The sequence below is a fragment of the Pelecanus crispus genome, chromosome 7 (genome assembly GCF_030463565.1).
Source record: "Pelecanus crispus isolate bPelCri1 chromosome 7, bPelCri1.pri, whole genome shotgun sequence".
Taxonomy (NCBI): domain Eukaryota; kingdom Metazoa; phylum Chordata; class Aves; order Pelecaniformes; family Pelecanidae; genus Pelecanus; species Pelecanus crispus.
In genome coordinates, this window is record NC_134649.1 from 46,805,137 (window position 1) to 46,949,088 (window position 143,952).

At 44.2% G+C, this 143,952-nt stretch overlaps 2 protein-coding genes across 2 annotated transcripts; one reads left to right on the plus strand and one right to left on the minus strand.

Moving 5' to 3' along the window:
- Positions 1 to 47,417: 47,417 nt before the first annotated feature.
- Positions 47,418 to 102,714, minus strand: SHQ1 (SHQ1, H/ACA ribonucleoprotein assembly factor). The gene is given in 12 exon segments (XM_075714421.1): positions 47,418 to 48,066; positions 69,744 to 69,864; positions 77,653 to 77,776; positions 80,380 to 80,433; positions 82,282 to 82,436; positions 93,192 to 93,319; positions 95,329 to 95,441; positions 97,075 to 97,226; positions 98,029 to 98,151; positions 99,047 to 99,111; positions 100,175 to 100,357; positions 102,635 to 102,714. Coding segments are annotated over 12 exon segments (1,947 nt in total).
- Positions 102,715 to 109,941: 7,227 nt separating this feature from the next.
- On the plus strand, positions 109,942 to 130,675 carry GXYLT2 (glucoside xylosyltransferase 2). The gene is made up of 7 exons (XM_075714385.1): positions 109,942 to 110,147; positions 117,746 to 117,935; positions 118,141 to 118,272; positions 125,184 to 125,435; positions 126,471 to 126,594; positions 129,574 to 129,746; positions 130,493 to 130,675. Exons 1-7 carry the CDS (start codon positions 109,942 to 109,944, stop codon positions 130,673 to 130,675), a joined length of 1,260 nt encoding a protein of 419 aa, XP_075570500.1.
- Positions 130,676 to 143,952: the final 13,277 nt, after the last annotated feature.

Genomic DNA, 143,952 nt, shown 5'->3' on the forward strand with positions numbered 1-143,952 from the left:
ATTGACAAGCCCACGCGCCGCAGCAGCATGTTTAGTGCAGGTAATTACTGATGATGTCAAGGAAAAAATTGCAGAGAAGATCCTGTACGCAGCCTGTTAATTGTACCTGTTCCTCTCGCTAAAAGTTTTGATAGGTATAATCCATCAAATATGCTTTATACAACTTTGCAGTGGTTGACTAAAGGCCAATTTTATTGCTTTAGAAATCAATGGGAGCCGTGCTGTTGGGAGCAGAAGATCCCGTTGGCGTTTCCCAGCTCCTGTATCAGCAGCCAGCGTGCAAGAGGAAGGTGCTGATTTCAGAACCTGCTTCTCTCTGCTGCTCGCTCACTCTGCTGTGACTGCTGTCGCTGTCCCAGGAGTATTTTTTTGCTCTTGTACTCTATTAAAGCCTCTGGGATTAGCGCTCGTGTTGTTACAGCATGGGGTCTCACTTTGTAGCTGGGGTTCAGGAACTTCCCTTTGATTAGGCTCGTTGAGAATCAAGCTTTTTAAATATCCTGTGATTATATCACTAAAAATCTCCAACTGGCACATTTTCCAAACTCTCGGCTGTTTGCATGATGTTTATCAATCAGCCCAGGGTTCTCCATCGCCCAGCACACCCGTGTCTGTACAGCATCGCCTGGGTGTCAGTCCCAGAGCAAGGCAGGGTGACACCCCGTACAATCCCCAATGTGTTATTTTCCCCGCTGTTGATCAGGGAAGGGATTCCCAGTGGGCAAATACCGTGGCCAGAGCATGGAAGAAGCGGTATATTTGATTGCTCGTTCCCACGCAGTACTGTCCACCTCGCCCACCATTTGGTCGCACCCCAGCAGACGACGCACCGTTTCTTGGAGGGCCGGGGGGCTTGGAGGGGCCGGGCAGCACCCATGGGGAGCATCTGATGGCCGCTGTTTCCTCTCTCTTCCTCCTCCCAGGAGAGGAGCAGTTTCTCATCAGCAGCCTCATGGATGCAGTTAAACTGCAGCCTGGGCCAGTTTTAAATAAACCCCAGATGGGCCATCTCCTTCTTCCAGGGGGTGGCAAATCCGCTTCAAGTCCTGCCAACCTCCGAGGTGCTGGCTGAGACCCCTCAGACTGCAAGAGGCGTCTTTTACCTGGCGTCCTGCGTGCTGCGAGCCCTGCAAACTGCTTATTAATCCTCACGAGATGGATGATGAACTGCATTCATTTCCAGTTTACAGAGGGAAAAATGAGAGAGGACAGGCACCCAGGGACACTCGGGGACCACACATGAGGGGTGCTGCTCAGGGCACAGCGAAACGCTCCTCCACTCCTCCTCCTTGGCTCATCCCAGAGCAGCACCTCCCGCTCCGACGCAAAGCAGAAATGATGCTGACAGAGGACGACGGGAATGTCAATGCTCTTCCCATCAGTGACACACGGAGACCAGGGAAGGCATATGTGTTTGGAGCTGTGTCACTCTTCTTTCTGAAATGCGCTACCCGAGTCCCCGTTCCAGAAATAGAAAATCAGGGACCTGCTGGCACATATGTATGGTGGGGAAGAACTTAGGAAATTCAATTGAAATGCTTTTAAAAAGCAAAGGGAAAGCAGACACCCTCCCAAGACAAGGAGACTAAAAAGTGCCTCGGCTATTGGGAATGGCTATAAATACAGGCGGGCTCGTTCTGGTGGAGTCATGATATCATTTAATAACATTGCTGGAAGGCTAATTGCAAAGTTTAAAAGCAAACTTAATAAGTAGTAACTATGAAAATACTAGTTCTGAAGTTACAGGATTATAAGAAAACAGACTAGTCTATGCTGTATGCTAATGCCTGAATCAACGTATTAGAGCAATAATCTGCACTTGGTCTAGCTGTATAAACCTGCTCAATATTTCAGCAGCGAGATATTTTTGCCTTGGTTCTCACAGAGAAAAATACACTCATTTATTTCCCCGAAATAGCGTATTATGATGGATGCAACTGCCAAGCTATAGCTAATGGATGTAACATGATGGAAAACATCATTATTTAGGTGTGGGAAATTGTTCTTTAGGAATCCGGTGTCTGTAGCAAACCTGCACTCCTTGAACCTCAATTCCACAACGCATTTCAGATGTGGATTTTAAGTGACTGTTTCTAATTAGCGTATCACAGAGCCCTGTCAAAATACCTTTTGGTGAATGGCAATAACGTGTGCGCAGGATTTTAAAGCGGATCTAGAGAGCGGCTGTGGAACCTGACACCTGGCCGAGCAGCAAGACGACGAACGTGGGGAGCAGACCCAGCACTCGTGGGTGCTGCTGGTCCTGTGCAGCTCGTGCCCCCGTGCCCTGTTACAGCGAAGGTGCTTGGGGAGACGCTGCAGCCGGCAGTGAGCATCAGGCCGGCATCGCTACATCTGCGAGACGCTTCTCTCAAGGGCTGCGCATCTCCCAAGGGCTGTGCATCTCCCGCCTACGGCAGCACGGGTACCCGAGGGCCACGCCGTGGGGGTGAGATGCCTGGCACCACTAAGAGACGTTCCCAGCCGCGCAGGGAAATCATAAGCTCCCTGGTGACACGTGGCACAGGAGGAGGGCTTTTTCTGCTCTTTCCTGAAGGAAAAAGAAAAAGGAGCGATCAAGGCACGTGAGTGCTGTGTACAGCGATGTGCCCAAGCAACCCAGCAGCTACAGAGAAAATTCATTCTTGGTTTGGGATTTCTCTTGCTACCCAGACTGATGGAGTCAGCCTGGTGCAATGCCTGCGGAGAGCGGCTCTCTGCCCGCCGGGGCTCAGGAGCCAGCCTGTGCTGAGCTTCTTTGGGCCATTTATTCACAGTCCAGCACTGACTCGCTGTAATGCCCCGTCACGCCGCGCAGCCCGACTGACACAGGCCAGAGCCCAGCAGCCCCGGTCCAAACGCGCCTACTTGCAGCTTACACAGCGCTTCCTTGCAGTGGAGGAAACCCCTCTCTGCTCCCCCAGCAAGGGCACGAGTATAAACATTTGCAGCTGGCTCCCATCAGGCGTGTGCTTCAGGTGTTTGATAAATGTGCCTTGCTTTCTATGAATGCTTCTGCTGTGTATCAAAAGAGGCATTAAACCTGCCTCTCCAGCCTTAGCAGGCGCACTCCTGACGGTTTCGGCTGTGCTGGAATAACACGCTTTGCTACTTCAGTGCTCATTTGTGCTCCCGGAGGTGTACAAGCAACTCCCATTGAATCCAGTCTGTTCAAGGGATGGGTTTCTAAGCACTTCATGGGTGCCTTAGCCAGTTTTGAGAGGTGCATAGCAGGCAAAGGCTATGCTCTGGGATGCCGCCACATCATCCCTGTGCTCAAACAGGAGGGAAACTCCTGCTGTAGTTATGGGGGCTGAGCCCTTCTGGTCCCGGGTGACTGGCATCAGAGTGACCGCCAGACCTGGTTCTTACCAGTGCTGCTAGCATTGAAAGGGCACTAGCATCATTATCTCTCATTAGCAGATTGGGAAATTAATGATAATCAACTTGTACAAAACCTCCAACTCCAGCAGTCGTGTGACTGTCACTGTCATGTATGGAGCCCTCTCTTGCTTCTCCAAATTGCCCCAAAAAGCCTGGTCCATGCATAGCCTCAAAGCCCACAGTGCAAAAGACATAAAGCAACAAATCATTATTATTTTAGAATCCCAATTCTTAGATCACTATCACTATTTCTAGCACCCACTATATGTTTTTAAGCACTTGGCACAGTCCTAACTGTTAGAGGAAAATATACCATGCCGGATCTGACAGCCCGAGAGCTCTGCAGCTCTGTGCCCTCAGCAGGCGCATGCCCAGTGTACAGTACGTATATATATATATACATATGCACATGGCTGGCCACACGGATTGCAGACGGGCACTCAGGGCACCCACACAAATGGAGCCAGCACCAATGGCCTCATCCTGCTCCCCTCGCTGGCTGGATGTCCACTAGTGAGAATACACGTGTACAGGGTGGGTCATGGACCCCTCCGCCTGCCAGCAGCAAACCCAGTCCCCCACGCAAGCCTTGCCAGGGAAGTTGGAGCGGGGCCAGAGGAGGCCACCAAAATGCCCCAAGGGCTGGAGCCCCTCTGCTGCGGGGCCAGGCTGGGGGAGCTGGGGGTGCTCAGCCTGGAGAGGAGGGGGCTGCGGGGAGGCCTGAGTGCGGCCTGGCACTGCTGAGAGGGGCCTGCGGGAAGGGGGGGGCAAGCTTTTAGCAAGGCCTGTTGGGACGGGACAAGGAGTAATGGGTTTAAACTAGAGAAGAATGGATTTAGACTGGATATAAGGAAGAAATTGTTTACAGCGAGGGTGGTGAAGCTCTGGAAGGGGTTGCCCAGAGAGGCGGTGGAGGCCCCATCCCTGGAACCATCCCAGGCCAGGCTGGCCGGGGCTCTGAGCACCCTGCTCTGGTTAAAGCTGTCCCTGTCGCTGCAGGGGCTGGGCTGGGCGAGCTCTGAAGGGCCCTTCCAGCCCAAAGCACTCCATGATTCCATGATTCTATGATTCTAAGCCATCACGCTGGGAGCCGGCCAAATGCGAAGGCTCAGTCAGCTCGTGAGCCACCGCACGTGGCCCCTCGAGTTATCCTTGTTCGAGCTGATACCAGTTACAGGCCAAGGCTGGAATGGGAATTGCATTAGGCTGTTTAATGACGAGAGCGAAGCTGCCAGGAGGAGGAGAGCTGTGCCGCAGCCCCCACCACCCCCGAGCAGGTGAAGCCGCCCCAGAGGCAGCAGGGGAGCCACGGCCACCTCCGGCGGGTGCAGCACCCACGACGCAGGGCCAGCCCCGCACGTGGCCCTCATGCAGGGGTTCCCCGTGCCAAACCGATGGGGACACCCGCTCCGAGCAGTCGGCAGCACCCGAGTCGGGGCATTGTTCCTGCCATGCGTTTTGCCGGCCGGCATGCATGGAGGGGGCCTTGCCTGCCCAGGCTGCTGAGCAGCTGCTTGGGGGGTTTTGTTTGGCTTTTTTTCTCCCCCCTGCCCCTCTTAGCTGGGAGCTTATTGTGCATTTCCAACAGCAACTGCATGACCCAGGTGATAATTCAGCTGCCACTCGGCCTGGCACTGGCACAACTTGGACGTGTTTCAGACACCTGGTATCATGCAAGGAGGGAGGGAGACAAAGGGGATCGATACCCTCTGCCCCAAAGGCAAACAAACTGCATCGATTAACTCCGGTGGCCGTGGGGACTTGCAGAAATTATCTGCGTTTCAGCAGGTCTCACGGAGACAAACTCCTCCACGTGTTTCTTTCCTTAGGGCGGTGGTTCTGCATCCCCCTGTGCCTCCTTCCCTGAGGAGAGCCGTGGGGTGAGCCCCCGTTTGCTCCATCTCTCAGACGTCTGAGGCCAAACCCTCCAGGAGCACACACAGGGGCAAGAGGACCCAGAAATCTGCCACTTCCCCAGGATCACTCCTCGGAGGAGACAAACGTTAAGTATAAAACACACTCTTTGCTGCAACCTAAACATGAGCAATGCAATTACAAGGTTTGGAGACGGGTGTGCAGAGAGAGAAGCAATCCGTGCCTGTAGCTGCCAATGCTTCATTTCAGCTCCAAAGCATCCTCTGTTTGAAGCGGCTGCTGGGATGCATGCACAGCTCCCATGGCTGCGGTCCGGGGACTGGGTCCTGCTTTCATGGAGATGGGCCTTGGCCCGGGGGTCTTTACACGCACATCCTCCTCCCGGGGTTCAGCACAGGCTCAGACTCTCCCCTCCACCCTCCGCTTCCCCACAGCCCCTCCAGCATTTCCTGCAATTCAGGCCTCCATGCTTGAGGGAGGTCAGGATTTAACACTTTTCTCTAAATTGGTCACTGAACCAAATGCCCCTCTAAATTTTGGAGGTGCTGACGTTCCCCTGGCATGGCTTGGTGGGACCCCCCGGCTAGGCAATGAGCAGAACTCCCCAAACCCTGTCTCAGCGCTTGCCTGTAAACAGGGCACAGCCCCCTGCGAGGGGGACACTGCTTTGGAGGACAAAATCCCATCATCGCCAGAACCGATGTATGCACTGAGCCTGCATGTCCTACAGCCATGTAAAATGACAAGCAACCCTTATAGAAAAACCCCACGCAGGTAAGGCACCGCTCTCTCTGGGCACACCCCAAAATGGTGCTGGGCAGGAGGGTTTGGGGAAGAGGGTGGCTGCTAACTGTGGCTCCCAAGGGCCAGATCTGGGCCAGCAGTGCCTCTGGTAGCCCGCTGCCGCTCTTGGGAGTCCCAGGAGCTTTCCCGCAGAGCCGTTGTGCTCCCGCTGCCTTTCCCTCTCCTCTCCCTTCACCTTTACGCTGTTCTTCTGGCTGCCCAGCTTGATGCTCAGCCAGCGAGGACATAAGCCACTGATAAAAGGAGAGAGGCTTTTATTTATTATTCAGCCATCTCCAGGGTTTCAGTGCCACAATGCATTACCCTACTTCCCGTATACATTATTTATTTCCTAGTTCAACACAGGTAAAGCTAAAGTGAATATGAAAGATGTTTGAAGCCCATACACAAAAGACTAATCCAGCCCAGCTTCCCCAAGCTGAAATCCCTTCTCTGCTCAAAACCCGGACTAAAGATGAACTCCTGCTCCTGCTGAAGTCAAAGAGAGTTTTTAATAATGGATTTCAAGGGCTCAAAGCCTTAACAGATGTCTGAAGAAGGACTGGTCCTGGATGCAGACATCCCCTCCCAGGCAGCCCAAAGCGGGTCTGCCCAACCAGCCACCCATTTTGGGGCAGAGCCACCCTCCCCGCCTCCGACACAAACAATTATGAGCTCTCAGGCAGCAGTGACACCAGCGTCACGAAACCAAAACTTCTTGGGATCTTGCTACTTCTTTTTTTTTTTTTTTTTTTTTTTTTTTGGCATCAAGCATTCGAAGGGAAGCAAATTCAGGAACCGGAGGTGCTCCCAAGCCATTGGGTCACAGCCTTACTGCCATCTGCAAAGGAAGCAATCAAATTTCACCTCAACCCTGGTGAATCCCAGGCCGGCGCTGGTGGCTGTCCCCGCAGGCTGCCCGCTGCGGCAGGAGAGCGGCGTGTGCCGGGCAGCTGCCATGCTCTCACCTACCCGGGCTGGCCGGGACCGGCATCGGCTCCAGTCATTAGTGCCGAGTTCCCATGCACACCATTTCTTTAGAGAACAATGGGATTTCTTTGGATAACAATGGGATTTCTTTGGATAAGCTGTGTTTCCAGGAAGGAGGGAGAGGAATTTGATCCTCCACACCTCAGTCCCGAGAAGGGAGTGAAAAAAGATCAGCTGGGATTATTCAGGCATTTACGTTTTGATGAAAGCCGGCACTCGCCGGGAGTTACCTTGCAGAGGAAACGCGCCTTTTTTTGTCGCCCCTGCTGCAAAGTCAGACAGGGTGGGCTCGCAACACTCAGCCTTCAGAAACGTGCTTCGCCATCCCTAGACGTACACGCAGGGACGTCGAAGGGGAGCTCCTCAGCGCAGGGACACGCTGGCTTCCCTCCTCGCCTTCTCCCACCTCTTCCTGCCCGCTGTCCCACCAGGCCCTGGCACCCTGATGGGTAATTAGCAGAGCGAGCGCTATTAGTGCACAGGGTTTAGAGAACACTTAGCCAGCATTCCCTGTCCTCCTCCTGGGAGGTAAATGAGCCCCTTACTTGGGCCTGGGGGCTTGTCCCATGTGGTGGGGGCTCCGGGGGCAATGGCCCTTCCATGGAGGGCCCTGGGACCCCCCTTCCTCATGCCACCTCCATGCCTCACCCTGTCCCTGTCCCCTCCCTCCTTGCTCGGGGTCTGACTTTTGAATTCAGACTTCAGCTTTTTAATCCAGGCTTCAGCTTTGCCCAGAGGCAGCAGGGTGTGGGAGGATGGCCCACAGCTGCTTGCACTGGGCGTGAGCATCACGGGAACCCCCGGTGCCCTCCTGCCGAGGCCAGCTCGGAGGAGAGATGCCCCCCACGCAGGCAGGGTGCTGCCGGTGCCTGGCGTCAGGCAGGGGTCAGCCACCAGCTCCCGAACCCCGTGTGCCCCTCGACACCTCTGCGGCTGCTCGGCTGGAGCTTGCTGCCGAAGCGCGGTCGAGGACGGAGATTTGCTGGGCGCCTCCGTCCCATCACCCCTCCTTGCGGGAGGATCGGCCATGGCTCTGCGGGAGTGGGGTCCGGAGGGGACGCTCCCCCTGTTCCTGCCACCTGCTTTGCCTGTGACAAAGCATCGCCATGCCAAGACCGGTGGCCCTCCCTGCAGCCAGCTCCCAGGGGCTGAAACCCTCCTCAGATATGCAAGATCTCCCAGCCATGAGTGTTGATACAATGATTACCGTGTTTGTTATGTTAAATACCACTATTTAAACAAGTGGTGCCCTTAAGCATGGTGTTTGGGAGCCCATGTCAATATTAGCTTGTGAGCAGCAGCGAGCAGATAAGCTGGAGCAGGTGAGGACATCCTCTCCCATGTGCTGCTCAAGCAATGCCTTCCCCTTAACTTTCAAACCTTCTTTGATCACTTCCCACAATTGTCTTGTCGTCAGAAAACGGAATGTGGCTCTTTATAAATAACATTTGCTTTGATGTAATATCTCTACAATTTCTGCTAATAAAATGACCTTGATTCAGCCCAGCCCCGAGCAAAGCCCATAAATATTGCTTTGCCCTTCTTAAGAGCGTGCTTAAGTCCCTCCGACAGCAAGGGAAGGTGCGCACATGCTGCGACGCCTTGCCGAACGTGGGGAGGCTTCATCACAGGCTGCAATTTAACCGTGCACTTAAGTGATTTGCTGAACTGGAGCATTAAATGGGAAGCAGCAATTTCTTTTAACTGCCTATAAATACCATAACTTCTTCTCATAGCTGGAGCTATTTTTTAATGACTGGTGCTTAGCTACATCGAAGTTTAAAACTCCGTGGAAAAAAAAAAAAAAAAAAAAGCCCTACTTCAGCACATGGCTAACACAAAAGCAACATTTCTTGTCCATATGGAGAACATATTGGCTGAACTCAGCTATGAAGCGACCTTTATCTTCGCTCGTGAGATGAGACCAATTAAGTTGGTGGTGGCAATGCTGCCGGTGAGTTATCGCTCTCCTTCCTCGGGCAGATAAAGGTCAGGCGCGAGGCGATGCTCGCTGCACGGCAGCTGGCTCTACCTGTTGCCCTGAGACAACTGCAGACACCCACGGGCTGCTGCTCCTTGCATGGCCCAGAGGCTAATCTTCAGCTAATTGGGAGATTTTGGACCCCCTCACCTCGAGCAGGATGCTGGGGAGAGGGTCTTCAGATGCATATGTGTGTATATATATATATATATGTGTGTATATACACACCCTGGCGCTGTGCACGGCGGAGCTCCAGACAGAGCAGCTTGAACCGAACCCCGTCTGCAGCCCCGGGGGTTTCTCCCCCCGCTGCCAGCCCCGTCCCACCGTGGGGCACGGCTGGGGACGGCAGGGCGCGGTGGCCTTCGAGCCGTATATCACCGCAGCTGGGTATCACGGTCGGGGCGCAGGGCAGCCGCCTCCCCCAGGGGATGAATTACAGAGCAATAAACCACGCTCGTCTCAGCAGGAGGGTTTTATGCCCACCATCAATCAGAAGACAGAAACAGCTCTGTTCCCAGCAGGACTGGCAGAAAGCGAGGCAGAAATGGGTGCGCGGGGATCCTGCGGATTTATGGGGGGGTCCAGGCTAGGGTGGGAGAGCTAGGCACCGTGGCACCGCCCGGCCCCAGTGCCCCTGCAGCGTAAAGCATCGCAGCGCTGGGGATGTGGTAGCGATTCCTTTACCAGGAGAGTCCAGCCTCTCTCGGCGCCTGGGGAGGGACCAGGCGGAGGCGATGGCTGCGGCCGTGGTGTCCCGGCCGCTGGGCTGCCACCGGTCTTATTTAAGCCGCTCGCATTTAATCTGAAGAAGTGTCAACAAGCCCAGCAGCTCCCAGGCTGGGGGCTCCTGGAACTTGTACCCGTGTGCCCAACGCTGCCCAGTTCAAAAACTGAAATCACAAAGTAAAAACCCAAACGTGCCCCAAGGAGCCAGGGAGGTTTCGGGAGCCGGGGCCAGGACGGCCAGGGCGGAGGCTGGCAGCAGCCTGCCTGCAGCAGAGGCCTTGCAGGCGCAGTTTTGCCAGCACCTGGCTCCCTGCTTGTCTGTTTGATCTCTAATTGATAAAAGAACGTCACGTGGAAAAAAAAAAAAAAATCCTCCTTGTAGAGATTTTGGAGGAAGGGAGTTGAAGATGTGCGTTTGGGGCTTGCAAACCCGACAGCGGTAGTTAGATACCTAAGTGCATTGCTGAACGTGGCCCTAAACATCTGCTTTCCCATTACTTACAATTAGGAGGAGGAGCAAAATCCAAGCTCGCACATCCAAATGACTGTATCCTAAGCAAAAACACCTGGGCAGAGAGAATATCTCTCACCTGATACCTGCTCTCTGGTGAATTTGCATTTTCCAAACAGGCTCCTTTCACCAGCGGAGGGGAGCTGCTTTCCGAAGCATCCTGAGCAGCACGCTGCCAGGTCAGCTACAAACCAGCCTTCTTGTCAAGACCTTAACCAAGATGAAAAGGCAATAAAACTACAGACCCCGCTTCATTCTTCACAAGAAAAGCTCAGATCCAAGCAGCAGAAAGACTGCAAACCTGTTTCGCTGTGGTGCAAAGGGTAAAAACAAGCCACAGCAGCGCGGAGTCACATCTTTCTTACCCTTGACACCCCTCGGGATGTCCCCCCTACATTTCTTTGGGCAGAAGAGCTGCCTCGCGCTCCCAGGCAAGCAGCAGACCGTCGCCTCTCCTCCCGTTGCCCGGTCGGACGCTCAAGCCCATCCTCCCGGCCGGGGCCCGCTGCCCCTGCATCAGCGGCACGAGTCCCACTCATCTCCGTGGGATCCCAACGTTCGCTTTTTTATTTTTCTGCAGGAGATGCTTCAAGGACATGAATAATACGGGATAACAACACAACGAAGTGCTATTCATGTATTTATGTACGGTCTTTTCCCTGGCTCCAGTTAGCTTCTATAAAGCCGTCAATTTTAATGAGCGTTTTGTTGTTACCCTAACGTCGCAGGATCTTATATCTTTTCCTTGCTCTGCTACGAAAGTTTTCTTTGCTGTTGTATAGATGTTTTTCCAAGCTAAAAATAGGGTTATCTTTTCACCAATCAAGCCTGTCTGGGATTACGTATTCAAAGAGCGTGATATAGAGATGTGGAATAAAGGTTTAATGAATCACAAAATTGAATTCTTTAGGGCCTGGCAGCATTTTTCTGAATAAAACAACAACTTAATGTCCTACGTGTTGTACTTTACGAACTGGGACCTAAACTTATCTTGTACAAAGGAAATTAGAGGCAATCATGGGAGGTCTTTTATTAGTATTTCTTCTCTCCCCGGCGCAGAGTAGAATATGAATTGATTGTCAAAGATTTTTTAAGTGCCTTTGATTGAAGAGATGATCTCTGATAAGCTGCTGGAGGAAAATAGAAGCCAACAGCTGCTCCATTTAACATCAGTTAGCCTCCAGTTCTGGCGCTTTGCTAAATAACTATTTTACATTCATAAACACATCTCGGTGTCACAGCCACGCTTGCACACACCTCCCCGTTTCTGCGGAGCGCCGTGTGGTGCCAGCTATTCAGTGGTGCTGTGGGAGAAGTCAAGTTGTGAGGCTGAAAACGTACACGGGTCCTTCTCCATCTCACCGGCCTGGACGCTGGCATTTTGAAATACTCCAGGAGTTTCTGACAGTGCTATATCGCTTCTTAAAGCGGGGGAGAGATCATCATCCCTGTTTTTTAGAGCCGAGGAGAGAAAAGAAGCCATTTCTTGTCTGCAGCGTTGCGTCTAGCAGACAATTAAGACATAAATACCAAACCTTTGCCGTTAATAAATTTTGAGGGGGTTGCTGATCCCTGGACAGCTCTGCCATGCTTCCCCCCCAGCTTGCAGCATATCACATCAAGTCATTGCCAGACCCATTTCATAACTCTGGTAGCTGCTTATTGCCATAAACCGCCTTCGCCCACACCATGCAAATTGTCTTTATTTTAACACCGTCGCTGCCCATTCGCTTCCCAGGCTGTGCAGCGGCTCACAGCCCTGAGGTGCCCAGGCCCAGCGGGAGGGGACCGCCAGCTCCGTGCCCGGCTTTCGCCTCCCCAGCCTGCCAAATCGGGACAGACGTGGGCACGAGCTGCCCCAACACGTGCGTGGGTGCCGGGGAGAGAGGCAGCACGGGTCTGCGTCGCTGGGGCTGGGGAGCCCTGGCCAGGGTCTGCTCCCCACAGAGCACCCCCCAGGGAGACGCCTTCCTCCTGCCATCTCCAGGGCACCACAGCTGTAAAATGCATCTAAATGACCTCCACGACATCAAACAGCGCTGAATGCATGGGTGTACACCTGCAATGCCTACCTTTGCCTGCAAGAGCAGCCCTACCTGAGCACTGCTAGAGGATAAAAAGCCCCCGTGCCCGTCGGCCGGTGCTTTCCAGCAACGTGTCGCAGGCGACTCCCCAGCCCCATGACATACAGCCGCCGCGTGCGCGAGGTCACCCCGCAGATGCAGGAGCGGGACCAGAGCGGTGGCCCGGGGCAGCAGCCTGGCCCACGCTCCCCCCTCACCCGACCCGAGAGAGGAATTTATGTCCCACAGCTCCCCTGCGAGCAGTACCCCGAGGCACCAAAAATTAATCCCTCAGTACAGTTTTATTACTCAGTTCAAGGTGCAGTCAAAAGATGTTGTCCAATGCGGCTGTGCTTTCCTCCTCCTCCCTCCCTCCTTGTAAAGAAGAGGAGGAAAATCAAGTTGCTGGCTGCCATCAGCACCTTCCCTGCCCGGGGCGCTCCCGCGCCAGACCCAGCAGCTTTTCCACACGTGTTGCAGCCTGGTTTAATGGCAGCCTGGATTTGATGCTATCCTGGAAAAGCTCTGAGAGGCTCACGGGCTCCACATTTAGCACAAGCAAAGCCTTTTCCAAAGGAAACACTTAAAGGCTTATGCAGGAACAAAGCTAAAAGGGCTTGTAATTATTTAGAGTTGGGTAGTGGCTAAATTAGCCAAGCAGAGTCATTACCCGCTTCAGACCTTCGCTGTAAGGCAGCAAGAGGCTGCAGATCTCCTCGGGCTACAGAGCCAGCCAATTTGGAGGCTTTATTCAGCCCAGGAAACCTTCGGTCTCCCAAACCAAGAGCAGCTGCAAACCACCGGCCCTGCGGAGCGGCCACCCTGGCCCTGCTAGAGAGCAGAGAGGAGGAGCTGAGGGTAAGCAGCTAAAACTTGCTCCAAACCGCCCTGACCTGGCCTGGCCATGTTTTGCAGAGGGTTTCATGCCCTCTGATCCCTCTCGCAGCCGACCGACCTCGCTGGGGCAGAGGGGAGTGGAGCTGCTGATAAACTCGGTGCAGCAGCCCTGGGAGTGACTTTGCAGGCTCCCTCCCTCCTCTCGCCCCAGATTGCTGCGGCTTAAAAAGCCAGCGGGAAGAAATGGCAGCTTTTGGCCATCGCTCCTGATGAAGCACTCGCCGAGGCAGAACAGACTTCTTCCTTCTGCTGCAGGGCTCTTTCTGTTGGAAAACATCCCCTGGACTATGCCCGGGATTGAGGGAGCGGAGCAAAAGATGCCAGCTTGGACCCGCGCCAGAGCATCATCGTCAGACATCGCTGGGAGCGTTGCTATCGCGGAAAACCACCTCCTGCCCGAGGGAGCAGCGCGGATGGGAGTCGGAGCCGATTGCTGAGGTCCCCGAGCAGGAGCAGCCGTGGCAGGGATGGGCAGGGGTTTCCAGCGCGTTCGGGCTGGACTCAGAGGCAGGGGGGAGGCAGGAGCAGGGAGGGGACTGTCCACAGAGGCCAGGTCTGCTCTCACCGTGTCTTCCTAACAGACAGGGAGAGTGTTTGTATTTGTACCACGGGTAAGTGTGAGCTTATTGGAGAGATGGAGGGGAAACTGAGGCAGCACCTTCTGCAACACGAATGGCTCTCAAGGTGCCAGAGGAGCATCGCTTCGGTCCCTGACCCAGACATACGTCCCTCTCGGCAATGGCCCCAGGGAATGAACCTGCCTGTTGCTGGAGGCCAGCCCTGCGGCTCGGGGAGCACCGCGCCAGGGCCCGGGGGTGCCAGCGCGGTGGCCAGGGGACACCCTCCCCGCTCTGCCGGCAGCCTGCATGTTGGAGACACTGCGGTCTCCAAAACACAGAAACAAACCCGGCAGAATTTGGTTTCGAGACACAATTTCATCATAATTGATATCATAAATATTAAACCAAACAAACCCTTCTGCGCCCTGCCACGCTGGGAGCGCTGCCTGCAAGACGTGCGTGTGGAAGCGAGGGCTGAATTTCTGAGCGCTGTAGTTATAGCAACAGGCGCTGTCGTTTATCTGCAGCACTTATGCAACTCTCAGCTGCACCTTGAAAAGTGCAACTTGCTGCACAAAGCCTCTGAGCAGCACCGGCAACCAAAATCCCACGGGCACGGGCGAGGGGGATGGCTCTCGGGCACGGCACGAGCCCCTTGCTGCAACACACCTGCGCCCTGGGAGCTCCCCAGCCACCTTTGCACCGCCACCCGTGAGCACAGAGCCATGAAAAAGCAAGCCCCGTGTTCCTCCCCTGCTTGCACAGCCCCCGGAGTGCTCAATTGACGTTATGCAGAAACAGCACGGATGCCTGCTGCACGTGGAAGGACAGATCTCTTTGGTACCCGCGTGCGCGGGGCCAGCAAGGCACACTGGTGTCTTTAAATGACACACTTCGCTGATTTTCTCTTCTTCACAACATGCGGCTAGGCTAAAGAGCAGTTCTCTTGCCTACAACTCGGACGCCCTGCTAGAAAATCAATAGTCATTTGGTGATATTCTGGCACTTGGCTCGCTGCGTTCCAGTGCCTTGGGAGGAGCAGCTCCGATTTGCCAGTCTCCAGAGTAAGCAAAAACCAGTAAGTAAAACCCAGTATCTGCCCAGACTGGCCTTGGGCAGATACTCTCGGGCCGTTTGAGGAGCACAGCCTGATAAATCTACCTGAAACTTCAGGAGCCTCATTTCATGCCCATCCAAGGGACTGCCGCAGCCCGGGAGCACGCTGGAAAGGTCCCTTGGGTTCCCCACGGCAGTGCAGCTGCATCCTCACTGCTGACCGCCTGCTGATCCTAAAAGTCCTGAAAAACGGGGTGCGCACCTCGCATCAACCCCGCTGGAGCCCTGACAGGCTGATCTGTCGGATTTATATGAAACACATCCCAGCCTACCCCAGCAACAGGTATCGCCAGCTGGCCCCGATGTGGAGCGTGGATGCGTTGAGCATCTGCGGCAGGAGAACGGGCAGATTGCTCCCCGGGGCTGGACCCGGCGCACACAGCCCCGCTCCCAGCAAGACTAGAAGGCATGAAGGGTGGGTACCAGCTTATTTACCTTAGCTTAGCTTGCGTACCTACAGAAACTACAACAGGAATGACGGAATTCAGTGCTAGAAACAGGATCGCTGCTTCAGGGCTGGGAACCGACCCTGGATTTCTGAGTCGGCACCGGAGCAGGCTAAAGCAATGTGTTTCTGTTCACCGGCTTGGCCAGGGAGCCAGGGAGCCATGAAAGGTGGGCATGCCAAGCACCAGCTACGCTTTAAAACAATCAGGAAGCTTAAAATAGATTTGAGCAACTTTGAACCGCAAAAATAAAAGCCGACGGCACCTTTGTTTAATGAAGAACAGAAATTGCTCTTTTCTGTGAATTAAGGACAGCACCAGCAGGGCTGGATTTCAGCAGGTTTCAAAGGGCAGCAGACATATCATTTTTAAATGATAAACAAAATGTAATAGCCCGACCTCAGGAATACAACCGTCTGCTTTCAGTGCACTCCGGTTTCTTTAATTCTTCTCCATCAGCGCAGATATATGAACCGCCACAAATCCCTGCCGCCTCCCCACCTGCGTGCATTACAGCCTGAAGCACGGGACCTGCTCTGGGTTACAACCTGCCCGGGAAGCGAATCCCTCCCAGAGAGCAGGAGGGGAAGGACATGACTCTTTCTCCTGGGCGCTGTCTGTGGTAAGAGGAGAATTAAGACCTCCAATCTATTTCTAATGGAGAGGTTACGAGAGGGCATTTTGGAAGCAATTGAAAGGTTGGTAAAGGAGCTCGGCCAGGAAATGTATGGAGTCTCATTACCTTTTATCTTCCAAGCACATAAAGTTTGCAGAATCTCTGTTTAGGTTAGCAGGAAACCTCTGCAAGAATTATATATGCTGCCCGCATGCTTATCAAGGGAGAAAGAGCTGTGCTCTATCAGCCAGCTGTGGGGCTCGGCGGAGATAAAGATATCCCCCTGCCCAGCAGTGACTTGGGATAAATCATCCTGTCCTCGCGCTGCCATTACGCCTAACCTCTGCTTGGCCCCTTCCAATCGTCACACAATTTAGCGAGAGCCAAGACGAAGGAACGTGGCCGGGTCCTTTTCAGGCGTCCTAGCGCTCTCCCCGCAGTGCGGGAAAGAAGGGAGTGCTTAATTTACAGTTCAGCTATAAATGCCCTGTTCTAGATAGCCTCTCGAGACCGCAGCTTAAATACACGCCCAGCTGGCCCAGCCTTTGGATCCGGCTGGTTTTTAGGCTGGATCCCGCGGCTGGCGGCTGAGGGGCGGCTGGGGACCAGGCGCCAGCTGGGCAATACCCCTTTTTCTGCAGACGCCCATCACCAGCTTCACAGGTGTCCCCATCCCTTTTTGCCTTCAACCCCGGCTGCCTGTCAGGTCCCACGGGACGCCGGAGCGTGCTGCTGCCCCGCCGCACCACGGGACACAAACCCCATGGAAACGGCTGACTCCACGACATGTATTTCCCCCCGAGACCCCAACAGCCGCAGACCCTCCGTGGGACGCAGAAAACCACGCGGGCCGAAGCTCAGGTCTGCCCTATTGCTATTGCAAAGAGGGTTTGCCGCGGCCCAAAGCACGTCGGCGTTGCCGCAGGGTTGGGGTTGCGGTCTGCGTGGACGTAGCGTGGCGGCGGACCGGCCGGGCTGCTGTCAGAGCAACCCAGGCTTCACGTGGGTGACTTCACCGCTAGCGCTTAGGCACCATCGCAGCCGTGAAGGGAGCACAGAGACGGCCTCAGGTGCAAGAAGTTGGTGCAAATTTCAGGTTATGCATAAAGAGAGAGACAGCCGCTGCCTGCAGCGCTTGGAAGTCCAGAGCGTGGGCAGTGGATGGTGCTAAGGGGACTTACGGCTGCCACGGCCACCCAGGGAAATCTGTCCCTTCCGATTGATTCAGCGACGATTCCAAGGCACGCAATATTCAAGAGACTGCAAACGGAGCTGGCTGGACATAGATATATAGTGCAAGGCCTGCAATGTTTGCTGTTGGCCAATGCCACCAAGTCATGAAAAGTAGTGATGCATATAACCAAAATCCCAGAAGACTCATTGTTTTATGTAAGCACCATATACACACACCCGGAAAATAAAACTGTGTGTGTGAAAGAGAACAAATTAAAATTCAATTTCATCTATCCCAAATAGATGCTATCATCAGTGGGAGGATGTTAGGGTTATATCGGTGCTCGCATAATTCCTCAGTGAACTTTTATGGGCCAATTGATAAAAAATATTCTCATGAGAGCAATGCACATTATTTCCAGAGCTCCAGTATTTCACTAGTGAGTCAGTGCAGAGATGTGAGATTTACACAGCGAACACAGAGGGCTACCTCGACATGGGTAGCACAAGCATGAGTGCTCCGTGGGGAATTCTCCCCTGGAATCAATGCACAACATCTCTGTTTGGCCTGCAGAGAGATGACAATCTATGCCAGGATTTGCGTGGATCTCCCCTGTTAGAAAAGTAGCCGACACATTTAACAGCAATGTTCCCAAGCAGGACAAAATCCAGCGCAATGAAAAAAATAAAATCCACAGCAGTCCCACATCTTTTCTTACTATTGTCCTAAATGCCTTCAGTAGAGTGGAGGAATTTCCTCCAGCTCTCCACGTGTTCACAAAACCGAACATGAAAATCTAGATAAAATATATTCGCCTGTGTCTTCCTTCCAGATGCGTGGCACCGGGTCGAATTCCTGCAGAGGAACAAACCGCTCCGATAAGGCCAGCGCTGTTTGCTAACTGCGATGTCCACCCTCGCGCGGCACAGAGCAATGGCTAGCTGGCCCGTGCCGCACGCGGGGACGGTCACGTTCAAGGTTCCTGATACCTGAGGATCTCAAAGCACTTGCTAAATGGCAGTGAAGTGCCAGCTCCTTGCGCCGGTCTGACTGTAGCTCTCATGGAAATCAATCGCAAAGGTTCCTCATGGGACAGAGGATGCTGGTTCAGACCCCCCCCGTAGATCATCGGTCGGGATTTGCTTATGGAAAACAGATGGAATTTGTGCTGGTTAAAATGAGAACTACATTCACTAATCCATGGAGTTCAGGGGTAAAACTGCAGCTGAGGAGACTCTGGCTCTGCCTGTTGCAGGCCAAGGTGGCCCGCAGGGCTCACAAGTGACGCTCGTGCAGCCGAAAGCCGCGGGCGCTGCTCTGCAGCACCTCCAATGCACTTGCTGTGTGTGCAAAGCCCTCCCTTCCCTCTGTGCTCTCAAGGGACCCAAAATTTAAATAAAGAAAACGAACATCGAACATCGGCTTTCTGAGCTGGCCCGCCGGGTGCGGTTTCTGACTTCTTTGCATTCACAAGTCCTGTCTGTGTGGAAGACGGCTCATTTAGTTGATTAGTGTTGCTTATATAGAAAAGAGCAGTCAAAACCAAACCTGAAGCAGCACAGGAAATTTACCCTTGAACTTGGAAATCGGGTACTTAAATGATAACAGCATTTTTGCATTTTACTACACCCATGCTGCCTGCCCCTGCTCTGCTGACTCAGGCAAATCACGGAGGCCCACGACTCCGAGGATGCTTTTCTATGTGATTCACCCCGCCATTCACCGCAGCACGAGCAGCTGAGCTTAAGCTCTTCACCTCGGGCACAAAGAGGTCTGCAGGCAGAACCTCTCGCCCCTGCGATCGGGAAGGAGATAAGTCACTCGGCTGTCTTCGTGCAGTGAAGGCTGCGAGCGGCGCTTTATGTCAGGAAATATTTACTGGGGCTCAACGCTCACCTGATTATTTTTTCATTTATACGTCTTTGCATTAACCCATGTCACAGCTCAGCCAGCTTTTTTTTTCATAAATTTATAATAAAATATTCCAAGATTAAAAAAAAAAAAAAGGGTAAGGTCAGCAGCAGCCGTGGGAAATGCCTTTTGGAAAGTCAGATGTGATCCATGCAACCCAAGACGCAATCAGCAAAGTCAAATCCTTGTTTACCCGAACCTGCCTGAGCAGGTTAAAAACAAAAATGTGAAGTTTTTAAGTTCTTCCTGCCCAAGAACAGAGAATTATTTTCTTCAGTCGCGAGGAGTTTCATGGCCTGCAGGAAGAGGCCAGTTAAGACGGTGTGTCGAAGCCATGCATTGCAAGAGCCTTGCACACACCCACCGCTGTGCTCACGCTCTCGTCAGCCCGGCACAGATCCTGATGGCTTCGCTCCGGTGGGACAGAGGCACCCGGCCGGCGGTGCCATGAGAAGAAGGATCAGGATGAGTCTCTAAGGAAAAAAAACCTGCTGAACATAATGACTTCGTTACTTCTAGCCAGCAAGGTACTAGTCACCGTAATCAGCTTTGCTGCCATTTAGCCTGTTCAGCAGTTTTGTCTCCACTCATCTGTCTGTAATAACATATGCAACTATTTTATTAAAATCTAATCCAACTACAGAATAAATAAAAATCCAATAGGAATACCGAGGTCTAATTAAAGACAAAAACCTGTTGCCATCTTTCTAGATTAGACCGTCTTCATTTTACTTCACAAATTTGTACTTATGTAAATCAGCCCATCCAGCTTTTTTAGGCACATGAAGGACTCCGAGGGAGGGATGGGGGCCCCAGCGAGACCCCCCGGGCGATACGACCCAAGCGGTGCTCAGGCAGGTTCAGATAAACAAGGATTTGATTTTGCTGATTGCATCTTGGGTTGCATGGATCACATCTGACTTTCCAAAAGGCATTTCCCACGGCTGCTGACAACCTTACCCTTTTGCTTCATACTGCTCAGCAGGGTTTTCGCCATGAGGGTTGATCCACCAGTGATTTTGGGTATTTCTTGGATGTTTCCAACAGCAGGAATAGCTGCTGCATCCCTCAGCCACAGATACCAAATTTAGCATCTTGTGGGCGGCAGCGCCGGTTATAGCTTGCAGGACTTACTCAGGGACTGCAGCCTTAGCAGACCCTACTGCGCTCTCCTAAAGAGCATTTTTTGCATCCGTGTGCTCGATAGATCCAAACGGTTGCGATCTGGGTCCATCAGATCTGAACCAATTTTCCGGTCCGTGCACAAAGGTCGTACCAGGCAGATCAGACGCCGAGGATTTCCGGGCTGACCATTCGGTTTGGAATCAAATGCCGTCACTGCAATCAAACGCTCATATTCTCTTCTCTGACCTCCCATTCCTTTCTTTAAACGGCAAAAGTAGCTTCTTAGAGTGCCAAAAAACCCGAACTGTGAGAAGACACGAGGATGCAACCAGACACTTGCGAAGTGCTGCAGCGAGCAGGGACCGGAGCCTCAGCTCTCCGCAGCGCTCTGGATGGTGGCAGCACCAAATGGATTTGCACCGGTTGCCTCCAACACGACGTGCCTGCGCTGCCTTGCGGGATTGGGGGATTTCTCTGGCTTCTCGAACTACAACAAACACACATAAAAATGTGTCCTAGTCAATAATTTATTATACCGAGATGGCAGCATAATTAAGTTACCAGAGGGCTTTGGGCAAATATCTGGTAGCATAAGGTGCTACGTGCTTTTGGCACGAGCTTTATTTAAACACGTTGGATCAATTTGAATCAATCTGACATGTACACACTTCAGGGCATGGCTCGTTCCAAATCAATTAAACTCCTTATGACTTTATGATTAGAAACCTGAGGTTATAAACTGTGATTTTATATTAATGCTTTATAAAGTGAAAAATAAAATCCCAGTGTAATGTTTCATGAAGATCACAGGAATCATTATATAAGCTTCATTAAACAAACAAGGTAAGGGTAATTAGGCTGTAAATTGAGTACAGTAGTTAAAAAAAGAAAAATTGTAATTAGGAGGTGATGGCCACTTAACCAAAAATAAGGAAGTATGGATAACCAGTTGCCTTCTGCACAATTTCAAAGAAAAACACAATTGATTTCTTCGTGAGACGGTGCGTCCGAACAAAACCTTCAGCCATAGAAGTTGGTCGGTAGCGAATGGCTCTGGGACAAGCGAGGCTGAGAAATTGATTTGCAATTTGCCTGGAAAGAGGAAAAAAAACACACTGAGGAACAAACCACATACAGGTCTTGCACAAAATAGTGAAAATCCTAAATTTTGTTAGAGCCACGAGTCGTGCTCTAAAGACGTGACGCAGCAGAGCACCTGAGCAGGTGCTGGGGCTCGCTCTTCTGCTGTGAACACATGTGCACGGGCGTAAGTGAGGAAGGAGTTTAAGTGGGGGCTTGAGAGCATTTCTGGGGGGAGGTCTGCCCGTGGATTTTACCTTCTTGAGCATTTAATGTGGGAATTGCCAAATTCAAAAGTGCTGCCCCCTGCTACGCCAGTTTTCATTAACAAAAGTCCCAGGGGAACTAAATCCTTCCGGTGAGCGATCAGTCTGCAGAAGGAGCGCGACGGTCTTGCTGCTTCTCTACCCTGGCACAAATTACCCAGCTAGCTCAAAATCATCCCTAACACAGCGGCATTTCCCGAGCAGACTTTTCAAACGCTGCGAAAGAGCCTATAAGCAATTCTCAGAAATGTGGATAATGATTTTGCACGTGCTTTTATCAGACCTACCCAACACAACACACATTCACAGAGCAAAGTGTCCAGTATTAAAAAAAAAAATGCAGTGGATGGGAAAATGCAACAGGCTTCTCAGCAGTTCCCTCTCTTACACACGGGGCACTGACCGCTTCCGACAGCGCTCGGACGTGCGTGCCGAAGGACCGGGTCCAAAGTCCACTAACTTAGCAGAAAAAACTCATCAGCTTCAGCAGACTTTGCACCGAGCCCGGCGCACGCAGGAAATATCTTTTGCTCTTTGGTTTAATGCGGTTGAAACACGGGATAGCCACACGCGGCTTTTGTAGCTTAACCTTTGCTCACACCCGAACGGATGTTGGTTTAAAGATGGAGAGGATCTGAAGAAAAAAAAAAAAATGTAAAGTGTAGAACGGGACAAGGAGGAATCGTAACTGATGCCAAATGGAGGAAAGCCCCTCCAGCAGACCCCGCTGCGCAGGAGGGGCTGGCAGGGGCGCGGACAGCCTCCAGGCTGGTCGCACTTCTACTACCCTCCACGGTGGGACCCGCCACAGGAAACCCAGGCACAACAGCGTGCCCGCTCTGCCCGGCCGAATAAGAGCCAAACCCCTCGCAGCGCAGCCTAGCTGGGAAACGCCGGCTGCTTCCATGCAGCCCAGCTCCCGCGTCCTCCTCGCCCCGTCCTGCTCCCCGGAGAGCCCCCGCCGCCTCGCACAGCCCGCCGTGGGATGCCTGTCTGTCTGTCGCCAGATGGTTTCACTTCACACATAACTTAACAGCATCCGGCCCTCTCCTCCCCTCTCCTCCGGGCTTGCCGGGGGGGCCGGGGGCTGCTGCACTGGGTTGGCCACTGGCACGCTGCGTTTGCTGGCCGGAGCGGGTCTGCAGCAAACGCACGACCTGTTCCAAAGCCAAGCAGCCAGCCAGGCCGGGAGAGCCTTCCAAACCCCGTAACGACATCCCGACAGCCCAGACATGAAGGTAGCGAGGCTCTCGTGAGGCTTGAAATAAACCCCAAATCTGGATCATTTCAGCCTCGCGCTGCCACTTTGAACTTCTTGGCAACTGGTTCAGAGCCTTTGAAGCTGCATCCCGGTCCCACCTCCCTCCCGGTTCAAACGCGGCGCGGCCGGCGTGCCTCCATCAGCTGGCCAGCACATTGGTGGGTGGCCACAGCACCCCGGCACAGCCGTGGCACCCCAGCAGAGCCGCTGGCACCCTGACAGAGCCGCCGGCACCCCGGCAGAGCTGTGGCACCCCGGAAGAGCCGCCGGCACCCCGGCAGAGCCGCCGGCACCCCGGCAGAGCCGTGGCACCCCGGCAGAGCTGTGGCACCCTGGCAGAGCCGTGGCACCCTGGCAGAGCCGTGGCACCCTGGCAGAGCTGTGGCACCCCAGCAGAGCCGCCGGCACCCCGGCAGAGCCGCTGGCACCCCGGCAGAGCCATGGCACCCCGGCAGAGCTGTGGCACCCTGGCAGAGCCGCCGGCACCCCGGCAGAGCCGCTGGCACCCTGGCAGAGCCGTGGCACCCCGGCAGAGCTGTGGCACCCTGGCAGAGCCGTGGCAACCTGGCAGAGCCGTGGCACCCTGGCAGAGCTGCTGGCACCCCGGCAGAGCCGCCGGCACCCTGGCAGAGCCGTGGCACCCCGGCAGAGCTGTGGCACCCTGGCAGAGCCGTGGCAACCTGGCAGAGCCGTGGCACCCTGGCAGAGCTGCTGGCACCCCGGCAGAGCCGCCGGCACCCTGGCAGAGCCGCAGCACCCCGGCAGAGCTGTGGCACCCCGGTAGAGCTGTGGCACCCCGGCAGAGCCGCAGCACCCCGGCAGAGCCGTGGCACCCCAGCAGCATCTCGGTCCGGCCACGGTGCCCTCAGCCGGGAGCCTTGCCTCAAGGGGGATTCACGGGGAAAGTACCAGCTGGGGGGGTTATTGCGGGGAATTAATAAGCAGAAAGAAAGGATGAGCCTTTGTGGTGAGCCGTCAGGCCCCAAGGATCAGACCCTAAAGGTTGAGGTAACTGAATCAGGTGGCCAAAATCATGACCTTGGTTTAGAGCACGGGGAGGTTTAACTCGCTGCCCGGGGCTCGGCCAGTTCCCCGGTGGGTTTTGGTTTGGTTTTTAAGGGTGGGCTGAATCACTTTTCCACGTTTTTCCCCGCTGCCCGGAAAGCTGAGAACCAGCTAAAACTGAGAGAAACCCCAGAAGTCGGCGATATTTCCTGGGGCTTTGCTGCAGACGCCAGCAACCATCTGACCCCTGGGGAAAGGGCTCCGTGTGCGTGTGCAGAGGCGGAGGAGAAAAACTGGTTCTGTCACAAAAGCGGTGGGGACGCGGCCGTGACGTCACCCAGCCCTCGCCAGCTCCCCGCAGAGCCACGGGGGTGACGCGTCGCACGTTGGACTCGGGGCGGGGGGGGTCCCGGGGACCCCAGCACTGGCTGTGCCGCCGCAGGGGGTCACAGGGGGAGCGGGAGGGGAAGGGGAGCCGGCGAGAGAAGGTTTTACGAGCCGGCGTACGGCAACTCGCCAGGGACGCCGGCGGGGAGCCAGCACGACGCTCCTGCATTTATTAGGGGACCCGCTGGCTTACCAGGAAATTACACAACAGTTAAATACTTTATACATCAAACTAGTTTATTAAGAAGCTGCTCGAGAAATTGTTTTCTTTTTTTCATAGAGGGACCGTTCTGGAAATTACGATGGCGTGAGCAGGAGGAGGCCCTGCGATGCGGCATGGCTCGGTGGCACGGTGCGTGGCTCGGTGGCACGGTGCCGCCGCGTTGCCGTTCGCGGGGAGCAGGAGCGCAGCGTGCAGAAAAAAAGAGCCATAAACCAGGAGATCTCTCCCAGGAGCCTGCAAACAAATGTAAAAGAGCAAATCCCTGCAAAGTCACGGCTGCAGCAGAGGCTGGCAGAGCCACATGGGTTTTTAATCTGTGAGCGTGGGCACAGCTGGACGAAAAACCATGGCAGGATAAATCCCACAGGGAAGAAATGCTTGTGCCATGCCTGGGCAATGGCCACATCCCTACCGAGACTCCCCGTGCCAGCACCCCTGCCCCACTGTCCCTGCCAGAGGTGGGAGCAGACCCCAGCGCTGCTTCTCAGGCCACCTCTAATTTTCCATGGAAGCAAACCCAGCTGTGACTCAGGCTGGCCTCACGCACCGGGCAGGATCCCGAGGCTGGCAATGCCAGCACAGCAACTAATGAGGAATAATCTCTGCCAGGTAACGAGTGACTCAGGCGCAAAACCCCGGGCTGGCAGGTGCCAAAGCCAACAGAGATAAATGACAAACAACGAACCTTGAGACTAGAAATAAAACAATGTGCTGACTGGAAAGATCACGGTAGGGACTGACCAGAAAAGTCACCAGGGCTGTTGCAGGTAAGCCAAGAAAGGAGGAAAAAAAAAAAATCCCCACACTTTCTTAGGGCAGTGGGAGGCAGTGAAGGAGCGCCGGGCTCCTGCCTGACACCTTCCCTGCAACGTGCTGGTGGCAGGGGACTTTGCAGAGGGACAAGGCAATGCCAGGGCGTTGCACACTCGTTCCCACAACCCACCCAGCCCCAGGGAGCACCCAGGTTTTGTTCGGTGGCCTGAGGCGCAGCAGCAATCGTCTGCGGGGACAAGGAGGGGAGGGCGACTGTTTCTGATTAGGTAGGAAAATCGGGGAGCCTACAACTGCCAGGATGGCTCCGACCTGTGAGCTCCCCAAAGGAGCACGTTAAAATGGTCTCTACCAACACAAACCCAAAAGGTGGCCCATGGCAGGAGGGCGTGCAGCCGTTCTCGGGGTAAGGGCAGCCGTTCTGCACGGCCCAACGAGGAGCGGCAGAAAATGAGTTTTCCATAGCAGGCATAAACTGTCAACATAGCGTTTGCATCGCATCGATTATCTCTGGAGAAAATAGGGACGGCGAGTGTATTGACCTTTACAGGGAAAGCACCAAGTATGCGCAGGCTTTCCGCCGCAGAGCGGGAGCGCGCTGCTTGCCTCTTACCATGAAAAAAGAGGAGGTGTCTCGCTACCCCCTGCCTCGAGGGCACAGGAATCACGTCCTTCCAGTGCCGGCATGTCCTTGGCTTTGCCCAGAAATCACTACGTGACTGCACAAGGCTCTCCCCAGCACCCGGTCTCCTGCACTGTCGCTCCTTCGCCTTTCAACTTTGAAGGCAAGGCTGGGGACGATGCTCGAGGGGCTGCACAGCGCTCTGCCCTCAGCCACCTCCATTCCCAGACAATCCAGGCACGCTGGGGCCAGCCAGGCAGTACATCACGTACAAGTGCCGGAGTGTCACCAGCAAGGATGGGGCAAGCGGCAGCTACGGCCACTCACCCATGAAATGTAAATTTAATGTAACTATTTGCAATGTGAAGTGCTTTGCACTTTGAAAAATATGCTACTGTTTGTGCCTTTTATTGGAGAGAGGGGGGAAAATATATTCCGAAACAGTCTCTTGTGCACGTTCACTTCTTTCTGCATCCAGAGTTATGGAGTTTATATTGAAATTTAGCAGCTGTGGGATACGCGGACCAACAGTGCCATCACCGCTAAATCATCTCTTATTTAGCTAATGCCCTTCATCGCTCGCACTCGCCTGCAAAAGCTACGTACAGAATAGAAAATGACCTGCCAGGCTTACAGCAGACTGGTGAAAAAAATTCCCCCTTCGTTCAGTTCCTCCAAGACACACTGTCCCAATAATACCAACAATGTGTTATAAATATTTCAGGACTAGTGGGTTTATTCTTAGGCAATAATAACATTTCCCAAGAGTCTTGTCTGTTTGTTTGTTTTCATTCACCTTACCAAAAGTGTCCACTCCCAAACAGTTAAATCCATTGCGAAGGAATATACATAAATGCATTAAAGAACATCTAATCCACTAGTACTGCTATTACAGTATTTTATTCTATTTAAAATTATGATAAAGACTTCTTAACTTTCTAGTCTCACACTGAGGAGCTGTCTTTTTTTAACTGTACATCTGTAGATATTAACAAAGAAAAAAAAAAGGCTTGCATATAGAAGTATTTCAATTATTTCAAAATAATGTGGGTTTTTTGCTGTCTCCTGACTTTCAAATTCATCTTTCTCCCACTTTCAGCTGAACATGGTAAATTATGAGTTTCGCAGGCAAGGAATTGGAGCCACTGGTAACTCAGAAATTAATAGAATGAGGGGAAACAGTTCAGAAAAAATGGTTATCATTAGAAGTAATGCCAAAAAACCCACCTTCTTTATAAACATTACTCTGCATCCACAGACTCAAGAGCAAGGCCTCCAGTAAATCCCTGCAGAGGATGGTTTAAGCAGAGCACTCACATCACGTTGCAATGGGCTAGCAACGCTCATGCAATCAATTTGTTGAGTGCAGGAGAGAAGCAATAACTTTGCTCCTCTCAATCACTCACAAGCATCTGGCCACCTCCTTGGTCTTCAACGAAAAGACGAGACTTGAGGCTGGCACGAGGTAGCTCATCTGCTCTGAAATGCTAACGTACATCCACGGCAGGTGGTAGAGCTTCGGCCAGAAGCATTGGACACGTCCATCCCACCTCACGTGGGCAACGTGACGTCCCTTGTTTCTGCTTAGATTTCACAAGTTAACTACTGCAAGCGAGTTACATCTTTAGAAATGCCCCTCAAAAAAGTATGTACTTTTGCCAGCGAAGCCAAATTCTGAAAGACCATGTGGTGTGACCTACGAGACAGCGCGATCGCTTGCCGACTTCTTTTCTTTCTTTGGTTCAAAATAAATTAGCTGTTTGTATTGCATTTTTTTAAACTGCAGGTCAAAGACTTGTTTTGCTCCAGAAAATGTGAGTGACTGCCAGGCCAGGCTTAAACTGCTGACAAGATCGGTCAGTGGAGGTGACAAGTGCCGTAACAGCCTCGGATACTTGGTAAGGAACGTCCCCGCACCAAACCTTAATCTTTCACTAGAAGTTGGGCGTGCTAAACGCTGTAGCAGAGTATCTGGTATCCCGGTATGAGAGCAGATGCACTTAATCTCAGGGTGACACCGTCCCTCATCAGAAACTGCGGCAGGCGGCTGCAAGGGACGTTCATCACGAAGCCCTGCAGAGACACCCCGCAGCCCCCGTCCCTCAGCCAGCTGAGCTGGAGGGGTTACCTGCTGGGATCAACATGTTGATACAGAAAGTTGGAGATCGATGATGGTGAACAAGATTTTCATCATTCAGTGAGATAACAAGTGGCAGAGATAAATACTTCTGTAGGCTGCAAAGCTGGTAGGAGTGGTCTTACCTCGCGATTCATTAAGTTTCCCGAAAGCTTCATCTGCTGTCATTAAGCGCTACGCTAATGGGACTGGGTGGGTTTCCAGTGACTTGACTCCAGGAGACAGAGCAAAACTTAACATCAAGCACTTCTTTAAGCCACAGCGATGACTAATATCAAAAAACTGGGAGAAGAGAGAAATGCAGATCGATAAAAGCTATAAGGGTGGTTCTGTCATCAATTTGCTGCACCACCAAGGACAGACAGCAGCAGGAAGGCAGGAAACCTGGAGCACAGGCATCCCGAAGCATTACTGCAAGATCTGCAATGCTTCTAGCATGGGAAAACAAGCACACATAGCACTGCGCATAGCAGAGAATTATTATGGAAGAGTCGATCGTTTTCTGACTTGCATCAGTGTAAATCGGGAGTGCCCAAGGAGTTACCGAGGGAAAGCCTGAAGTAACAACTAAGCAACAGAAATATTCATCCCAGAGAGTCAGATTGTGCTGAACTCATCCCAGACGTGAGGACGTGGCACTTTGGGACATGGTTTAGTGGACATGGGGGTGTTAGGTTGATGGTTGGACTGATGATCTTAGAGGTCCTTTCCAACCTTAATGATTCCTAGTTTTTACTTTCATTAAAAATAATCCAGCCACCAAGCCAGGAAACATGAAATTGCTACTCTACCCTTAATTGGTTTAGTAGTGGACATGGTAGTGTTAGGTTAATGGTTGGACTGGATGATCTTAAAGGTCTCTTCCAACCTAAACGATTCTATGACATTGGCCCCAGGTCCCCTCCCAGGGTGCAGAGAGGACACGTTTGCATCTGCTGGGGGCTCGGGCAGAGCAGGCTGGTCTTGGGGGAGAGCCTGCTCATGGGCGTACCTACACCCGCTCCACTTAGCCAGCCATAAATCTCACCCACTTATCTTCACTTCCCCAATACTACTCCCAGTGCCTTCCAGCGGACCCGTCATGCGCAGGGACTGCCGGATTCAGACATCCAGCGCTCACGCAGGAACTTGCAAGCGGCCATGGCAGCTGTCCCCGAGGAGGACCGTGGGCAGCCAAGGCACCGGGCCAGGCTCGGCCTCAGCTCCCCTCGCCGCACAGACACAGCTGCCAGGAGACCCGGGGCCAGCGGGGTCCCGTCGCATCAATCATCGCCTTCGCAAGCTTCTGCCGCTTTTATGCGCTGCTTTCCTTCTCATTTAGCATACACAGTGAAATGGGTTAAAACCTAAAGCCATTTATAATAATTATTCTAAAGGTTGTCTACAGATAATGTAGAAAATAACACTGGATTTGGGGAAAAAAAAATCCTTTTTAGCTTTAATAAAAGCATTTCAAAGCACTAGAAGGTTATTTATAGGGTGTGTAAATGTAACTGGAGGGAAGGCAGAGTAAAGGGAGTTCAAAGGGTGTCTGTGAAAAGAAAAAACCCACTGTGTTATTGACACCGCTTCCTGCTTTCTCACACTCAACAACCTTCTTAAAACAAACTAGAGGAAACAACAGCAACAACAACAACAAAAAAAAGAAGCTACTGAGAGCTATTTGAGATTAAATAATACTTTTTGACAGCTGGTAGGAAAAGGACTGGTTCTGCATTCATGCTTACAACAGCTTGCTGCTCCGTACTTTTACTCGTGTTGTAGAAGCATCGGAAAGCGCAGAGGGAGCTGCTGGTCGGGGCTGGCGGGGGGACGGTGCCTGCGGGAAGAGCTGAGCCCTGGCCTGCAGCATCAGCGGGCTGGGGCGACAGCGAGGTGCTCCCACGAGGTTCTGCCTTGCACCCGAATCCTCTGGCATCGCCTACGGCTCACACCTGGGGTATTTTTGTAGGACAAGCGGTTTTCATCCCCTTGGACTCAGGTCACCAGTCTCCATCTCGTGAGGACCCCAACTATTTTGCGATGCAGCGCTGGCCTCCCTGCCACAGCCGCTGCCGCTGGACTTTGGTGGGAGACAGCACCAGCTGCTGGGGGCTGCCCGTGCAGACGCGGATCAGGACGCGTGGGAGAAGTTTTCCTGGCAGAAACATGGCTTTAGGCAAAAATAAAATCATGTAGTGTCTCTGTTTCCTCAGGGCCGTGGAGCACCCGTAGGCTGAACGTGGCTAAGAGGGAGGCTGAGGGCTGCCCTGCAGCTCCCAACTTCTCCAAGGAGCTTTAGCATCTTCCAGCTCACGCTCCCTGGCCATGCCTGGCCCTCAGGAAAGCCACCCCCACGCACCTACAGAAAACCCTGTTTCTTCCTTCAGCAGGCTCCCCTGCAAGTCCATCTGTCACGTTCCCCTTGCAGGTTCGTTCCAAACCCAACATCTCACCCTTCTCTTCTGGCCTGTCTGGGGAAGGGCCACTTTCTCCTGCACTGGCCAATGTACAGTCTTGCCCAATCTTGGTTTCCCATTCAACCCTCCTCAGCCTCCCCACCCCACTGCCCCCTGCAAACGTCGGGTACCTTAGTCGGACACAAAGTGATACACATATTCTGACCCAACTCATTTCCCCGTGAAAGAAGAAATTAAGTCCTTGAGAACAATACGAAACACAGAATTAAAACAAATCACACACAGCACCTTAGAGAAGATGAACTGCCTGCCCTTCCCTCCCCAAAAAGGCAATGAAGCAGAAATTAAAGGACGTACGATTTTGCCATATCGTGCATTACAGCAAGCAAGGAGGAGAGAAGACGAGCATCAGCTAGCTGGGCATCTCCTGCTCAGAGCAGCAGAGGAAAACTACAGCTTCTGGAGGTCTTTGCCCATGCAGAGAAGCTGCAGAATGGGAATGGCACTTCTGGATCAGGACCTCTCCCATAATTGCAGGTCATTAGATGTGCACCCAGTGGTCTTCAGTAGTTCAAAAATGTGATGGGGGAAAAAAAAAAAAGGCAGGTGGCTTGAAAACAGTTTGAGAGAACATGCGCTAAGAAAAGTCTGCAAACGCATGAGCATATTAGAGGTGTGTATTCAGCTGGCAAGAAGCCTGTGTGGGGTTGTAAGAAGTGTTCTTCATCCTACCAGTACGGAAAAAAAAAAAAACCAAAAATGATGGAGGAGGAAGAGACAGTTAAATTCCTTGCAAGAACCAGGGTGGGGAGTGGGGAGGGAGGCACACTTGGATAAGGAAGGACCCAGGATTACATTCCTCCCATTCATCCGGCTCCAAGAGGGAAGCGGAGGCAGGTGCCCCCGCTGTATCCCAAGGTCCCACCTGGAAACCTGCACTGGTCCTCCAGAGGTGACCCTCCTGCTTCAAACTATTTGCACCGAGTGTTAATGAAGCCGAGAGGATTTAAAGCACAGGACATGAAAGCATCACAAACATACACGCTTTCAAATGTCTTTGCTTCTTGGTCTTTTGCTATTTCCTTAAAAAAAAATCAAAATACATTACATTAGACTACTAAATGAACAGAAAGCCTCGGGGCCTGGGAGCCCATATTCCAAATAGGAAGTTGCAGCCGGCCAGGACCAGTCCTTTAGCCCCAGGCTTTCCTAACGAGAGCTAACACCACAGTCAGGGGCTGCAAGGGCAGCTGAGTTTCGAGGGCTGGATCTCAGCCCCCCGTCTTGCATGGTTTGGGGAAGAGGCATCTTTGAGCGGTGGGGGAGGAGAGTTTGCGATGCGCTTCACCGGGCAGCGGGGCTCGGAGATGAGCGATGCTGGGTGAAAACAACAGGCTACACAGGCACTCGCCTATTTTAAAAAAATCAGCATGCTGCAGGGAAGCCATCGGTTCGGCTGGCTGCTTCCCTTCTGTTTCAGGAGAGCCAGCCAGTGTATCGGATATTCATTCATTTTGGCCTAACTATCTTTTCCATTTCTGAACAGCTTCAATTTTCTTGATGTCTCGGGGAATGGTTTATGAGGAAATAGAGCCTTGAGGGTGGACAGATGGAGAAAAATCTCCCTTCTCACCAAATTGATCACTATAATCTTTCATCTGCTCGGCTGCTGGCATTCAGAGGTGCCGCAGCTCTACCTGCGGAGCAGCCCAGCCAGCTGCGTGGTGCCTGCTGGTGCTGCTGCCGGTGCCGCTCGCTCCTTCCCCGCATTGAGACCTGGGAGGAGGACGGACGGCACAACCCAAACCATTTCAAGTGAGGGAAGGAAGAGGAAAGAAGATGGGGGGTGGTTCAGAGGTCCCGCTCTGGTGCTGAGCAGCGTCAGGGCTTGCCCACGGACAGGACTTGCACCGATTTAATTGCTGCCCTTGCCCCCTCCCTCTGCTACTGCTCTTTAGTGGCATAAAGGAGCTTCATGTCACTGCTGCTAATAACGAGAGGACGAGAAACCTGCTGTCCTTGTTACGAAGCACTTGTATAATGATATAGCCACGCCATGGGCTGTAACCAAAACTGCAGTGGCGACAGCAGTGGGACACTGCGGGATCTCCAGTGTCGGCAGAGCTCAAAAGCGGGTTAAACAAACAGCTGCTGGGAATGATTTTGAGACAGATCAACCTGCCTGAGGGCAGGAAAATGGACCTTGCAAGTTCTGTTCCCTTCCCACGTTCCCTGATGCAATGACTTTATGGGTACAGTTTTCCCTCCCCGGTCCTGGAAAGTTCTGGGGATGATGAAAATGTGACCAGCTCAAGCTGGCCACTGATGCGCCAGTGATAGAAACCATCTTCCCTCAAAGGGCAACCTTGGTTGGCTGGCATTGAGCAAAATAAATACGTTGAAAGGAACACGCAAGGAACAATCACAACACACAAAATTTGACCAGGTCTGTAGGGAAGACAGCTAAGCTTCTAGCTACCAGCCTACATACGACGTGATCCAAGTGCCTGCACTGAGATACTCAGGGTGGAGCCACGGCGACTCATTTGACCACCACCTTTCTGGTCCCAAGCCAGTTTCTCACTCCTCCTCCTCTCCCCAGGGCTCACTTTTCACTTCCAGGCTGCCCGAGGTGCCCCGGGGAGCAGCCCCAGCACAGCCAGCTAACCCCCAGCCGCTCGGCGGCCAGGGTGGCAGGACATTTGCCCAGCCACGGGAAGGTTTCTTGCCAGGGTCCCCATCAGCAGAAGTTAACACAGACCTGGGGTGAACATATTTGGAGGTGACCTGTCGGTAAAGCGTACCATGTGAGCAAAGACCCAGCGGAGCCGTCCCCACAGCTCGCTCCCCCCATGCCCTTCTCTCCTTTGGCTCGAGTCACTCCCGTGACTCTCAATTAACATTTAAGATTTCACTGAATAGCTGGCTGATTTATATTATTTCTCGGGCCAGTAATTTATGGAAATATATTCTTAAAAATCAAACAAAATGCACTTTACTAATAGATGGGCCATTCTCTGACATTTCACAGAGTAAATGAGCATTTGTGCCCAGTGGCATGTTGTCCCATGACTAAACCCCTATAAAGGGCTTCAAAAATACCTATTAGCCAAGCTCATTAGTTTAAATATCATTAAAATAAATTGTATTTCTTCACAGAGGGCTTAGATAGGCCCCAAAGTGAATACTACTCTCAGTAGTTACAGGTCAAACACTCATTTACTCTAAGGACTCTTTGCACTGAAAATAGAAAGGGTGTTAAAATTAGTTTACACAAATGCAGTGGTACAGAAAGGTCCTGGTACAGAAATGGATCTGCCCATGCTTCGTTACTTCGCTTAAAAGCATAAAACATCAAATACGCAGAATTTATGACAGATTTTCTTTACCATATGAATCAACTTTAAAGTTTCCTGCTGGTTCTTCAAACATTAAAAAGATCTTTACCTTAACTGTAGTGCTTTTTTAGATTTATTCATTTATGCATTTAACCTGTTCAGAGACCCATTTTAAGGGAATACTTGAAGCTGGGTTTATTTTGTGTAGCTCCATTTCTCATGTTTCTGATTTGGGGGGGGGGGGGGTGGGGTGGGTGTTGGCTGTTTGTTTTTCCATTGAGCACGCCAAAACAAAACAAAACAAAAAAACCAAACCAAAGTAGCACCATCTCCATACAAACTGCACAAACTCAATTAGGCTGATTTAAACCACTCCCCATTAGCAGGACTGATTTACTGCCCTCTGCTAAGCCGCCGCACAGTAACCCCTCGCACGTCCCGCTGTGCTTTGCCGCTCCTCTGTCTTCAGCAGCAGCTTTCACTAATGCTCTTGCCGCTCGTCCCAGTCCTCGCCTCGAGCCAGGATGCAGCAAGGGGCTCGCTGGCGGCCCACAAAATGCCCCCCTCGCACAACGAAGGGCACAAACGAGGTGTACGGGGATACCTGGAACCGCTACAGCAACCGGCAATGTCCTTCCAAAGCAGAGCCTGCGTAACTGCACCGCCTATCTGCACGCTTACCGCAGAAACCAATTATTTTTGAACAGCAGAGATGTAGCTGGTGATTTCTTTTTTCATTGTAGTTGGCTTTGCTGAGCCTAGGCTGTCAAAAGGGAGCGTTTCCTTCTATTTCTTGTCATGCCTCACCAACAAAATCGTTTCCAAAAGTCTGAATAGCTGCATTTTTGTTCGAATATGGAAGTTAATAGGATGCAGCGGCAGCACTAATGACATAACTGGGGTGCACGTGGTTGCAGAGAGGCCACAGGACCCTTGCTGTGCTCTGCTCAACCCCTCTGCTATGGGTGATATGAGGCAGGAGAAATCTAGGGTGGCTCCAACGTCCCTGGACCGAATTTGCAGAACAGTTACCGATGAATAATATCGTCAAGGCAGAGCCAACAGGGCAACCCACAAAATGATTTTCACAGCCCTGTCACAGCAGGCTCCTAACAGTCTGAAGCAATCGGGACCTTCGGCCAGGTGCTTTCTATGTCTCGAAAGAAAACCCTCCCAAAACGCCACGCCAACTGAAGCGGGCGGTTATACCTCCAGCAGGTATTTGCAACGAGCCCTGCAGCTGCTGTAACTGCAAACACAAATTAGACAGCAGGCAGCTCTGAAGGCTGGATCTCAGTCATCTCTGGAGTGAAAAGTACATGTTACTACAAAAGCAATTTGTATGTTGCTATTCTCAAAGCGTCACGTGAGTTGTACTTTCCTTGTTAGCAACACCTCGAGAACATTACTGCCGATGTAACAGAAATGCAGCATTAAGGTCCCCCTGTTAGGGCTATGACAGATTGCAGGGAGAAACAATGCGGTGATTGAGGACCCGGACTAATCACGCCAATTGATATAAATTACCATGTCAGCTATACCGTTGCCGCAGTCTGCAGGTTTACACCTCATTAAGCTTCCAAGTGCCAAATGAATCAACAGGGTTCAGCAGAACCATTCTTAATTAATTGTTGTCGCAATAGGGAAAAAGTAACAGAAAGAGAGAATCAGAACTCGCAGCGAACACGGGCGGGTTTGCACAAACTGAAACTGCTGCTCCGATTTAGCATTTGAGATTCAAGACGCCCACGTACTAATCTCAGCCAGCAAATAACTGCCAGGGGCTGGTTTTGGACTAGGGTGGAGTGAAAATACAGGCTGGCGACTTGGAAAAGTTTTTCACCGAGTTCTTCAGTTTATTTTGCATAGCTCTTCAGGCCTCAACATTTTGTTGCCTGTGAAATCTCCAGGTTTTGATTTCCCACCCCACCCGCAGTGGGCAGAGGCCACTGCTGGGCACCTTGGCATCTCTTGGACCTGATGGAATTTGCAATTCAGCAGCTTATTTTTAACTTTAAGCCGAATGTGTCAACTTTTTCCTGTTCACGTTCCCCAAAGCAAGATGCAAACTTCACAGTGAGGGAAGAGGCCAGGGCAGCTGTGGTCTCACCTCTGGCAGAGCTCCCAGCCTCTCGCTCCATTGAATCTGCCGCGCCACGCCGCTGCAAGGGCACGGGGCCGAGCTCGGGGGGACAAAACAGCAGCAGCCACAAGAGAGGTTGAAAAGCAAAGGACTCTCCTGGCCCTCACCTGAGCACGATGCCCTTGTCCTCGCAGGTGGCTCTCCTTCAGCACACGGCAGTGCCGGAAAGTCTCATCAAAGCCTGGAAAACCTGGAGCTCAGGGCACGCTGCGGAAAACACGAGCACAGCCTGTGGGACTGCAGCATCTCCTGTGGCTGAACGCACAGCCAGCCTGCACAGACACTTTAACACCTTTTTGTTGCATCTTTAGGATGCATTAAACACAGCCCCTGTGCTCCATCCCAGGCAGCAAACCTGCACTGTGCCTGCTGCCATGCCTGCTCGCACAGCCCCGCAGCTGGGCTGCTCTCCCGAGCAGGAGCAACATCCCCAGACTGGCAATCCGGGCTGGCAGCAGGCAGGCAGCAGGCAGGGCTGGGTGCAGGCAGCAGGCAGGGCCGGGTGCAGGCAGGCAGCAGACAGGCAGGGCCGGGTGCAGGCAGCAGACAGGCAGGCAGCATGCAAGGCTGGGTGCAGGCAGGCAGCAGGCATGCAAGGCTGGGTGCAGGCAGGGCTGGGTGCAGGCAGGGCTGGGTGCAGGCAGGGCTGGGTGCAGGCAGGGCTGGGTGCAGGCAGCATGCAAGGCTGGGTGCAGGCAGGCAGCAGGCATGCAGGACTGGGTGCAGGCAGGGCCGGGTGCAGGCAGCAGACAGGCAGCTGGGCAGCACCCAGCTCACCATCACGGAGTTACACCAGCACGCTCATGGACCAGATCCAGCCGGGACTCCAGCGTGCACGGCTTGCGCTCTCCGGGGGAGTTTTGTATATCTTCTGCCTTACCTCACGCGTGCATTACACCAACTTAAAATGTCCCCGGAGTTTACATCTGCTTACCACATAGCTTGTAATTGCTTGTGTAATGCAATGGTCAGTTTAGCGCTCAAACCACATTTCCAGCGTTGAATGTCTACAGGTACTGCCATTTTCCCCATCGCTGTCAGTCATCCAGCCCGTTTTCCCTAATCTATAAAACATCCATCTAATATTTATATCGCAGCGGGGCTTTGACAGCTACAAATTGTAGCTGTCACTGTTATTCTCCAACATTCAGGCCTAGCTACGCTAGATCGTCCAGTTACTCTGTACCATCGATTAACCTGTAATTTAAGTAATTTGTAAGTCAAATGTAAGTTTAAGACAAAAACAGAATATGAACGCAGATTTCACCTCTTTCACGCTTTTAACGGGAGCACCGCTGCACGGCACGGAAGCGTTACTATTTCCATTTCAAGGGACGCGGGGTGCCAGGAGCGTAAGGGAGGTGCCCGTGGCCGCTCAATAGAACGGCAGCAGAATAACGAGCTGAGCTTACCTGTGCTTACCTGTCCCCCATCCCACATCCTCATCCCCATCCTCAGCCCCTTTTTAATTCCTTTGTGCCTGGGGTTGGATCCAGTGGAAACATCTGGCCAATTTCAGAGAACTCGGGGCTGTATTAAAACAACATTAGCAGCCAGGAAAACCCGATACCGCGACTCCAGACCTTTTTGCAGGGCTTGGTTAGGTCAGCAGCCCCCGGGGAAGGCAGGCGTCGATCCCCGAGCCGAGGCAGCAGGCAACGCGCTCGCGCCTCGGAGCTCCCGGCGCGACGCCTCCCGCGTTCCCAGCACGCAAACGCGCGCGTCAGGGTCTGTATAACATTATCAAGGAAAATATCTTCCCATGACTTGCCAAAATCCAACCGATTCTTTTAAACGACTGGTCTGGGACTTCGCCCACTTCCTCAGATTAATTTGAATCATACCTCCTACTGACCTAATACATCATTATTTTCTTTAGTCTTTTTCCCATATAAATCTATACTAAATTAATAAAGCTCACGATTCGTTAAGCAAAAATGATCTTAAGCCATATTTCTAAACCGCAGAATTCCTGTTCTAGTAACTATCAGTAGTAAAAACAATATTAATTGCAGTTTGGTTTTGATCAAGTTGGGGCCAAAAATATTTATTTACATGATAAATATTTTGTTCTCTTACATTTATTACCGCAATCGGTGTGATAGCATTTCCACATTTGTTTTATTTTAAGGGATTTAAGGTGCAAACTGGAGGATTAGCAATCCAAACAGAGTAAGAGGAATAGAAATAGGCTTCCGAGCCCATTTATGAACAGCTAATTGCCAAAGAGTCTCCGTTAATGGCGCTCTGCGGCGAGACAAGCGAGGAGCCCCACACTGGAAGGCAAGTTCTTGTGTGGAAAGTCACTTCACACCTCAATTACAGCTTCTGCCAACCACTTCAGATCTGAAGTACCATGTTTTCTCTGGTGAGAGGATACCATTAGCGCAAGGAGCCGTTAGCACCGAGGCTGCAAACTGAGCAGCACCCAGGGAAATCACCTCGCAGGGGGAACTCCTCAGGCTTTTGTTTTTAGCCACTTTGAAAAGCAAATTGATAAATACACAACACGCGCACGCGCACACACGCGCTTCCTTTGCCGCCTGTGCTGCTTGGATGGTCACTGACACCCCATCGGCTTTGCAGTTAGTAAGAAAAGCCTGAGTTAGGACTTTTCATTAGGGTCATTAAGAGCACGGTACTAAGGTTCCACAAGCTTATTGTTTCAGCGACATAGAACAGGTTCAGGAAAGACACATCCCTGCAATTATTCATAACTCAAATCCCTGAGGATTTGAGAGCATAATCACGTTAGCATCAGAATCTTCTCGGCATAAAGATTTTTCCCAATTTTTAGACAGTACTATTCCACTTGCTCTCAGAGACCCAACATATCCTCCGCTACTGTGACCGATGAAGTTTGCTGTTGAGCATCTGAAGACGAAAGGGAACTTTCCGCTGGCGCCCCACACCAAATCCTTGCCTAATACTTCAGACCACGGATGAATGACTGGAGCGCTGCCAAGCCCCTCGGTTTGGTTTCATAGCTCTCGTAGATGATCCCCACAACTCCGACTTTGATACAGCCTGGTGCGTCACTGGGGATGAAGTGGTGATCCTTCCCACGCGGTGCCACAGCCAGCTCCCAGGCACGCCGACGTTTCTGCTTCTGCGCCTTCGCCTCCGCTGTTTCCCAAAGCAGCGGGCACGCTGTTGCTTTGCAAGCCTGAGCGGGGTACACGTACCGCTGAGTTAAGAAGAAAAGCACAGTAAGCATTGTAACTTCGACCAGATCTCACGGAGAGGCAATTTCAGCTCACTCCTTCACCCCCAGCTACAGGGACCAGGCACAAACCAGTCACTCAGGACAGGTATAAAGCAGTGTGGGAAGGTGATTGGAAGGATGGACCAAAAATCTCAACTTTCTATTGCACTCTTAGTTATGTGATCGTTTCAGATAATTTAATTCCGAAATTAATGACAGGGCTAACAACTCCTGAGTAATCTGCCAGGTATGGTGAAGTTAGGATATACCACGTGGACACAATTGAACCTGCACAGACGCACACAGTGTGTAACTCCTCGCAGCGCGCTTCCAAGGTGCCAGCAGCACACAAAAAAAGTGCTAAGGCAATTTAAAACAGAAAAGGATACACACCACGACTTTGATAGCCTTCCCCCTTCCAAGTGTATTATTCCCAGGACATTCCAGTCCCTGTGCATTACTCATTATGATGGCACACAACACTTTCTGGCCACTTTTTATTGCTCAGGTATTTTCCAGTTGGATCTAACAGACAGACTGATCTGATGAGTTACCTGCTTCCAGTTGTTAGCAGCCTAGCAGAAATCAGCAGGAGAGCGAGCAACACGTTATCCTGTTGCCACTATTGATCCATCAGCGATCCCCAGAGCGTGAAAGAGAGAAGCAGCTGTGGAAGCATTAAGCTACTTGTCCAGGACAGCAAGTACGGAGAAGCAACGACAGCTCGTCCCCGTGCTGTGCCTGGTACTCCCCGCTCTGGCTCCGACAGTCCTGAGAATCTTCTTCCTAAACCCACAGTACAAAGTATTGCGCTTGCCTTTTAGAATATCATCACTGAAACACAGATCCGCAGGCTCAGATGCTTTGACCTTGCCTGCTTTTACACTTCTACGTTCAGATTTTAAAATTAATCATCTAATTCCAGGTAACTGCTTTTAAATTCGGCCAAATGGGACATGAATCTCGCTGAATGAGAAATGCAGGTCTCTACAGTGAAATAGATTAAGCACCGCTACGCTCCCCATTTTGTTTCAAGACTTCAGTTGCAATTGCCTGCTCTAATTTGAGATGGGAAGTCTCACTATAGGGTAATTAAGCACGCAAAGAGCTCAGGAGAGCTGCCTGCCAGCACCTGGCAGTGGGATTCCCCTTCCAGAGGCACCTGCACTAAATGGTAATTCCTTCCCTGCATTTCCCACTTCACTCCCCGATGCTTCTCCCGGCAGCTCGGAGGAACAGATGGAGCAATCACCCTCCTCCTCTCCACAGTACGGACCCCTGCTGCTACCCAGCGCCTTATGCAGTTGTAATACACATAATTAGGCAAATCAATGGACAATGCAGCATATTAGGGGAGGAGGAGTTACATCAAGGCAAAACACGAATCCCAATTTATTTACTGCGGGAAATGGGATATTTCTGCACAATTGCCAAAAATTGCGGACACGAGACGAAAAGTAATGACAGCCCTGGCAGGTAGGGTGCCGCAATCAGGTCACTACCTGGACTGTTTGGAGTACAGCCGAGGGGAGTTTGTTCTCGTCTTGATACGCAGTTGATTTATGCCTTAAACATCTCATTACCATTTATGAGTTATACTCCCAAATCTCTCACTCATCCATAATTAGAGAGACCGATGTTTACCGCCATTCACCCTACCACTGACTCCAGACTGAAAAGCACGACCGAAGGTTGCAAAATCCTTGTTGCGAGCAGCAGCCCTCCCTGCCCTTCATGGAAAGCCACAGCTTGCGCGGCAGAGGCCAAGCACATGCAGCTGCTGTCTCCTGACAAAACTGGCTGCTGAACTTTCCTCTCCCGCCGCTCCCCAGGCTCTGCTTTGTTTAAGGTCAGCGCTGGCTCCGTGCTCCCTGCCCAGCAGCTTCCCCTCCTCTCTTCCTTCATCCCTTGGCAGCTCCCACCCCAGGAAAGGCAGGAGATGGCGCGGTCTCACCATGTTCCAGTGGCAGAACAGAGGCTTGAGAAGTAAAATATATCGACATGAAGAGCAGGCATGCTGTGGACAAGTGCCCAGCGAACAGGCGAGGCGACGAGGGGAGTGATGTATGGAGGGGGAAGCTCCAAGAGCAGCTCAGCACACGAGAAGGGGAGTTCTGCACTCCGAGCGAGGTCGTGGATGGAGAAGAGTGGTTCAAGCCAAATCAGTGATGAGAGAGGCTATTGAATTTCTCGTCTCTTCAAAGAAGGTGAGCTGCCTGCCAAGAGGAAACACCAGGGATCTGTTTCCAGCGCTAGAAACAGTCTCGGGCACGCACAGTGGGTTTTATCCTGGTTTATTGACTCGAAACAAGGCTATGCCCCAGGGATCGCCCAAGAACAGGACCCTTCCAGAAGACAACCACCAAAGTACTGTTCAAGCGGTGATGAGGCCTCACAGATCCCCCGGGCAGAGGGCTAAGAGGTCCGTTTTACAGAGGTATCGATACACAGTGGAACAGAGCACCAAGCCTTGTGACACATCCTTTTGCTATTTTTTAAAGAGGTTTCTGGCATCAAATCTTGGCCAGGTTTGTCTAATTTTCAGAGGTTTAGAGGAGCAGTGACTCCAGCTGGTGTGGGCAAGAACCACAGCTCCCAAGGCACCAGTGACCTCGAGTCAGACACGCGGATACCGATACACAGAAAGATATTTAAGAATACATCAGACATTGCAGATTTTAGCCTCTCGCCCTTCCTCAGCACAGGTCAGTAGCAGAGACAGAAGTCTCTGCTATCAAATTTGAGCTTTATTCCTTTTTACTGTATTTCTGTGTTCCCTTTCCAAAGTCTGGACCTTCCTGAGTCAGGCCTGGTACCTCTGGGAAACCAGGGAAAATGATTTGCAAAGTCACTCAGAACATCAACAGCAAAGAGAGGGACTGGCCACCAAGCTCCTGGGGTTACTGGTTAGTCAGGTTACCACCTGGCTGACCTTGCTAGCTCATAAACCTGAGACTTTCTGTTCTTATCCATGCTAATTGCTAACCAGCCCTACGCAACAAAAGGAAACTTCTCGCATAAAAAATGACCGTCTGTGGGGTCAGAGCTGTCCCCCTTCATGGAGCTCTGCCAACATCTCAGTCCTCACCTAAACGACACAGCTTTTGTTCTTGTCCTCGAGCGTCCTCCACGAGGCCGCCAACTGTGCCGAATGGTATTGCGGCTTTTGAATAGGAGAAAACGTTTAATGAAATGCAAACCGACATTACCAAATGCATTTTGGAGACAACCTAAGTCGGGTCTCCAAATGCAGAATTTGTGGAAATGGTACTATCGCTTCTCCAAAACCTAAGAATATAAAAATAGTGTGATTTACGGGTACCACAATACTACAAACCCAAATTTATTGTGTCAATGCAAAATCATGCCTCGCACATGCCCACGTAACCACAGGCTGCAGCCCACTTACCGTTAAAAAGGAGAGAAACAGATCCATGACGGGCTCAGAAAATACTTCAAATTAGTGACTTGCTAAAACAACTGACGCTAATGCCATTTGTTTGTATGCTCTAACGGTGCAAACGTCATCCACTGCTAAAATATTTAAGAAAATAAGTTTGCAAGTTGCCATGAGACACTTCCGCGGGTGCTGCACCCTGCTCCCTGTAGAGACCCCCGGGGTGGGGGTACCATATTTGCTCCATCCGTAAACACCCAAGTACAACCGTAGCAATTCCATATTCATTTTGTTCTCCCAGCTTATCTTCTCCCAGCTCTGGAGTGCATTCTTCCTTATCTTGGAGACAAATGGCCTCCACGGAGAGCTCTAAACAGCGAAGGTATTTATCTGTTTGACATGTGTTTTCTCTGTTTGTTTTCTCCAGCCTTGAGACAGTCGGCTCAGGTTTTGACAATATTCAGCTGTGGCAACGGCAGAGGGTTGTCTGGCCCCTTCACTCCAGTGCTGTGAATCAATTTCTTTGCCATATTTATCATTTACTGTAGTAAATCAAGTCCAATCGATGCTTTCTTCTTTTGATGTAGAGCAAACCCTTTACAAACTTTTCAGAAAGCTGGCTGGAATTAAAAAGAGCCAGTAGGAGGAAAAAAAAAAAAAAAAAGAAAATCAATTATTTAATTCAGCATTAATTTTTTCTTTGGGGAAAGAAATGAAAAGGTGGCAATGTTCTGTGGGTGGCAGTCCCTATCGGAAAAAAAGGAGGGAGCCGGGGGGAAGGTTTATCTACTGATTGTTTCCGGTATTTCCCTTGTTGCTTTTACCACCTTATTCTAAAAGCACTACACGAACAAGGGTCTCCCGAACACCAGCGCATCTCCATTCTTTCAGAGCCAGCTCCTGGACCCAAGGGACTCCCTCCCTCCGCGCACACACGCCGCGTTGCCCCCTCGGTCCCACCAAGCAGCGGAGCCAAGGCTCGAGAGCGATGGAGTCGCCTTCGTTCTCGTTCACCTGGGCTGTCACGCTCGGGCAGCTCAAGACAGCAGGGCTGGCACACGTGCCACCGCCAGCGCAAACACGGCCTCCAGATCCCTCTCCGGCTCTCCTTGGCAGGAGCAGCGCTCCAGGCAGCAGCGAGGGCGAGGAACAGACTCCCCCGGGGCCTCAGGCAAGAATCCAGGCTGCTGCCATTCCCTTACCCAGGGAGATCAGCTTTCATGGAATCATGGAGTGCTTTGGGCTGGAAGGGCCCTTCAGAGCTCCCCCAGCCCAGCCCCTGCAGCGACAGGGACAGCTTTAACCAGAGCAGGGTGCTCAGAGCCCCGGCCAGCCTGGCCTGGGATGGTTCCAGGGATGGGGCCTCCACCGCCTCTCTGGGCAACCCCTTCCAGAGCTTCACCACCCTCACTGTAAACAATTTCTTCCTTATCTCCAGTCTAAATCCATTCTTCTCTAGTTTAAACCCATCACTCCCTGTCCCGTCCCAACAGGCCTTGCTAAAAAGCTTGCCCCCCCCTTCCCGCAGGCCCCTCTCAGCAGTGCCAGGCCGCACTCAGGCCTCCCCGCAGCCCCCTCCTCTCCAGGCTGAGCACCCCCAGCTCCCCCAGCCTGGCCCCGCAGCAGAGGGGCTCCGGCCCTCGGGGCATTTTGGTGGCCTCCTCCGGCCCCGCTCCAGCAGCTCCATGTCCTGCTGGTGCTGAGGGCCCAGAGCTGGGGGTGGGGTAGCTTTCTGCAAGGACAGCTCGCAAACAGCTCTGCCACGATGTGGGGCTGGGGAGACCTTGCCTTCGCCTGGGTCTGGGTAAGAACGGCGGTGGGTGCTGTCCCAATGACATTTCTGCTGCGGCAGAGAAGCGTCAGGACATGAACTGGAGCCACCTGCCCACAGCCACCTTAGTTGGCTCCAGGGGAGCTCTGCACCACTGCCACAACAGAAGGCTGGGACAAAGATGCTCTGTTTAGACAGCTTAGATCTCTAATATAGAGTTAACTGATTAACAAGAAAACATTAAACAAGTTACATTTCCAAGTCCATCTCATCTCTCCCCCAGAGCACTCCGTACACCTCAGACAACCCGCTTTCCCCTCCTCCAGCAAAGTCCCACAGCTCTTCCCCTCTCAGGCTTAGGTCATATTCAAACTTATTTTCCGTAGGAATTTCATCCAGACACTGCAATTCTCTTCCCTTCGGACTGATTACAATGATGAGCAACAAATGCCTTAGAACAAAGTATTGGCTGTGCTACAAACAAACTTGGGTGGATGGGGTGGGGCACTAGAAACAAGGAGAATTCTAAAACCAGCAGAGCACACTACACACGCGTCCAGTTCCTCCTGTATCAGCCTGGAAAAACAGCGTAAGAACAACTCCTATGGATTCATCCAAATAGCTCCCCTACATCAATTTGACTCATTGGAATTCACTCCTTTCAGAACCCACAGCAGCTTACAGGATTGAGGGGTAGGGCAGCGGTAGGGTTTGGGGGTTTTTTGTTTTTCCCAAGTGTTTGTGATTCATGGATTCGGCAAGCCTCAGTTTTGGCTAAACAAGGTTACAGAGCTCCACTTTTAAAAGCGTCTCTGTGCGGTTTTTTTTAGAGAAGCAAGGCATCTTTCATACAGACGTTGCTCATCCTGAGCACTGGGTATGCTGGATAATGCAGCCACACATGACATTCTTACCACCCAATACAGAAAAACTTCCCCCACCACTACAAAGGTCACATAAAATTGCTATCGATCAATACATAAATCAAAATTCAGTATCAGCTCCACAACCACTAAACACAGAGTTTTGCAAAAAGGCAACGATGAACATTAACATTGGACAAAAAGGGGAAGAAAACTGGGAATGGGAAGGGGCCTCAGGGTACAAGGCCCCACGGCACGTTTCCCCAGGTGCAGATGTGCAGAGGAATAGCAGGGCAGAAGCAGAAGGAAGGACAGCATGCTGCAGACCTGCAGCAGTGAGCAGGCACCAGTGTGTTTTCGGAGGCAGAAACAGAGCTCAACCATGCAGGGTCTCAAAGGTGAGGACATCAATGACATCTAAGTTATCTGGGAGTTCACATCTGTGTGCGTGCCATGTTCTCATCTGGTATTTAGCATGGCATCACATTGCACGGACACTAGAGATACTCACACCCAAACTGGATTCACACAGACATGATGGAAAAGGCTCAAAACCAGCATAAATAAATTCTACTTTTAGGCACACAGAGGAAAGAACAAAAAGATTAACCAAAGATGTTGTCCTCACTCCAGAAGAGGCAGCCAGCCCTTGAACTTAAGCGGGTCTGTTGGAAAAAGAGGAACATTCTCCTCAGTCTGTCATAAAATGGGAGAATGGAGAAGGGGGCAGGGGGAAAGCACTGAAGACATGGGATATTACAAATAACTATCAATTTTCAAAATATGTATTTCCTAACTCACAGTAATATAGCCTTCTCCAGCCCACATTCAGTCAAAGAAAGTTTCAGAGTTCATACCTGTAGTTTGGGGAGAGAGGGAGGAGGGTTACTTTTTTTTTCCCCCCCTTTTTTTCAAAAGGCATTTTTTCCCCTCTCTCAGACATATGCTGCATAATTGCAGCTACAGTGTAGATTTTATTGCTAGCATTTAGAAGAGTAAGTGCTCACTGACATGCAAGATGGGAAAGGTTCCTCCCCTGGGGAACAGAACACAGAGACTGATTAAGCGACCGGTAGGTATTTAAGAACATAAAAAAATATTGGCAGATCAGGGTTGCAGTTCTTACTGAACAGGAGTCAGCACAGGAACAGAGCTAGCCTGCTGATTTCCAGCAGGGTGTAGCATTGGTGGAGAGTAAGTCTTTAAGCTTCGGATTTTTATACACTTTTTAATAGTAAAAAGGTTGAAAAGTAATCACAGCTTGCTCCTCCAGAGGCATGGATCAGGTGCTCCTGTTTCGTCAGACTGCTGAACCAAACCTGGCGGTCTATGTCCCGTCCTGCCTCCCTCCCAAATCCTTTTGTCGAGATTGAATAGCAGCACATAATTTGCAGTAGCCACCTGATTTCAAGAACCTATCCACAGTTAACAGAAATTAGCACAAAATATGTTGACTGACTGGATTATTTTAATGTTATACAAATAGGAGCAAATGAGTTGGCCAAAGCTACGTGATAGACTAGTAACAAAGCCAGGTCTAGACAGCACAGGTTTGCTTTCAGTCCTATACTCGGGACTGCTGTACCATGTTGTTTCTTCATTTTGTTTAACATTACTGTGGTGATATTAAGAGCATATGCAGAAAGAAATAAGAAATAATTAGGATTTCTGTTCTTTAAAGAGCAACACTAGTGTCCACATGTGGAAACATTTCAAAACCAGCACAAAAGAATAAATACATGACAAAACTGTTGAAATAACTTACGTAAGAACTACAGAAATAAGCTATAACCCTTCTATCTTGCACTGATGATAAAGAAATGTCCTTTATTTTGTAAAAAATATAGAATATATTTATATATTTAAAAATAATTTGTCAGCACTATTTAGACTTTTGAAGATATAACCATTATTTTTGAAGTGGTTACCTATAAAGCATTTTAGAATTTAAAAAAATGCAGCAAAATGTCATAAACAATTTGATACAAACGTAACGAGGATATTTTTCAAGTAAATCCCAACAGCTAAAGATAACTAAAATGATGCTACAACTCATTTCAGTTGTATTTCATTAGGACATCATTCTACTACCGAATAAGCTTAATGAAAACTGTTTCTAGAAGTTTACTGAAATTACACAGTCCTACATGTAGAGATCAAACCTGAGACTCTGGTGAATCAGAGAAGAAAAATAAAAATCTAACTACGAGGGTATCTATCATACAGTCATATCAATTCTTTTCAAAGCAGTCTTGTCCTCCAGACTGTCAACACAACAAAGAAGAAAAATATCAACTTCTTTCTGCAGCTCACGATAGCCTTGGGAACACCTCATTATAGCAATGAGCTGTGTTGCCAGTGGGTCACACCGTGTTCTGCCATGGTCCTTTAGTATTCATCCTCATTTGTGCTGCAAAGAAAAAGCAATGGGTTTGTCTTTGAAGACACCTCCAAGAAATTTCCCTTCCCAGTAGTATCTTTTGAAAAACTGTCAGGTTCAGACGCACGGTTTTCTTCTTGTTCTTGTACAACGCAGCTTGCAGTAGCCAATCCTTCAGGCTCTTCTGAAAGTCTAACTGCAGTGTCCATTTGCTTTTCTAATTCTTCCACCAATTTCCCAGGAACGGATGTAGATTGCAAAGAAACCTTGGATTTTTCAGCACAAACCTCAAACGTCGAAGTGTTTGTGCCCTGCCTTAATCCATTACAGTCAATAAGTGGAGCTGTCCTCTCCTCTTGAAGTGTGCCTTGTAAAGAATTTATTTTCCCATCTTCACTAGTTGAGGACTCTCGCTCATCTGAATCAGAGCCTTCTGTCTCAGATGATGAAGTACTGCTTGATTCTTCAGAGTCACTTGTCTCCGACTCAGAGGAAGGCAGCTGTTGCCTGGAAACTGTGCCAGCAGCTTTTAGCGTGCTCTCTTCCTCTTGTACCAGCACTGCTGCTGCTTCCAGCTCTTCTAGTTCAAATCCTATGTGAGACTTAGCGAGTGTGGTTTTCTGCAAGGATTCAGACAGTGCAGCCAACTTTTTTGACCTTTAACACAGAACAACATATATTATTTAGCTTTACAAACAGAACTTTCCCTTTTGGTAACAAGAACACAAATCTTAAAACATTTCTAGTATTTGGTTAGTTTGCAAACAACTTTCTTCTTCAATTGCGACTGTAAAAGTAGATCCTATAGGGAAAAAAAATCAAAAGTATTCATAATTACTGTTTTTTTGGGTAACTTTTTCCACAAGGCTAGACAATATCCCACTGAAAGTCTTCAGTGACATTTCAGAAAAGATACTGCTTCTTTGATGGCTCAGCAGTGCACAGTAAGGGAAAACATGGATTTAAGAACAGCCCTTTTCAGGATTGCTGTCTTTAGCAGTGAACTTTGCAGTATGTGGCTTGCTGGATTAAGTTCATATGCAGCAAAATCATTTTGTTTTACTACCCTTCCAGATATGTCTGTTAAATGCAGATGAACCGATAGAGCATAGCTGATCGGGTCCATCTCAGTGATGTATTATCTTCCTTTCACAGCTAGCTTGCTGCACCCGAGACAGCAGGCGATGTTCAATACAGTCTGTAGATGTGCTTTACCCTTCATTTGTAACTCAGCTGAAATGTAATTCAACAAAAATATCAGGACCATTTAGATAAACACCTCTAATAAAGCAGGCTCGCCACGTCAGCTTCAAACCTTTGCTACAGCCATATCCATTTCCTCAAGTGTTTTGAAGTCAGCCCATGATTTACCAGAAAAGTGCATCATGGATTTATAAACAGAGAAAAGAAAAAGTAAGAGAGTGCCTTGAAGTGGAGGGGCGGAGGGCAGAGGAGAAAACGGGTGTAAAATAACAAACATACATCCTGTTTCTTGTTGTAGAGTTTTGCCTCAGACTATCAATCAACTTTTCACCACTTCCTGCAACAGCAGGTCTACTATAAATCCTGCAGTAACTGACTGGGTTTCATTTCCTCTGCCAAACCTGCTAACCTGCAAGGCATGACACGCTGACACTGGAGCAAGTAGCTGATAATGTAATACATGACTCCTGCAAGGCAAAAGTTAAAGTGCTTGTTCTCTCAGTTGAATGATTTTAAAGATCTTTATATTCTATTTCCCAGGGGGCATAATTACTCAGTATAACATAGATGCTTCAATATTTTTTTTTTGCTCCTACAGGAATTGTATTTAAAAGTGGGGGAAGGGAAATTCAGTGCAGCTTCTTACACTTTCTACAGAGGCAGTGCAGCATTTAAAAACTGAACTTGGAATAAAACATTGAACTTCCTTAGTTCAACCCACAGACTAGAAAACTAGGAAATAAGTGTTTCCCAGAAGTAACCAAAGCTACAGAGAACAATTTATAGTTCTAGGATATTTAAATTTAAAGCTAAGAATTAAATCACAACATGATCCTAGCGTCCTCCAATATAAAGAAGAGTACCAAATTTTAAAAAGTTGCTTACTTAACAGTATTCCAATTTGTTCTTTTTGGTGATACACTTCCATTTTATTTTTATCAAGAACTTGAATTTTTCTTGAAAAGTTATGAAGGATTTGAGAAATTGCCAACCTAATTGGGAACAAAGAAAGCATTCTCCCTGCTCCATAGGTAAAAAGAAGGAAAAAGAAGCCAAGTGATACACAGAAAGGCTCACGAAGCCTTGCAGGTGGTAACAGAATAACTGGCTTGCCGGGGAACCTGTTTCCTGAAGACACTTGCGAGAAGCTGGTTTATACCCCAAGTCACAGGAGTTTATATCCCTCTCAGAAAGCATTTTGCTTTGCTTTTGAAACAGTCCTTTCCTTCCTTCTAACTATATGCATGTACGTGTGTGCATATGTCCCCTTCCCCTGTGACAGTTGTTAATAATACGAAGATACAATCCTTTTTCCTGTCCTATTGCCTGACTGTCCATAAGAATACGACGAGCTCCAGAAGTTAGATGTGCATTGTGACAGGGAACAGTTTTATACCCATTTTATATGTAGTTCCTTTTAATTTTTTGACAGCCATGAGCAACTAACTGTAGGCACAACGATTTCCTGTGGTGATACATCTTCAGCTCCAGCTCAGACTCACCTCCCTGTTTTACTATTGCCATTATAGACAGAAAACAAATTTTCAAAGTCCTGTTTGTCCTCTTGTATCACATCTGTCACTTTGTTTCCCAATCCTATATGTATTTTTTGCCTTTTCCCTACTTCTGCTGTTCTCATTTTTCATGCATATTCTTCTGCTAGATATTCTCAGTCCTTGAAATCACTCTCTTAAAATCCTCTCCTCCTCTTTTACTATTCTCTTATAACACAGTTAAACCTTAGGTACAGAAATATGTCATATTAACTGAATCGAGTATTAAGGAGATGTATGGCACCATGTACTTTGCGGCATTAATAAATACTTCACTGTGCTCCAGATGAATTAATGCCAAGCGTTAAGGAAGAAAATACACAGCGATACACTAATTTGACTCAACACATATTATGTTACTAAATTAGATGTGGTACTACGGACAGATAAAAGAATGGCCTCTCTAAAGCAGCAAGTGTTTGATCACTCTATACACAAATGCATTTTTATCAATAAGTTCAAAGAGAATGAACGAAAAGGCTGGTGCCTGACAGCTACAAACCCCTGTCCTACTGGAGAACTGTAAAAGGCATTCTTAGTCTGAAAACCGTGGGTTAATTCCTTCTGAGTGATCAAAATACACTACAAAATAATGATAATAACTGATTTCGTAGAACAACTGTGGCTTCAAGTTTCATGCTTAGACCTTTTTCCCAAAAGGTTAGACAGAACTACTGAGAGAGGGCATGCTTTTTATCTTGACAAAGGATTACAGAAAAAAAGCCACTGATTAAACAGCCTGCTCTTCCCTTCTAACATAACAGCACAAACAGATACTCTGCTTGGATGAGTAAATGCCTGCAAACGGCCAACAATCCATCTATCCTCTTCAGCTGCCTTCCTTCAGCTCTCTCACGGAGTGGTCCCATGGAGCGGTGCGATCGCCAACACCGTGCACAAGGACACAGTCTGTGAACTACGGCCCCGCACGTTTCAGGACAGGGGAAAGGCTGTGGACTTCATGCAGACCTGCACAACCTTCTTTCTCTCTGCACCATCAATGCCCCAAAGATCACGTTAGGCCAACCACAATAGGAATCTTCTAATAAATCATTAAAAAAAACCCTAGAAGATCATTTTACTACTTTTTTAGCTCTTAGCCACATCAGGTATTTGTTTTAAACTGGATTTAAACAGCGTGAAAAAGTCTCTTTTCAGTTACTCACATTTCTTAGCAGGCTAAATGTTTCCTCCCAACTTTCACTCTGGTCATCAAGTCTCTTCCAGAAAAAAAAAAAAAAAAAAAAAAAATGGACAGTCTACAGAGCTCAACATTTCAATATGAGAAGCATAAACTCGAACGGTCATGCTCTTAACAAATTTATACATAAAAGCAGACAACTCCACTTTCCAGTCTTCTATTAAAAGAAAAAAAAAAAAAAGCACTTGAACAGCTTTTTTTTTTCCCTCCCCCTGTGCAAGGGACTAACAGAATTACAATTAGCTATCAGTCATCTTATTTAAGGCAATTATCTAATTTCAAGGAGAACTGAGTTTCAGGAGTGCATTTCACACCAGCCTTAAGAAAAGGTGGCAGCACTCCCTGGACAAAAAAAACCAAGTCAAACAGCATAAAAATCAGAGCATGGAAATGCTTTCAACAGGAGACTGTGGGTCTCTGAGCTAATGATTTCCCTAGCTGAAAGACAAGCAACAATTCAGGAAACAAAAATGAGACACCAGAAATGCGATACCATGTATTAGAGACTTGCAGTAAACAGGTCCTGCTGTTTCCAAAAATCTTTTGAGTAGTGTTTTAGAGATTAGACAGCAAATACTTTAATTTTTCAAGTATGATTAATGGAATCACATCATTACTTTAAGACATGCTCATTCAGGATGCACGTTTGTGGTAATGATATCTTATTATTATGGTAATAGTGTTCTTACATAAACATGCATAATAGGCTTTAAAGGTGCTACAAATGATAATTATTAGTTATCGAGATGTCAGTTGCTTAAGGAAAATGTTTAATTACAGGTTAAACTGATCAGATGCATGTTTTGTTTAATGTATTGCTTTGAGGAACAGATAACAACAGAGGCATCACAGGTCTTGTCCATATAGTCTGGAATTAAATTTTCAAGACATAACTACTGTAATCCTTGTCTAGGCAGCAGGAGTTTCTCCATGTGCTAGAAGAAGGGAAAAAATCTTGTCCCATAGGTCTCAGATTACAAAAGAGTAAAAATGGGGTGAAAAGAACAAAGAATCAAAGGAGATTTGGCAAATAAAGGGAGATGGATAAAACAAGGAAAAAAAGAGGATTATGGCAACAGGAAAGGAAATCATTACAGGTTTACAGCAAAGCCCACCTGTGGCAGCGTGAAGAGAAGTGATGGTGATGGGGGCTGACTGCAGTGCTGAGACACAAGCAGCAGCCGGAGTGGGAGGGAAGCAGGACACAACTTCTCCAGTTAAAGACTAATGCTCCTACAAGCTCCGGTTCTACCTTCTGTTCCAAAGAGTAAAAAGGGCACTAGGATATGATGAATCAAGATAGCGGTTATCTCCAGAACATGGAGCTACTACAAAAAGGTCTCAGAGCAGACATATGTTAGGGACTTGATTGTTTCCAAGGAAGATTTAACATAAGCTGGAAGGAAAGACAAAAGTCAACCTAGCCATAGAAAGTAAAAAATAAATGCAGGAATGGGGGGATATATCCAGCCACAAAATCCTCTGATTTTTCTCAAATGTTAAAATAACAATAAGTAATTATGCTTCTGTATACTCTGCCCATCAATCACAAACAGCACTACAAAAGGAAAAGGTTGAAAGAAGAAGTGTTCATGGGCCAGGCCTTTCCATCTGCCTGATACCTGCCTTACATCCAACTCTCTTGCTTTAGCAGTTTAGTTATGTTAGAAAAAAAACACAAACAAACAACTCTGAGAACTTGAAAATATGAAAATCAGCATTCTGCTTCTCATTCTGTATGATGGGTGGCACCGCATACTCTATCATGGCATGGGAGTTACAGATCTAAAACACTGTGCAGTGTATTTGCAAATATGGGAGTAAATAGTCAAATTGGCAGCACAGCCTTTCAAAGCAGGAGTCAGTAACATTTCACTATGGAATGAAAATGGACTTTTCTTGTACAGGCATAAGCTCTAGCTTGCTTTTGTTTTTGTAAACAATAGAAGGATTATTTCTACTGCCTCAAAGTTTGGCTTTGCATTTCACGGATGTATACAAACATCCACTTTTCTGAAGTACACTGTGTAAACTAGGTGTAAGACATGGCAAAACACAACTATAAGGCAACAGAATTTTCCTATTATCTACCCCTGTTCAATGACAATCAAGCCAGTGCACAGTGCACAAGTGCTGTCATGGCAAATTGAGCTGTTCTTGCCCAAGCACAATACAAAAGCAACAAAGCATGGGAACCTGTATATCAAAAACACCGAAAACAGCTTTGGTTACCAGCCTGGTGTTTGAATGGGACCTAACTGGTCTCAGAACCAAGCTGGAACCTAACTAATCTCAGAACCAACTGAAGTCTTTTTATATTATGTTGTTCGAATGGGGTTAGGGCCTATTCACTGTGTTACAATGGCAATCAGTCCTCCATGCTAGCAATGCTCTAACTTGGCTCTACAGGGCTGACAAGCCCTGTTTTAAATGTAAAACACTTTAATTATCTTTAAGCCTTACAGGCAAGATAAACAAGTCTCAAAGAAACAGCAGATACTTCAAGTGCAGACATGCCTCTGCAGTGTCGTAGGTTCCACCAAATACGAAAATGGGCCTGTCTCGTTGCCAAGCTGCCACCCCCTGGTAAGCCTACAATTCCTTGAGATGCATTCAAATACAAACTAGCAGCATGCTGTCCCAGTCAGCAGGGCTGCCAAATGTAAAAAGGGCAGTTATTTCACTTACCTCCACCCAACAGGAGCTCTGGACACATAGGATCCATCTAACAGTAAAGCTGTAGCATTAAGCAAAAGGCTTTGCCTGCTGGATCGCAAGGTATTCCCAGCTGTCTTGATTTTATACATTTACTGTACGTATGAGAAGCTACCAAGTTTGAGAAAGCATTAGCCTATATTTAAATTACCTTTCTCAACAAGACCTGGCAAAACTCAGACTTACAAGAGAAAGTTTCATAGACACCCTCCCTTCTTAGATAAAACAGATAAGATAACAAGCAATACAACCAGCCAGAGTATCACCACTTTAAATGTGTTCCAAATTACATACCTGGCAGCATTGCCTACAATTTCCCACAATTATTCTTTTAGCCAGAGGCAGCGTAAGCTTTAAGACAATTCTAGAGTTAGTATTATCTCAGACATCACCAGATATTATCCCAAAGTACAGCCTCAGCAGTCCAGATACAGAGGGTATGTAAGTTTTAGTACCTGCAAAACATTGAAATGTCACTGAAAACTGTAAGGGATAATGACGTTTTCTGCCTTGCCACAAGACTGCTTGAGGACAGGCTGCAACAGGACGTTAACTGACGTTTGTGCATGCACTGTCACTGGTTAGCAAAAGGGCACCTGCAAAAGGGCCAGACTCTCCAGACCCTTCAGACCGCCTGATTTTTCCCCTGCCCAGAGTGGTTCTCGCTGGATTCCATCCATCACTGTCTTCCAGCCCAAGCCTTATCTGTCCAGACACAAGGGGCAGGAAGAGACATTGTTCAACATTCAGTCCCTTGATAATGGCAACATTAACTTCCCACAGGAACTCTGTCATGATCTTGATGAAAATTAATACCCCTATGGCAGCAAGTCTACTGCTTAAGCTCCCTTGAAACAGAAGGCTCAACAAGTTAAAGCCAAACATAGTATCAAAAGATAAGAAAGTAAGCTCATAAAAGAATGACACAGCTGACAAAGCATCCAACTATTCTTACACATACTGGAGAAGAAAATAAATTGTTCTTCAATCTAAAATTCAGATGTCAGCTTCTGTCTAGTCCTGCACAGCTGCTCAAGCAACTAAAGTGGTGATCTTTCGGGAAAGTCTCTTGAAGCTGATAATTGAGCTCACCCTGTTTGGCAACACCACAAGCCACTGGAACAGCGTATTCTGATGCCCAGGGGTGGAGGATGAAGTGGGAGAGACACACATACCTTTGAATTACCCTAACATAATTTAAACTTCAGGGCTTTAGACCAACCGTAGCATGCTTTCTTCAGAAAGGCAACTAACAAAGTCAAACACCCCTCCACACTTGACATACAATTTCAAACAGCTAGAAAGAAAAAAATAATATAGTGATTTAATTCTTATGATACAGAACTGAAAGACAATTTGATTTTAATAAAATATTCAAGACATAAAAGAGTCTAGGTTTGATCAACCCTGACTGGTAAAACATAGACGCGGTAACGATGATGGCGCTGAATGCAAAGGCAGACTTCATTAGTGTAGAAACATCTAAAGTCAACATGCACAAAAAAGTATAAATGGTCAAACAATGAGATTAGATTACCAAAAAACCCTCCACTTCAGGAAAAGAATCCTTATAAATGGATATTTAGCTGCAATAAGAAGAAACTCATCACACTAAACGTGCCATCCATTTGCTGAAACTACTCTTTAAAAAGTCATGGGTTACAAAAGAACATGAACCTCAAAATCCACCTGGAGATAAGAGACTAAGACTCAATTACACTTTTTAGCGTGGGTTTTATATGAGATGCCATATTTCACCATTTTTTATTTCACTTTCAGGGTGAATGCTAATGAGTGCTCCAAGTTATATACTAGTCATCGACCTCCAATCATAGTGAAATAGTTTTGAAAAAGTAGGCTCAGAATCAGTGAACAAAAAAATACTCCAAATCAAGCTCTGAAAGAAATTCGTAGCAGAAAGCCCATAGTCTTGGTAACTTTTACAGACAGTGACAACTACTTTGCCTATCTGTACACACGCTGCTGTATTACAGGCTATAACAATGAACCTAACTTTACACTGGTTTTATTGCAGAGTACCTTATAGACCCCTTTTACCCCAGTTCCCAACAAGCCTGGGGAAACTATGCGTGGATTTTATTTCATCCCGCTCTGGGAACACCACCATTCTCTACAGTGAAACATGGCTAAAAGTTAAAGCATAACAATACTACCCTGAAGTTTGAGGCATAAAATGGAAAAGAAAATACATACAGCACTTCAACCAAAGGGCAACCCTTCCATGGAAGCAAAAGCCACTCATTCAGAAGAGCACAGATAATATTCTTTTATTCTTGACCTATCCACAGAAAATACCACAGGTTCCTAATGAACAGAGAAGTCTAAAACCTATTTTATATCCCTTCTTCAAAAATGGCACCTCTATCCATAAAATTCCTTATCGTATCAGTTAAACAGAAGGATGACTATGCAACATTTACTAAATCACTCTTTCCAGCCTTTATTAGCTGGTTAGCTCCTCGTAACCCTACCTGGGCTTGTGAGATCTCAAAGAATCACAGAATAGGTAGTACAATTAACAGTCAGCAAGATAAACACAAACAGCACCATTCAACATTCACGTGCTTCATTTATTATACATTTTTATAGTAAGAAGTAGAACCAATAAATAACTCCATTAAAATCTCATTAGCTCTGATCAATGAGTACGGAAGATAACGTAAGAACAAAGCTGAATTTAATGTGTTAGTGAAGGAGAAACAGGACCATTTTCTTCAGGACTCAGGTAAAAATTGACCTAAACTTTAACTAATCTTCTACATTATCTGCAGCAAAAGAAAGACAGATGAGTGTAAACACAACAGAAATAACACAACATTTGTTCACATGATTTAGTACTACATTAACCACTGTCTTCATAGGAAAGAAACAAACCATCTCCACAACACAGCATTAAAGACTGCTTAATTTCTACGCTTCCTTATGAAAAGCCAGCCGCTAAAATAAAATGTGCTCAGTCTATTAAAAATATTTTATGCAACTGCAGGTAAGAATTCATTCTTTCCATTTCTCAAGAGGATGGATTCTGATTTTTAACCTAAATAACTTAGGTTTACACAGTTACACTGTCCCTGTCTATAGCTTACTCCTAATTATTTCCTTTCTAACAACTCTTGGAAATACCAGGCAACTTTAGTCAAATTTAAGAGCAACCAGAGGTTAAAAAAGATCTTTAAATTCCTACATATTTCATGAAAATAAACAGAGGTAGATCCAAAATAATTACCCTCATGAGAAAAGGCCGGCAGAACGCAGCTATCGTGTATTGGCTTGGTAGGAGGCCACCGCGTGCACGTGATCGGTGCTAAGACCAGCTACCGCATACGCTGCCTCCTGCCTGGTGGAGGTATCAACGGATATGGTGAAGAGATTAGGCACAAAGCTTGGGTTTGTAGGAAGTTTATAAAATCTTTTCTTTTCTTCCTGCCTCCCTTCGAGACATCAGACAAAGCGGAGACTGGAAAAGCGTTCACCACACACCAAAACTTTATCTTAAATGTAGGAAAACCACACCATAAAAATGGGAGCACAGGGTTAAAAAAAGAAGTCTGGAAAATACATCTCCCTGTAAGCAAGATGCCACCATTTTAAATTAACAGGATTAGAAGAGCAGAAATCCAGCACAGAGAGACTACTTTTGACAAGAGAAACCCACCACTTATCTTCAGGTGACAGAAAGCAGTCCTGAACCATAAAACAAGGGCTGATGTGGAAGAATCCAATGGGTTTATGGGGAACATAAAATGCTTTCATCTTGAAATTCTGGCTTTCAAAGGGCATTACATAAATTCTGAAGCGAAGAGTGATATACTTACACTGCAACCCAACTTGCAGTCTTGTAAACATGAACTGCTATCTACATAGCTTAAAGTATTACAGTTTGTTAACCATAAATCAAATATAAAACACAGCACCATCGTTTCAATTTAAGTGACTTCTTTTATGTTAATAAGTCTGAATATTTCAAGTGACTTTCCCTCCATATTTATTCTGAAATTCTACAGTGCTTCTTTCATAATGAATTTAAATACTGCATGAGCTGAACTTCACATTTATAAATATTTTAAAAAAAGATGAAGCTTTCCAATATAGCATCTTACTTCCATTACTTCGTCTTTTTGATAAGTTGAAACCAAACATATCATGGATTATAAAAGAAATCAAGTACAGCTTACTTATGTAGATGATACTATGAAAATATTCAGAAGAGAAAACAGACTTAGAATTAATATTGGACTATAAAAAGAAACTGAACAGTATGTATATGTTTTAAGAATACTTTAACTGAGCTTAGAAGCAGCTCAGTGTTGCCAAAATAGCTTCAGTAAGTTGCAGCCAGTCCAAACATCTAACAACAGGATAGCTTCCAAAATTATATATGATAAATACAAATAATGAAAGATGAATAGATAACTCACCACAAAACAGACTCAGAGAAAGGAACAGATTTTATAACGTGATAGTAAGTGTTGGCTGCATTACAGAAATGGAACGCTGACAATTGTTCTATGTTAGACTCGTCTCCCTCAAATTTCTCAACTGCCATTACCTAGAACTTGGTCTTTACCGTCACCGCTGGTGACCTAGGAGACAGCACTCCTAACACTGTAAATTACACCATTTGTATTATAATACGGGAATGAAAGGTACTCAGACAAAGCAGCGCCCAAGATGTGAATTTTGTGTCAGGATAATGTTAGTAAAGTCATGTGTTATTGAAAATGACAAGAACAATGACAACGGACAGGCTTAAAGGCACAATTAAAACACGTTACTCCAACACGATCCTACCCCTTTACAATGGAATTTATCCACCAAACAACAGAAGTCCTAGTGAAGTCGATCAGAGTTTTAACTCTGACACGGCTCCATTGAGTCTGACTGACACCTGTAACACTTCAAGGGAAACCACCACCTGTAGCCTTCCCACTCACAGTCCATTCTCAACTCACACAATCTAAACATAAAAAGAGACCAAATCTGCGCATCTTGCAAATTCCTGGCAGGAAAGCAGGTTTTTGCAAGGGCCTAAACTGAATAGCCCGCTCCCATGTTCTCCCCCACACACCCTATTGTGTTCGCAGGGCACCTACTAGCAGATGTTCTAGAGCATGATCGTGCCTCTTATGAATAACAATAATTAATAATAATAATACCACCACACCCCACTGAATTGGCTGTGGATCTGGCTTCCTGACCGCGACAGGGAAATAATTTGCAGGCCATGCATGCAGCCTCACGTAGCTGGCCACAGCTGACCCGGTTCTTGCAGGAAGGAGTCCCCAGGGAATAGTGGGGAGTGGACGTTAGGCCACAGACTACATTATCATCTCATTCAACATTTCTTCTCTCTCATTTTACCTCTGTTCTGTTTTCAGACTGACGGGGCAATCACTGCAAAGGGTGGGGGCAGGTGGAAGAGCCCAGGCTAGCTCCTGACAAGGCTGGAAGCAAACCAGGAAGACTCTCGGCCTGCGGATCGGCTTCCCGCTTTGATCACAGCTGCACACTCCACCTGCTTGGAAAAGCAAGGACAACGCACACTCATCCTCCCCCTAGTCAAAACAGAAGAAGAGTCAGCTGAGATGTGCTGACTGAAAAGACATGACACAGATCGCTGACCCTTCTGTAGGCAGATAGGAACTGCCTCCCAGCAACTTTGGAAAATCAAAGCGGTAGCCTGAGGGGGGAAAAAAATGGCTTTCTTCTTTGCCTTCTCTACCCACAGCAAGGTGCATTCAGACACAGCCTGAAGGAATATGAGCTACAGAAAAGTGATGGAATAAATAGAAAAAAAAACAACAGAGGAAAAGGAGAGGAAAAACATCAAAGGAAACTGCAGCTAGCAGCTGGGAGGAGAGATTAAATCCCTTGTTAAAAATCTGTGTTTTACAGGGCTTGCTAAAACATATATAAAGGGGAATTTCTGGTATTATATCCACCTGTCTATCACGTTTTTCAGCCTTCAGGGCAAACAGTGTTTTGCTTTAAGCCTCTTAAGTCACTATATTACATTACTTGGGTATTGTTATTTACAAAGTGCTCTACGTGCGCCTACTGCTTTACAGACAATTGAAGTGACAGCTCAGGCCTTAAATAAGATGCAACATTTAATGAGAGGCATGGCAGCTCAAGATGACAGTAAACAAAAAGAAACTGTATTAAAAACATGCATCAAAACAGTGAAAGAGGAGACATACATACATAATTGCTTGCAAATTATTAGTTACTATTTTTAAATCAAAGAACTGCGATCTAAGGATTAAAAGCAGATGACTTGGGATGAAAATAAATAAATCTGGGTTCTCTACCAAATTCAGGCACCAACCATCGATGTACTCCTTGATATACTGGTAAACCCTTATCTAAGTTCTAAGGAAAATGATAGCATTTCCTCTCGTAAGACTACAAAAAGCTGTTTCAGTAGCATAACAAATTGCACAGACTCTCAAATACTCTCTGCACCAGACCCATAGCTAGTGTTTGAACCATGAGCGGTTTTTTTTGAGCTATGCTGTCTTGATGGAAACAAATAAGACAATACAGAATTACCCAACAACTGAGGGAGAATGAGCCGACTCGTAATTACTCTTCACTAGTAAAATGCGAAAAACTTACTGCTGTCTGAATTTTTCCTGTTTCCTGTTCAACTAGATGGATTTTAGTTGTAATTCTTTTTTGTTATACTGCACAATGGCTGAAAACTGAAATCTCTGTCCCATCATACTTGCAGACAAGTCCAAATCAATCTTTAACTTTCTTACTGATGAACTACCGAGTTTATTCAGTCTCTCGCTGTAACATAGGTCATTCAGACGTGTACATTCACGGAACCTTTTTGCCCCTAATTCTCTCCATTTTTCAACATCTTTCTGAATGGACACTAGAATTAGTCTGTGTTTTAGCACAGTCTCACAAATGATGCATTCTAAGGTCATGCCACTTCCTTGTCCTAAATGATACCGCTCTGCTTCTTCAGCTGAAGATTGTACTCACTCTCTTACCTCCTCAGAGATAAATAGGTGCTCAGGTTCAAACTGTTCGCAAGCACGACCCAACCTATTTTTCTGGAGCTGCTGCCCTCAACTGTCTTACATTCTCCAATCCATAACTGTGATCTACAATCTTTTATTGTGCATGTGCCCTCTTATACTTGATTGGATTAAAATGCACGTTGTTCAAATAAGCACGTCGCCAGTCTGGGTCAGTGTGTGAAATTCGTTTTCTACCTTTAAATAAATAGCATTTAATGTCACCAGAAATTTTTATCTGAAAAAGACATATACTGTATTTTCTTACAGATTATTAAAGATACTGGAAAGTACTCTGACAAAAACTCTGAAAACAATGGATGATCTTCACTTTATAAAGCAACCAAAAAACCTATCTTTCCCCAGTTGTTTTTTTTCCCCAGTATTTCCTAGAACACTGACATATTAGTAACTCCTAGGGATAGTGGCATGTAAACTGAAATATACATAAAATGAACCTCAACGAGCCTGCAAAGAGACCATTTGAAATGGCCATTCCCGTTATTGGTAAAAACTTGAAGCCAGCTGGGACATCTGAAAGTTAATACACTACTACAGGCCACCAAAGAAGTGAATGAAGCGCAAACCTAAGGCAGCCTGATTACTCAAACCAGTAAGCAAATGAAGTGCTGCATGCTGAACTAGCTGCCAGCAGTAGTAATGCCAGCTTGTAAAGCCTGCTGAGAAGGAATTACAGTAATTGGGGATGGTAGTCATAAGCTACTATAGCAAGTCATCACAGGACAAGAAGCCTATGTAACCAGATAAAACACAGCTTTCTTACTGTGTTCATGGAAAAGGTAAGCAGCACCAAGATTTTTTTTGGTTTACACCTTGTACCTGTATGGCTCTTAAGCCAAAACAGCAAAGGAAAGAATAGCCTTCAAATTAAAAATCTCCAAAAACCAACAAGTTGTTTTGTTTTGCAGGGGAGTGGGGGGCAGGGAATTAAGTGGCTTCAGTGTATCCACAATGACAATACCATTAAAGAAGGATAGTGAAAAATCTAATTCTCTAACTACAAGATAGATCAAAAGAAGGGATTTTGCGACAGTGGCAACAGGGTTGTTACGCTACCTGATAAATAACCTAACTGGCTACATCAGAACATTCACTAAAAGCATATGCTAATGGCAAGGCTGCTTTCAAAGCAGCTACGTGAAAACAATTTGGCTTTCCTCTGCACCACCTACTTTGAATACTGGAGTTTTTATCAAACCTGAAATTACAGCAGCCTTCACTAAGCTAAGGTTAACATGGGCTCCAATTAAGGTAAATTAAACCTAAACTAGAGCCAAAGCAGAGTACAGTTGACCATGAAACTGTAATGCACATAAAATGCAATACTATGAGGTGTATTCTTCCTAAGGTCTTAACCGTATGAAGTGCTTTCAACATGCTGTACAAATCAGCTTAATCCCACAGAGCCAAGAAGCAGGATTTTCATCCAGAATATATTACTGCTTATGCCTTTGTTCTTCTGAATCATGGCTGCTGAATCCAAGAGGTTAACAGCTGAAAATCAGCATATTCCTCTAACATTTGAGAGTGCTTTAAAGCATTGCTTAATTTTTGTTATCTGTTAATCTATTCCCTCCTCCCCCATTACAGATCAAAAATTTAACAAACTAACACGTTAGTAATACACCATTTGAAAACGTTTTAGGATAGTTGGTTCCTGAACCCTCTTGTCTGAACTTAGTATTTTCATAGTAGAGGTCACAGTCAACAAGAGTCGCTCTATTCACCCCTCATTTAGCAGTACAGTCCTGAGTTTCAGAATTAAGAGTTGAGTCATTCCCCGGAATGTGGCAATGCCATGAAGTCCCAGTCACTTTGTGCATATCAACCCTACAAGTAGCAAAAAAAGCAAAGACCAAAAGATTTTTAAAAGCCTGCTTTTCCTCTGTTCAAGTATTCTGAGCTTTACAAAACCCTAAACCACTAAAGAAAACAAAAATGCCAAGAAGAAACAGCCGCAAAAATGGCACAACCAAAATAGTTTCTACATACTTTGAAACACTTTTCAAAGTTTTCCAGATCTTAGCAAATAATAACCGGGTCAGATTTCCTAAGTTTACAGACAGATGATCAGTTTCATAAATAATTTTAACATACAATTGGAATATATGTTAAAATTCTATTTACATTCCTCTAGAGATCATAATATTTGAGTACACAAGCTTAAAGATGTTAGATGTTACAAAATATTTTCCCAAATCTAGCAAAAGCTTAAGGTAATTCTTTCAGGAAGGCTGTCATACATGATCTGTACTCAAATGCTTTTTGCCCTACAAGCAAGCACAGCATAGGATATGGGGAGCTGGTATGTGTAACAAGATACAAGGAAAATAAATAAGATGCTCTATAGAGGAGAGAACTTAATGTAAATTACTAACAGACCTACACAGCTATGCAAATACTTGTATGAACTGAAGAGAGGCTGTTGAAGGTTCACTGTGGTACAGGGTGTTTAAATGGGCACAACAGCAGTCAAACCACCAGCACTACTCTGATTCTCAAATGTATGCTTTGAAAAAAATGCTAGTAGGCTTATACATTCAAACCCGCTCTTTTCTGCAAATATAAAGAGATGCTCACTTGTAAAATAAATATTTAAAGTCAGTTAAAGCCAAGAAAGAGGTCAGAATGAATATAAAGAAATCTTCCCTCTACCAAACTTCAACCAATGCAATGAACTGAAAATGCGATGCTGAAGGTTGATTTCCTTTCTTCCTTGTGCACTTCAAGATCTGATGTGACACAGGCAGTAAAATCCTAAATCTCACAGATTTCCCCCCGCTGCCCCCCCCCCCGCCCCGAAAGACTTGGGCTCCTTAATGCCTTTGCAACATCAGGCCTTAACACTTCAGGCCCACATCACCCTATATTGATTGAAACAGCAATTCAGAAAACCCAGGGAAAAGAAAAGGGGGGCTGAACAATCACAGTCAATCTCGTCACCTCAATGACATGCTGTGAATGTAATTAATCCTACATTTATTTAGAGAACTTCACACCCTACACATAAAGCAGCAACTCCCTGCTGGCTTCAGACTAGCTAATTATGTTGTAACAAGGACGAGGTTTCCATTATAACAAAGAGATGAAAAGGAAAACAGACCTATGAAGCTAGCCTATCTTTTAGGGTATGTCTCACCTGCAAATCAAGAGGAGCAAATATAACACACTTAGGAGTATCTGAGTCAGCTTTAATTTAGTTAGTTCCAATAACGATAGCAGCTTCTACAGATACTGCATAAATGGCACCAGGAATCCTGGTTTTTACTCTAAAGCAAATAGTCCATGCTTGACCTAGCATGTTACACCTACAGTCACCAAAATTAGCAAGATTACATTTGTCTTAGGTTTCAGAGCACATAAATACGTGAAGGTGTGACTACATAGCATGCATACATTAAAGCAGCCTATATACCTGTATAACAAATCAAACTGCAGATACAGCTCCACAGGACACAGCTCATCTCTCTTAACATACAGATCTCCTTTACTAGGCGAGTTGAAGCTACTACAATACACAACACAAGCAATTTTATAATTTTTTGCAGTAAAACAGATCATGAATAAAATGTGAGATGGTAAGTTAAAAAGCAGAAAAATATTGATAATGAAAAATAGAATACAAATTGCATGGGATCAAACACCTTATTCTCCTGCATTCCTCATACCCATAAAACTTTGAGAAATATACAACTACGTAAGTGTGCATAAGTAAGTGTACCAACCCCTGGAAAACTGCCAGGAACACTAACAGCTTCACCTCCAATTCAGGAACACAGAAAATATACGTTTACTAATACTAAAGTGGCATGTGTTTAAAACTAAACCTGTATTTAAATGCTAGCTAAAAATATTTTAAATCAGCATGGGCTCAGTTGTTCTCTTACGTAGGACGCAGAACAGTGCGTACTTAACTGCCTGCCTGGACGAGGACTCCCGGGATAAGTCACTCAGCCTTCCACCCAGCCACTCACGTTATGGCCGGCAGGCATCACATGGCCGAGCTACCAGAAGGCACGTATGTACAACAGTGGACAACAAAAAGCAATGTGAATAGAGACTGGCACAAAGGGGAATACAAAGCACTGGAGAAAGACATCAGGCTGCACAAAAGGAACCTCAGCACAGCAAGATTCAGTGGGTAAACTACTCTGACTTCTATAAAGGACTCAACTCCTATGGGGTCACAGACATGTAACTCCCCTCCGGCAGAAGGCAAAAAGTTCTCTTGCAACAAACTCACACCTAGATTCCCCTGGTCTTGGCAGCCTGTACTGCAGCTGTCAGACAACCAGTGGTTCCCCCAAAGCTCTTTCTCCTCTCCCTCATCTCCTTCTGCTCAGAGTAAGGCGTGAAAGATGGAGAAGAGCTCAGACTTATAATACAAATCCAGTTATGAAAGTTCACCTTGGATAGGCTGCCATATGTATCATAGTGGTTTGTAAAAGCTCTGACCTAAAGAAAAAAAAGCATGCAAACCAGACAAATTAAATTTAATTTTATTATGGAAATGAAAGTAATAACAGAAGTGACAGCAGGGTGGATGATAAGCTCACTTAGCAGGGGAATCAAATGAAGTGATGACATGTCATTATGACCTCAGGGGTTAAAGATGCAATTTTCCATCTGGCTGCATCTGGCTTTTCAACATAAATGTTGACACCACCTGCCGAGATTTACTACAAGCTGCCTCCGCAGGTCTTTGTCTAGCTTTTGTTACCCAGGTTAACACATACTTTTCCCTCTTTTCTGATCAGTTTTGCTGAGCAACATGCTCCCTTTCTTCAAAACCCAATGAACAGTTAAAATGATTCTACGTGCCACTTTATATAATAGATCACATTATTAATAGTAACTTCACAAGCAGCTCAAAGAGAGATACATGAGAAACCTACAAAGCAGGTAAAACAAGCCTTAAGATTGCAAACAGGAGGACGAAACTTTAGCTACGCTTGCTAATATCTTGCATTGTCTAAGACATCTAGGAATCTACTTTTCTGTTAATAACAGGTACCCGAATGAAATTGTTTATGTAAAAAAAATCCTCCGAATTAAAGAACTAGATTGTACACACCATATCCAATTGACTATTAGCCACCTGCATGTGTTTTATTCAGCAGTTTGTTTCCAATTCCAGATACATTGTGCTTAAAATAAATCATCTTTTGCCAGCCTAGTGACATATTCACTTATTAATCTAATTTAGCCACAGCCAAACTACGATCTCAAACCAAATTTGTAATCAGCTATTGACAAACTGTTGGCTGTCAAGTTTTTGTTTCCACTTTGAATATTTAAAAGCTACTACCAGTGGTGTTCCTCTCCTGGAGGCTTGATCTGGAATAGGACTGTATGCTTACTACCACTTGATATATCCGTTACATCTTTGCCTGTGCCAAACCTTTTTTTCCTAAACCTACAGCTCCCAGACTTTTCTCTGCCAGTACAGGTGAGCTGAAAAGCTTGCTTCCAGCTGTTTTTAAAGTGCCCAGATTCTTCACTCAAAAGAACCTACAGTCTGTTTTAACTGTTTAAACAAAGAGGCCCCAACCTCCACTAGGGCTCGGTTACATACAGGGAAAGGGGAAGAAAAGAAAAACCCTCCACAGATTTTGAGAGCACCCTGGGACTACAGCTATGAAAAGACAGGAGGAAAACTGAGACAAAGAAAGTTAATGAAGCTTGCATGGAGCAAAGAATAGCTAAGAAACGAAACAGAGAAAGTATCCAGACTGATCGGACACGCAAATAACTTCATTGAAAGACCACCACAAAAATACCTATAAATACCTTCCTCTCCCAAAACTCCTTCACCACAAAGGCAATTACCAGAGGGATGCCATAACCTTCTTCCCCTGGAATGGAAGATGTACCACCGCCCTCTCCAGAGGCCTTACTCACCTTGGGGAGCTGGGAACCCTTGTTCTTAACAGACAAGTCGCCCCCCCATTTCTACATCTGTTAAGGTATTTTCTGAATGACAAGTGAACTTGATTGTTCCCTTCAACATAAGGGAAAACCCAAAGTGTTCCTGTTTACTTCGCACATGCTTAACTTCAAGCACATGCTAAACTGAACAGGAATGACTTAAGCATATGCTTAAATGCTTTCCTGATTCAGACCCTAAAAATAGGAATGGTTTCTGCAGCTCCTCTTTCTCTTGTTCTCCTAATGACAGACAACTATTGTGCCATGTCATTATGACAGTAAGATAGCTTAATTGCCCTCTTTCCAGAAGCTGTCAGTTCTGCTTAACTGGTACATAATGTATGCGTCTGGGAGTAAATGTGTTAATGTATCAGTCACTTATATCTACCATACATTTTCCTCTGCTGTATTTAAAGAAAGCCTTGGTTTTTATGACTGACTTGCTCAACATTACATTCATTGATATGGACAGCAGTGATATTACTGTCTTATGACTCATTTCTTCGTGAAAAATGCACGAAGTAACTTTTTCCTTCTTCATTTACTGCACTTTTTCAACTCAACTGCAACCTGAACATGGGTTTCCTCATACTTGTATTTAAGGTGTGGCCAAAAAAGGCCTCCTCAAAGATGACAGTGTAAGATGAACTGGCTGTTCCTGTAACTAATCAGGACTGATGAATCAAAGTGTTTGGAAACACCTGGAGTTGCTTTAGAATATTTTGTGCATTGTTTCCCTGTAGCGACACAGTCATTGAAAGCATACAAAGAGTAAGAATCAGCAATTTCTACAACATGTAATAAGCAGCTATGAACTGCAGGCCTTTAATTCCCTAAGAAGTACTGGTAACGTTACACCTAAATATACAGCCTATGCGAGCTGGCTCAATTCTCCCGCATATTCTCCTTCCTGATCACGATTATTTCCAAGTTCCCTCTATAGCCCCTCACTGCTTCTTGTGCCTTGGGCACTTAAGAAGTTCTTTTTTCTCCCACAGTCTCTCATTAAATTGTGAACTGGAATGCAAAGACTATTTTTAACCATTGTTTTACGAGTCTGTATGTTGCTATATTAACAAACATGACAATGGCATTTTTTGTGTTTGTATTAGTAAGGCCTTTCTTCTCAGAGAAATGTTACTCAACTCATACACGTACTTTTGTGGGCCTTCAGAGGAGGCTGTGAAGACATAAAAAGTGAGGGAGAAAAACAAAAGCTGTATGGAAAATAGAGTAAATCTGACAAGAAGAATATAAAGCTTAGTAAGATTTGAACACGCAGCTTGCTTTGTTCATTTAATCCATTTCTCACTGTTTTCCTACCAATACTTCTGTTTTTAAACCATTAAAGCATGCTGATACTTCTAACCAGTCTGACTGCAAAGTTCCCAAGACTCTGGAAATAAGTAAAGCCATTCTGACTCCACGGGAAGAACAGAGGTGAGAGACGGCAGTGGTGAGGTGTAGGGACTTTGCCTGGAAGTGGCAGAGTCACCGTTTCCTCTCAAGTGAAGTGGAAGCCAAAGCATCTTGCCAGGGAGTGTAAGCTGGCAAGCAACTACAGGGGCAAGAATACACCGAGCACAGAGATTTGTGACACTTACTCTGGTGTTAATAATCAGTGGGTACAACTGGTATAGTCCATAAATCGACTGTTTCATACAGATGTAAATTGTTTGCATGTGCATCTGTCATGGTTTAACCCTGGCTGGCAACTAAGCACCACATAGCCACTCGCTCACCCACCCCCCGGTGGGATGGGGGAGAGAATCGGAAAAAGAAGAAAGTAAAAACCGTGGGTTGAGATAAAGACAGTTTAATAGACAGCAGAGGAAGAGAAAATAATAATAATAATGATAAAAGAATATACAAAACAAGTGATGCATGATGCAATTGCTCACCACCCACCAAACAATACCCAGCCAGTCCCCAAGCAGCGGTCACAGCCCCCCGGCCAACCCCCCCCAGTTTCTATACCGAGCATGACGCCATATGGTATGGAACAGCCCTTTGGCCAGTTTGGGGCAGCTGGCCTGGCTGTGCCCCCTCCCAGCTTCTTGTGCACCTGGCAGAGCATGGGAAGCTGAAAAGTCCTTGACTAGCATAAGCACTGCTTAGCCAGAACTCAAACATCAGTGTGTTATCAGCATTGTTGTCGTCCTAAATCCAAAACACAGCACTGTGCCAGCTACTAGGAAGAAAACCAACTATCCCAGCCAAAACCAGAACAGTGTCTGACCAGAATGGGAAGTTGTCAATTCTATTGGAAGTTTTAAATTCAATCCTGAAATAGAAATTATTTTCAACCTTTTTCCTAATGTTACATAAGTCCTATATAAACATTTCTGTTCCTAAGAAAGATCACAATAGAACGAAAATTTCCCCAAATCTGTTTTTCCCCCACAAAACCATTAAGACATTAATGAAAATGCACATTTTTAAGATGCAGTTCCTCCCTCCCTTCTCCAATGATGTCACTACATAAAAAAAAGCACTGAATGTCTTCACTTATGTAGCTGGATAGCCAAGGTTACTAAATGAAAAAGACTGATCATACCTCTGTTTACAGGAGCTAGCATTTCTTTTGATTTTACTAATATCTGTTCATAGATGAAGTATGATAAAAACATTTCCCACATCAGTAACTACTTAAGAACTTACTTGGTTTTTTGAATCCAGATGCAATAGTCTGTAATGAAGAGATCATTAAGGATGTAGGCAGGGTCATTCTCCCTAAAAGTCTTGTGAATGTCCAGCAGACACTTCAAAACGGCAGCTTTTCCTGGAAATAGATTTTTATTTTTGTAATTTACTAGAAATCATAATAGATAATCTTTACCATCTTCTCACCTTTGAGGCTTTAGTAGCTGTACTATCTACAACCATCTTGTAACTTTGTTGACTCACAGTCTCAGAACAGCAGTAAGATGACTATGCCCCTCAGTATCCACATCTATGTTGATGTGGAGCCTCAGAATTCAGTAGAAATCCCTCTGCAAGGCTAAAGCCTCAAGGCATAGTCATGCGTGTAATTCTCTACAGCTGAAGCAGCCCCCTCCCCCAGCTCTTCCACTTCTGAGTTGTGCTCGCTCAATCTTTAACACAGTCATCCAGTGAACCATATTGGGGTGGGGTGGGGTGGGGTGGGGGGGAAATCAAGCTGAAAAGTAACTTGCAAATAACAAAAAGTTATGCCCCATCATTTTTCTGAAGAAAGAGAAAACCATTTCCCTGTAGGCCTACACAAATACCTGTTCTGGAAAATGGTAAAGTTGGAAACACACAGCTCACAGCAGGGTCAAGCACGCGAGAGCCACAGCAATTGTGTAAGCTGGTGTAAGCGATACCATCGCCTAACTTCTAACCATTGCCTTAATTTAAGCAGAACTACTTCTGTTACTTACAGAATAATTTGGCAAACTAAGCCTCCAGAAAGAAAAACTCACTTCAGGCTCAAGAAGGTACCATTTGACATACAGTTGATAAATGCAGTAAAAGATTAAAAACTTAAATGTTTTCTCATTCCACAACCAGAAATCTTTTCTGTAGTCAGTTTAATTTTCTTCATATGCAACCACTGTTTATGAAGAAGAGAACTGATTCATGTAACCTCCAATTAGCTGGAATCTCCTCCCTGAGTTTTCTGATGAAAGTTGCAAAGGTTTAAGTACTGGAACACTTAAAAAAAAAAAAAAAAAAAGAATTATTTTCACTGTTTAAAGGGGGGATGGGGAAACATTCAAATGAAAGCAGCCACTACTGCAAGTGGAATCTAATAACCCTCTCCCAAGAGGCTGGCTCCTCCTAGGCTATGAAACCTGAACATGGATGAAATTACATTTTACAGATCTAAAAAAAAAAAAAAAAAAGAAAAAAAATCAGAACTATCAGAACTCCCCCTGCTGTTCAAGGACAAAATTTGTTTGTTTGTTTGTAAGTAATTCCTTGCTGAAAAAATGTAGACAGAGAATGAAAGTTGAAGGATGTGGAAGATGGCAATAAGGAGAAAGAACCCGGAGAGTAAAAAGCCATTCCAAACAGAACTGAAAAAAACCCACCGTTTGGAAGAGACCACCTGAAGAAAAGTCAGGAAAGAAAACATAAAATCCCAGATATAACCGATGAACTTTTAGATTGTATCACCATCAATGCCTGTCAAGCCAAGCTTGTCAAACTTAACTATTTTGACTAAAAAGAAGTGTGCTCTTTTAAAGAGAAATATGCGTAATTAAAATTTTGCTAATTTTTTAAGGCTCTAGCTGTCAAGCTGCCAGCCCAAACCATTTACAACATCCACGACTGTTACTCATCTGCCAAGTAACAATGTAATTTAGCAACTATAACCCTAATTCTCAATAAAAAGTAGTCTTTCTTCATAAATTACATTTTTAGATTATAGCAGCTTAACGGGCCTCTAACCAGAAAGGTTACAAATCTAGCCAGACTTAATAATATAGGGAACCCTACACACAGGCAAACACAGGGAGCATGGCAAACTACCAAACTTCTGCTTTCAGAATATGCATCTTATACATGCACCTTATAAACAAGAAGTCCTTAATACAAACCTCCATTTAACTCCTTACCACAGGAATAAAAAGTAAGAGGGAAAGAGCAAACACTGTTTAAGCCCTGGTGTAGGATATTCCATAACACACAGATGATTCTTGGCCTGTCTCTGTGCAATTCCACACTGTAGGTTCTGTCTTTGGTTATCTACTTCAGCCTTCAGCAGACAGCCCGTCTTAACATTCAGGCTGTGGTTATATATTCAGTGTTGTTATTACTTACACTGGCTTAAGTAGCCTTTGTTGCAGTCCTTTGCCTCCCCCTTTCCCACACAGCTCTTTGGGATGTGCCAGTGCAAGCATTCGTGAAACCATACAGCAAACCGGATCAGAGAACTGATGAAGCCAAAAGACGAACAGGCTAGGGGCTTTTTTGGCAGTTATGTCAGTCCAACTCGGTGAAAGATCATCTATCAAAGCAAACCTAAAATGTGCTAGTTTTAAAAGTCTTACTTCTTTTGTAGCCCTAGGATTGTAATTTTTAAAACTCACTGTATACTGGAGTTAAGAAAGCCATGGAATAGAAGATGAAGACATGCCAAGGATAACTGATTTAATTTTCTTCACATAGCTTAAAGAGGCAAGCACTTTTAGGTTCAAGGGCGAAGAAGAAAAACCGTCTATTTAGAAAAACAGCAATAAATGTTTCAGAGCAGGCACAAGAAACTTTGATAACCACCTCAGGAAAATATGCATGATTTAAGTCAGCTTTTGCATATCTTCTGCGTAAAGTTACAGCTCTGCATTATACTGATCAATAAATACACTGCTTTTTATGTACAGATACTATTTCCTGGTTATTAAAAAACCCTAATTTTTAATATTTTTTAATAATAAAATATTTTATTTTAATAAATAAAAATATTTAAAAGTACAAATAAAAAGATTCCAACTTCTGTAACAGAATAAAAAATACCTGATCCTCTAAGCTATGAAAATTTAAGATGTAAAACTTTAAAGTATGACTTAAGACAGACACTAATACCCTCTATTTTTTGGCATGAAGATCTGTGTTAGAGGTAAAGGAGCATAACAACCAACGTGAAATTGGGATATACTGCAAGATGGGGTACCAAATCTAAGTACCCATTGTTTTTTTGAGACAAAGGTGGTTTTCTTTTTCTGCCATTAAGAATCATTACACTGCTGTTGGGGAGAGGATGGATTGCAACTTCAGAGGAGAAGCAGCAGAGTGGCTGAGCAGACGAGGCAAAAATCATGGAAATCGGAGCATATGCCTGCAGATCACTGGAGTCTTCTGAAGTTCATTGCTATGAGAGCTGGTAGATGACAGCCCACAACTTGAATTCTAGTTTCGGATATCCAGTCCTCTTTCCACAGATTAGTTCAAAAAAGGATACAATTTGACCCCAGCTCTGTATCTGCCATTTGATATAATAACCTACTGATTTTACACTATCATAAAATTCTACCAGCTTTCATACTGAGTATTTGGAAGCAAAGGAAATTAGTAGTCCCATCATTCTATTTTACGTTAAGTTATTTTTCCTGCAGACTTCTATGTGTTTTTCCACATTTTCAAGAAGGAGCAGCATTCATCTAAAAAGATAAACTAAACTTTACTGTCTCATTAAAGTGTGAGAACAGCAGCATTCTTAAAAACAAGAAGAGAACTCTTACGGACTTTGAAATGAAAACATCCTGGTAATAACTTACCCAGCTGGGTGACAGTACTATCTGATTTTAATGGATAATTGTATCATCCTAAATCTATTAGTGTTAACTGCTGTATGGAAAGAAGCAAAGCGTATTTTATGTCGCAGAAAAGAGCACAAATGAGTCTTCTCTTTATTGTTAGCTCATAGATGATAACTTCCAAATCAGTATTATGCAATGGTAATGCGGTGTCAGTAAATACTGACAGAACCAGCCCACACCACTTACTTATCGCAGGTCTAGTGAAAAGAAAAAGGGGTCCGTATATTTACATAAAAAACAGACCTGATAAATTTTTGTTAGTCAGCTGTCAAATGCAGTATACGCACTTTGTTGGAAATAGCATTGTGGCTGGATGTACCACTGCATGTCATTCCCTTTTTAATCCTATTCAAAGAACAGATAAATACAGCAGATATCCTAGATAGCTACGCTGAATTTTGAACAGTTTTGCTGAAGTATTTTAAGTATTATAGATTACTAAAACAGCATATGAAAAAAATCTGCTGAGGACCTCAACATTAATCAGCTTAATGCATTCATCTTACAAACAACACTTTGGCAGGAAGTCTTAATTAAAACTAAGAAGTGTTTCAATGACACGCAAGGATCCTTAATAGCTTAAAAATGCAGTATCCTGTACCTTGGAACTGATCCACCAACATAGCACTAATATTTCTGAAGTCAAGTCACATAACTTGAGGCATAACAATTCAGTCCCACCAGAATTCTTTACTATTTTTGAATAGTTTACTGTGCTTATTATTATTATCAAAACATCGTATTATACTATGTCCCAGTTTCTGTTACCGGCATCCTGAAAGAAACCTCAAGTCAGGATGAGGTCAACTCAAACCGATTCTTCCTTTAAGTTAAACACCAGTCCTCCTGCATCTATATGAAAAGGAATAGTTTTGTGGTCCTATTTAACCAAATTCATTATCTGTTACTTGACAGTCATTTTTACCTACGTTCATCACACATATATTACAATACAGTGCCAAACTGGTGAGGCCTCATTTCCAGTACACAAAGAGGGTAATGGAGTATTTAATGCTATCTTTAACTACTATGCTTTGCACATCGCATAGTTCACTAAGTATTTTGTAAAACCAGGAATTCATCAAAAGCGTGGCTCAACTTCCACTGCAGTTTGAAGGAGGAAACATTTTGACTGAACAAATGTGCCTTGGCAGTAGAAGCATTATCTACAAATCAATTTCTTTTAAGAGTACGTACAGGCACTTTCCCCCCCTTCTGATTACAGACAGGTAATACATCCATTTTGTATCCTTCCAAATGCTTTGGTAGTTGGCTATTTGAAAAACCTAGTGCTTTTCACACTACATACACACCATGACAGTAAATACTAATTCGATACACAAATCCCAGAACTTTCAGAAGTTAACATTAATCACCATTACTTTTATCACCACACTGCTAACTCGCTAATTCCCCTCCCAATAGATTTACGTCCACACGAAGGAAGTAATATATTTGTGCCTGCTTCCCAGGCAGCACCTGCAGATTATCACGGCTCATACTCAAGATAGTGTCCTCCTCTCTACTATTAACAACTCCAGCTGAAACGGGCACGCATTCTTTTTTCTCGAGGCTTGCACGTGCCTGTTCGGCGTCCCGACGATCCACGGCCAGCTCTGCGGAGGCAGCCGGTCACCCCATCCTGCACCGTTTCCCAGGCAACCAGCACAGCACAGACATGCACAGAATGCAGCCAGACCTGCTGAATTTCTTAACTTCTTCCACGGCTTCTAAACCATGCTAACCACCAACTAAATGAAGCTGAATTGCTTTTCACGCTTATGGCAGTAATTTTTATGCAAATCACTGAGGTCATAAAAACCAAGGTTAGGCTATCTCCCATCCCAGTAGAGAATGAGTTAGCATACCCAAACTGCTCCTCCAGAGAAGACAGGGACTTTGCTGCTGGACCAAGACCATCACGGGCGACACAGGAAGACCATGATGATAAGCACTGCTGGGGCCCCTGGGTTTTGGAAGCAGAGGGCAAGCAGGCAACAGCAGCCACATGTCCAGCATAGGAGGATGGAGTAGCAAACCTGACACACAGTTATTGTAGATGCCACCTCCCTTACCAAACTACTGAAAATATTTTGTTGGATCATTGAATGTTCACTCCAATACCATCTCCCATCATAACATTAAAGGAAAAGCAAATAGCTTATCTCTCAAGTACTATGCTCTTAACACAAAAATCTAAAAGGCTGGCAAGTTTTGTTATGAGAATTTTATTTTTTCACACTTATGAACAGCAGCATAAGCCAGAGGAGATAAGTGAAGAAGAACAGCACATATCTTCCCCTTAAAACTTCACTACCCGACTGTTATAATGTAAATGGTATTTTGAATCATCAATAGTTTTTAGCAATGGTAAGGATTAATATTGCCATTTGTGGGCTTTTTTAATCCTGCAACTCACAAGCATTAAAAATTAACCACCAAAGCGCTGCTTCTCAGTGATTCTTCTGTCCAAAAAAAAAAACCACCCAACCCCACAAAAAGCCACCCTAACATTGAATGCTTTTTTTGAAAGTAGTAACTCACAATAAATAGAAAAGTTGAAAGTAACTTTAACAACCCAAGATATAAACATAGTCGTGTACAACTGCACAACTGAAACTGGAATAGCCACAGGTTTGAAAATTTGTACTGCTACATGAAAGCTGTCTGGGATAAACAAGGTGTATATACATAAAGAATGTTGCTGCTGAAAGAATAATTTGCAGTCATTAAGATGATGACAGCTCCTGAATGTGGAGCAAAACAAAGCTACAAATATGTAGTGTGTAGTCAGTTTTTTATTCTTCAGTTTTAATTTTTTTTTTTTAAATTATTATTTATATTTCAACAGAACAGTTTTCATGGTATTCACTGCTAGTTTTTTTATGAACAGCTCTACTTGGCTGTTATTTAGAACCGTCTTATTTTCCTAATAACAAGCAGAGAACTAAGACAACATATGCAAGTCAGATTTTGGCCTCTGCTCCTAAGAGAAAAATTATATAGGAAGTACTAAAAGAACAGTGATGCAAAACAAGTTTTGATGCTGATACAAATTCAGGATTTCTGTTCCTCCCAGACTACCAGTGCACTTACCACAGAGTCATCTCAACCATTTTTCCTTAATCCTACAAAGAACTGTAACACTGAATACGAACCACAAAACTACTCCTTGCCCTCAAATATGTGATTCTCTATGGCAATACTAAACTGGCACACGCAATGGAACAGTTTAGGAATTAAGGTGGCTAGATGTCAAATGCAGTTATTTTGAACAGGAAAAAAAGAAAATAAATAATGGACTGGCTCAGTTTAAAAAAAAAAAAAAAGCAGCCACCCCCCCCCCCCCCCCCAAACCAACAGAAGATCTAATTCTAGAAAAAGAAGCTGGCAAGGAGAGCAGGAATTCAGCATTAGGGTAAGCTTAACCTTCCTTTCTATCAAAATCCATAACATCACTGACACGGGTTAAATTAAAACAATAGTTCTTCCAAACAGTAAATCATGCAGGGAAGCTGCCCAGATTTGCAACTGCAAAACCATGATGAGCAGAACTTCATCAAACAGAACAGTTGGAACAATTAAGACAATGATGATTTAAAAACTTCCCTTAGATGGAGACAAATCATGGAAGTTATCAGAAATCCTTCCAATCTTTTTTAACAGGATTTCAGTCAGGTAATTAAAGAACACAAAGAACAACAGAAAACAGCAGTGCTCCTGCTACAGTTGTAACAGTAAGTGACCCTGCTTTGAAATAAAAACTTCTGACACCTTTAGAATAGGGTCTAAAAAAATTATAGTATCTAACCTACCATAACAAAAGTTTCATTAAAATGTTCTTTTCTAACAGAAAAATCTCTTTACAGACAAACACAGTATAGAGGAAAAATACTTTAAAGACCTTTTCCCTAAAGCTTTACAAATCACAGTTGGACTGTCTTGAATTACCAAGGTACAAGATTTTTCTAAGGATAAAACATTCATAACATTTCTTCTGTGTAGATTTTCTGGCGTGGATAATACAGCTGAATTTACACCACAACAGCATGTATTATCCACTGGCTAATAAATTAGTTGCTTCAGGGGCTTTTTCCTGGTAAGGAATTTTGTTCTCTTCTCTCCCCAGCCCCATTTTCACAAAGCCACAAGGTGACCAGAAATGTTGGTATCTATCAAGGCTGGGTGAAACTGGCCAAAGGATTCAAAAGTTATTAAAAAAACCCCAGACATAAAACCAATGTGGCTATATAGGTATCACTTCCAATCCCTAAAAAACTTACCTAGTTGCAGTATCATGACTGTATCATTGAAGGCACGTGTCACTAATCCAAAATGTCTGTGCAGGGGATAGCATAGCACCCGTCTTCCAAAAGATACCAGGACGTCATGAACGCTAGTAAAACTCTGTGTATATCAGTGAAAAATCTGAGTAAGTCTGTGTGCTTTTCAATACAAAGAATTAGGTTTTGTTTGTTTGTTTTCCTTTAAGGAAAAAAGTCATAGCAGAATAGCAAAAAAAAAAGCATATTTTTATATATTATGCATCTAAAAATCTGTATTTTAATAGATATGGAAATCAACGTGTTAAACAGAAACAAGACACTGCACATCTAGTATGCATGGCAGGGTAACAGAAGTCTTATACCTTTTAGTAGTTTTGAATTAAAAAAGAATATAGAGAACATTAGAATAAACCATCTAACTCAAGACTTTGCCATTCCTTATACGAAAGCAATAAATTACATATGTCCCACATTATTATATATATTAAGGGGAAGCTATAAAAAGCCTTTTAAGAATAAAGAAAAATTAAAACCACATGATATTAACAAAATACATGTGTACATTTAGGATCTTTAAAAATGATACATGACTCTGCCTTTTGTGAAAATTATAGATATTCAGGACAGGGATAAATATATCTACCTAGGGAAAGCAGTTCATTGTCCTCGTCTACAAGTGAGGAAGCCCTCTAATTTACTCAGGCCAGAGGCATTAATGAGTTATTAAAGACTTTGTTAAGAGAGTAATTTCCTTTCCAGCTTTCACTTTTCAAGACAAAATACTCCATTTATGAATTCAAATAAAAATACCTATTTCATCTTGAACTCTCAATTTATTAAAATTAATAAAAGCGCATTGCTGACAGCCAGCGCTTTTTTGCATTATACGACTACCTCAACCCATTTTTCATTTAAGCATTTAAACCATTTATGTTTTGTTATTTAATATTTAGAGTCTAAGGTGTGTACGTGTCATGCACAGCAAAATGGCAGTCAGTTCAAACAAACCATAGCTGAGGCAATTTTGTTTACAGATTGATGAAAACACCCGCCTCTACATGGTTTGTGTAACAGATATAGTTATTAACAGCTTGGTGCCAGGAGACTGAATTTTCTGGGTGTGAAATATACTGTTGGCACAGGCTGCGCCAAGAACTGCTATAGTATAGGATAAGCACATGCAGAAAACTCCTTCACTATGTTAGGAAATGGATCAGAAAAAAAATTGAAAGTTAATGCAATCACTGCATTTTAACTGCACTCCTTTGTGACTTGCTTCTGCAGAATGTTCAACTGGAAACAAATTAAAACTAACAGATCTAGAAAACCAGTTGTTACAGAACAAGTCATTACTGAATATAACATTCGCCACTACTAGAAACATTTGAAGAACTGAACCCAAAACTCCTGTCAAATTTCATTTTTGATCCTGCAAACAGACTTGGCCCAGTAATTTCAGGAATGAGGACAGGACAGTCCTTTCTAGCTTGCTGCCATCATAAGAAATAATGGATTACAGGCCAGGTTAAGTCCCTTCCACTTCCAGCTCTGTAACAACTTCATTACACAGGCCTGTGTGCTTTCAGTACGCAATCTGAAAGCGCAAAGAATATAATTCAGTTAGTTTCCTTTAGTCTATGTTGGTTTCAAAGGGCTAGCAGCAACTAAACAAATAGGGATGTGGCAATAACTCTGAAAAGAAGGGGGCAAGTAAAGCAACACATGTCCACTAACTCACTCTGCAAGAAACCGGAAACAAAAGTATAGAGCGTGTGCCTGAAAGATCACAGTCATTAAAGCCTTAATGAGACAACAGTATTACAACTACAGAACTGAGGTCTTTTTGCTGCAAGAATATGGAATTTGGCTTCTCCATGATAGGTGGAAAAAAACCCCAACCAACCACCTTTTGGTTGAGTTCCGAGAGTTTTTCCTATCATTGGGTTTGCATTTACTTCTGGGCTTCCCAGTTCCACTCTCCAACATACTCTGAAGCCACACAGCAGAATGGAGGAGAAGCCAGAAGCCACCTTATTTGCAGCCAAGGAAAAGCAAGCCAGAAACGCAGAATGATGAACTAGGAAGGCTGAATAAAGGCTCAGCAGTCAAAACCCCAGAAGTGAACAATAAGCTGCTTTATTAAGGCCTGTCATCTTCAAAAGTTATTAAAACATGTATCTGAGGCAGGACTTAAGGGACACAAGAACACTAAGAAATTAAATCCCCTGCTTTTTATGCCCTTTCTATTTTAACATGCTTTAGCCAGTTAAACTGGAAGATATCTACGACTTCTGATCAAGGAGCCAGAAGGCTGTATTTTCTTGCCCTAAGTATGGAGTTGCACACACATACTGTGGACATACACGAGGAATAATTACAGTTACTTCCTAAATAAAGGTCAGGACTTGTGAATCAAGCCCAGGAGCTAGGGATGGTGTGTAGACAAGCAGCTGCTTCGTAGTGCCTGTCCTTAGCTTTTCCAGAACGGGCCAGAAGAAGGCCCGGTGCCCAGACAGACCAGACGTCATGCTCCAGCCTCTTGAGGCTACTAGTAGCTGGGAGCCCAGAAGTCACGATCAATTTCTTGTAACATTTATTAAAAAGAGGACATACACTTAATTCATCTTCAATACTGAAAGAGTAAGCTCTCCGCAAAAGCAACATACAATACCAAAACCAAATACTACAGCAAACACATGATGCAAAACTCAAGTCTTAACTCACCTCCAGCCAGCACAACGTCGCACTCAGTTTCCTGATGTTCCAAGACGATTCAACCTGATTTTAAGAGGAGACCGTAAAACAAGTATTATCTAATTCAACATTCAAGACTGCTGGCAAACTATTTAAGATAACATTCTGGCAGCAATTTAAGAACCTTTGTGAATATGAAGCAGTAATTATATTATGTGCATTGAAATGGCCACAGGACAGCATTAAAAATTATATTGCAATGCAGATGTTAAATAACTGAATTGGTTTCCGTATTGGGAATATCTAGCCCATGCACAAAGCCTTTAAAATACAAGAGCAATCACAGAAAAATGGTATTTTTAGTGGAATTCTGTCCCTTTTCACCAAGCAATGAAAACCTGAATCAACAAAGCTCAAGCTAAAATGCCTTGGTTTGTGAAAACAGCTCAAGACTTTTGGCTTTCAGAGAGAGTCCTAAAGCCAGCAGTACATGTAAAATGTCACTATTCTTAAAATGTGACAGATTCATAGTATCTGTGTGGTAGTGTGGTCTAGTGAGACGATTAGGGCAGAAAGCCAGGAAGCCTTGATCTCTAATCCTGGCTGTAGTAAAGATTTGTGTGGCCTGAATGCCTTGGTTTTCCTATTAAAAGGGGGGGGAGAGAGAAGGGGGAAAAAACCCACAGTGTGTTTTCCACATACACCATGAGGTTATTGCAAAGATCAACAAAGAACTGTACAATTGCGTTCCTTGCATATTTGCAATTTTGTGCAACACTAACACGCAATACAACCACCATCCTGGATTATCCTGATGAATAAGCAGGTCTGGACATTTCTGCCTGCCATTCTAAAATCCATGCCCCGCAATTCAGTCTGATTAAGACAGAATGGTTTTGATTATATGTTCCAATATCTTCATTAAAAGCATTGAGAAAACATCTCATTGCTTAATATCAACAGAGGAGATGCTAGGCACAAAGTTGTATCTGGGAAGAAAGTCCATTTCAAAAAGGCAAGCTATCCACAGAACAGCATGGAATCCATTCTAAACTTCTGCTATTTTCTTAATTCTTTATATCCTGTGAAAAGCCAAGGATGCAGAACACAAAATAAAGCTGGCTGCTGCTTGTGTAAGAGACGGGCAAACACCAGAATCCTGAAAACGGAAACATGCCGCCCTGCTTCCCTCCAGTATTTGAATACTCAAAAAAGAAAATGCTGCATTAAGATTTTTTTGTTTTAAATGTGTGTCAGTTTTAAAAATGTTAAATGCCTCACTCTAGTTTCCAGAATGCCTCAGGAAACACGTTCCATACTCAGCACATAAGCTTTTAAAAAACAAACCAACCAAACAAAAAAAAAACCCACCAAAAAACCAAAACACAAAAAACCCTAAAAAAATCAGTTTTGTTAAAGGCATATAAAGGTAGCCTACATAAAATACTAAACACATAGTTTCAGTCCTACAGACTTAATGATTTCCCATGCTTTTTCAGAATCCAAATCAATAGTGGTGTTATTACAGACAAACATACCTATTATGGAACTGCCCAAAAAACAGAAGGAAGAACCATCAATGTAAAAGAACAATTATTTTGTGAAATCTGCATTTACATAAATCAAGACACATCACACACAAGTCAGAAACAAACAGAATTTTCTGGAGTCTTCTGCAACTCGCTTCTCTCCTACAGCTAAAATGCTGCTCCAGAAGAACAGAAGAATTTAGAAATCATATTAATCCCCACATGAATCCCAACAGCTCAACCTAGACATATAAAGTCTTTCTTCTTAACTTATTCAATTATGTGTTCTTAAGGCTTTGAAGTAAGTTCACTTTAAAAGGTAAGTTTCCTAAATGACAGTACAGTGTCCAGCTCTAGGTTCCTAAAACATAATAAATTTCTACTTTTTTTTTTTTAAACTTACATTCTTGTCTCCTTCATTGACACAGATTTCATAGCAATATGCCAGAAGGATATCAATTAAACCAAGATATACATGATGACGGCTTCTTTTATCCAGAAGATAAGATTTATTTGTGAACTTTCTCAGCTGCTCTCTCTCTTCCTCAGAGAAGACAACTATAAAAAGTAAAAGGATAATTGATTATGAATTTAAAGCTGGCACATTCATTTTAATAGGTGGTAATACTACTTCAACAGTGTCTTTAAAAAGAAGCATGTAACTAATCACAAGTCACTCATCAGTCAAGAAAAAGCCTAAATCATTCTTACTCTCATTTTTAACTTTTATTAAACTCTCATATATTCCTTTCAAAGTCAAGTTCCAGCCCTGCAATGTACTCCATGTACACACTGGCAATTTTGAACCCCTCTGAAAGTGCCAAGGATGTCTGTGGATGCCTGGGTATCTTATACAGAGATAAATGCACCATTAGGATCTGAGCAACTTGAAGTTTCTTAAGTTCATGTTGTATGGGATAAAAATAAGAAACAAGATAACAAAACAAAATATATTTCCTTCTTGTAAAAAGGGGTAAGAACTAAAGAAATAGGGAAGGAAAAAAAAAAGGAAAGGTACAATTCTGTATTTCCAAGCCGCATCAGTTTCGACTCATGACCTAGGCATGATTTAGGAGCTTCGCTTATGCTGGCTGATAACATCCTTCCAGTGTCCGAGGAAGATAAAGAAAGATCAAAATCCTATCCCCACCAATGTTGGTATGAAAGCTGCATCTCCTTCCAAAGAGCTACGGTATCCACCATCAGTGACCATCATATTTTGCTTATCTTCAGCGTACCTCATTTAGTTAAGAATGGCTATACTGAGTCAACCCAAAGAACTGTCTCACCCAGTACTTTCTCTTTGGGATGCATAAAGAGGGCGACAACAACATAGCAGGCATGCTGTGGCAATGCATTAAAGTATTTCTCTAGGAAACAGTGGTATAGACATGGATAGCTAAGATCGAATATTGAATGGTAACCCTTCTGAAGAGTACTTAAAACACTTCAGAAAGGATGGCAGAATTGCCTTGAAATAACAGTAGAGATTAAGTAGAGAACTGACTAGAAGCCACCTCTGTACAAACTCAAAGTAAAGCAAGAAGCCATTTAGTACAATTAAAACAGCCAGAAGCCAGAGCTAAGAGATTTTCATCCAGGCTGCATGGAGCGCAGGCATTCCATGTCAACAGGCTCTGATTTACTGAATGGGATAGATGTAGTGAGCACATTTTGGTCACACCACAGAAGAAACTTACAGGCACCAGGTGACTTGACAGGAGAAAGAAGTGTTACTAGCTGACAGCTGATGCTTCAGTAACACTGGAACCAGCCCAAGTTTAAAATACCACTCATTGAAGGAGATTTCTCTGAGGCCAGGAATAAGCCTAATGCAGCACTCCTGTTACACTTCCAAAATAAACCCTAAGTGCCAGGGGGTAGATACATGATGTACTTCTTAACTCACTGAACTTTAATTATTTATTCTAGCAGTGGGAGGGGGACCAAAACCAAAACCTTACAATTAAATACTGAAATCTCTCTTCAGTTATTCTTTTACCACCCCTTTTTTGAGTCACTGTGTTCTGGCATACTTAGCTGGGGGCAGAGAAAAGCAGTAGGCAAGATGTACAAACTTAAAAATGTAAAACAATTAATGGTTTAATCACAAAGATGAGGATGTGATACTGGCTAAGCGTTAATATATTCATCACCCCTGATAAAGCGCCTCAAGAGTCCTTGCTAGCCAGGCAGGCAGCTGGGAAGGGTCAGCTTTTGTGGCTCCCCGAGATAGATCCTTGAATATTGCTGAGCCACCATCTTCCACCAGCTTCATCAGCACTAGCAGCTTGAGCCGATAATCCAACAATTCCTGCCCCAACTTGATTCCCCGTTTTTCCCATTTAGGATTTTATATCTTCCACGTTGGTGTTGACCTCTGGAATCCTTGAGCTACTAATGATCCTGTCTCAACAATCCTACCTACAATTCTACTGTTCTTATTTTTCTGCAGACCTTCTCACAGCTCGCTCTTAGCAGCGTGAGCCAAGGTCATGCAGCTGGGTATAACCCATAATCCAGAGCCCTGGACCCGTGGGACACAAGCAGCTAAATCCCCCGTGGGGGGTGGTGTTACAGCACAGGTTACAGAAAGAAAAGGTTACAATTCCTAGTAAACCAAGTTCCTTTTTACACCCCGTGCCCATTTCTCTATCATAAGGATGATGATGGCAAGTGTGCTTACAGATGTTTCTCCTCAGACATTGCTCATCATCATTTTACACAATCCACATTCTCAGGGATACAATCCATCTAAGACATGTGTTCTTTATCCCAGGAGCTTTCTACAAGCTTTCTAATTTTATGACATGTTTTGAAACAAGTGTTTGTGATGCCAAAGGCATGTACATATGCACACACCTCATCTCAAGACATAGAATTACAAATTAGGAAAAAACATTTTTTTAATGTTTCTTCTTTATGAACTTTTTTAATGTTTCTATCAGCTTCATAACCATGAAATACTTGATTTAAATTCCTACGGAAACTTCTGGATGAGCTAAACATTTCTCTGGAGTCAAGCCAGTCTCCATTTATTTACAACCTCCCACAAAAAGGAATTCCAGCTTTTATATCATCTTGAGAAAGCCAATCTCTTCCACTTGCTATGATCTAGTACAAAGTGACAATTCAGCAAGACTACGGCAGTTCAGTATTACCCCTTAAATCACAAATATAGACAATGTATCTATATTCTATCAGCAAATTTCTTTGTAAGTTCTTAAATCGCACTGATTCTTCAGCGAGTCACCTCTATCAGTCATATTAAAATTATCCATAAAACCATATGTGCAATGTTGTAGCACATTTGGAAAAAATTAGTTTCTGAAAAACATAACATAAAACCACTTTGTAGGTTGCTACAGTAGGGTGGGTTTAATGACGTATCACAACAGGGTGTTTACAGTTAGAAGAAGGTCCAATTGGAAAGAAAAAAGGCCATTTCCAATTTCAGCCAGCTTTCACTAGAAAACCCTCTCCTGGAGTACAACACAATTTATTACAAAATCATATACAAGTGGCACTTTCACCCCGAAGAGAAGCACAAAAAAGAGGAGAGGTGAAACTGAAGCTAAAGATGGAAAAGAAATTCTGAAAAGCAAACAGCCAAAAGTGTGTTAGCAAAGCCTACAACAGCAAATCAGACTCATAAAGCTTAAAATCACTCCCGATGTCTACAGAAATAAAGAAGTTTGTCACAAAGAAGCTAAATAATTCCTTCAAAGCACATGACACTATCACAGACAGAATACCTGTTAAACAGTCATGCCAGCACTCCCGTATTTCTAGGTCCACCTCAACGTGCTTGATGCAGTTAGCAGTCAAGATGCAGACGTATCAGGAATGCAACTGCTCTCCATCAGAAACTCATTATATTCATAGAATCATAGAATTGTTTAGGTTGGAAAAGACCTTTAAGATCATCCAGTCCAACCATTAACCTACGCTACCAAGTCCACACTAAACCAATCAAGGGTAGACTAGACTGAACCATGTCCCCAAGTGCCACATCTGCCCGTTTTTTGAACACTTCCAGGGATGGGGACTCCACCACCTCTCTGGGCAGCCTGTTCCAATGCTTGACTACCCTTTCTGTGAAGAAATTTTTCCTAATATCCAACCTAAACCTCCCCTGGCGCAGCTTGAGCCCATTTCCTCTCGTCCTATCGCTAACTACATGGGAGAAGAGACCAACACCCACCCCACTACAACCTCCTTTCAGGTTGTACTGGACCCACTACTGAGAATCCACTCCTCTTAATCAGTGACTACAACCTGAAGTTTGTCTCACAGCTGATCAAAATCAACCTCTCATCATCAGAGATAAGAAACAGTCCAACACTGAGAGCAAAAAAATTGACTCTTTAAAGTTTTACTAAAAAGTATTTGTTAAGATTCCCTAAAATCCACATTCTAGAGGAATACATAAATATGAACCATACTTCCCTTCTAAGTAGAAAGCAAAGAAACTCCTAGTGAAGTTCATGAAACACATGAGATAAAGTTTCCCTCCTCCAAAAAGCAAACTCTCTGAAGCATCATAACATACATAACTGGACAGTAAGCACAGAAATTGCAAGTCTACTAGACAACAGCAAACAAGGCAAAGACTAGACAATTCCCAAAGGTAAATGTTACAAGATGTTCATTAACTCACTGCAAAGTGCCAGGTGTTCTAAGTAAAATTTCTCTCTGGAGAAAATACTTCAATTTTAGAAATATCTATCCATTCCCTCAAGTTTTTGAATAATAAATTATCCAGGCCTGAAATTCAGTATTGACACATCAAAACCACCACCTACTTTGTTTTCACAATTCAAAAATACAAGTACAAAGGATAAGATTAACAGAACAAGTAAAATCGTAAATACATTTTCCACTATATCAAGCACATACACTTTTTTACGCTTGCATTACCAATGTTTTATCTAACAATATCCGTACAACAATTAATCTAATGCAAAGCAGCATCTGCTGCTACTTATCAAGTACTAAATATGCAAGTTTTCCTTAAGTTTGATTTTAAAATGTTTTGTACATTTGTCAGTGCCAAAATCATGCTTCTTCTAGCCACAGTATAACTATGTATTAATATACGCATGTCTAAAGGAGTCAGACAAATTAATCTCACATACAAAGTTACTCTTAGATGACACTACAGAGATTACCCTTACTTTTTAATCACCTCCTTTACTTATTTTAAACTAGCCATTCCTCATGTTAAAATAAACATATTTCAAATTGCCCTTCAGTACCTGACTGTCAATGAAGTACAGTTTAATCTCTAAAGGGGAGGATGAGGCCTGACAGCTAGAGGGTGTTTTGTTACCGTCTTACTGATATTTTATGCTGACGATCACATCACTTAAATCAAGCCAGTGTAAGATCTATATCTCAAGACTACTATGACACTCAGGGTTCTAAATGTGTTAGAGGTACTCAGATAAAATGTGCTACCTAGACAGATAGCTGACTCAGTGGTCAGACTCAGAAAATTACAGGAAAGTGCAGGTCAGGAAGGACCTCTGATAATCAACTGGTCTAGCCTTCTGGTGAAATCCAAGCCTTGGCTTATGATCCTGTCAGGCCAAGTCTTGAATTTCACAGCTATCTCAAAAGAAAATAATTGAGCAGAACTGATCCTCCCCCCGCTCTCTTTTGTTTTTTAAATGTTAACTAAAATATTACACTACAATATTAAGGATTTAAATGTGACCTTCTATCCCTGTAAGTTAAGGAATCAGCAACACCAGATAACGGAAGAGATTAGTCAGCAGAGAGCAGATTAGTCAGGAATAAAGTTAGCTATTGATTTTAATCAGTCGCAAATGAGTATCTTTTCAAGACATTAAAAGAGGAAAGGCAGCACTACTCTGACTGGAAAGACACTCAAAGGCTTTGCTCAGCATCAGCCTTTCCCCCAGTGCTGGATACTGCCTTAAAAATACTTGATAATAATACTGTAAACTTAAACAAGTAACTGAACTAACAAAGCTGATTTTCTATTGATTTGTCTCTTGTGCTTGAATTTGTTGCTATCTGATAAGGTATGAAAGGTTACTGGACCCTTCCACAGTGCTGACATGCTGATAACATCTCTTTTCTGTATGCACTGACAATTCAATAAATCACTCTTTCCCTTGTACACAGGGCCATTTTTGCAGAACTTGTAGGAAGTGGCCATCTTTGAGACCCCCTAAAGCTCTGTCAAGAAGACTCTGATCAGATGAGCCCCAGTTGTTCAGGAAGTAAACTAAAAGTCCTAAGAACACAAAGCTGTCTTCCTCTGCAGACCTACATTCACTCTAAACTATGATCAGTCAAGTGTGGTTTGTTCATCCCTCCCCTTTCTTTACCATTCTTCCATTCAAGTTTTAGCTCCTTCGCAAATATCTTTTCTTCTATGTCAAGCTTCCACGCTTCTCTAATTCTCAAATCAACATTTACAACACATTTCCTCCGTATCATTTCTGACCACCAGTATTCTCCATAAAGTCACTGGACTTGGACAGTCTTTCCTGGATCGCGCAATTTCCTTTATACTAACTTTTGACATTATTCTTGAACAAATCTGCAGTTCCTATAAACCACATCAAAACCATACATCATTCTTTCTTCCATGTCCTACTGTTCTTGCCTTTTAAAATCCGAAATACTTTACAATAGAGATCTATCATTTCTATGTCAAGAATTTTGCATGAATAAACAGCAATCTTTCCTCACATAAAAAATACTTGCTCCGCAGCAGAACAGTGCCAGGAAGGTACACATGCTGCAAAGGCCCGGAAGACTGAGTAAAACAGGTGGACAGATTAATTGCAGAAATCTGATTAAAAAAAGTGATTCATCTTAAACTTATGAATCTACCAGTAATGGTATATATTTGAGCAGAGCCCTACTGAAACATGGATCTTTAAAAAGAAATTGCTTCTCATTCTATAAAGAGATCAGAAAGAGAGAACGGTCACTGGTAAGCATGACAGGTTACCATAAACAAAATAAATTCTTCCTGGAGCGTATAAATGTTGTATTAAATACATGTGTCAGCCTGAGCCTTTGAAGATCATTGTATTGCCTAAAAAGGCAACAGTTGGGCAATCTGAAGTAGAATAAAAATGAACTTTTAGCTAAGTTGAATGTGACTGTTCGAAAATACAAAACCTTTCATCTGGAATCTGTAGAAGCAAGACTCTAATGTAAACTTCAGCAGCAGCAGAAAGCAAGCTTTCCAAAAATTTTATTCCCTCATGGGAAAGGCTGTGTAATTAGTTAGACTTTATGGAGTATTACTTGACTTGCATTAGACACTGTAAACATGAATAAAATCTAGGCCTTTCAGCTTTAGAAAACGTCCCCTCCAAAAATGATACTTTGCTACAAACATGATGGTGAAACCTGCTCTCCACTATTTCCCCTGGTTCCTCAGCCATACTGCAAAGGCAATAATCTTAGCTGCCTGGGGGCCAACAAGCCTAGGGGGAAAATAAACAAACAAAAAACCCACAAAGGACAAGAAGAGACAATACACAGTAAAATGTAAAAAAGGATAAAAGAAAGAAGAGACACTTAGGACAATAAAAGAAGACATTAAAAAAAGATACACACACCATGCACACAAACTGGAGAAAATGTAAAAAGGTTAAATAAAAATAGATTCAAGGTAAGGACAGAAGAGAGCTGAAGACTTTAAATGCTAATGTGAAGAGCTGATCCAAAAAGAAAAAAATCTGGTAATGAGACATTAAAAAAACCTGATGATGTAAAAACAAAAGAGAGAATAACCAGGGATGAAAGTAAGAGCAGTAATCAACCAAACAGAATCTTTAGTTAATTGTAATGCCATGCAAAAAAAAAAAGCAGCAATCTGTGTTTCTAATTACTCCTTGTAGCCAAAGACATTATAGAGACAAAAGTAATCAAGTTTTGGGTTCCAAGAAACCAATGAAGATAAGAAACAAAAAGGACATCAATATAAATCAGCAAAAGGAAGAAACAAAAAAAAATCCTCTTTGTTCAGTGCTTCTGAATAAGAAAACATACTTTTAAAGAACTTGCTAATTTTTATGTCACTTTCCCACACTAAACTCACTTTTCTGTGTAGTAACTTGAGGAGTCAGCTCCCATCCTGATTCCACAGACACTGTGTAGGTGGGAACTGTCCTAATGGCAGCAGTTACAGAGCACAAAATACGGGGACTCTAGGGGTACCAGGTGGCAAACTCTAGTGCAAATACCCCAGTACTGTGGTAGCCTGTACTGTAATCTACCACCAGTTCTAACATTACCATTCCTACCTTCTTGTCTTACCATTCACCTTCAATAAACGATGCTCTAAAAAGATACACCTTTTCATGTTTGAGGGTAGCGGACTTCCCCAGTACAAGATGCTGTGCATCTGACAGCATGCGATTTCCATCGTACCCCTCAGTTTCCGTGTTCTTGTGTAATGCCTCTGGACAGCTCATGTTTAATCAAGAACATAACCCTCCTTCACACAGGGCAGACAGATGTTTCTGCAAGCTGGCCACGGCAGCACACCTACCACAAGTCGTACACATTTTAAACACCCCAATATTTGAAGTCTCTTTACAATCTGTGCACTTGAAAGTCCTCATCATGGAAGATGATGGAAATTACCTTATTTCAGATGCTTTCCTTAACAGAAGACATGAATTTGGAACTCAGGAAGAGTAAGAAATCTGGGTACTCTTCATTTTACGCCTCTTCTCCATAAGCAATAAAAAGAAACTGCATGAAGGTTTCAATCCCTCCTCCTTTATGGCCTTAAACAGGTTCAAAAGTAAACAGGGGACATTTGTATCTGATTTTTATAATAAAAAAGGTTTGACCTCACACCTACCTGCAGGGAGATAAGTGCACACACAGGCGCAAAGGAACTCCACATATCACTTCATAAAACACCTTGAAACATACTACAATACGTATAACGTTTGTGCCCCTAGAGCTTCTGCGCTCGAGCACCCTTTGGCTTTTTATAACTAAGCACTAGTGTTCAAAGGCTTCTTACTACAAGCACACTCTAATGCCAATGACAGCCTCCTTATCCTTCTAGCTATATAGCACACCTTGGCTTAATGCAGTCAGACTTCTCCCCAGTTCTAGTGGCAATAACATAAAATTTCTCAAGCAGTAAAGAAGGTCCTTCACTTAGCACAGTCCTTGTTTCTTTTATGTGCCTTTTCTATGTCACTTCCACTTACTCAGCATGCATACTGGAATATGTATTAATGCAGATATGCTGTCAATCTGCATTCAGCTTGTGAGAATTCCTGAATCTGTAACTCAGAGTAACTGGACCATCCCTCTGATTGGATAAAGTCTAAAAGCAATACAAAACCACAGGGAACTCATCCTATTGATGATCAGATTCCAGGTCCAACAGCCTGGACCCATCTCCTGCCCTTTGCATTTCCATTCATCGGAGACCTTCAAGTGGAACCTGTACTCCCTCTCATGGTGGTTTCTTTCACCACAACTCACGCTGGTTTAGGAATCTCCAGTGGTTTCAGATCCTCATTCAGCTGCTGGCCATTCCCAGCTGCCGTTGCCATTCAAACAGCAGTAACAACATTCTCAAAACTGAGGTCTAAGGGAAGGGGTGGGTTGTTGCCATTAACTCAAACCAAACATCAGATAGCCTCTTAAGTTACTTAAACTTCCTCAAGATCCACAAAACTACATGAGCCTCTTCACTCAGCTATACAAAGGTCAGACTAAATTTTTTTGATCATCCTTATTAAATATACATATATGTTATAACAAATGGTTTAGGAAAAAGATGATCCTTTCTGTAGCCCCATTTTCTGCATAACTTTCCTTAGCAGGCTTGCCAGGCTTTTGAGTAGTTTGTCTGTTGTTATTGCCCCTAAAACCCAGCAACATACGTATGTGTCTTTCTTCAGAATCTCAGTTTGGAGTAAAAATATTCTTTATCAATAAAATCATCCAGCAGCTCTTCATTTTCATTATATTCCTTAACATGGGCGAACATTAGCAGTGTTTCATTTACTAAGGAGTGAATGGATAAAAACAAACAAAAGAATGCCTCATTATTCTATTTTCAAGCCTCTTGTCCTTTGTCCAACGCTTATGACAGATATAATTAACAATTCTGGCTTCAGAGGCTGAAAAGAGACCAGTAATGAAGATCAGATTACATTCACAGTAAAATACACAACATTTACCCAAATTCCATTGTTCTTCTCCTGTAGAAAACGTGAAAGTGCAGGTATTATTAGTGCACTAATATTTGTTAAGAACCTCTGGTGAAGGGATTATCCTTATCTACTTTAGTAATATCGGATTTTCATACTACATAGGAAATGAACGAAGGACAATAAAAGAATATGCAGAATAGTAACTTGTAATGCTCTCTGCAATCACTGTGCATAGAAAGGTAATCTCAGTTATCTGTTAACCGTACTGTTACAAGGTCATCTACTAAACCTGAAACCATTCCTTTTAGTTTCTAAACGGACACAAAGATTTTCCTTTGAAAAAAAATCTCCGAGACCCATAAAATAGGAGTAGAGTAATAAATGCCACGAAGTTCTGTCCTACTGTGTTCATCAAACAGAGATAAGGGCTGATATGAGTACAATCTTGAACAGCTGATTCTTGGAAAACGTACTGTGAAGTGTCTGCACCATGTTTGGAAGTGGGGCAGAAAAAACAGTTTTGACTATTTTTTCCATTGAAAATACAACTAGGAAAGGGAGAACAATTCCTTGAAAAATCTGAAAAAAAAAAGAGGAGATAAGCGCCAGCAACAAAAGACCCACCTTCTAGCTATCACAATCGCTACACAAAGATAGGTTTGATTTGATTTCAGAGGCCATGGCTTACTGACACCGGCAGCTCCTTTGAAATCTTAAAAGATTACAGCACACCCTTAAAAAGGAACTTTTGCTTCATAGATACCTGAAATCCTAGAATGTCCTTTATGAACAGTTAACTCCAAAATTTGTTATGCAGACAAAAAAAGAGATCACACAGTACACTACATAATTAACAGGTAAAAGCTTAAGATGAAATAACCACTTTATAATATACTCTCAACTGCTCTACACACTGCTGTCTCAAAGATTTCAGTATACAACTGTCCCTCAGAGGAAAAAATCTTTCTTTGAGGCAGAAAGTTACACAATACTCCTCTAAGAAGAACAGTTAAGACTGAAAACTGTAGGGTAAACCCATACTTCTTCCTTTAAGAACAATAACCTAGAACATAACATGGCATCACAGCAATTATCATTCAAGCAACAGGTGTGTGTATATATAGGTTCTCACCAAATGTATGAGTGTCATGTTCCTGGTGACTTTCTCTCTGCAAGGCTATCATTTTTTTATGAGCATCAACCCACCATGGTTTGTACTTTAAGACATGCTGAATAGCTTCATCTTCAAAAAAATCAGCTCTAGGGGGAAAAAAAAAAAAAAAGTCATATGCTATTTATTTCAGTTTACAGTATATGTGGGTATATTTTAGTGCATATATAGAATACACCTGACTTGGCTCCAGGCTATTTTCCATAGATTAGAAATACAACAAACCTGACCAGTATCTGTTCTTTCACTTAAACCCAGAAAATAATCATTATTAAAAGCATAAACAATATTCTCTTATCTTACAGTACCCCTTCCTTACTTCCTCCACCTTTCCTGAGCCACCCAGAAGCCTAGGAAATTGATAAGCCTGCAGCATGACATGAAGGTGAACAACCCTGATTTGTTCTGGATGAATCTAAAGGAAAACATTCCAAAGGGAAGACTTCTCAGAGAATGTCACTAACAGCAAACTTGATTTTACTGGGAAGCTCTTCCACTTTAAAACTGCATATACTTTGGGGAAGAAGGGTACGCACCTGAAGGGCAAAGGTAAAGCAGGGATAGGGACTGACTTCTAGGTAAACAAAGGCATGCTGTAGCAAGGTAGAAAAAGAAGAGTTGTACATGAATTCTGGAAGAGAGATTACCTCCATCCATCTCAGCACAAAGCCACTGTGGTAAAAATCTCAATACCGTAATTCTGAGAGGATTTATACTAAAGGATTCAAGTTCTAAACCTCCTCTTATCATTTTAGCTTTTTCTTCAAGCCAAACAATAGTATAAATACTGAGAACTGAAAAAGAATGCAAGAAATTTCTTAATACCTTCTTAATCATCATACAAAACCTGCCCAGTCTATTGAACACACTGTAATTTGCTTTACTCTCACACTGACACATTTTTTGATGCCTTCCTTCAGTGTCTTTATACAGTAACTTAAAGGTATCAGCCAGTGTACATTTTCCTCAAAGGCAACAGAACACTTCTGTTCGCCACCTTTTCTCCCAGAGCTGTCCTTCGCATCAGGGTACACAGGAAAACAATTTTTGTGGAAGAAAGGTTGGTACCATCTGTTCTGAAGCATCCAAAACACAACCATTAAACTAAATGGTTGTAGCTCATCTACCAGGCTAGAACACAGGGTCTAATTACTGTAATCTGCATCACATTATAGGTTAGGAACTACTTCAGTTCTAGTGAAATGTACTTCCAGGTGATGTTTCCAAAGAACTTTTCTAATTTCTGTGTGCTACAGAAAGACATGCAGCTGCCTCTGAAACACCTGACTGGGGAAAAACTCCAAAGTTTGCAAAGATGCCTTCTGAAACAACTCAAAGTGGGTTAAGCCTACCTCTCCCCAACAAAACACACCACAAGTACTAATTCTCCCTGCTGGGGACTACACTCTTCTCCCACCAAACCAGTCTTGCAGGAATCACTGTATTAATAGATTTCATGGCTTCAATTTAGTTTACTTATCTGGAAGTCTCTGAACCTAACTTGACCTGAAACACTCCAACTTGTATGGCACGAAGAATCATTTTCACCTTTGTTACATGGGAGGAAGCACAAAGAAACACAAAGTCTTGGTTTGGAACTTTTCCTCATTCTGCTGTAAAAAAGTTTTCATGTGATGAAGGCAAAAACCAAAGCGGCCTAGATAAAATCTTCATAACTTCAAAACTCAGATTTACTTCCTCAACGACCAGGATGGTTCAGTAATCCTTGTTTCACAAGGGGAAAACAAAGTTCTGACATCGACAACCCAAAATGCTGGCAGGGATTGGCTACTCAGCTGCTGAAGAGGTGAACTATGAAACAATGTTCTGCAACAATTCACAGCAGCCCCTGCTTGAATACTTAAGCAGTAATTAAAGAGTAGAGTAACCCCAAAACAGATAAGCATGTCTTGTGTCAGTGTCACACTTAAGAATACCCTCTAAGGCCTGCTGTGATGAGAGAAAGAAACAGACAAATAAAAAGAAAAGCTATTATTTCCAAAAGTGATCTCAAAACCAATTGCTTATGAAAAGAAAAAGTGAATATACTTCAACTGAGGTACTTTTACTTGACCAGGTGAAGTAAATCAATACTCACAGGTAATGATCAGGCTCAAACTTGGCAGCCTCAGCTGCCAGGCGTTTCCTCCTACGTTCATCTACAGGAGTTTGGTCTGGATCCCTGATATCAATAACATCACTGAGTTCATCCTACAAATGGAATGAAAACTTTGTGACCAAGACACAGGTATGATATGCAAGATTTATTTAGTAAGAGATTAGGAAGGATGCTTATCAGCATAACACTGAAATCCCTAGTTGCTCTTCAACCTCCTGTTCAACTCTTCCAAATTCAGGCTCCATTGTGCAAATACAACATCAAAATTCCAAGGAAATTAAATTATTCGAAGCTCCTTAGAATTCATGATACTACGAAGTCTATTCAGGCTGTTTTATCATAAGGCAGGCAGGTTATTTTGCATTACGATAAAATTTGCAATGTTTAACAAAAGCACACAACCACAACAAAGACAACATAAAATCCATAGATACTGTTATGGTGACTTTTCAGATGACTCCCACACTCTGAAGTGGCCATACATTAATTAATGGGCAGTTGCAGTGCCCTTTTAAGCATCATTAAGTAGAGGTACATTAATGCTGACGGGAAATTTACTTCTTCACAAATTTCATGGTAATAAACCAGTGTATATATCCTAACAGAAAGTAAATACTTTCTCCACAAATAGCAATCCTTCTGCTCCAAACCCTGAAAACACTACAATTCATGTAATAATGACTTACAGTTACATAATTAAGTTGCTTTAAACAGCTACAACTTAAATTGCTTAGAGTAAGAACACTATAAAAAATTATCATCTACTATTTTAATAAAAGCTCTGTATACTATGAATATTATTACACTACCTAGCATGCTACAGGTTGTAGATCAGCTTCCATCTATTCATGAATTAAAGAAACTGCTGAACACACAAGAGCAAAGTAACTGCATTTTAAAGCTCCTATCCTACCAATTAATCCAGAAAAGCAAATTTCAGTGCATCGGCATAACCCTAGTAAATCCCACAGATATCACGTGGGCAGACACCTTGAAGAGTGCACACTTCAAAACTTATTGTCCTGTGGGAAAATCAAGTCTAAAATAAAAAGTACAAAGAGAAAATTACCGTGAATTTCACAATGAAAAAAGTTTTAATGCAACAACCATAACAGGACCTACAGATTAGCCAGCTTTATTTTGTATTTTTTTTTTAAATTGAGTATTTTTTTTTCAATTTAAACTAAAATTCATAGCATCTGAAATATACTGTACATTGATAATAACTAAGTTTGAGGTCAGAATAGAAGACAATACCAAATATAAAGAAAAAGCATTAACAGCAGACTTTTAACAGCCTGTAGACTGTTAGCAGCTTGCCAGAACTACTCACGTGGCACATGGCCTTCTTCATACAGGCCGCCTTCTCTGTGCCTGCACAGGCTAGCTGAACCGTGCTGGTGACAGCAGCCCACTCCCAGAGGCCGTTTTGACCAAGGACTCCATTCAGCCCTTTCCTCTAACACTAAAATTATTGTAAAAACAGACCGGCCTGGTGACTCTGCTGCACAATTAACTCAGTCTCAACCACCCCCTGCTTCTGCAGGAACAAGGATTTGTCTGTACTACTACATGCAAAAGCAGAATATTCTCAGTCACAGTAAGGGGATAATGGACAACAGTTACCTAATGATCCCCTCCTGACCATGGAATGGGCCAGGAAGCCTACCCAACCAGAAAGTTACCCAGAACTTCTACAATAGGAAAAGACAAACATGCATCTACCTGCAGCCGCTGGAATACCCCTGACCGCAAATTCCCAAATCCGTAACGGTACTGTAGTGGTAGAGTGCTTTCTGCACTTTCTTCATAAGGGATCTGCTCTATTTCCCAGTCAAATTCTTCTTCCTCCTCCTCAGACAACTCAGCAGAGGCAGCTGTATATATTGCATGGTCAGAGAAAGAAAATTACTACACAGAAAATATATATGATTTAATAGAGAGGCAAACACTGATAACGCAATAAGCCTTTCTCATTTTACTACATCTTTTAAGAAATCTTATACAACACTGGGTCATACAGGCAGATGCTTCCGTCAGTAATCCATAGGTCCTGCTCCAAATTCTCCTACTTTCAAAAATGAAGACCAGGAACACTGAAGTTTTTAAGTATACTCCCTCAAAGACCCAGGTAATTGTTGTACTGATTACAACAGGATCAGAATTTGACACTAAGAGAACCCTGACAGGAGCAAAGTGATGTTATCAATAATTTTAGATAGATATTAAAAAAATAAACACAGGTAGTCAAACCTTCTTGTCTGTTAAATACTGATGTTAAGCAAGTCATCCACTAGAACCTGTGGTTTTGATTAGTTTCCCCCATTTCAGCTAGAAGTCCAGTTGTGCTAGCTTGTAGAAAGCAGAAGACTCAATCAAATGTGTGTGTATTATACAGCCACTAGAGGGGTACAAAGATCTACAGAGGATTAGCCTATGTTAAGCACATTTTGGAAAAAAGTAAACATAACTAAGCCTATAAAGATGATGTGTGTATCACCTACAACCCATTTATTTCTATACTTATCCATACTGTCAGATTCATTCACACTCTTCTCACACCTTGGACTATACAATACCAGAAATACTGTATTTTTCTATATATATCACTACCTAGATCTGTAACTATTTCATTATATACACATATCACCAGTATAAACAAGAATTTTTTTGTCATACCTATTTCTTCTACTAAAGGTTTTGCTGATCTTGATTTTTTTGGTGCTAAAAGAGATGTCAGCATGTCCAGTCCCTCAAAATATTGGCCAGGAATCTCTTTAGGTAACCGGATTGTAAAAGTTCCTTAAAGGAAAGTCAGAATATAGTTACTGCATTAAAATATCCAAGACAAACAAAAACGTGCATTTATCCTCTAATGAAAAAAGCTCACAGAAACTGGGACACACACAGGTAGCATTTTATTACGCATCAACCTCTGTGCGTGTTTTTAACCTTAACTTCACAAGTTTCACAAAAATCAAAGATTGTAATAATAAAGCACAAAAGAGAATATTTAACCAATTGTGGTCTCTTGACTCACATTGTATAAACACAAACCAGCAGAATACAAGCTTTATTTTATTTTTAATCCTTCCACCAATCAAGCAGTCAACAGAAGATCATCAGAAATTACATTCAGCGATCTGTTTATTGTCTTAAGTCAAGCACGTTAATAAAGGCTTTGCAAGCAGCAAATTATAGGGTTTATTGCTGGGTTTCTAAAATGAATATATTAATTCCAGAAGGTACATATTTTATTCCAGAAATACCTTCCACCTTAAGGTGTGGAGAAAGGCTAATGTCTTCTCTCTTAAGACATAGCCAAGAGACTGCCTCAGGATTATCTCATCTCTACTCAGCACTACCTGACTTCTTTGCAGATTGACTAGACTAATGACCTTGGTACAGCAACACGGCTAGCCCCCACAGGGCTTGAAGAGGAGTTGTACATAAATTTTTTCATTATTAGGACAGTTCTGAACACGTCCTTTGTGCTTAAGGATGGCCTAAGTACGTACAATAAATCCTGAACAAGATTTTTTTTTTATACTACATAATATACAAGAAACTTTACATTTATTTACAGTATTGTTTACTTCACTAAAAGTTATACGCAATTCCAGTGCAGCACAGTATAAATTATTGGAGAGTTAGTAGCATTTTTAACGACACATATACTAATAACATTAACTAATACCTTTGTCTGTATCATAAGATGCTTTTTCTCTGCCATCTTCTACAATTCTTCCAGGAAGTGTCAATCTGCGGGCAAAAAATGAGATGCCTCATTGAATGCCTGACTAATTCTGCAACTTAACATCTCAGCCTACAAAAATGTAAGGGACATTCCAAAAGCAGCACAAAGGACTTAACTACATGATTCCTTTTGATAGTAATGGAAGTCATGCAGTTAAATCCCCATGTACTGCAAAATCTTTTTCCCTAACTACTGGCACAAGAGGTCAGCACCTGAGATAGAGAAAATTTGTGACTCCTGGTTTCCCAGCTTGGATGAGGTCACAGCCACCACAGAGATGACGCCCTTGGCACTATGTGCAACACTTGGAAGATTCTGCAATTTAAAAACTCTAAGCTAACCCACAGTGACAGGGTACAAGAGCTCATCCAGAGTTCTTGTATTGCTTATTCAGAATAACCAATTCACTGCATTCCAGCAGTCCACTAAAATCCCTTGTGGTCTACTAATGTATATAAGGGAAGCATGTCCAAGAATACAGGAAACAGAAAATAAGAAAGGTTAATAGCTCATCAGCTCTTACATGCCAAAGGTTCTCTTAACACTTTACTACTGAGATTGCCTCCTGTTCCTTTTCTATAGTGTAGTGCGGAGCTTGCTGTCTAGAGAAAAGATACAGCCTGGAATCTCACTTCTTACTGCCTCCCTGGAATCTCACTTCTTACTGCCTCCACTCTCATAACTTTTCTTGCCTTATGTTATTACGAGTGCATCAAAATCCATTCTTCACCAAATATACTGTATCTGGCTCTCAACAGGGAAAAGACAGACTTATTCTACGCAACTTGCATACATCCGGAGAATTATCTTGCCATCTTACAATTAAAAATCTATTGTAAAGTAAATTTAGAACAGTATTTCTTTAAACTCCCTTTAAATTATTTAATGCCTAGAATAAAAGAGGCCAGATCCATAAAAACAATTCTTTGCACAAAACAGGCTGTCTGCAGTCTACAGTGTAAGAGCTGCAGATGAGGAATGCTCTGAAGGGACCAAAATGAAGTTAATTCTCTACTGACTTTCCTGTTTTATGAAGTTCAGGTTTTTTAAAATCCTTCCACTACTTGCCTGAGAAAGTACGGCTTAGCATAAAATTTAAAATCTTCCCCTTCAAAATACACATCAAACTCTGAAGCTCTGGCATAAGGTACTTTGATTATTATTGTAAGAAAATCCGGATCCTGGGTCAGCTCAAAAGCTGGAGTTATCATGATGAATCCAGCAGGAAAAGCAGCCACTGGCTGTCCGGCCCTATCAAAACAGGAAAACAAGAAAAGATTATTTTAGTTTCCAATTTATGAGAGCAAATAGTGTCTCTTCAAAATTCTGTAAAGAAGAACGTTCTCACAAAATTATCTTCCACGTACTCAAGAAGAAAACACTCATGACAACAGCAACAAAACAAAAAAAAAGTGTTATCAAGAATCTGAAGGTACCACCTCTCTGCACCTTCATGAAACAATTGAACATAAATGCATGCAAACTTTTGGAGCACAGGAAAGCACCTATTACATTCCACATAAAAAACCACACTAAATTCAGTCCTAGAACTTGGCAGCTTTTTGTAACTGTTGTTTATTATTTCACACGTAGCAGATGTTAGATCTCTACAGTTCATTAGTGAACTGATCACAAAACACTATTAGAAAATGTTGAAAACCAGGTAATACTTCCAACAAATTAGAGCTGTATTTTATAATTCATACACATATTAGCCAGAATACAAGCAACAGATTCAGTACACCCTAGATTATCTGAGCGTACACACTAAGCATGATGCTCTTCATGTCAAATTTAATGCGTAAGCCACTGGACAGTACACGCACAGTAAGTCAAAGATGCTCCTTTGCAGCGGGCTCATGACACAAGAGCTGTCTGAGAAGTTTAAACACGAGCAGCTGACACACTCAGGGTGTCCAACGCAAACATGCTCACTATTTTGATCAGTTTGCAGGGTTTTCACAAACCTTGGAGAAGCAACCTAAAAACCTCACATTCCTTCTGAAGATTCAGTCAAAAAAACATAAATAACACAGTAGTTGTAACGGAATTAAATTATCTAGAGAATATATTGAATCTCCTTCACCAAGTGCTTTTAAGGATGTTTTAGGACAACATCCATCAAAACCATATGTATGTATGTCCATAGGCACGCACGTATATTTAGCATGAGAAAAGGAATTTACATAGTACCATTCACCTGATACACAACTTGTCTGACTCTTCATTAGCTTTGAAATGCAAGATAATTCCTCAGGCTTAACTCAGAATCCAATTTTTTAATGGAGGGGACCACACGCTTTTGAAAATTAACTTTTTAAGAAAAAAAAAAATTTACCAAAAAATGCAAACCAGAACTATTATCTGGGAAAGGGCTACTTTTCACTGACTTTCACAGTTAGCTTTCTTAAACATACGCCCATTCTTACAACTTCATGAGCAAACATGGAGCAGTCACCACCAACAGGGCTAAATTAACAGCTTACCCACTTTTTTCACACAGGTAATTCATACAATTCATAATCTACCTCAGCTGACAAGTGTGAAAGAAGTGAAACTCCCCATTTCACCTACCACTTGCTTCCAGGGCAACATTCCCACCCTTTCCAGGCCGAGAAGCTGCTGTGTGCTTATCGAGTTGTAACCAGATAGGAAAGTCCTGGCTTGACAAACACTTGCAAGCCGATGTATGTTTCTGTGGGCTTTCTTCGCATCTATTTAAACACCACACGCTGTCTAACAACACGGGACAGAAGGTAACAAAAATCCACTAGCTCATTTAGACCCTTCGAGGATGACAGGCCAGCCTGCATCTTTATTTTCCCCAAATCAGAGGTTCAGAACATCTACCAGCAGCCCCAAAGCCAGGCCCCGCTGTTCCCGCTCCGAGCTTCTCAGCGCTGCTGCACTTTTGGCCTCCCCGACACAAATTAATGACCCCAAACTAATCCGGAGGTCCCAGCACAAACCCCTGGCATTTCACAGACCACGGCCTAGGAACCGCTGGCGTCCGTCCCGCAACAACGCGAAGCTCAGTGCCCAGCAGCGCTTGCTCCAATCTCAAAGCAGGTATCCCAAAATAATTAAGCTTCCCAGCATTTTCTGTGAAAGCATTAGAGGGAAAAAAAGAAAATAATCAGCACGCAGAACTGAAATGTTTCTGTTGCAGCAAGGGGCTGGCGGGAGAAGCGGCGAACGCGTGGCTCGCTCTGGCTCAGAGGCACCGCAGAACGGCGTGACTTCCCCCCGCCGCTCGCTAAACCGGCTCCAAGGCCGACTTGCAAGCCGAACGCGGGGCACATAAGAAGGAAGCCGTCGGCTGCACCCCCGAGGGCGGCGGGAGAAGCGGGGAAGCCGCTAAGGCCGCGGTGAGGGAAGGGACGAGCGGGGCTCCTACCAGAGACCCGCACCACGGCCGAGGGCCGCAACCCGCCGCCACCCCCCGCGGCCTCCGAGCGGAGCGGGCCCCCCGAGCAGGCGGCTGCCGGGGGGGGAAGGCCCGCCATCGCCGCCCCCGCCGCCACTCACCGCGGCCCCGCCGCCGTCCCGCTGCCCGCGGCCGCCCGCCCTCACGGCCCGCGCCCGGCGCCCGGGCGGGCAGCGCGCATGCGCAGCCGGCGGGGCGGGAATCAGCTCCGGCCCGGCCCCGCCGCCACCGCCCCCCCCCCGGCCGCTGCCCGCCTGCGGAAGAGGGGAGGGCGGAAGAAGCGTGAGGGCGCTGTGGGGGAGTGGAGCGGGCTGCGGCCCCGGGGGGAGGCCGAGGGAGCCTTCGCCAGCGCTCGGGCCTGGCCTTCCCTCACGGTGGGCGGGCCCAGCCGGCGGAGGGGGACCCTTCCCTCAGGACCCCCTTTCCCTCAGGACCCCCTTCCCCCAGGACCCCCCTTTCCCTCAGGACCCCCCTTCCCTCAGGACCCCCTTTCCCCCGGACCCCCTTTCCCTCAGGACCCCCTTTCCCCCAGGACCCCCTTCCCTCAGGACCCCCTTTCCCCCAGGACCCCCCTTCCCCCAGGACCCCCTTTCCCTCAGGACCCCCTTTCCCCCAGGACCCCCTTCCTCCAGGACCCCCTTCCCTCAGGACCCCCTTTCCCCCAGGACCCCCCTTTCCCCCAGGACCCCCTTCCCCCAGGACCCCCTTCCCTCAGGACCCCCTCACCGGCCTTACCTGAGTACCCTGCTCTGGTTAAAGCTGGCCCTGCTTGCTGCAGGGGGTCGGGCTGGATGATCTCTAAAGGTCCCTTCCAACCCAAACCATTCTATGATTATTTTTTAGCAAAAGCGGCGATACGCTGGGCCAGACGCCCTGGTCGAGGGAGGTGTAACGATCTCAAGAGATGAAGGCGGTATTTGATAGCGACCCTAACCCCCAACAACCGTCCTGACAAATCTATCGAAATGCTAGCCAGAGGATGGGCTGCTGCGGTGTGAAGATTGCCTACATAACTCCAGCCCTTTCCTCCTCTGATAGCTCCAGCCATACCTAAAACCGTCAGGATCTGGCTGTCAGATACTGTTTCTTAAACATAACAGGCTACTGAAAGTAAATTGTGTGTCTCGCAGCTCAGATTCATAAGAAACGCTTGTCTCTGTAAGTAAAGCATGCAATGAGAACAAGTACCTCTGGAGAGAGTGAGGTTAAGAACTGAGCAAATAGCAAAGGAAATTTTGGACCTAACGTAATTTCAGCTGAGGTGGTAAGGATCATATGATTCCAAGAACTGAAGCACACCGAAGTGGAGGGCTGCAGAAATGAGTAAACAGCAGAGTGACCCCACGAGCACTCTCAGAACAGGAATTCCCAATTACGTACGTCTAAGGCAACAGATAAACACGAACGAGATCGACAGTGTGAATAGAGCCAGATCCTGATGAATCAAAAGAAATACAGCATTAAGGAGAAAATGCAACAAGAAGCTCAAAAAATTGCTAAGAGCAGAAAAGTTGGTTTAAAAGCCATAACTTACTTATCTTTAAATAAAACACCTAATGTGGAATTAAACTGGTTTTTCTGTCATTAGACCATGCAAGTTTTTCTGGTTCCAGATAATTCTCTACATTTTTAAATGCTACTGACTCTCTTCCTCTCCCTGCCCCCTCTGAAATGCATTCAAATGTTTTTCCTGGAGGGAAAAAACCATAATTACGTAACTTCTGCTAATGAAGGTTTTTTTAAAAAAACAGACCAACAACCTTCCAGGCTGATAAAGATTGATTTTTCCTGCTGGAAATCCACTGAATATGACATCTCTTAACAAGAAAACATCTTTACTCTTGTACAGAACTGAACCAGCTGTTTGAATACTGTGCAAATTGTTTTGTTGGCATGCACAAAAAAATAATTACTTGCTTCAGAATAGATCATTCTCCCCATTGATGGATGTTTTTAATATTTGGCCTAAGCCTTCTCATGGCCCAGTGTTTTACATGCAGAAATTGAAGATGATGCATGGCATATAAAATGCATTTTTTTATATTAAGAAGTTAATGACATCTAATTTCAGATGCTGATTTGACTTGGACCAAGACCTTGATCAAGTCCGTGGAAACTTTTGATGCATTTCCAGAGAACTTCAGCACTAATTAACTTTTGGACCTTACCAATGTAATCTGCAGTAAGAATGTTGGACGGGAAGCTGAATTACGAACCAGTAGGCACCATCTTCTCTGGATAAGTTCAAATTTGCATAAGACAAGTCTATGAAAGATAAGAAGTTTCATCAGAAAGTTTATTCTTGTCTAACTGACACTTTGCAAGACTGCCTCAGAATTACTCTTTTTAGAGTCTAAGAACTCCCAGCCTTTTCTGTCTGGTAATACTTTCCTTGTAAAAGAAATATTTATATACTGATTTCAGTGAAGAAACTGGGGCATCAGCCATTCTGCTTTTCCATCCAAGTAAAGTATGAAGGAACATCTCTAAGAAATTTGATTGCTTTCTTCTGTAAAAAGCATACTGAGTTTTTTAGAATGGTGATGAAAAAGTTTTATTTAGAAATGTAGAAAGACTACATCTTTGGGTGCATCCTGCTGATGAAGAAATGAATTTGGCTGCTATATGTGTAATGGAGCAGTGAAGAATGAAAATGCATTACCTACAATGTTTTGGGCAAGTAATTAGTAAAATTTGCTGTCCCTTTGAAAAATAGTTGTGTGAAGCTTTGCAATTTAAAAGCACAATTGACTCTACATGGCTAATAATAAGGAAATCTGGCATGATCCCACGGATACGATACATAATCTGTTCTAGATGTATAATTGGCATGTACATAAAAATGGTAATCGGATACAAAATAGGCATTTAGATTAACAAGTAAAAAGAGGAATAAAACTGTTTCTCTACCGAGGAAACAAATAGAAATAAAGTAGGTATATGTATATATTGGAAACATATTTCTCTGTGAAATAGATTATGAACTACAATATAATACATAACTATTTCCATTATCTAAATTATCAGTGCTATAATTTTTGTAAAACAACTAGAAATAGTTCTGTAATTGTCAGACTTAGACTTTGCAAAAACTCAGTGTAAATGAACAATGTAAATGATAATTGAGGGCTTTTCCTGAGTTGGAAATAGAAGATATCATTGCACACTTGAGTAAAATTCATGTTATTCTTCCCTTTAACTTTGAAAACAAGTGAAAAACAAGTATTTTGACTTCTTTTGTTTAAGTGGCCTGAAGCATTCCTCCAAATCTAATGCATTTTAATCTGAGTTTCCTTTCCCTGTAGATTTGATTTTCCCGGAGCTTATAATCCTTAACAGTTTTGCTTACATAAGTACTGTGTTCGTAATACCATGGTATCTTCATAGCTTTATTTTTGCTCTTTCCTCTTGCAGTTTCCATTATCCAAAGATAATGCAGCTTCTCATTTCTCCAGAGGAGGGAAGGATCCTGGATCACAGAGACCTTCTGTGCTTTTTCAGATAAGGATAACAACATGGGTCTCTAGAGGTGGGACGGTGGTCTTTATAAATTCAGGATCAAACTTGCAATAGTCTTTACGAGAACAAAATCGTAACAGTCGGGGATGTAAATATGTAACGTGTTTTTTCTTGTTACCTTTTGTGGTGTTACCTGCTAGACAGATGTCCGACTTGCTTTGAAGTAGGCGTATGTAAAGTTTGCATGTGAGAGATCAAGTTATAGTTTCGCTGCTTAGTGACCGAAGGTCGTAAACTGGAATATCAGCAACTGTAACGCAGAGGCCCTAGGAACCGCTGTGAGAGCCTGACCTGCCACTGCTGAGCAAAGGAGTTCTGACATCCATGGCCCACGCAGTATGGAGAGGCAGGCACATCGGGTATGGCACGTCTTTGTGGCAAATGTGGGGTTTTGTGCTGAAGCAACTTTCAGGTTTTTAAACAGCTTCCTAGGGATCTGTCGTGGTCTCTGCTGTGTTGAGAGCCCTTGGAGTTGTTCAACTTACACTCCAGAAGTAGCATATAAACACCTCTGTTTGCTAGTCTGGATTTTAGTTGTAGGACAGTGAATTTTTGAGATTTATTGCTCACTAGATAGCGTGTGGCACATTTTTCTTCCTATGCCTGACCTGTAGAGGGTGTATTTCTGTGACAGCCCTGTTCCCAGGAACCTGGCTTTTTTAACACAGTCATTTATGCCCGCATTGAGTCGCTTGAATCTTTGGCTGCTGTGGAAAACAGCACGTGTTACAAAACCTTAGAAATTAAAAAAAAAAAAAATTACTAAGAAGGCTTCATTTTTAAGTTTTTCTCAGAATATAACTATGCTTTAAATTAGTTCCTTACAGACCTACATAATCTTACATTATAGTGCAGGCCTTTGAATTGCCTTTCATTATATGTGACGATGCCGTGATACTGTGTCTGCAATACAAAATATGCCAAATACACTTGGTATTAATAAATTTGTTCAAGTCTAAAATATATGAAGTTTTACTTAAGCTGGCTCTCTCTATTGTTTTAGATCTAAGCCATCCATTTGACTGAGTATCTCAGTAGCCACTGCTGTGTATCAGCCGCACATCGTGGCCAGTCCATTGCTTTGCTGCCAAAGTTGAACACTTCGGAGAGTGCGGTGGATTCAGCGGCGCCGATCTGAAGCTGTGCAGTGTAACTCTGTTTCAGTCCAGCAGTGGAACTGATTTTGAGCACGCACGCTGGTGGCACGGAAGAGTTGATATTTGCACAACTTTGAAAGACAAAGGTGCAAGTAGGCAGGTAAGTGGTACACTACCACACATCACAGAAACAAGGGGAAAAGTCTCTAAAAATCCCTTAGAATGTTTTTCAGATTTCGTAATGTTTACCTTGGTAAATTGCTAATGCATCTCCTACATATGAAAGAGAATTTAATGATAGTATAAAATCCCACATTTGTACAGGTTGAGGATTTCAGGGGGCTGCTACTGGTACTCATTTTTTTATTAAGTACGAAGTTTGGTAGGGTTTTATTGTAGTACATATGTTCTCAGAAAAGAGCATACGTTTATGCATTGTGGTTTTTCTGTAGTTTCTCATTTAGTATTGCTATTTTCTCTTAGCATGAAGTAATTTATATTTTTACATCTGCTCAGAATCTGAGTTGGACGAAATTCTGAAACAGTAATCGTTCATTGCATTTGCATTGATACTAAGGCAAAGTACATTTTGGGATACCATTAGCAAAGGCTTGTTGTGACAGCAGTATAAAATGGCCAGGCTGCGTAGTTGCACTGCCAAGTGAATGCTGTTTAAGTAGCAAAGGACCAACTCTTGGAAGATTTATCCTAAAAGTAAACCTGACTTTACAGAGTAGGGCTGTGCAGCAGGAGGTTCACCCTTTTGCACGAGATGCATCATTTACAACGCGCTGATCCTTTACCTCGGTAAGGTCCTGATCTGGAAATACAAGAGACTTTGTCCTCGCAGCCTGCGTAGTTACCCATCTGAAGCATAATGCTTCCCCGCAGGCAGCACTGTGACTTCAGTGGTGGTCTCCACGTTACAGTTGTGGCACGGAGCATTTATTTTAAAACAGATCAAACAGCCCTGCGGTGAGCACACCTCCAGAGAGGTGAGAGACATGACGAGAGCTGTGCTGGCCATCAGCGCCATAGCCCTTCTCCAGTGCAGTGCAGCAAGTGTGCGGCCGTTGCACCGCACAGCAGTCCCTGGAGTTGAAACCGGCCACGCTCGCGTCACTCAAGTTCAGGTCCAATACTAACACCATGAGGGACATGCGAGGCTCCTGTTTCCCCGCCCTCCCTGTTCCAAGGTGGTGTCTCCATTCATTGCACGGCTTATACTCCAGCTCCACGGGGCAGCACGAACACTTGTATTTCTGTCATAGTCTACATTTAAAGGTGATGAATTGGGTTACAAACCTAAGTAGGATTTATTTCTGTGAAATTTGCAGTGTCGTGGTTTCTGCTGATGTCGCGCAGACCAGCCAAGTAACTTTGTCAGTCGTATGAGGACAAGTGCAAAGCCCCCCAAAAGTAAGTGAATGCTTACATTCCTTCACAGTTCTACAAGTAGCACAGTTTACCCCAATGCGACCTGCCTTTGAAGCAGGTGGGGTGAGAACAGCGTGTAGGTAGGAGATAAACTGGGGCTGCAAGGCGGAGGGAAACTCGGCCGCAGTTTGCCCATTTCGTAGCTCAAACAGATGAAACATGCCTCAGAGACAGCTCTCTGACCTTTTTTCTGTGCACACTCACGTTCTTCCAGTACCGCACACCCACACAAGCAGGAGTCTTTGTGGGGCATGGAAATCAAAGGTACCCTTGACTAATGCCAGCGGCTAGATCCCAGAGCCCCAGCAGCTGGATCCCAGAGCCCCAGCAGCTAGGATCCCAGAGCCCTAGCGGCTAGATCCCAGAGCCCCAGCGGCTGGATCCTGGAGCCCAGGCAGCTGGATCCCGGAGCCCCAGCAGCTAGATTGTAGAGGCTCAGTGGCTGGATCCCAGAGCCCCAGGAGCTAGGATCCCGGAGGCCCAGCAGCTGGATCCTGGAGCCCCAGCAGCTGGATCCCAGAGCCCCAGCGGCTAAGATCCTAGAGCCCCAGCGGCTAAGATCCCAGAGCCCCAGCAGCTAGGATCCTAGAGCCCAGGCAGCTGGATCCCAGAGCCCCAGCAGCTAGGATCCCGGAGCCCCAGCAGATCCCAGAACCCCAGCAGCTGGATCCCAGAGCCCCAGCAGCTAGGATCCCGGAGCCCCAGCGGCTAGATCCCAGAGCCCCAACAGCTGGATCCCGGAGCCCCAGCAGCTGGATCCTGGAGCCCCAGCAGCTGGATCCCGGAGGCCCAGCAGCTGGATCCCGGAGGCCCAGCGGCTAGGATCCTAGAGCCCAGGCAGCTGGATCCCAGAGCCCCAGCGGCTAGGTCCTGGAACCCCATCGGCTAGGATCCCGGCGCCGCAGCAGCTGGATCCCGGCGCCTGCCTCGCCTTTCTTCCTGCAAGGAGGCACCGCCGCGTGGTGACGGCGTTCTTAAACAACGCGATTTCGGCGAAGGCTCTGCCGCGCCACCCCCCCCCGCCCGCCGGCCGTCGCCCAGAGGCGGTGTGGCGCTGGGGCGAGCGCTGCGGGGCCGGCCCCGGGCCCCCGCCGCCAAGGCCGCCCCGCCCCGCCCGGCGGGGGCCGGCGAGGGGCCGGGGCCGCTAGTCCAGAGAGTACGGTAGGGCGCGCCCCGCCCCCGCTGCCGGGAGCCGGGCCGGGGCTCGGCGGCCACGTCCCACGGCCACGTCCCACGGCCACGTCCCACGCCGTCCCACGTCCCCGGGCCGGGCGGCGGGCGATGCGGGCGGCGGGCGGGCCGAGGGGCGGGCGGGCGGCGCGCCCCGCGCCCTGAGCTCCCCGAGCTGCCGCGCCATGCGGCTCTCCTGCAAGGTGGCGGCCGCGCTGCTGTGCCTGGGCAGCCTGCTGCTGCTCTATCTGCTGGCGGGCAGCGCCGCCGCGCCCCCGCGCCCGCCGCCCGCGCCCTCCGCGCCCGCCCGCCCCGCCGCCCGCCGGCAGCCGCGCCTCAGCCGGAGCCCGCCGCGGAGGAGCCCCGCCGGGGGCAGGCTCGCCAGCGCCAGGTAACGACGGCGGCGGCGGCTCCGCCTCCGCGCTCCCGGACGGCGCCCGGGATCGCGGGAGCTCGCCCGGCCCACGCGTGACCGGCCGGCGGCCGCGCCCGCTGCCTGCCCTCGGCGGGGAGCCCCAGGCCCCTCCTGCCCGGCTCCGGCCCGCCCGCCGGGGTCGGCCGCGGCCAAGCCCCCACGCGTGCCCTGGGTCCCCTGTGCGGTGGCCGCTCTCCCTGCCGCCCGCTCCCGCGGCAGCGCTTCCCCTTCCCGGGGCTTTTCTCCCCTCGGCTCCGCGGGTGAGCGCTGAGGAGAAGCCCTTGCGCCGCCCGCAGAAGTTAGGAGCCCTTTCCCGTGTCTTTTCACCCGGAGCGTGGTTGCCGGAGATGCCACGCAAAAGCGCGTGGAGGTCTTACCCCTGCCTCCGGTCCCCGCGTCCGATTCCTCGGCGTGTCTGTGCGAGGCCGCCGCTGGAAGAGCCGCTTGTCCATCACTTGCGGCCTTGTTCTGAAGGCCGACGTGGGGAGTGCGGTGCTGGCTGGCTCCAGGCCGTGAGGAGCTGCTGTCACTCTCCGGAGTTACCCTGCTGCGAATTTTTCGTTCGTGCTGCGGGGAGAAGGGAGGGCGGCTGGCTGTTTCTCTGTGGTACCGCTGGCTTCCCAACTTCGAGGCACCGGCGGATTTTAAGCTGTTGAGCTTTTTGTTTTGAATGCTTTTTATATGTAAATTCATTTAGCAGAACTTTTATAAAGAGTTTGAACTCACGGTGTGTTGCGTTTGCTCTTGCAGCACCTTTGCAGGCAGAATATTTTTTAAAAAAATCTAATTACTTGAGGAAAAGATACGGGCAGCGTGCTTTCGGTGGGTGGAGGACTGTTTTCCCCTTTGCATTCCAACTATATTATGGTCAGTGTGACCTCATATATCTAATTAACTTGGTATGTCTTTGTGTCTTTGATTCACGATTTCGCAGAGATGTTCTGAATGAAGACTATTCCTGTTTTTTGAGCTGTTATTCTTTAACTTATTAAAGCAGTTGGTTTCTTACAAGCATTGTTACCCTGCTGAATGCAAGAGATGTTTACTGTGGCTGAGAATGGATCATGGACAGAATTCAAATGCACGTATTAAAGCAGGATTATTTCCACTAGCAACTGTACCTCCTGAAGTCATTTTTCTTTAAGGCATATCACTGCGATTATCATGGAAATCAAGAAGGACACTGAAGGAAGGAGCCCAGAAAGTATGAAACTGCTGGAGAGTGTAAACAACTGTTCCATTTCAATGAGCTTTTCAGCGAGCATCTTTTTGTTCCAAAATTTGACATTATCTAACTTTTCTATTATTTATTGACTTTGCAAGTACTTTTTACAAGGTCTGCAACACAGAAAAAAAAAAAGAGGAATGCTGTATTTAAACCATGCCTTTTCTTCATTTTTTTGTTTGTTTGGTATTTTTTGTGGTGTTTTGTTGGGTTTTTTCCCCTCACATCTGCTGGCAGGGCATGATCCTGCACCATCGGCACCAGCAGAAGTTTGTGTAACTGCGAAGCACAATTCTGTGGGTCCAGTTCTGCCTCTCACTGAAAGATTCTTTATTGCATTGGTTACAACTAAACCAAAATTTATTTACATGAGGGCATCCATAAAGAAGCAGGGTTTTTTTGGGGTGGGTGACATAACGTGGTCCAAGTTGAGGAGATGCCCGCCTTCTTGGAAGGGCAGAAACACCCGCCGACGGGTGCTGTTCTGGAATGAATCACATCTGTGCTCGCATGGTGAAGGCATCAGGTGGTGGGATCTGCTTGGCTTAAAAAGCCACGTCCAAGATGCACTGAAAGCAGCATGAGGCTGGTTCCAGGGGGCTTGAGTTTGGGGTGGAAGAAAGGGACAATGATTTAACTAGTTACTGACTTCAGGAGTGAGTATTCCCGTTGATTTAATAGGCTTTGCTTACGTGTGTCCTTATCGTAAAGCACATCCAATGTGACATGCTGAATTGGGGTTGTTACTGCCTGTTCAGTCCTCTAATATAAATAATTATTATTTCAATTTCACCTTATGAGCAAAGGAAGATTTTATTTGATGTGAGAGATCAGATATGATCTAACTGATTCCTTCAGGATAATAAAAAGTCTCATTATGACTGTGTAAGATCTTGTGATCTGATCACATGTGTTTATATGTAGACTGCACGATTGATTCAAATGACCTTAGTGAAGTTTTGTCTATGTGAATGTAAAAAGGTGTTTTAATTAGTTTTGCCAAGTTGATTTGTGTAGTTTCGTCAGAAGAGTGCTGGTTTTGGTCTGAACTCAGAAATAACCAAAGGCGTTACCTAGGGTGTGCGTTTGATTTATAAGAATCAGTCATGTTGCAGGCAAGGTGAATTGTAGTTTAAGTGGGATTTTGTAATAATGCTTTCTGTAGACACATGGTAATAATAGAAGACATTAGCTTTTAAGTTTTAAGAAGCGCAGGTTTCTCCTAATGTTGGTAGTCACACATGGTAAAAGCTTATCTTAGTCACGTATCGTTAGCTGGCTGGTGCCTAGCAAATGTTAGTAAACACGTTCATGCGTCCTGCTTTGGTCATTAGATAATTTTGGCAAATCTAGATGAGCATTGCATGTAAGTCTCTGGTTAGCTTTGAAAACTGATTTTTGATGGTGGTTTTATTGATCCTTCCTCTTGGGAGTCCATCATCCTATGCCTTCAGTAAGATTTTTTTCATATGAAGAATTATAAATATGTGCCAAACCAATGTGTGCAAAGTATCAAAAAGCAAAAGGGTTATTTTGCATCTGAAGGGCAGATGTGACCACACTTTCTATTAAACCAGCGTGGCAAGACTTGGGAAGTGAACCTTTGCCAGCACATTTAGTTCCCTGGAAGTAACTTTTCCAAAGCAAAACATCTCTTACATGGCAACCTGTCAAAATACTTTTTCTTTCTTTGCAGCCTGTGTGCACACACATGCAAGTTTGGCTTGAATTTGATAGCCTATAATAATACGCTGAAGGCCCAAATACCTCATACTTGTCTAACAAAGAACCCACTTGATAAAAGAAGAAGATACAAACATCCATTCTGGTTTTGAGTGGTTTTTCTCCCCTTTCTCTGAGCGGTAGAAGGAGGTTGAAACTTCAACAATTTTTTGATTGTCAGCAGCTACAGTCAGTTTTGTGCAACTGTGTTAAAGTGAGAAAACTTTATTTAAAAACATTTACAGCCTTTCTAATTTATATTTTGAAGTGTGTGAGAGAATGTGCTTCACATTATGGAGCCACTGTTGGGACGTTGACTCAGTGCTGACTGTCAGGAAAGGTGCCTATTTAGTGAATCACCAGTTTTGATACAATGCCTAAATCTAACCTTGTTTGTGCTGCAAGAGTAAATGAGATCATAATATGAAGAAGGTTTCAAAAACTAACAACTATATTCCACTTTGTAAGAATCTGCATGCATTATCTTTCTCTCAGGAATAAAATTGAAGGCTTGAATAGATTAGCAGGCTCTGTGATGAGATGGGAACTCATTATTTTGAACGGATCTGGATTGATTTAGACACGTTTTGGGTTAATTATGTTTGAGACACTTTGGCTGTGACTAATAAGAAAATTGCATGTAATCTAAACTTTAAGACCTAGAAATGTACACTGTTGTGCTTGAGCACTCAGGCTTCTGCTATATGAACACCCATGCCTGTCAGAAAAAAATGTATACAGTAAATAAAATACCATTGGGCAACTGGATGGGAGTTGGTCTGTATTGTCGGAAGGTCTTTGCTATAAACATTTTATTGTGCTACGTCTTACCAAGTCTGTCCTCAGCTGTTTTCATAGGGACGTATTCTGAAAGTATTTCGTGATGCTTTCTCTAGTGCTTAATCTTAGGCAACAGTGCTTTATGTTAAAGCCACATAACAGGAGAACAGCAGGTAAGGGAGAGCAGGAAGCAATTTTCTCTGAACAGATGGGTAAAACAGGGAACAGAGCAAAGACTTTGACATGTTACCCAAGTTAGATTTGTAATATATCGATGAGCTACATTTACGTACTGAAATTAGAAGAAGGATATCAAGGCAACAAAGACCTTGTGTATATCGTTTCTTTATTTGTTCTTGTCAAACACATTAAACTTTAAGGCCCAGGTCTCTGTATTGTTTTAGATACATTTAAACATTTAATTTAGGTTATAAAATCCAATTATAGACTCTATCCATAACCAATAAGTTGGTCTACAAATGAATGAATGCGCGTATAAATGTTAGGAAGAATTGGCTAATAATAATTGTAGTACTCTGTGGGTCTGTGTGCTTTTTAACACACTTGGAAGTCTCTTGAGGTTGGTAACTATTACGACTGTAACAGCTGTTCCCATTTTACAGGTAGGACAACTAATGCGTAAAGAATTAATGACTCACCCGAAGCTTTGCAGGGTCTGACTTACTGAAACAGAGCCAAAACCAGAGCTCGCTTACCCTTCAACAACTACCTGCATACTTCTCTATGGCAAAAACCTATTCATGTCTTAGGTTGATAACCTAGCAATATATTCTTTCTTGCTTGCCAGCTGTTTTTTTATTCTGTGTAACAAATTTTATCCTTTGTACAATTTACCACAGTGTTATCATACTCCATCCTTTAAAACGAAGTCTGCATCTTTCATCTACTCCCTTTGTTGTGTTGTCTAGTAACATCTGAGCAGGTAGTGTGTGGGAAGACTCTTAGCTTCCCAATATCTTTGCATCAACCACTGGTAACTACATGATAAACATTGGCAATTAGAGGAGATACACTGTATGGAATCAGGATTCAGAGTGTGAATGATGAAACCTTGTATGAAACCTCAGCTTAAAGAAGGCCTGCCATTAAGCAGTAAGTCTGTCTGAATGAGAAGGCTCCTGGTGCCCAGCCCGACCTGCCCCTGGTAGAAAAGAAGTAGCTGCGCCACTGGTATGAGCTAAGTTCTAACCTCCAGTTCCTCTCTTGACAACACATGGTGGAAGCCCTCTTATCTTCAAGAGGGGATCCAGATCAGCCCGCATAGCTGTTTATTCTGTGTAAAGCAGAAGCATCCTAGATGCTGTTGGTCAAACTGGAACTGTTTTGCTTGAAGACATTGGCCGTGTCCTGCAGATCTTTAAGGAATATCCTTTCATCCAGATGTTATGTCTCACCATCCCTTCCCTTCCTCCCTGCCCTGTGTGTACGTGCATGTATAAACAGAGGAGGGAAGGGGAGTTGCGATGATGTTCTTTGCTGTAATCTGCTCCTGTCATCTGCTCGTTTGCCTTCCTAGCAGTTTGTCTTTGCCTTTACTGCTGCCTGTTTTCAGACTTCTGGCTAATAATAGTAATTTTGTAAAGGCTAAGCCGAAATTGCTGTTAAATACATCCTGCTATGGCACTCTTGTATCTGCCTTTCCAGCTCACCTTTGTTCTCACAGTCCTCTTGATTTCCATACGTACTTACAAAAAAGATGCAAAATGTTGTGTCCCAACATTCCTCTGTACCTTGTTGCTACTTTCCTCACTAACTGTTGCCCTCAGTGTCCTGGACCACTGCTGAGGTAGTTCAAATACTACCTCGTGGTCCTTTTCTCAGGGATTTTTAGTCCCTCTTAGGCCATTGCAGGCTCCTGAACCCCTTCAGCCCAGGTCTTCACGACTCATAATTACTCATCTCCAAGGCTCAGCTTTCTCCTCCACTCCCGGGGGCTGGGAGGGTGTCTGTTGGCAGGCGGGATGTCTCTTGTTCATCCGTAGCTCCCAGGGGCTTATGGGGTGTTCCGCTTTCATCAAGCGTTGCTTCTGCCGAGTCTGTTCGTTGGAAGTGCTTGTCTGCATATACTGGATTTTTCACTACAAAAATAGCTGCACAATGGAGAGTTCACCGTGGCTAAAATTTGCAAAGAAAAGGTGTTGGGCTTTGAAATGTTGCAATAAAAGCTTAGAGTTTAGTCCCTCTCCCAGTGAATTCCATTGCCACAAGCTATATCAAAGCAGTTCTCATCCTGCATATGGCTTGATTTAGAGACTCAATTAAGAGGAAACATTAAAGAGATAGGGAGAAGGGGGGAAAAGGGGATCTGTGTGAGCAGCTAATTATTCACTTCAATAATTCAGTGGTTTTTACACTAATAGGTTGGAAAGTAAATACCACTTCACATAGATGTAGTATTCCATTATTTATACACTGATGAAATTGGGGTTTAATTAAGACTAAAGCCTAAGACTTTAAACCCTTAATGAAACATGTTGCTTTGTATAGTCAGTAAAGTACCATTGGCTGGTATTCCTTAACACAGAAGTGGATTACTCTGTAGTACAGAATGCTGCTGTTAGAGCAGCATTTTAATGTCTGCAAGAAGACAATGACAGCTTTATTAAATGTCATTTTTCTCTTGATTTAGAACTTTTGTTTCTAGTATTAACTTTACGGATTAATTGTAGATATGTAATTGTGTGTGCTGAGAAGAGTCAGGGATTGATGTCCTCTGTTCAGTGATATGTCAAGAACTGGTAGTGATCTATGATTAGCCTTTTGAACTCTCCTATAACGATTACGATGCTTGTAATTCAGTTGCTTTGTCAGCACACATCCATCTAACAGAGTATAAGCGCGATCCGTGTTGGAATGTGAACACAATACGGTAGAAGCATTCCTGGAGGATGTGATTTTTATCTCCATACTGTTGGGGGGGGGGTGGGGGCACACAAAACCAAAAGCTCATATTTTCAAAATGTCTTCAACTCCCCAAAAGAACCCCGATTTTTCTGGCTAGCAAGTAGCTTCAGTGTGCCTTTTACACGCAGATTCCCCTATAGTCTAGCTGAAATTTATTTAAAGCCTCCACAGATGCGTGCGAAGTGAAAACCACATAGTTTGGCCCTTGACTGCTTGCGGATCATAGTCTGATTCATCTGGGACATGTGAATATGTTTGTTTTTAAAAATCTCTACTTTAGCAAAATCTCAGGGATTCCGTTGGGTGAAATGGAGAGCAGTCCTTTGAAACTATGCCAGTACCTTCAGGCCAGGATTAAGGCATGCATTTTTAACAGCAAAATTAATTAACTGTTAGTATAATTTACATATGGATGGAGTGGATTTTTTTAAAGTATGGATGTCTTCTTCCAGTCTAGCCAAAAGTTACGGGCCTGGTAATGAAGTTACTGGATGTAGTTCTGTAATCCGCATTGTGTTAGAAAGTTGGCTAGGTAGTAATAAGTCCATTCTGGCTTCATAACCTCTAAGCTGGGAAAAAAAGCTATCATTTGCACGGAGCAAGCTGTCTGGTTTGAGGTGCTGTTGAATTATTTTCCTCTGCGTATGTAGTGCAGTGATTTATGCAAATCCAGAAATGTAGGAATAACCAGAAAATTTCTGAAAATAGCATATTTCTTTGTGTTGTAATTTTAACACTCTTAATTTGTACCGTTGACAAAATTGGCATGACACTTGCATGTTTTGTGGATATCTAATCAGAAAAAAACCCTCCTGATCCCCTACATAATGAAGGGGAAGAAAAAAGCCCTGGTATCTATTAATGCAGTATTCTCTTCATGTGTACCTCAGTATTTTTTATATGCCTATTTATGATTTTTCAGGAAGCCTGGAGAACAGAAACATTCAAAAGAGCCTTCATCTTTGCAATGCATGCATCTGGCAGTTGTGGCATGTGGGGACCGGCTGGAAGAGACGCTAATCATGCTGAAATCAGCAGTTCTCTTTAGCAACAGGAGGCTCTGTTTTCACATTTTTGCTGAGGATTCCCTTAAGCCTGAATTTGAGAAGACGGTGAGTTTCTTTGTCGTTTGGTAAGTAAATAAATGAGTTAATTATAAGCTGCAAATCTCTGAGCAAAATTACATTGAAATCAACAAGTAGCAACTAAGCACTTTTCTACTGTATGTGGTTTATAAATTCCTTATGCATGCGTATTTTTTTAAAAAAAAACTATATGACATGTAGTGTCTAATTCCTTCCCCCCCATGTCTTTCAGTTAAAGCAATGGCCTTCCTCATATACAAAGAAGTTTGAATACAACATTTACCCAATAACCTTCTCAGTAGGAAATGCTCAGGAATGGAAAAAGTTATTCAAACCATGTGCTGCCCAGCGCCTTTTTCTTCCGGTAAGGCACCTGGATTTCTGAGTAGGTTGCTTCAGGAAAAGGTTAATTCCACAGAAAGGAAGCTTTGCTGGTGTAATATTAAAACCATTTTCAGGCTGAAACATCTGCTTAAAGATATTTTAATCTGTGCTTTAGCCACTTAAAAAAACAAAACAGAAATCCAGCCTCGCTTTTTCTCCTGCTAACAAAGAATGTGTGTTTCTTATTTGTCTCTAGTTCCATTAGCCTCTCAGACTCTTAAGATTCAGTGCGAGAGCTCATTCAGGGCAGATGCTTTCAGGGTAGATGCTGCATGCCTTCCATAAATAACATTCTTTTCAGCGTGCAGTCATCGTATCCTCTTTACCCACTATCTCCCTTTCCATATGTTAGCCCTTAGACTGATGCTTTCAGCAATCCCTTTTCCTTGAGTTTTATTTCTTTTTCCGTGACTGTCAGATTTTGCCCTTAAGGTAATAATTCCAGTGTGCTCAAAGTCAGATTTCGTGCAAGAGCCCTGTGTATCCTGGGATCTTCAGGTTCACTAAAAATTTGTATTCTTTAAAGTACAATACAGTGTCATAAACTTGGAAAATATTTAAGGTTGCTGGAGAGAAAGAAGGTGTTGATAACAATTTTGCATATGCAGAAATATCAGGAATTGAAAGAACTTTTGCATAAAGCAATTACTGTGGAATCGAGACCATATAAAAAAATACCTCATGCATTGCTGTTGATTGGTGTGACTCCAGTAAAGTGACGTGCTATTCACATGATCCAGATTTCTTCATTGCTGTCTTACGAGAAATGGGAGGGACAAAGAAATCTTTACTTTCTCAGATGGAAACAATCAGGAGACAGCTGCACGTCCAGATACATAGACTATGAATACATATGTGAGAAAATATGTGCTGTCAGCAGTTCTGTTTATCTGCCATTTAGGGGTAGACTATCAAATGCACAAAGGCCAGAATGGGCTGAAAGTAACTCCCAACTTGATCCTCTCTTCCCTGGGTAAATATTTATATCACCTGGAAAATAATCCCTAAGCGTTAGCTTGTTCAATCCAGATTGTTTGTAAGGATGTGCTCAAATGAGGTTGTTTTCACTGGGTAAACACAATTCTTTGTCCTTCGTATTTCTGTGGTATTTTTTGTCATTTTGGTAGACACTCATCACAGAAACGGTTTCACTTTTATTTGTCCTCACCTTTCTGGTGACAGAAAAGGGTTATGTAGTCATGCTGATTCCTTTAGGCTGGGCAGTGCTTTTTGGGTTCCTTTTTTGTCACTCACCTGTTGCTGAAGTTCTGCAGTAACTTCTTGTAAGGAATATTAGACTGTTGCATGTTGCCTCAGCAAAACTAGGAGGCAGCCTGAACTGTAAATGTTTGTTTCTTTTGGGGCAATTGCAAAATGTTGTGTGTGGTCAGGCTGAGGTTTATGGCTTTGAATAGGAAGGGTTGTCCGAGAGGAGTTGCAGCTGACACTAAGTTGATACGGATAAAGACAACAAGTTGTAGTAGTAGCTGAGGTGGCAAGTGTCCAGTTGGACTTTTCGTACTCAAGTTTGCAGCCTGGCAGAACCTTAGGCTGTTTCTGGGTCATTTCAGGCACCGTTATTTTTATTGGTGCTTGATAACTGGGTTCTGAGGTCCCCTTTGAACAAGACAACACTGTAGAAATCCAGCCTGCACACAACAGGAGCGAAGGGTTTCTAGTGTTATTGTTTAGAGAACTATTTTGACTTGTATTTTAAATAAATACCAGCAGGATGTCAGTATCCTTTTTTTTCTTATCCTTCCCTGTCCTAAGCATTTTCTCCTGCAGTGGCATAAAATGTGACTGGATTTGGGGAGGACCCGAGGAGAGCAGTAGTTGAGTGTATCAGCTGTTTAGCCCTCAGTTGTGCAAATTGTCTTGCTCCTGATAATGCTAAGCCCGAGTGGAATGTGAGTCTTTGATTCACAAGTGCCTCTCCTGCCAAAGAAATCTTTCTCCTGCAGCACCAGCAGGCATGTGAAAGTGGACAGGAGGGGAGGAGGAATGTGTTAAGGGAAAATCGTGTCAGAATCTTTCAATGGTTTTACTCACTGATAAAACTAGAGCTATGGGATGTGATCCTACAGCTTGTAGCAATGAACTGTTTTGTCCTGGGTAGCAGGTTGATCTACACATTCCCAACTTGTTGAATCTGCTCAGGCTCCTAAAATATTAAGGAAGATCATACAGCATCCTACATTTTGTAGAGGCATTCTGTGACATCTGATCATATGTTTGCTACTTATATACAGGGAAAGTAGATTGAGCCACCATGTAATCGCACAAGTCTAAATCTCTTGCTGCAGTCTACTACAATAAACCCATCAATGGGATTTGCAAAAGCAGAATAAGGAAGATGTGGATCTTAACGTGAGCACAAAATGAAACTTTAAAAATGAACTAGGAGGGTAATGCTCTCAGCAATCACTTGAAACTGTTTTGTAACACTAACGTGGATGTTACGACACCAGGTGAAAAACTGTCTCCTGGCCTCGTGAATGTTGCATACCGCAGAGCTGGCTTGCAGCTGTCTCTGTATTGCTGTTTTGGAGCTACCAAAACAATCAGCTAAAGTATCATGAAATGCTTAAGGGATTTTTGGATGATTTTAGTTCTAATAGTAACTAACATTTAGAACCCTTCTCAAAACACTTAATCTACTTAAGAGCTTTTAAGGTAGCTTAGCAATATCCCTGTATTATAGGTGTCCTCTTGGGGATGCTGCTGAAGTATCCAACCCGGTGGATCAGTGGCAGCACTGGGAATAGTCTGTCTCTGCTGTAACTTGAGTTAATTGCTTTCTGCAATTAAGTTTAGTAACTCAACTTCATGGTACTGCTACATTAGCATCAAGATTTGTGATTTGTCTCTAATTTTGGATAAAGCTCTGAAAAACTGCCATGCTAGCTGTTGCAAACCATTAGGTAGCACAGCTTCACAACACACCAATATGTGTTTACACAGTAGTGTGTTATTACTTGCCAACCTTGCTAGCACAGGGAGAATCTATGGAGACAGAAGTTGTGAAATCAAATTACAGATAATTGAGTATTTAAGTGAAGTGTCAGGCTAAATATAGCAAGTTCTGTGCAGAACTTCTTGACAGATTTACTAAGAACACTCTATATAGCTGCAAAAAAATCACACTTCTCTTAAGCTGTAAGTGCCTGTAGAGCGAGGAAGAAGATAAGCACAGTCAAGCCGTATTCCTGACCGTTCGTTTCAAAAATCACAGTCTGTCAGGTATGTCTACATGCTTTGTGCTTGCAAGCATGAACTCAGATTACCAGACGCAGTCTTGCGCTGCTTATGCTCCAGGTCAGCTGCATGTCATTTTTAACCTGCAGTCATGTCCCTCTGGTTAGCCCTCCTGGCAGGCGCAGCGTGCTGCCAGCCCTAGCTGTGCAGCGCCTGGTTCAGCCAGAGCAAGCTGGAGCAAGGTCTTGTGTGCCACAGGCTTGCCTTCTGCTGCTCAGCTGCTTTTGACATTGAAAATCAGCAGACTCAAAAATCCATCATCTCCTCTTCTATGCTTTTGAATAAGTAAAAACTAAATACTATTTTAAGTGCTGTGTAAAGCCTAAAAAATTATTTTGAAAACTCTTATTTAGTTTGGGAACAGAGCTACCTGAAAGCTGACATTGGGAATGCCGGAGTGTCGTGGTTTAATACTTAATAACTAAGCACCATGCAGCCACTCACTCACCTCCTCCCCACCCTGGTGGGATGGGGGAGAGAATTGGGGGAAAAAAAAAAAGTAAAACCTGTGAGTTGAGATAAAGACAGTTTAATAGGACAGCAGAGGAAGAGAAAATAATAATGATAATAATAATGAGAAAAGAATATACAAAACAAGGGATGCACAATGCAGTTGCTCACCACCTGCCAACTGATGCACAGCCCATCCCTGAGCAGCGATCACTGCCCCCCAGCCAGCTCCCCCCAGTTTCTATAGTGCCCATGACGCCATATGGTATGGAATAGCCCTTTGGCTAGTTTTGGGCAGCTGGCCTGGCTGTGCCGCCTCCCAGCTTCTTGTGCACCTGGCAGAGCATGGGAAGCTGAAAAGTCCTTGACTGGTGTAAGCACTGCTGAGCAACAACTAAAACATCAGTGTGTTATCAGCATTATTCTCATCCTAAATCCAAAACGCAGCACTATGCCAGCTACTAGGAAGAAAATTAACTCTATCCCAGCCAAAACCAGGACACAGAGTTATTTAAATGAGGTTTATCCCCAGTGTAACTCCATTGAAATCCTGGGAGCTATGCAATGAACTCTTACAGCCACAATTTCTGAAATTAAATTCCCCTACCCAAGGCGAAGTTAAATGCACAGCCAGAAGGGGATGTGATCAATTCAGACTGACATGTGTGGGTTTTAAATAAGTCTTAACACTTTACATGTCAAAGGGAAAAGTGTGAACAGCTTAAAGGAAGTAGCACAGCTTTTCTTTTAGCCTGTTGGGTGTCACTGCAGGGCAACACCTCGGACACAGGAGAGGGAAGAATCTTTTGACAAAACCAGAAAGGAGAGCGTGTGAATCCTGAGTGGAGGAATACCAGGCGGAAAGCGTGGGGTCACATGCTGGTAGGCACCCACTTCCCAAAGAACTGGAATACCTGCTTGAATCTGTTTATATATAGGAAAATTATTACAGTCCATTGACTTCTACACACTTAAATTTATGTGTATATTTAAGGTTGCTGAAAGACCAGTTTTCTGCTGGAAGAAGCGGTGCCCGGGCTGCCACTTATGCCTGGGAGGAGTGTCTATGTGCACCCGTTAAACTTCCCCTTTAACTCACTGCTGGAAAATGCCTGAACTTGTCTCTCTGCCAGGGTACCCTTAAAAAAAAATATCATATATGGTGTGCTGTGGATCCCTCAGGCAAAATCTAATAGCTTCTGCTCTCTTTGTATTCATGTGTTATCTCCTGTCTCAGGCTAAATTTTGGGGTGGTTTTTTTTTTTTAATATATTTTGATTTTATATGACTTTGTATAGTAGGTCCCTATGAATTGGGGCTTACAGGTGCTAAAGAATAATGTACAATATCCAGGATATCCTTAAGCTGAAAAGCCCTTTCTTCTTTTCAACTGTCTGTCTTCTATTGATTTACTCTTAAAGTAGCTGTCTTTTTTTACTTGTTGGGTTTTTTTTTTTAGTATTGGACTCCAGGATACTTAACGTTTGCAAATATTTGCCTTTGAGCTCTTACTGTGTTACTGAACTATTTGTGTCACTCATTTATTGATACCTTCACATGCTGTTTTGTACTTTTTGTGGAAAAATGGTGTATTGCTATAACCCTCCATCAGCAGAGTGATCTGGATTGTGTTGGACTTGTTTACATGGAGTTTCTTGTAAGCATGACTTTTGTTTAAAATGTAGAGATGCTTGCCTTCTGCTTGTCCTGCTGTGCAGGGAGAACATGTAGTTATCATGTCAGAAATACAGGTCAGGGATTTGTTAAACCTGGCTAAATGTCAGTCTGAATCCTGAAGTGTTCAGTCAGGTGAAAAATCTCATTTAAGTCCATACTCATGGATTTGGCATCTTAGTGGATGCCTGTTGAGCATGCTTAAATGTAGTTTTTCCCCCCACTTGTTCAAAATCTTAATGTTGTTCACTCTCTTTCACAGATAATCTTCAGTCACAATACATTTCAATTTACATAAAATTCAGTTTCTTTAGTAGAATTTATTGTTACTGGCATAAATAGGAGAGTTTGTCATTAGTATCGTTGCAATTGGATGAGTGATTGTTCTGTTCCACGGCATGCTGAAAAGCAATAGCCTTTTGGATTTGCTTTTCAAAGAAGGAAAGAAAGAGAAATAGGGCTTTTGGCTGAGCCCAAAGTAAGAAAATTTCAGTCCTTCAGGAATTTTTGGACAGTTGTGGCAAACAATGAAGAAGAGCAACAAAAATGCAGGTGGAACTGAAGGTCAACTTCAGCTAATGATATTTATTACTTAACAAGCAACCTTACAAATAGCTGGTGCAAACATAGAGGGAGTTTTCTTGGACTGCTGAAGCACTATACAATTTGCCCTACTAAAATTAATGAATGAGCATGTAAGGATTTGGATAGCCACAAGGGGGGACATTGTCAACAAGAATAGATTAAATATCCTGGATCTAATTTACAGTTTACACCCTTCTGGCTTATCTAACTTTACTGTGGTTATTCCTGATACAGAGTCTGATAACAGAGATCAGAATCTGACCTGATAAGTTTTAATACAACATTTCTATTTACCAAGCAAATTTTGTTCTTCATGAGGATGCATATACATTTTTGTGATTGGTAGGGTTTTCTTAATTAATGCAAAACATTTGTATATATTAATACTGAATATAAGTCTCCTAGGAGCACAAGGTTGTCATAGGAAAAACAGTCATTAGAAAGGCACAAGGAAACATGATACCAAGTGGAGATGAAAAGTATTCTGTTATACTAGCTCACCCTTTCTGTCTATGGAGGAAGCTATGTGTTTCACCACTTACAGGTCTTGAAAAGAGCTAACAAAGCTATGTAAATATATATTCTTTGCATTTTATTTCTGAACTGATACTAACTGATAGTCCTTGCAGGTATTTTTGAGAGCTCAGTGGATTACTGTTTAATACGAAGGTTAGAATCCGACTCCTGTGGTCTGGTAGCTGTTTTGCTGTGCAGTTTAAAAAAAAAACCAACACACCAAAACAAACAAAACCCAATAACCTGATAACTGTTGTGCTGTGTGTAATTACATTCAGCTGATAAATCAATAACCTCTTGCAAATTATCAGTTTAAAATAAGAGTGCCTTTTGCCAATAATCTTCCTTTTTGTTGTCTGTTTGGTTTCTTTTTTGTCTCCTCTTCTCCTCACTGTGCAAACCCAAAAGGTCATTTTAAAGGACGTGGATTCTCTCCTTTATGTGGACACAGATGTTCTCTTCCTGAGGCCCATCGATGACATCTGGCACATCCTGAAAGAGTTCAACTCAACACAGCTAGCTGCTATGGCCCCAGAACACGAAATACCAAAGATTGGCTGGTATAGTCGATTTGCGCGTCACCCTTATTATGGGACAACTGGAGTCAATTCTGGGGTGATGCTAATGAATTTAACACGGATACGCAACACTCAGTTCAAGGTGAGGAGAAATACAGCTGTTGCCGAAACTAATGATTTATGTATTTTTCACATCTTGTAAAACTTAGCATAAAATTATATAACGTTTGTAATACAAAGAATCTGAAAAATATAGAATATATATAATTGCATACTAAAAGCAATTATAGTGAAAATGATTATTCAAACAAGTGAAACTTCCTGAAGATGCTGGAACTTGCAGATGAAGCAGTCTCTTAGCAGTAGTAAAAATGGCTTCTTCAACATTTCACTTTCCGTTGAAAGATACGTGAAAGAATAAACTCAAGGATAAGGATCTTCAGTGCAGTCACTGTATTGATTTTAAAATTGGAAAAGTTGATGTAAATATCCAAAGAAATTGGTAATTTTTTGCATCTGCTGTAAATAGAATTTTGTATCCTGCTGCAGATCAAGAGACTCCATGAAGTGACATAAATGAGAAGGGAACATTTTCACTGACATCTGACATCTCCCCTCTTTGTGAAAGGCCTAACTTGTAAAATCTCTATTTGTTTCGTTGAGCACATATTCTCTAATCTCTTTAAAAACTTTATTTACCCCAAGTGGTCTTGTTCCTCAGTCAATACCAGGGGTTTCCTATACTGTTACAGGAACAGCTTGAATAAAAAAAAGCCCTTGCTCTTAATATCATAATTCCCAGGGAAGATAATTTTTAGTCTGCATTTTTCCTGGCTGTTATACCTCAGTTTTCACCTTGTCCCTGCATTTTTGCATTTTCCCACTTTTCTACTTTTTCTCCCTCCTGTTGCTCAGAATAGGAAGGTTGTGAATAGCAGGAGCTGACATCAGAGCTAGACCCAGGAGACCTTGCTTTCCTGTTTAGACAAACAGGAGCAGTCAGCTCTGCTGTTCAAACCCTGTCTAGGTCTAACATTCCCTGGCAGTTCTTCATTTTTCACCTAGGCATCTGACATGGCTTAGCAGACTTACAAATATGTGGGTGCCACATGCTGAGTCATATATCACATCGCTGTTCACGGTATTAACCCACTGCTTCTGTTTTTCTGCCCTGCAGAACAGCATGATACCAAGTGGTTTGACTTGGGAGGAAATGCTATATCCGTTATACCAAAAGTACAAAAATTACATTACATGGGGAGACCAGGATTTACTAAATATAATTTTTTACTTTAACCCAGGTAAGTAATGATGCTTGGAGTAATGATTATCTGTGTTAAGAAAATTTCTTGAACTTGGAAAAAAAAAAAGTGCTATTTGTTATTTATAATACACACAGTGTGCTCTGGCATGAAGTTAATGTGTAAGTGCACCTAGGATTTACAACCTATGAAAATACTTCTGAAAGTGGTGCAGGTAGTGGGGCTCGGACTTGATTCCATTGAAGATGTAAATCTGCTTGCTGGAGATTCTGTGAAAATCAGGAAGTGTAACATTAATGATCAAATGCAGGAATGAAGTTCAAGTTGTATGTGTGCTTAAGAGCGTCACTAGACCAGGGCCTAGCTGAAAAGATGTTTTTGTTTCAGATGTTTATCTGAATGTGAAATTGCTAATCTTCCTGCAAAGCTATGCCCTATTTTTCCGAAATTCAGCTCAATTCTGATATTTATGCAAATGAGGAACAAAGCTAATAGAAACAGAAAATGGACACAGCCATTGAAATACCTCCTCTGAAACTGTTGCCCTCCCTACTTTGCTCCTCCACTAAAAGTTACTTTTTGAGAACGATGCTTCCAGCCTCTCAGCTGAATGGTCCAACCTCAGCAGGCACCAGGACGGTGTCGTCTGGATGTTGCCGTTCAGATTTGTGCATTTTCTACTCTTCTGTATTCTTTTTGCTCTGGGACTATAAGGAGCTATGGAGGGCTTCAAGTCTCTCAAAACCTTGTTCTCAGAGAGCAGACGGCATAACCCACCTGTCCTAGTGCGGACCAGCGTGACCGATACGTATGTACTTGTCAGCCCAGCAAAGTGTTGCATCTGATTCCTGCCCGTCAGTCTTGCACAATGCCTCCGTAAGCAGCTTGTAACATTTTTGGTTTGTCCTTGATTTCCTCTTGAATTGGAGTCGTATTCTCGTGAGCGTGTATTTCCCAAGAAACTGGCAAGTTTAGGTCTCTGTTTTTTTAAAAGGGTGTGACTTTTTCCACAGCTGAGAAGGTTTCTGGAAATTCATCCCCTTGTGAGTGTTTGGCACTGATCACACAGAAATGACTTCAGGCACTTCCAGAAACAGTAACATCTGAGAAATGCAAGGATTTCAAAATTGTAGCATAGTATGTGCTTCCCAAAGAAGCCGAGAACCTTATTTCATGCTTCTGAATATGTCGAGTATCCATTCTTACTTGCTTTTCCTTGTTTCCTATGTGACTTTGTATTCCCTCGAGTGACCTTAAGAACAGAGTAAGTTTGGATTGATCCTTATTTATTCTGTTCCCTTTCCTTTTTCTCTAAGGAGTCATAGGGTAGGTAATTGGATATACCCAAATCCAGGCAAATGAGAGAACAAAAGCAAAGCAATAAGCTAACATCTGTTTACTGCAGACAGATGTCAAACATCAGTGTCCCTGGTACACCATGTATTACCCTCAATCCTAGGGAAAAAATAAAGTGGAAGAAATCTTCATTATGAAATCATGAATTAATTTCCAAAAAGAAATTAATGTTAATGGGAATAGGATCTACTGGAGGAAGAAAAAGGTGAAGCCAGGTAAGTTGTGAAGTCGAATTCAAGTCACTAACTGAAGCGTGGAGGACAAAAACAAAGACTGCAAAAATATTTTGATTTTGTGATGAGAGCATTCTCTATCAAATCCACGTTGAGACTCAAGAGAGGCACCTTTTTCCTCATCTCTGAAGGCTGTTGTGATGATTAATGGATCTGGAGGCTCGCAGAGCAGCTAGAGTTTGAGTCCAGCTGTGACAGCAAAAAATGCACAAATGTGTCACGGTGAGGAGAAGATCAAGAATACTCAAGTGATGTGTACGAAAGCTAATAAGCACCTGATGACATCCTCTCCCCATAGTGACCTGCTGATGAGCTGTACTTGAAAACATCTGTTCAAGGTTACCGAAAGGATCCCCATTAACTGTAACAGGGTTTGGATCAGGCGTTCCAGCTCTTCCTGCCCTTTCAGCAACACTGGGGAGCAATTTGGAATGTGTGATAGATCAGACTGAATGGAAACCTCTTACAATCCACGCTTTCTGGAGAAGGCTCCTGCTAGAGAGGCCTTAAGGGAAGAAACATTTCAGAAACTTTTTCTCCTACTTCTTCAGGAACCACACAGGACCAGCTGCAGACTTCCTGGGAAGCTAAGAAAGACCAAGTGAAGAATTCCATCTTCAGTGCTTCTGACATGACCGGCTGGCATAGTGCAGGGATTCATTGTACTCCATTTCTGAAGCAAAAAGGGTCACAGGGACTGCTGTGATTTATTATAAGCTTATTGCAAATACTGTGGGTGCATAAAGTTTTTTAAAAAAAAAAAGAATTGGTAGGAGAAAGGAGGTTACAAGCCCTTTTGAGAGATTAGGCTTATCTTTAAATAACCTGGACCTGTGAAATTAATGGATGACAACCCTTAGAAGGACTGTGCACAAAATACACTACCTCTTATACTCTCCTGTATCTCAGTATAACAATCTGTCATAGCCTCAGTGAAGGCTTCAGCAGCAAACATTGAATATACTTCACAAGCTTTCCCATGCTGTCTCCAGAAGGATTCAGGATTTTGCATAACCCTCGCTGCTGCGTGTGCTTCCCTAGTCATTTCTGTAACTCCGGAAACCTCTTACTAGGGCAGAGGACCCTGGATAGTGCCACCTGGTGCACACTCGCTGGGTTTGACTGTCACTTTTAGCTTTGTAAAATGCTCTCTTGGTTTATGTTTGCACCCAGTCTTTGTGTTGCCCTCTCTTTCTCTTAGTTCAGGTCTAACAGTGCTGAGATATGTATAGTTATCCCCTAAGGAAAGGAAGCTTCTATATCTAGCTGCTGCTTGGGATATTTGCAAAAGAAGTAACTGAATTTTTTTCTGATTGTCAGTCCCAGCTTTTTCACAGCAACATGGTTTAATTTGTTGTAATGCTTGTTTGACGTGCCTTTTTTCTTCTTTGTTTTCCCCCACCCCGTCTCCCCTGACTGATGTTGGCAGAGTGCCTCTATGTGTTTCCATGTCAGTGGAACTACCGGCCTGACCACTGTATGTACGGGAGCAACTGTAAAGGTGCAGAAGAAGAAGGTGTCTCTATTCTGCATGGAAATAGAGGTGTCTACCATGACGACAAACAGCCTACATTCAAGGCACTCTATGAAGTGATACGTGATGTAAGTCTTCTATCTCGATAGAGGCAGTCCTTTTAGTGCAATGTAGATTACTGCTTTAACCGGGTCACTCGGATCGCTATTCCAGCAGATCAGGCTGAGCATAGTTGTGCTTTATGGATACCCATCAGACACAAAATAACAAGGTTGCTTTGGCCTCTCCTATCTTACAGCATGTGTGTATTTGAGGTGATTTAAATGATCCTCCTTCATATTATAGTAAACTTCTAATCAAAAAGTCTGATAAATGGCTTTTCTATAATACTGGAGGGGAAAGAAAGTGTTTGACTGGAGTTCTTCCTGCTGGTACTGCAGCTCTGGTCCATAAATACCCCGTGAAAGCTTGTCCTCCCTGAGCACCTAGCGCCTCTGGGCGCATGGAAGGCAGGAGCTTGCATACAGACACGGGTCCATATTTCCACTTTGAACGTTGTATGTGTGCAACTCCACTCTCTAAAATAACTCTTTTGTTACAGTATCCCCATGTTAGTAAACCTCCTTTAAATACAGACTCTAGAAATACAGTTTCTGGGAAGTTGGCTATTTCAGGTTAATACACCCAGACAAACTTTTCTGAAAGCGAGCACTCTCAAGCAGACCAGTGTTTGAAGTTGATAGGCTTTGATGACACGCTGGGAAGGTGAGGGACAGGTCACTGCCTACCTGTGTAAGGTTTTATCTTACAGAAACTTCTAAAATGCCGTTTTGTAACTAGTGAAAACTAACAATTCTTTTTTTCTTTTCTTTAGTTTCCATTTGAAGACAATCTCTTCCAGTCTTTGTACTACCCTCTGCAGTCTAAGTTTCTGGATACAGTGCACACTTTATGTGGGAGAATTCCACAAGTATTTTTGAAGCAAATTGAGAAAACTATGAAGAAGGTGTATGAAAATCGTGTCATTGTCTACTTGGGAGCCAACCACAGATACTAAATGTAGCTATATTTTTATGCAGAGTTTTTCGTTCTTGCACCCCCATCTCATGAAGCATATAAATGAAGAATATGACCTCTTTTACTGAACCTCGGACTTAAAATACTTTCCTTATCCAATTTCCTAATAACCCCTGAAATTACAAAACCAGAAGAAATCCAAGAAGTCTACCTAAACTGCCCTTTCTTAGGCCTTTTGTTCTCTTCCTACATTTCTCTTGGTTGCAACAGGGAGAGTTGATGATTCTCCCTTTTATTTGATGAGTTTCGTTTGGTTATTTGTTTAAGAACAGCTCTATTCACTGTAACTGTTTTTGAAGTTGTGCAAAAGCTTGTACAGATCTTAGGCTTAACAAAGTTACGGTATGAGCTGTGTAACATATAGGGAATATAACTCTTGAAATGATAGGGCAGATATTCTTGACTGTAATGACAATGGTGAATTACAGAAAAGATGACTCTTGTGATAGGATGAGTTGAAATGTACTATAGTAAAGGGAAAGTATTTGCTTAAAATTGCACTTCTGTCTGAAGTTATATTACCTGCTATTCTTCACATGTAGGACTAAGATTTCCCTTACTTAAAGAGATTAGCGGAATAGAAGTGCCTATTTAGTTTGTATTTTACAGCACTTTTTGTCTAGTGATTGTCATTTTCCCTCTCTGCTCTTCAGTAGTTTTTTGAGGGCTTCTCATGAAGGAATTAGAAGGAAAATAATTACAGCATAAATAGGAAAACAGTGTACAAGAAATGGGAGTGGGATGCAGTGGAAGCTGTGGTACCTGCACAGTTAATGGAAAACAGAAAGAGAATCCTTCCTTGCGTGGAGCAGAGTCATGTTCTTCCCCTCCAGTCCCTTACAGTTTTAAGAATGTATTCCCTAACTTGGTAATACTAATTACATTAGACACAGTCCAAGAATATTATGAATGAAGAGTACAAAACCAGGTACTGTTGATCTGTTTTCCTTTTTAAATAATACTCTTTAATCGCTATTTACTGCACAGTAACAATAGTATGCCACTGAGAACTGTTCTTCCATCCCTGTGTTGGGAGACTGAGAATGCTGCCTCTGACCCACCCCTTTTCTGCTTCCCCAGAAACCTGGGGCACAGAAATGTGTTTCTGCCTGGCACTTTCATTCCTGGAAGTAGAGTGTTTAATGCTAGGATCATAATGAATAGCCTCAAAGTGAAAGAGGATACAAGATGGCTTTGATGTTTATTTAAAATACCTCATTTAGTTTAGATTTCGAAAGTGTGATGTTCATCTTAGGATGTGCACAGACAGGAACTTATTAAAACTCGCAGCAGCTGAAAGGTGCTTGGGACAAGTCACCGGGGAATTGAAAGTGAGGATGCTCTTGAAGAGCAGTGATACAAGAGCAGACTCCCACAGGGCATTTTCTAAGTGTAAGCCCTGAGGGGTGTGTGTAGGTGAGTGCTTAAAGAAAACGGCAGAGAAAATGATCTTACTTTTCAGGTCTGTTCAGCAAAAATAATCAGCCATTACTTGGGACTACTCACTTTTATATCTAATAGGCAAAGTAGGAGAGGGGTGAGGAGGGTGAGATACGTGAAGCTTTTCTCTGATGAAAGGAAGACTGATACAGATTGCATATCTTGTACGTGTAACATACATTTATTAGAGATAAATATTTGGGGGGTGTGGATGAGGGAAAGGATATGTTTCCTAACTTAAAAAGTAGGATTTCTGAAGAATTGCAGTTTTGAGGGTTTCTACCCTATCCAGTCAGGACTGATGCACAGTTGCATAAGAAAACAGTCTCCAAGAGAAAGTCCTTTTAGCTTGCACGTTCCTCTCTCCTTGTGTGGCAGCGCATGAGAGGAGAGAAAATACAGGCCTTGCTGGCATCTCAGGCTGCCAGATAAACAGGCTGTACACAGGATGAAGTGCCAACAAAGTTTTTCCAAACACTAGAGTGTGAAAATGTCTGTGACACATCCGTAAGCGTGCTGTGTGAATGACACAACATGGCCAACAGCATCACCACAGAGTCATCTGAGGAGAGGAGGTGTTAAGACAGAGGCTCGGAATAAGGGGCATACGGTCTCGGTCCTAGCAATTTCACTGCTGGTCTGTGCTAGTCCTCACAGGTGTGACAGACAAACAGAAATGTCTGTTGTTTGCGCCTCTGTGTGCTGCAAATTCTAATCAACAGTTTGTGCATGTTTCTGACTGGGATCCGTTATCTTGCAGTCTTTGCCACATAAGTGTAAATTGACATGCAAAGGACAGAGGCAGCTCTGCATCTATTCCGACTGAAAGCCCGGCATTTCCTAGTGGGACCCAGAAAGGCATTTAAACGTAAGTGTAGACGTTCCTGTCTCTCGCAACTTGCCTTAGTATTTTCTATTTTAACTGAAGTTTTAGTTGCCACTTGAAAAGAACAATACATTTCTAGCTACGGAGAAAAGTGTGAAAATGTAACCCAAATGAACCTTGAAGACTTGAGAACCAGAAGGCAATGAAAGGAAAAATTCAGCATGCTGTTTTAAAAAGTTTAAGATAATGTAAGCCTAACATACAACAGGTAAACCTTTTAGGCTAGCAATGCTGAGAACTTTGTAAAAAATATTAGCTTGCTTTTAAATCTTCATTAAGTGTCAGGGTAAAGCTGACTAGGTCAAACGAGGATAGATGAGGCGCGTGCTGGGCACTCTGAATTCCTCATTTCTATGCTATCTACAAGGCACAGAAAGCGGTGGAGCAGAAGTCTCACTGCCCAGACAGTTGCAACTCTGGTGCTAAGCCTCTGAAGTTTGGGAGGCTGAGATTGTGTAAGCTATGATTCAGCAGAACCCTGCAACTATGGGCACATTAAAATGAAGGAATGGCATTCATTACAAAACAAAGGCATTATTGCATATAAAATGATTAGAGGTTGAAACAGTGCTTTTTATGTTTACAGGAGGTGCTACGTTAGATTTAGGAAAAACTGTGTTATGTTCTTAACAGCTATTAAAATATATGAAGTATGTGCTTTAACATGAAGACTTTTGTTAATGTAATATCAGCTTGCAGGAAGAATGGGGGAGGTTCCTCCCTGCTGTGCTTTTTCTGAGGAAAAAAAGCTATAATTTGAGCTCTCCAAAGTGTTTTAAAACAATTATGTAACACTGATTTTTTTTGTTGTTGTTGTTAGAATTATTAATTTATATTTTATTACAGCTTCCAAAACCATGTTATATTTTGGTTTTAACAGTAGTGGATTCTAATCTTAATCTTACTTAGAAACGAGTTTTCATTCATTTCGTATTTCATACTTGTGGTTAATTAGCCTTCATTTATTTTAATAATGGGGTGTGTAAATACTTATATAGACTTTATATCCTCATTTCCCCTTCCTCATGTATTTTAGTTATTTCCAATGGTATAATGTAACCAAAACACCTTTGCTAATGCAACACCTTGAGCAGTGTCATCATAACATGGAGGGGGAAAGCAGAATAGTTTTCTTTAAGGGAATAGAAGCTCCAGCACACAGAATGTATTGATAACCAAGGACAAGAATCACCTGTCACGCTGAGGAAGAAACAGCAGGGTACAGCCCAGAGAACTGTGCCCGGGTTGTTTGAATGTAAGCCCTAACCCACCAAATGTTTGATACTCTGAATTTTGCCCGTGTGGTCAGTAGGCTCAAGCGCAATGCATCGCGTTAAGCATGTAACCAAGTCCTTGCTGTATCAGTGCCAAATATTCAGGTTTTAAATTTGCTACGTTATACTTGAACTTGTTGAAGATAGATAAATAGGGGCTTTAGGTTAAGAGCTGCCGAGCACCTCCTTTTAGCCCAAAGCCATTTAAGAAGGTGTCAGGCTACCAGTGCGCATTGTACAACAAAGAACTGCCAGAGAGGGAGGCATTTGGTTGCATCATTTATATAATGTGAGAGTTTTTCTAGGCTATTTGCCTGCGTATCATGAAGTGGGCTTAGATAGCTTTGCTATCATTTCACTTAGAGGTGGAAACTGGAAACTGCTCTCTGTGTGTTTGTGTGTGTGTGTGTGTGTGCGTGCGTGTGTACACAACAAGAGCGTATGTGTAAAGAATTCTGTACCTTTATCATTTACTTGCTTGTGTCTTTTTATTTGACAAGTGCACCAATTGTTTATAGCTCCCAAGGAGGCCTAGCAGTGCATTTCTGTGTTGATTAAGTTCCTTCGGCTTACATTACAAATAAATGAAGTTTTAAGCAAGCTCTGCATTTTGATAGCTTTCTTTTACATACAAGATTTTGTTTGTGTGTGTGCGTGCGCGTGTGTGTGTGTCAGGTCTGGTTGGGATGGAGTTTACTATTAGTGATGTTACAGGGTACGTATACAGGGTATGTCTGCATCAAGCAAAGAAGAATGTTCCTCTTTTACTCTCACCACCGTAGCGAGCAAGTATTAGATTGGGTATGTTACCAAAAGGGACAAATACATACATTTAACTTCCCTCAAAGTGCTAATGGGTCATGCTGCTACTCCAGTTGCGTTGCAGTGACCATACATCAGAACCTGGTCTCAAAGGAAACTGAAGTTCTACCTTTGACTCTTATTTTTACTGTTTCTCCATTATCTTCTGCTCCTTAGAGGATTTGGTCATTTAGCATCATTTCCCTTCCCTTCTTGTATTTAATTTCTTTGACACTCTTGTATGGTCACTGCTGCTATGTCCTTGGTTTTGCTGCGACATCTCTGTGTGACAGAAGTTTGTGAGTTCTCTATTCAGCCAAACCAGTTGTCCGCCTGGTGATGAAATTGTTTTCTCACTTGCTCAACTGGCTCAGCTGTATGGTATGTTGGGCTCAGTCACGCTCTCTTTGAAGCCAAGAATAAAACTCCCATTGATATTCATGAGGAAAGGTAAGGCCAGCTGTCAGACAATGGCACTCTACAGCGCTGCGTCACCTCTGGCCTGGGAGGTGTGTAGTAGTGGGGCGTTTGGTTCCATGTTCCATAATCAAACTGGTCGGGGATGTCCTGATCCAAGATTTTTCACTCGCAAACGTGGCTTCAGTCAGTATTGCTGTGGGGAGAACACGCCGTGTTTCCAGGGTACAGGCTAGGCAGAGGTAACGCGGGCACAACAGCGAACAGGATGGGCATTGACCTGTTTGCTGGTGATTCAGAGGAAGGGACCTGAACCACATCCCCGTTGCCACACTGCTGGATTTGTTACCTCAGTCTAAATCTCGCTGGCTGCAGCTCTCCTATTTGGAACAAACTCTTCACTGAAGCAAGGCCGTGGAGCTCGATGACCCACAGCTGAGGGCCCCAGGTGCTGGAATAGCCTCTTTCTCCCCCGCCCTCACTGCTGTACGCACATCGATAACCTCGGCTCTGGCTCCAGGAGACATCCTCGTCGCATTGTTGCGGAGCACGAGTCTAAATGGAGCTCAGCTGTGATTTTACATTCGTCCTCGTACGTATGATCCTAGTAGAGATAACTTCTCTGTGTGTTCTGTGACACTTAGAGCTGGGAATAAAGTGCCACTAACTGAAAAAAAAAAAGTGAGACTTTAATACTAGGATCAATCTTGACACTTCATCATCTTTAGCACAAACTGTTGATCATTTAATTTAGAATAATTTCTTTCCCATTGCTTCAAGAAGAGATTCCTCTCCTAAGAATCGGGTACCTGTAACCATAAAGGAGCCAACTTTCAGAGAGCGTTCTGCTCCTCTCCATCTGCTACAGTCAAACGTGATGCTAGTAAATAGACACTAAGTACCCATCCAGGGATGGGGTGGCACGGGTCCATGGGTTGTCCCCCCCAGAGGCTGGAAACATTCCCCCTTTGTGCTCTTGAGGCAAGTGCGTATCTATGCCGGGATCCATACAGACTACAGCCTCCTGAAGAACCATCGCTGGCATGAGAGAAGGAATTGCTGTTTGTGCTTCGAAAGAAATAGCAATGTTTGGAAATTTTGCTTTCATTCTGGATTGGAACAAAAAACAAACTGTCAACACTTGCTTTGAAATGAAAATTGAGACAAAACACCAAAACGAGAATCAGCATTTAAGATTAACAACGCACTTTGTTAATGTTTTCTCTTGAGGTAAAATATTTTGTTTTGACTTTTACATTTCTATAAATGTACCATAACTGCTTATGTTATTTTCTGAAAACTACAGTACAGTCCAAAAAATGTGTAATGTGTCTTAGAACTAAAATATTTTGGTCATACTGAAATAGTGACGCTGAAATGACATGGCCCTGTTTTAAAAGAAATGTCATCAGTTGACCTGTTCCTACAGAAGCGTCTTTCCCGAATCCTTCTGAAGCAGGTTAATTCCCAGCTGTGGTGGTTAGAGCCGTGCAAAGCGAGCGCCTTCTCAGGGTACACACCTTTAAAAAAATACCTGCTTCCTCCTCTGCGCTGCGCTTCTGAAGGGCAACTTGTTTTGAATACTGGCTTCCTCACACCTGAGGCTCCAGGTGAAAAAACAAGTCTGGTTTTCATCTGAATCGTCGTGTAGTTTGTAGAGTAGTCTAGGAGCAGCTTTCTGTCCTAGGGATATACTGGGAGGAAGGTGTGAGAAAGCAGCTTGGAAAGGCAGCTGCACTGGCCCTGCTCTGCCATGGGCTCTCGGAGTAATGGGAAAAAATACGTGGGGAAAAAATTGTGTGTTAGTTTAGGGGTTAGACGCTAACTTAGGTAAAGCCTAAAATGCTTATCACATCTAACCATTCCTTTTATTTTTTAATCTCACTGTGAGTACTCTTCCAAAATAAAACCAACTCCCACAAATACCATCTTTATGTTTTCAGCCTTTTCTGGATTAAAGGCACCACACGTGAGCTCTTCTGATCTTTTGATACTCCCAAGTCTTCCAGATCTATTAAAAGCCTATTAAAGATTTTTAGTCATTTTCTCAGAGGAGGGACGTCATTTGTCTCAAAGTGGCTATAATGTACTTTAAAGAAAAAACAAAAAACTTTTCCATTCTCAATGGTTCAGAGACACGCAATTTTTTAGTGACATTTTATTGTACCACCCTTGAGTTTCTGCAACTATAAACTAAAACTCCAAACAAACAAAACCCCCAACCTCCTTTTGTAAATCCTTTCATGTGTATCGATGGGCAGTATTTTCTGAAGATCTGAGTGGGTCTTGAAACATAGGATTTTTCCCATTTTCTTAATTGTTCTCACTAGTCAACTCTGCTGCGTCTCGCTTGCTTGGTATTGTATTGAAGTGCTACAGATTCTTTCAAAGCACGCTAATCAATTTTAGTTCAAACTGAGTTGAAATACCTTACAGATTGCTGTCACACATCAGGGAATGAAACTCCTTTAAGTCAGGTTAGGCCAAGGATCTCTAGATACCTAATCTAAGCTCCGTTATTGAAAGCAAAAGTATCCGCTGGTCCTACTCCCTCCTTCATTTTAATCAATATCGGGCCTATTGATCCGTGCCCGGGGTTGGACAGTCTATAATTCTGTGGAAACTTTCAAAAGTCTTGCAGTCCTAAACCTCAAGAATCAGGTTTTGTGGTTTGTTGTGGAGTTAAAAGACCTTCCAGGGCAGCGAGAGAAGCTAGCCTAGCTGAGCCCCGCTGCTGCCGAGACTGGTAATCCTCTGCTCCTCTGCTTCCCCCATGTGCTGATGCTTTTTCCCTGCGTTAGCTGGCCCGGCCCTGCTGTGCCAGGAGAGCTGCTGATGCTGTTGAGAACTAACTTTGCAAAAATAATGGTTTTCGACTAGATCGATTCAAAGGAAAGAACAGGAAATGAAGGAATGCCCCTTTTGGGTAGTGCACATGAATCCCTTAAAGATCCATCAGAACTGCCAATATGATATTTTCTGCTTTTTTTTGTTTTTTTTTTTCCAGAAAGAGTGTGGCATGATTACGTTGCTGTCACTTGGTTTCCAGTCTGCTCTAATTTTTGTTGGTATTTCAGGAAGATGAGAATGTGGCAGTACCTATAATTATGCTATATAACTTAGATGTTACTTCTGTGTCTTCCTTCAGTATGGATGAACATGAACATAAATCTTATCCACGCTCGATCTGAGCTTCTCAAGTGTAAGAGCAAGTAAGAAAACAGAGATTTGTCCAAGCACATCAGGCAGAAGTGGACTCCTATTGTAGGCAGGACCTGGTCCTGCTCTCTTTGAAAACTCTCAAAAAATATGTTTTGCAGAAGTTTAAAAGAAATCTAAAATGTAAATCTGAACAAGGCTCTGTGTAAGTTTAGTGCAGGAAGAAAACCAAAAGCTGGGTCAGAAAACAATTTCTAATAGTTCTTTAGTTAGATGGTTAAAACCACCACATCTCCTTTGCTACCAAGGCGATTTTTTTTCATTGTGGATTCTCAGTAAATACTCCACAAGCAGCACAGGGAACTGACACAAAATGAAATCATGCTCTCTGTTATGTTTGTATTACAAGGTGTGCCAAATACCTTACAAAGAAGAGTAATTACCATTTCTGTTTCATTAATGGAGAAACACAGGTATGACTGCCTAACTCATTTGCTTGAGATCCCACAACAAATCAATGATGAAACTACCTACAAGCATTTTTGTATTGTAGGATTATATTTAAATGTTTCTCCTTTGAAAATGGAAGGGAAAGATGATTTGCTGCGAATTGAAGTATTTTTCAGTTAGTTAAGGAGATGTGGGTTTCAAAACATGCAGACCTCCCCTAAGCTGAGCTTCATCCTAAAATGCATTTGAAATAATCTTTGTTACCAGACAAATAGATGTCATTCACGCTTTTTGCTTTATTTCCATAGAAATAATTGTGGGTTTTATTTTGTTCCTGCTCCAGAGGAGATGGTTTTAGTTTCCTAAACTAAAATTTGCATAACTTCAAACATTTTCCCTGAAACAAAAAAAATACAGTGTTTGCATTAAATCTACATGTCTGTCATTGAATTTTCAGGACCTCTTGATGTCATAGTTCAATGTTTTGGGTGGTGGGGTTTGGGGGGAGGGGGGCGAAGGAAAAACTCAATTTAAAATGGCTTTCCTGTAGAAACCAAAAAGTTTTTGGAAGTATATTATTTGAAAAACTGGTCTTTTTCCCTTTAATGGGGATGATGGAACTGAAAAATGGAAAACATTTTCTCTTCCAGCTCCTCCTGTGGTAGGAGGGCAGGAGGAGAAAAGACAGGGAATGTGGCTTTATTATTTATTTTCTGCAAATTGCGGAATGACTTTTTTAAAAATGAAAGATTTATGTCTCTCTGAAATACTTTTTCAGTGCAAACAAAGAGGTTTTATAGTTGGGCTGGTAGATTTATATACACATTGTCTATCAATGAACAATATCAAAAAGAGGACTTCAAGAAAAAGAAGAAAATCAGGCGATTTCTGGTGTGCCAGGGCATGCAAGGACACGAAGGCATACTCAACTGTAAAACTGAAACTTCTCCATCAATTGGACTCAAGTTTTTCCAGATCATAAGCGTTGCTTTCCACAGCCTACTTGTATCTTTGAAACCTTCAGTCGTATTGTCTTTTTTTACGATTGTCTGTGTTTTGTCATTTGAATTAAAGCCTCTTTCAATGCAAAGATATTTTTAACCAGCACATAACATTCTGTCTCTCTTCCAAAAGTTTTGGCTTTGTCTGTCTAACAATAAGGAGGGAGGCCTGAGCCCACGAAGGGTCACGATTCCATTAAGCTTATTGAATGGAGTTACTGGCGAAGTGGCAGACTTAACACCCTTGTTTCTTACGCATCACTCATATACCTGCGTAAACTATACAATGCTGTCATTTTTTAGATTTAGAATAGATCTGCCATCTAGTCTGACCAAATGGAAAAAATTAGAAAAGCTGCTCAACAACGAAAACTCAACGTTCACGTACAGTTGGTTCACTTCTTGTGGATTCTACCACAACACAAAACAAAGATCTTCCTTCAGCGTCATCGCCAACGTACCACAGCAATAATTTATTTAATATACTACAGATAACGTGATAAATGTGGCACTTCAGAAAAGTCCACTTTTTTCCAAAATACAAAAGGAAAGGATCGGAATGAAACCAGAGGTGTTTTTCCCTATCAGGTAAATCCTGCAGAAATTGTCCTGTTGGCTTGTAGCTCGCCTTCAGAGACCAGATCTGGGAGGGGTGGCCCCTGTGGCTTCACCCATCCTCGGCGCCGGGTCTGTGTTACAGAGCAGCGCCAAGGAACCCTGTAACGTGCGAACAGCAAAGGCTGCAAGCACACCGACCGCACCATGCGGCATCAGAAGCAAACCTCACCTGTTCTTCTGTGAGTGCAAAGTGGCTCTAAAGTGGTTAATAGAACAGTTGAGTGTGTTTTATTCTATTACAAACTGTTAAACGGGTTTTATATTTCTGTGCAGAATGTGGTACAAGAATTTAGAAAAAGCCTGTTTCTTTTTTTTTTTCCTGCAACTTGCTTTTTTAGTGAAGAAATGATATGTTGTCCCAGTTCTCAATAGTAATTCTAGGTATCTTGGGAACAACTGGGGGACTTTTTCTGTTTTAAAAGAACAGGCCAGCAGCACAACTTTACAAATTGACAATTATGGGCTTTATTTTCTTGGTTTTGGTGATACCTGTAAATGGAATGTTTAGATGTTGTTTAGGATGATTGAATTTGCTCTCCTAGGGTTTTTTAAGTAGGTTGTGTAACTGTGTTAGACTTTAATGTGCATGTTTATGCCTCTCTAGGTTTCTTTTGGCTGGTGGGATTCTTTAAGAGCAATCATGCTGGGAAATGCAGTTCCTTGGGAAGAGCTGAAAATTGAGAGCATGTGACCAGCCCTGAGAATTATTACAAAGAGCAAGCTGTGCTGGGGATGTGAGCTAATGGGGTATCTGGGGGGAAATGCAGTCAGCTGGGGTATAGAAGTTATTTAAGAGAAGCTCTGCTCTAGGAAAGGTCTGGTCTCCGCTCCTCTGAAGGTTGCAAAGGTAAGCTAGTGGGTTTTTTTACTTTCACTGGAGTTTGATAAGCTCTTTTAAAATAATAAAGTGGACCTAACTGGAGTTTGATACCTCTTTTAAAATAATAAAGTGGACCTCAAGGAAAAGGACATAGGCTAACCTGTGATCTGATTGTATCGCCCTTTTCTGTTGTCGGTGTGTCTGCACACAGACTCTTTCTGTTTTCAGCCCATACCCACTGCTTGCTTTGAAACCTTTCCCTGTCCTCTCTCACCTCTTTTCTCAACACAGCTCTTTCCACATTGAAGGCATTTTTCACTGATGTTTTGGGGGAGGATATTGTTAATGCTGTAGAGAGCACATTATTGTCTAATTATAATGGCAAACTAACATAGTGTGGGTTAATAAAGGTGCCTGATGCTAGGAAGGTAAGCGTGCCACAGAAGGCTTGAGGCGGGGAGGGCCATGGTAGCAGGGCTACAAGGGTGACATGGCCAATAATGAAAATTGTTAACAGCGTCCTTGTCTCCATGATGAACAAAGTGGTCAGAAGAAAAATGGCAGCTCAGTTCACCATGGTTTTAATGCCATCTCACGCACTGAGGTTTGTTAGTTGGGTTTTTTTAGGTGTATTTTTTTTCTCCCCTAGAGATTTGGGAAAGTCGTATCTTCTTTGTCTCTGGTCATTTGTTTGGTTAATTGAGTTAATGGTGCTGGCTGGCCGCGAGGGAATGCGTAACACAAGAGACACGTACAAGAAAGAAAAAGCGCCAAGTCCTAAGTATTGTTGTTGAGATTTCTCGTGTAACCCGTGTCCAGTGGGGACTGCTGTTTTCCTTTTTAAGAAGCTGAGAATCAACCTGTGGCACAAAAACTAGGCAATTCCCTTGTAAAACACTCAGAAGTAGTGGCACTCTAAAGTTGCACTTAAGCAAACTTCCAGCTATTCATATATAGTCAGAGTGAGCCCAAAAATACTGAATCGGAGGTATTGGTACCTGCTGTAAAGTATTTTTGAAGTTTATAGGAGAGATGCTGTTCCTAAACTCCCTGTCGTGCCATGGCGTGAGTGCAGCAGCTCCTCGCGCTGGAGCGGTGACTCGGCCCCTTCCTCCCACAGCCGGCTTGCAGGATTCCTACTGTTAAAATGGTAGGAAATGTTAAAATCCACATTTGGCCCTGCTGGGTGCCTGGAACAGCAAGGCCCATCCCGAAAGGTTGGTTTGTTAAACCCTGTTGCCGCTTTTCCCTCCTCCTGCTGACCAGGGAGAGGGGCTCGCGGAGGTTCCTTAGCTCCCCTCTGCCCGACCGCCACCTTCACAAAGACCCCGGAACTGTCTTTGTAAGGTCTGCTTATTTTAACTACGGTTTTCACTACAGTACGAGACAGGAATTTTGTACGGCGCATCTGTAAATATGAAACCTTAAATATCCCTCTTAGTATTATGTAGTCCTGCAACAAAGACTTGAAAGATCCTTGATTTTATAAGCCGCACATTTATAAAATAAAAGTTGGGGGTTCTTCCCGATGCAGTTGCCAGCAGAGACCGTGAGTTGCATGCCTCGCGGATCCTTCCCTGCGTGATAGAACCAACACAAGGGGTCAGAGAAAGCAGCTTGCAGCACGGGAATGCTTGCGATGGGTGCCAAGCGTGTCTTTGAGCCATTTGCGGTGGTCCGCAGAGCGGGTCGTTTTGCTGTGACGTTAGCAGCGTTTCTAAGAAACGTGGCCATGCCGGAGGTTTTCTGTTGTCAAGCTGGCACCTGGGAGGGTGGAAAAGTTAGTACAGCTGCTGGCAGTATGATCTTCTTAGGGACTCCTCTGGGTTTCTGCTGCAGACAGCCGATGCGCTCTCGCGTACGATCAGCCCCGTGCTGTGCCGGGCCGATGCTGGCCGCGACAGCAGCCGGGATGCGCCCGCGGGGAGGATGGACGCCGCGTGCATGGCTGCCTCCGTCTGCCGGCCTCAGGAGCGGGCTGGGACACCGTCCAGGCCGATATTAGGATTTTACCTAGCAGTAAGCCGCCGCAGATGTGTCAGCTCACATATGCCTAGAATAAGTCGGCATTGGTATTTGGCTACCTTATTTACAACTTCTTTTTTTTTGTCTGCGTGTTAAAGTAGCATTTCCCTTTCCTTCCAGGAACAACCACCGCACATCCCTCCGTCCTGACGAAGCCTTTGGGATGAACGAGCCCGTACGTGGCTGGCTTGAGCAGGCCAGGGGCAACGCTGGCTGCTCGCTTGGGGACCCTTTCCAGAAAGGAGCGACAGGAGGCTGCCTGGACTTCGCCTCCCCTTCCGTGGAGTTGTGGTGAGAGAAGGGGTCGTCCCCAGGAGTGCGGGGAGCGAGGGGGGGTCGTCCCCCGGGACGTGGGCAGCGAGAGGG

Excerpts from the sequence above, each read along its gene's own strand:
- GXYLT2 (XM_075714385.1), top strand. The coding sequence starts at position 109,942 with ATGCGGCTCTCCTGCAAGGTGGCGGCCGCGCTGCTGTGCCTGGGCAGC. Across the intron at positions 126,595-129,573 it reads AATTTTTTACTTTAACCCAG|AGTGCCTCTATGTGTTTCCA; the intron begins GTAAGTAATGAT and ends TGATGTTGGCAG. Across the intron at positions 129,747-130,492 it reads TCTATGAAGTGATACGTGAT|TTTCCATTTGAAGACAATCT; the intron begins GTAAGTCTTCTA and ends TCTTTTCTTTAG.